This window comes from Sparus aurata, chromosome 16 (genome assembly GCF_900880675.1).
Source record: "Sparus aurata chromosome 16, fSpaAur1.1, whole genome shotgun sequence".
In the NCBI taxonomy this organism is placed as follows: Eukaryota; Metazoa; Chordata; class Actinopteri; order Spariformes; family Sparidae; genus Sparus; species Sparus aurata.
In genome coordinates this window covers 9,504,505-9,613,657 of record NC_044202.1, presented here as the reverse complement: position 1 = coordinate 9,613,657, position 109,153 = coordinate 9,504,505, and the positions used below count along the sequence as shown (strand labels likewise).

The 109,153-nt window shown below is 41.8% G+C and overlaps 5 protein-coding genes across 13 annotated transcripts; 1 reads left to right on the top strand and 4 right to left on the bottom strand.

Annotated features, from left to right (window-relative positions):
- Positions 1–3,349: 3,349 nt before the first annotated feature.
- dtnbb (dystrobrevin, beta b) lies at positions 3,350–39,752 on the bottom strand. 5 transcript variants are annotated; one of them, XM_030443898.1, is made up of 20 exons: positions 39,475–39,752; positions 36,591–36,639; positions 35,156–35,223; positions 34,811–34,891; positions 34,507–34,720; positions 32,061–32,146; positions 31,615–31,769; positions 31,382–31,487; positions 29,912–30,078; positions 28,382–28,506; positions 21,712–21,786; positions 16,555–16,645; positions 14,808–14,896; positions 13,499–13,612; positions 11,122–11,218; positions 10,752–10,772; positions 9,195–9,354; positions 8,939–9,028; positions 8,208–8,261; positions 3,350–7,502 (listed from the first exon to the last, which is right to left on the bottom strand). In XM_030443898.1, exons 3-20 carry the CDS (start codon positions 35,220–35,222, stop codon positions 7,477–7,479), a joined length of 1,818 nt encoding a protein of 605 aa, XP_030299758.1. In that variant the 5' UTR covers position 35,223; positions 36,591–36,639; positions 39,475–39,752; the 3' UTR covers positions 3,350–7,476. The 5 variants fall into 5 exon arrangements, with proteins under 5 accessions (XP_030299758.1, XP_030299759.1, XP_030299760.1 ...); XM_030443899.1 differs by having other exon boundaries at positions 31,382–31,484; XM_030443900.1 differs by lacking the exon at positions 10,752–10,772.
- Positions 39,753–41,121: 1,369 nt separating this feature from the next.
- Positions 41,122–55,808, bottom strand: asxl2 (ASXL transcriptional regulator 2). Of its 5 annotated transcripts, XM_030443895.1 has the most exons (14): positions 55,587–55,808; positions 54,144–54,226; positions 53,919–53,921; positions 53,030–53,138; positions 52,650–52,791; positions 50,971–51,089; positions 49,365–49,482; positions 48,997–49,056; positions 48,235–48,395; positions 47,832–47,928; positions 47,603–47,708; positions 46,649–47,220; positions 46,500–46,570; positions 41,122–46,035 (listed from the first exon to the last, which is right to left on the bottom strand). In XM_030443895.1, the coding sequence occupies exons 1-14, from the start codon at positions 55,641–55,643 to the stop codon at positions 44,209–44,211; spliced, it is 3,525 nt and encodes a 1,174-aa protein (XP_030299755.1). In that variant the 5' UTR covers positions 55,644–55,808; the 3' UTR covers positions 41,122–44,208. The 5 variants fall into 5 exon arrangements, 4 of the variants coding, with proteins under 4 accessions (XP_030299755.1, XP_030299753.1, XP_030299754.1 ...); XM_030443893.1 differs by having other exon boundaries at positions 46,500–47,220; XM_030443894.1 differs by lacking the exon at positions 53,919–53,921 and having other exon boundaries at positions 46,500–47,220.
- Positions 55,809–55,943: 135 nt separating this feature from the next.
- Positions 55,944–65,740, bottom strand: LOC115597704 (kinesin-like protein KIF3B). Its single transcript, XM_030443897.1, has 8 exons — positions 63,982–65,740; positions 63,785–63,886; positions 63,512–63,634; positions 63,082–63,200; positions 61,578–61,691; positions 58,385–58,499; positions 58,024–58,202; positions 55,944–56,770 (listed from the first exon to the last, which is right to left on the bottom strand). Exons 1-8 carry the CDS (start codon positions 65,386–65,388, stop codon positions 56,626–56,628), a joined length of 2,304 nt encoding a protein of 767 aa, XP_030299757.1. The 5' UTR covers positions 65,389–65,740; the 3' UTR covers positions 55,944–56,625.
- Positions 65,741–66,728: 988 nt separating this feature from the next.
- On the bottom strand, positions 66,729–74,570 carry hadhab (hydroxyacyl-CoA dehydrogenase trifunctional multienzyme complex subunit alpha b). Its single transcript, XM_030443892.1, has 20 exons — positions 74,423–74,570; positions 73,620–73,661; positions 73,433–73,503; positions 73,206–73,339; positions 72,934–73,072; positions 72,707–72,826; positions 72,225–72,327; positions 71,915–72,037; positions 71,704–71,822; positions 71,468–71,524; positions 71,262–71,371; positions 70,859–70,993; positions 70,514–70,685; positions 70,276–70,362; positions 70,052–70,192; positions 69,241–69,309; positions 68,951–69,146; positions 68,723–68,837; positions 68,468–68,613; positions 66,729–67,561 (listed from the first exon to the last, which is right to left on the bottom strand). Exons 1-20 carry the CDS (start codon positions 74,487–74,489, stop codon positions 67,416–67,418), a joined length of 2,292 nt encoding a protein of 763 aa, XP_030299752.1. The 5' UTR covers positions 74,490–74,570; the 3' UTR covers positions 66,729–67,415.
- Positions 74,571–77,000: 2,430 nt separating this feature from the next.
- On the top strand, positions 77,001–97,103 carry rps6ka5 (ribosomal protein S6 kinase, polypeptide 5). The gene is made up of 17 exons (XM_030391544.1): positions 77,001–77,326; positions 80,573–80,644; positions 80,842–81,060; positions 81,256–81,371; positions 81,476–81,577; positions 82,642–82,725; positions 82,867–82,970; positions 83,053–83,203; positions 83,392–83,553; positions 84,907–85,032; positions 85,891–86,024; positions 86,671–86,764; positions 87,640–87,810; positions 88,120–88,311; positions 90,116–90,275; positions 91,002–91,165; positions 91,502–97,103. The coding sequence occupies exons 1-17, from the start codon at positions 77,257–77,259 to the stop codon at positions 91,784–91,786; spliced, it is 2,406 nt and encodes an 801-aa protein (XP_030247404.1). The 5' UTR covers positions 77,001–77,256; the 3' UTR covers positions 91,787–97,103.
- Positions 97,104–109,153: the final 12,050 nt, after the last annotated feature.

The following is a 109,153-nucleotide window of genomic DNA, read 5'->3' as shown; positions in this document are numbered from 1 at the left end:
GTTAAACTACTTTTTATCAAACTTAACCTGCAAAGAAACTTGTCCAATAAATGTAGTGGAGTAGAATGAACAATATGTCAGAATCGGAAACTGATTTAAGTTAATAAACTTACGTACACATGCATGACGTGCATCTCTATGATATTCCAGTGACGAGTGGCATGAAACGCTGCAGATGTGCCCTTTGTTTTATTCTTATTGTTTACATTTTACATCAGTTTGGCAGTAGAGATATAGACAGGTAAAAATGGGGGTAATGCTTCGGAATCAGTATTCAAGCGTTTAAACATTAGTTTCCGTCTGTAGCACTTCCATGCCATACATTCTAACTAATGTTACACCCGAGACACACTCGAGTGGCCCAGGAGGCCCATAAGTCGCTCTCTAACCCCTCTTATGTGACCTTAGGGGCAAAAATAAATGCTAGAAACTAAACATTAGAAATGCCGTGTTCCTAAAAGTGACAAATCAAGCAGACATACGAGGGGCGTAAACTAAAGCAGGCAACAGCTTTCATGGTTCAAAATGATATCTGCATGGTCCTTATGTACACATGTTAACTCATTAACTCATTACAAATTAGATTTACTCAAATGAAAAAAAACAAAAAAAAACATTAATGAGCCCAGTTAGTCTGCGCAGCTTCAATCTCACACAACAAAGTAATGTTATCAAAATGTTGACAAAGTGAACAGGAACCTGAGGAGACTTCCTCATTTTTAATTTGCTGCTTTATGGGCCCCCTGGTGGCTGTGGGGCCCTAAGCAGCCATGTAATTAGCTGATGCCTCAGGCCAGCTTTGAGGCCTGCTCAAGTGAAACATGTGCTTCCTCTTGTTCTGACAATACTATACAGAATATTTACTGCTGGATTACAGTGTGAACTCTTAATCAAATGTCTCATTTTCGAAACATATACAAGTTTACTGGTTACATACTCAGTTTACATACTTTTGTGCAGGCATACGTTTGAGTGCTGTGTCATTCTTGTATGAAATTGCATTATTCTACATTTGTTACATCGTTATGTGCGATCTTTGGCTGCTATGACGCCTGAATTTTTCCTGGAAAGAAATTCAGACTTGTGAAACACAGGTGTAACTAATAACACATGTATCACTGTTTACTATCAACTGCATTAACATTCATTGCTCGAACTGAATCAGCATTGATGTTATCAGTTCTACCTGCGCTTTTCCTGCCATGACGAGTCAAAACATCTGCTTTAAGTTTTATTTATCTGATCCGTTTGGGGATGATAAAGAAACATGATTGCTCCGATGTTATCTAAAATGAGCATGAGCAACCCGGAAAGACTCAGGACTGTTCGTAAAATCAAAAAAATACGTCTGTCCTGTGTGTCAAGCAAGGAATTCTTGCATCCATTGTGTGTATGGACTTTGGCAGTTTGGGCTAGAGTTCAACTTGAACCTTATATTTGCATAACAGAAACTAAAAAGCAGCATGCATGAAGAGACAGACTGTACAGTCCATGTTCATCATGTCATCTGAGTACTCAAATATTGTATGTAAATACATATTTGTGGTACTTGAGCTTGATCTTTCCATGTTCTGATACTTTATACTTTTACTCAAGTACATTTTTGGAGGTAAATATTGTACTTTTACTCGGCTGCATTTATAGGATAGCTTTAGCAGTGTTGTATAAAGTACCCAGAGGTCATACTTCACGTAAAAATAAAGATATACTTTTGAAAATATTACTTCATTTTTAAAAGTGCGCCACCGTCTACCCACATATTGACATTGTACTATCAAAAATATTGTCACACATGCACAAACAAGCAGTACTGGATGTATAATTTGAAATAGATAATCAAACCAGCTATATCTCTGGGTGCCCTGCGCTGATTAGTCATGCAGCCTTGAATCTGTATATCAAAGCAGCTGTAGGAGTATGTAACTCCTCTGGTGCACATGCATCATACATTTGATCCTCCGAGCAGAAACTTTGTCTAGCGCCACATCTTCACCTCATTTCCTAGAAGAGTGCAGCCAGAGCAAGTTATCAAATCGCTTATCACTTTCAGCCCATTAACCCTGCAGCGGCCTGCCACGCTCATCCCATTCACGCCCACTAGACGGAGACAGCAGTGAGGTTGCCCAGATGCAGCTGGAGGCTCTCAGGGCAACTCCCTGTGTGAGGCAGTTTGAGTGCTTTTGAGGGGCAACGAAGGAGAGAGGAAATGTGTGTGCAGCGGGCGGATGTGGTTCACTGATCTGGAAGCAGCGGCGTCTCCTCTTTCTCATTGAGTCAGTGGTACTGAGTGGTTCACATGAGGACAGCAGGAGCGGCGAGATGCCACATGACCTACAGACGGGAGCAGTGCGCTGCCGGCTGTTTGCTCCCCGAAACCCACAGAGGAGGATGCTGATAAGGTCAAAGTGTTTCAACCTGATCTCACCTGGGTAGTTTTTTTTCGTCACCGTCTGAGCCTGAAGCTGCAGGGAAAAGGCCAGAGTTTGTAAATGAAGCAGGAGGGGGCATTTTCATGTGGCTGATCTGTTTGCCAACACATGAACAGGGGACAAGTCAGCCACAAAAGACACAGTTTGATTTAAGTGTTTTATCTACCTCAGTGTCCATGTGGAACCAAGGTCTGTAACTCAAAAGTGAGCACAACAACAAAGAAATACAGCTCATTCTAACCACCATGAGCTGAGGTCTGAATCAGAAATTGAGACAATGCCAGAAAATGATCACGAAAAGGTAGACAGGGGGGAATTATACCTCAGTGTTACTTTAACATACCACAAGGAACTTATTGAAACTCATCAGTCACAATTTAAAGATATAATATGAAGGAATTCTGCATTAAAATCCATCAGTGTTCAAACCCAGAGAAATCCTCAAGATTACCCAAGGTAACAGTATGTTTCATTCGCTTGGCTGTTGCTACTTCAAGGATTGGAAAAAACAACGGGGTCGACAAGCCTAAACTTGACACGAATTAAGTGTTATCACAAAATTTCTTCTGTAAACATTTGTGCCTGAGTCATATCAGATAGATTTTAATCAGTATGCGGGCTGTGCAAAGGTGTGTTCAACGCCAGCGAGCCGAGGCTTGGCTGCAGGATCATTTGTTTTTATTCCTGTTACTCACGCAGTGTTTATCTGTGCCAAAGAAGCCAGATTACGTTCCCATGAATTTGATAAAAGTTTTAACACATTTTTCTTTTCTGACAAAACCAGTGACATGAACTGGGAAAGGGTCTTGTACATCACTTTCCAACCCCAATAAATGATGTATGTGTTTGACTGAGGAACCTTTTAGTGAAGATGAATCCACAAAATACACACTCACAATCACGACATGACCCGTCGGAGCCGTATTTTAAATCTTTTTAATATATCTCACATTTGATTTATTTACAAAAGACAGTGGCTTTGTGACATAAAACTATGTTTTTGTAAAATCAACATGAGAAACAAATGTGTACCAGAAGCGTAACCGTACAGAACACATACATAGATAAATAACATCAGGGGAGCGCCGTCGTCGAGGTCGTCCTCTTTGTCTCTCTGCAAAACAATAAAAAGGGTCACGATGTACGCACCACCGTGTGACCGGCTGTGTTTTATTTGTGTCTACCCCGAGTTAGTTCTGACAGGGTATACAGTATTGCCTCCACATTGGCTAAAATGACATCAGTGACTGTCTATCAGTAAGATTTGGAATGTGTCTTTATAATCTACTAAATGCGAGTTTTTTTTTTCCAGCAGCAGAAAAAAAACATTGACCGTGAAACATCTCCAGGCATTCTGTGAATAAACTATGGGCAACAACAACATACTAATGCAGATATACTTTGATATATACCTGTAATTTTGTGTGACACACAATGTCTGCAAACAGTTTGGCACAAAATGTAAAGGCTGAGCATCAGTTTCCCCCAGAACACATTTATAATAAACAAATAAAAAAAACTTCTACAAAGTCACAGACATTAAAGGCTGATAGATCATCTTATCTGCAGAATGGTTACATTATACAGCACTTTACAGAACCGCTACAGGCACAAACTGAAAGAACGAAAACAAAGCTAACTTCTGACGTCAAATGCATGGCGAGATTGAAGGGGAAGACGATTTTTTTTTATTTATTTTTTTTTTACCTTTCTTTGCCTTTCAGCAATTTCTGGACCTTTTCCGCTAAAGCCAGTACTTGAAATGAATTTGTATATTTGGGTGCAATTGTGAGTATGCACGTGAATCTGAATTTTGACGAACTCATTACATTAACTATACTCCACTTATATTGTAAACCAGAATAATAAACAATGATGATAACACAGAGTGGAACAGAGAACTGAATGAAAACATCACGTGTAGAACGTTGATAACGGAGGAGCCTCTTTTTGTTATTTTTCTTGACACAGTGTCACAGGTTGTTGAAACTTTATACTTAGCTTTTAGGATAGGCTTACTGTACAAATGTCAGAAAAAAAAAAAAAAGAAAAAAAAGTTTTCATTCCCGTTCAGCTCGATTTTACCATTTACCATTACCAACTCGTTTTGAAAGCTTCACGTACAGCTCTACAACTCTTCCCGCTAAAAAGCAAACATTGCTCATTTTTCATTTGAGATGTACGGCTACCCTGAAGGACAAAGAAAAAACATTGAACCAGAAGACAAAAAAATGTAAAGGTAACTTCGACCTGATCTCCATCTGACTCAAGATAAACACCTACCTCTGTGACAGCTTTGCTTTTTCCGTGAAAGACACTAATTTCACACACAGACAAACTATATCCAACAACATGCTTCACCAAATAGCACTTCCGAAAAAACTTCTCTCCCTCTGATGATCCGCATTCTTTGCTCAGCGTTGTATCACTTGCTGTTGTTTTCCTCTGTATATCGAAGGAGTTTTATCCCAAAATTAGAAAAAGTGACCAATGGAATTAGAGTTTCAACACAGGCAAGTCAAATGACTTATTTGTGAATAACAGTGGATGTATATTTGAGAATGAAACCCTCCATTTTTAACCACTATTGAAGGTGCAATGTATAAGATACGGCCAGTATAACTAATACCACTAATGAAATGTGAAGAAATAGCAGTTTTGACATTGTGCCGAAGACGAGACTATGTATTGTGCCTGCAGAATTATCTACTGAGGTTAGCATGCTAACCAGCTAGCACCAGCTCGTTCTGTCTTGTGCCAATAGTCTGATAGTAAAGCCCACTGTAACTTAAACTTAATTTTCTGCTTGAGTGACTTTGCATTTTTACAACAATCACAAACTCTGGTTTAGTTGAAATAAATCCTAAATTCACTGCTCAAGGCGCTGCTTTTTATGCTCTTCGCACCTCTCTTGTCAACCACCCACTGTGTCTTAAGGCCATCCTCAGCACAGTACGCAAAGGAGGAAGTCTGGCAAAGTAATGCAAACAGCGACAAGTCTGCTTTCGAGGGCGATCACGGTTATGTGAAAGTCAACAGTGAGTTACTTTAAATTACTAACAAAGACAAGTTTCGTAACGTACATTATGTAGAGTTACGCACATCACGTAGGTACAATAGGAACTAAAGTTACATAAGCTACGGACTAAATTTAACCCAAACCGTGATGTTTCTTTCAACCCAACAAAGCAGTTTTCTTGGTCACCCAACGAAACTGTGGGTGTACAACGAATGTAGGTGCTTTCGCTAGTACACTGCAAAGATCATCGTCTTTTGGAAACGGTGATATATGTCATGTCAGTGGCAATCAACATACTCTGGTTTGAAGATGGCGGAGCCCTGGTCAGAGCCACTGTAGATCACCTTAGCACATGTTGACTTAAGCGCTGTTGGGTCCTGATCCGGCCGTGCTCACTGGGGGGGGGGGGCTGCTGAACCCAGTTCCTCTGCCCACAGTGTAATCACCTACAGTCCCTCTCTTACTGAGCTGACTAGCTAACAGCAGCCAGAGAAAGCTGAATCGCTACCTATTTGTTTGGAGTGATCCTGAACATGTGGCCCATTCTCACACATTGCACCTTTAACATGTGGCCAGCGTTGTCCAGCAGTGAAAAGACGTGACTACCATACAATCAAGAGTAGCTCTGCAGTCCCTGAGCACCTACCTTCATTGCGCATAAACATGATCAATATTCTTTTATCTTAACTAAATAAAGCTATCCAAGCATTTTCCTACTTGCTTACTACGACCGTACGTCCTTACATACTGTATAAGTGTTCATTTTGTAACTCACAACTAAAACTCAGTGCCTAGTTCAGTACTACATCCTGAGGTGCTTCCCTACACTTGAAACAATAAATACAGAGGCTACCAGCTAGTCAGGTGTGTTCAGCTAAGTTATCACAGGGAAGAGACCATTTTAGATTTAAGTAGCCCCTTGGTTTCCCTTAATTGCGCAGCCCTCTTATTTGCAAGGGTGGCTCACTGAGAGCACAGTAGCAGCAGTATAGTATGTGACTCGCTGAGTGTGTTTACGTGCACACGATATTCCGAATGCCGGCAATTATTCCTGGTTCCTTCTTTATGCTGCTTTAACAGACACGCTTGCACACATTTTGTGTCCTGAAATTGAACTAAAAGTAAAAACAAAAACAAAACAAAAAACCCTCATCGGTTTGGGACAGCCAGGAGAACGTTAGCTTAGCTTAGCATTAAGGCTGGAAACAGGTGCAAACAGCTAGCACGGCTCCGTCCAGAGGTAAAAATAAAATTAACCTACGTGCAACTGTGACGCAATATATCTTCTCAGTTTAATCAAATTGTGTTTTTTATAGGAGGGATTGTGTGCTTAGCTGTTTCTATTTCTCTTTCATGACTTCCTGTAGTCCCCGCTGGTGACCCTCCATCCTCACGGCCACACGGCAAGTCAGCTTTAACAAACTTCAGAATATGGATGTGCGCGTAAACACACTCGGCGTGAATTATGAGGCAGGACACTTTTGACACCCCAGCCGTCGTCATAAACCCCACAAAGAGCTGGCATAGCATGGTACAGTACCTAAAATCCAGACATGAGTGCAACTTCATGCAAAATTGATACAAAAAAAGAGGAAATAATAATACTAGCGCTAATCATACAAAAGCAATGACGGGGCGCATGTTGTGACAGGAGGTCACCTTCATGTCGGGGCGTTTCCCACGTTCGCGTGTGTTTTACAGTATTTTATATACAGAATGATCTGCTGCGATGGAACGGTCGGGGGAGAAAGCACAGCAAGCCATTCCTTAGCAGTCATGAGGGAAATCATCGGGTAATTACAGCAGTTTTTTTTGTTTACAGGACAACATACACACTCGCTAATTAGACACATCTTGCTACCTGCAAGGTGTGAAGAAACTTTTTTTTTTTCACATAGTGAAATCCTGTTTGATTACAGCATGCATTACTCTACGTGCTAATGCCAGGGGTCGTTGTTGTTGTTGTTGTGACTGATTCTTCCCAGTTGATGACTGTATGTCCTTACAGGGTGGGATGGTGTCTGTTCCTCAGTGCTTCGGTACTCTCACTGTGCCTGGAGACGCACACAGAAGATCAAATTTAGTCTGAATTCATTCGTAAAATTTTTTTTTAAAAGTGACTCTCTGGCTGTGTGCTTTGACGCCTTCCTACTTTGGATGGAGGGCTGAGGCAGAATCTCATTATAATGACCCAAACAGGAACTTTACTGGCTGATAAAGGAGTCATGCAAATGTTTAGCTGCGGCTCCCAATCCAACAAATGAAGAAACGACTGTGTCATTATTAGCACCACCCGTTTATCCAGTCACATAAAATAAATGCACTTCAGGCAACTTGTTTTCTATAAATAAAATAATAAACCGAAGCCTAGAAATTCAATAATTTAATTTCATCCCATTGTTTTCGAGATCATGAGTTAAATAGCCACTCATCTCAGGATCTGAGAGTCATGTGACATTGGGTTAATTGTCTCATCATACAAAACAGCTTGTAACGTGGACATATTGAGATCATTTTGTTTAGCTGTTTTGTAAGATGAGATAATAAACCCGTTATCACGACCTTCTTAAAATCTCAAAATAACAGGATGAGTTACTTGCGATGCTGAGGTAATAGAATGAAATACATTTAGCAAAACCACAGCTGTTTTCGGCTTTGCATACTAAGTAAAACATTTGCATCCTGTTTTCGGAGGCAGGTATACTCTATAGGTTATGACTGGCTTTGCAAGATTAAAGCCAGAAACTAGTAAGACCTACCTCTGTCCCCGCCGTTCCTCATGTTGGTCTCCTCTTCGTCTGCCCCGTCATCCACTTAAAAAATAAAACCAGTGACAATGTTTTTGGTGACTATGTGTAGGCTCAAATACAGAGATGTAAACATCAGAATCAGGAGTGAGAATGACAAAAGTGCAGAGAAAGATATTTGGTGTAGAGAACACAGTGACATATAGGATACCTTAAAGGGGAATTCTGGTATTTTTACACCTCGGGTCCTATATTTACATGTTTTGTAACAATTACAGAAAGATCCTTTCCGTAACCAGAAAGTCTCACTCAAGGAGAAGTCTCGTCCTGAAATTGGACATCCTGCAACAACTTGCCTCTCACAAGACTTCAGGTTGGGACTTCTCCTTTAGCAATGTTGTTACCTCACAAAAAGGTCTACCTCCGTAGGAACTGTTTCTGTAATACTGTCAGACACGGAATAAGAACCTCAACCTGTCAGTGGCAAAAACAGCTTTGACAGTCATTGTTGCCTCAAAGGATTTCAATGCAGCCATTTCAGCCATTCCAGCCATGTCGCTGCTGCGTCGCTGAGGCGATCTGCTGGAGCGATCCCAAAACTTTTGGCAAGTGTAAATCAAAGGGCCCTGTCTTCAAAAATACCAGAATTCCCCTTTAATAAATAACCCAGGAAGCAAAACAGTCATAAAAACGGAACATTATCCAGATGCTAAAACAGATTGAAACATGTGGTTTCAACTAACCTGAGTGGAGCTCTTTCACCAGCGATGACATTGTGTTTGTTATTGAGTCAGCAGCAACTAATAGATCATTCCGTAGATTTCTAGGTACACCTATAAAACAAGAGACATTCACTGTACACATTAAAATGACAAAACACAATTTCTAGTCTTGCAGCTGCAATCACGTCAAACTGTATAAAGGAAAAGGCAGCCTAGAATCACTTTATCATCACAGGAAGTGATCACTAAAACGTCTTTGTTTCAGGCGCACTCTCACCCTGAGCAAAAGCCTCAAGCACGTCCCCTCCCACCCCTGCCAGGCAGTCCTGCGGCGTGTGGGTCGGGGTGGACCCAGCCGAGGTGGAGCGTATGGGCATGGGCATGGAGCAGCCTGCACCGTGACTGGGGGAAGAATGAGGGGAGCCTCCAGACTGGGACTGCAACACAAAACCACCCATTATAGTTACAGTAGAGAGAGTTTAACATACAGATGGAAAATCATAATTTTTTCTTAGCTTAGCTGAGGCTGAAAACGGCTAGCCAGACTCTGTTCAGAGGAACCGCAACAGATGGATGGATCAAATACAGAGATATAACATGAACATTTGTGAGCTCTGGAGGTGCGTCTGTTGAGTTTGTCACCTTTGGACAGAGCCAGGCTAGCTGTTACCAGTGTTAATGCTAAGCTAAGCAAACTGACTGCAGGGGGCAGCTTTATATTTGCTGTGCAGACATGAGAGTAGTATTGATCTTTTCATCTAATTCTAGAAAAGAATGCATATTTCCCAAAATGTCTCACTTTCCCTTCAAACTCAAGTCTAGTTATTCCATAACACATACAGCAATGCATCTAATTGTATTATTTATTACGTCTTCTGCACAGTGTTAGCACAAAAGGACTAGTTGACCAATTACCAGGGATCTTTTTGGTGTTAGCAAAAAACTTAGTATCTTTGGTTATTTTCATGACATACTGGATATTCATCCATGTGCACGCCTTTTTGTGAATCTGGGCTTCTGATAGAGAGAGCGGAAAAAAAACAACCCTCAGTCTAATTAATCTCCACATCAACAAAGCCAGTTCTGGAACATTTCAGTGGAAGATGTCTTATTGCAATCACAGACTGCAGCTTTGGGGATGCGATTTGGCCTTTTTTTTTGCTAAAGATGGCTTTTATTAAAACAAACACAGACACAGATGTGACCAAAAGAACTTAATCCTTACAGGGGACAACAAACAATAAACAGGGCAGGAAAAAAAACCTCCTGGAAATCCTAAACTGGCTGGCTGGCTGTACTCCGCAGTCTCTGTAGTGCACCTTTACTGCATCGAGCGGGTAATGAGAACCATGTGAGGGGTGAGCGACTGGGGCCTGCGCTGATACGAGAGATATATCTCGCAGAGAAAGGATCGCTGTGTGTCTCTGGGACTGGTGCAGGCCCAGGTCGATGGCTCGCAGCCAGGCAGCAGATGGCCAGACAGACTGCAGTCACATTAGACGGGAGGTTGTTAGCGCCGATGAAAGGAACAGGTCCTTGACATTTGGGCTAAGAAAAACACAGTTCCCTCAACTTGTTTGGACCGAGGACCTGAGAAAACTTTAAAAGTTTGTGTCGCAGTCTGTAGATTTGGCTCTCTCTTGGCACAAGCAAGGAATCGGCAGAGTGGGACTAGATTAGGGTAACCCAGTTAAACAGCCTAATCCTATTATGGTCCTAACATCCTTCTTAAATCTGTTATAAAAACTTCCTTCGATCACATCTGCGATTGGAGTAGCATTAAACTAAGTGCTGTGACTAGAGCCTTTACAAACTGAATTAAGGGGCAACTTACAGCCTGCTTCTGCTCCTCATCCTATCAGCCAGCAAAGGTAAGCAGTGAGAGAGAGCAAGAAGAGTGAGAGCAACAGAATTAAAGCGGCGAAGGAGGGAAGTAGAAGAAGAAGAAGAAGGAGAAGAAAGGGATTCCTGCATGCACCATATGGCACATTAACATAACTTAAGAACACTGCAGGAATGTCTCGGAACTAAAGAATCAAACGTGCCGACATCTCACTTCATCAAACATGCAAACAAGACTTTAAAACGGAATCACGTCTACTTGATTAGCACTGACAAATGCCAAAGAAGAACTTAGGACAAAGGACAATTAATTCAGAACGGTATCACGCTTATAATCGTCTAGGAACAGGCGGTCGGTCTACCTTCAGCAGCCTCATGAGTCCCTCCAGCTGCACCATCAGCTCCCGTCTGCTCTCCTGCAGGGCCGACATGCGCCTCTCCAGCTCGTCCTTCCTGTGTCTGCAGCAGAAGAAAAATCAAGTTCTTTACATGTAACTGTCATAATCCACACTTGGCGCATACAAACGAAATATTGTCCTCCACGGCAACAACATTCAGCAGACGAGTCGATAACTAAAGCAGGAGTTCACATGAAACAAACTTCTGTAATTTTACAAAGCAGTTACAGTTTCGGGAATCATGACTGAAAACGATTTCACACATACATGTATTTAATGTAGATTATCTCCCTGATGCCTGTAGAGACGTGTGTGAAGGGGCTACGCTTTCATTTATGAAGAAGATCCATTAATATACGGATCAGTTGCAGACAAATAGATGCTGCGTGTTGGATGTATTTAGAGTCATATGGCATTTGGGTATTACTTTATAATAACCATCATTACAAAATGGTAAATGTAAAGCTAATTAAAGGTGCACTGTGCGACTTTTTTAAAGGCCTATAAATAGACAGCGCTCTTGACACAAAGAATAGCAGTTTACATGAGTTGAATCAAATGTTATATTTATCAATTAAGCAATTTTTTGTTGTAAAGTTGCAACTGATGTTTATAATGCTTTGTTAATGATTATTGTGTTGTTTATCTATACATTATTTGGATGACTATTATAAAGTTGCAAATGATTATGTTAACAATTGCTTAATAAATGGTTTACTAGGCCTTTAATTGTTTGTTGACAGTGAAATAACTGTTGAATAAAGATAATTAACTATAAATTTACCATTTGTATTAAGCTGTTGTTGTTACTGTCTAGTATAATTATATTTCTGTTTTCATGATTAATCTACCATCGGTTCACTGATTAAGTAAGATTTACTTCACACCTGGTATTTCTGATACAATATCTGCCGCACAAGATGATTGTATTAAGGTCCTAATGTGTTTAATTTTCTGCAAAATCCATCCCACAAATGAATCCTTTAGATTTTTCCCCCTGTCCCTTCACCAGTCTTTAATTTTACAGTTACCACTTACTCTGTTTTTAAGGATAACTACAGTACTGCAGCATAACAACTGGCTTTTTTTATGCTCCACATTTAATACTTAGACTTAAACATAAAAACTCTGATTTGCTGTAGTGCACCTGAAACCAAGACATCTCTATGAACAGAAATGATGAGCTGGACTGCTGACAGCTTCCGGAGACGTGTACAGTTGATTAGCTATTCATTTATTGTGACTGTTAATCATCTTATCTGTGTGAGGCCGCGTTTCTCGGTGCATACCAAACACGATCTCAGCAGCATCGCTCACTCCGCAGCTATGGTGTATTTACTGACATGGCTTGGAAAATTTGAATTTAGAAACCTGTGGTTAGTGCAAATATCTGCCCAGCTCCTGTCAGGTTCTGGCTTATCATCATCCTCTGGTGTTCACAATGTGTAACTGCATTGTCAAAAAATAAACTAGCAATCGTCAGTCTGTTTGGATTTATCCTCTCAAAACCTCCCAAACCTCTGCAGACTGTAAACACCTCCGCTCTGCTGTGTGTCCCCGGGCTGAATAAAGGCAATATCAGAGCCGTCCAGCCTGGCTTCCAAACACAGTGCACAGCCTGCCATGAGATAATTACCACTTGATAATATCCTGGTCTAAAAACCTGAATCACAAACAGGCTCGGTGAGCCAAAAAATGCTTCTAGACATGTTGGAATTAAACTGGGAGAAATAAGCGGTGGAGTGAATGCATCCTCAAGTAATGAAAGCTCATTATCTTACAATTTAATTACTATGTTTAAAAAACAAACAAACAAACATGTAATTACAGATTCCTGTACATACAACAATCCTCCAAGAACAACTGTGCTGTGGATTAAACTCCGAAATTCAAATCTTCCACTTTAACTGCAGCCAATAATTCATGTCATAAAACATTATTCGAATATCAAATTTAAATCTCTGTCACGGCTGATGACCATAAACTCTGCTGCTGACGCATTATTCAGGCCAGACTTTGATAAACAGGGAGTAATTCGGGGCAACAAGTGCGGTAACGCCTCTCTTCCAAGAACTGAACCCATGGGGTCCCAGCATCCTGCCAGCATGACAGATTCTCCCACCTCTGCTGGTGGAGCTAATTCAAAAGCATCCCCCTGAATTAGCGAGGCATTATTTCTACTTGAAGAATGAGTCTAGTCTTCATAAATACAGCAGCCCTGAAGGGATTTTACTACTTGGGCTCCTTAATATATGGCTCTTTGTTCCTGCTGTCGGGAAGAAGATGTTCTTGTGGTGGTGGTGTTGGTGGTGTTGGTGGTGGTGTTGAGGAGGGACGCTACCTGAGGAGCCGCAGTTCGGTCAGAAGTGTGGGGTTCTGCTGGGCTTTCTCCGGGGTCGGCTGAGAGGCCTGCTCGTGCTCCAAACGCAGCCGCTGGATCTCCTGCAGGATCTCCCTTAAATAGGTGAGTCGGTAAATCAGTTATCTCGACAGCAGCGGTGCAGGAAATACTTGTAATTCTTCCCTTAAACTGACAATAAACAACTTGTTTTGCTTTAATGTATTCTGCAGTAACTGCACGATGTGATGCCTGTAGAGGAACAACACCATCCGCATACATCGGTTTCCTCGCTTTCACTACGCTATTCAGTCTGCGATTGGGCTCGTGTTTTCCTCGTGTCGGCTCACAGTACAAAGGAAGCGGCAGAGGAAGGAACAGGAGGTGTTTTCTCTGGTTGCTATCCCCAGGTGGAACAACTAGAATAACTGAAACCTCTCCGCTGTAAAAAGGAAAAGAAACCCCCCGCTGATGGATTTCTTTGTGTCAAATTCCACTCCCCAGTTGATGATGTGTTTCCACTTACCGCCGGGACACGAGGCGGTTCAAAACCGGTGTTCTTTTCTACTAGATCAGGAAGTAACACAACCTGCCATCTTATCAGTAGAAGAAAGTGTATCGCTCGGCCTCTTTTTTTCATCGCACTGAGATCAGAGTTTTGATGTCAAACTGGGATTCTTATAGTTGATCTTTGTTTTAGACGGTAGCCAAACTGCTAGCAGTAGCCGTGTTGCTAATGGCGCCTCTAAGTAATAATAGGAAATCCCCACGATGAGTTTGTTCTCCACTCATTATCTGAGTTATTAGAGTAGATAATCTGAAAAGTGGTTCCTAATTTTGCAAACGTAGTAGAGATCGTCTACAGTAAAAAAAATTCCAAGCAGTCCTGCAATATCATTTTGTTGGAAAATGTCCCCAAAATCAAGCTGACTGTTATCCCTGTAAATTCAGAAGGATTTGGATCGGCTGTCAGTGTTTCTGCCGTTTCTCTCGGTCGCTCTGGAAGCGATCCCACTGATGTCGTTCGCCACTGTCGTTGTCGTTATAGCTGTTGTGTAGACTCTGCCATCCTCTTGTGATAACAGAACTGTTTTGTTTTTTTTAAATGATCTATTTTTAGTCATTGTTATAATCAGCGTTCTTGATGCTGACAGCCCTCTACTCTCAGCACAGATGCCTAGTCATTGGTAATCTAAGATGTCGGGTAGCAGAAGAAGAAAGGTAGCGGGCTAGAGTCATACTCAAGACAAGTAATGTTACCTAAACAGATATGAATCCTATGTATAACTGATGTTTAAATGATAATCCGTACCTGTTTTTGTTCTCCAGCTCGGCAATCAGCTGCCTCTGTTGTTTATTGGCGTCAAAGTTGAAACCCAGGTCTGATGGAGGACACTGTTGCTGAAAAACAAGTCATCACGGAAACGGCATTAACGACGACGTGAGAGCAAAAGTCAAACAACAGCAGCTACCTTCTGACCGCAGTGGGCAGTAATGACTTTCTGCTGGAGACTTCTTATGTTTCTGCATAAACAGGAGCCTTCTCAGCTCACCGCAGCTTTCCTTTATGCCTCCATGTTGAGAGGCAGACTGCAAAGTACAAATCCAAACGAACATAACTTCAAATGGACGTTTTTAGTCAGCTGAATATTTCTTTTCTGTCTTTTTTGCTGGGTTGAAGTTGGCAGGGTTAAGATAGAAGAAGGTGATTTAGCAGCATTTGAATCAGAATCCTTTAAACATCTGTTTGTATATGGATAACTGTGCCCGCTCCACCAATTACGATACCCGTAGAACAGAAAATAAGAAGTGCAATGCAATTCAACCAGGTGCGTTTCATCGGCGAGCTTCTCCAACGGCATCAAAACAGCTGTCATTATGCACGATTGTTACGCACGGCTGTGGCTATTTATAGCACCCGTGCATGAACCTGTGAACCATCATTGCGGTATTATCTCTTCATCATCATGAAAATGTCAGAAGGATGATCAATGATTAATCTAAAGAGTTCATATTGAAACAGACTAAGTCATTCACAATTCAGGATCAAATGAAAAGAAAATGAACAGGGGAATAAGTTCAAATGAAAGGAGACCTATAATGCTTTTTTTATTCTTTCCTTTCCATCAGTGTCTTATCTCGGTTCTTGCGCATGTAAATGGTCTGGCGAAGCCCAAAGTCCGCACCAATGGAAGCTTCACAGAAAACACTGCTCCTGAAAACGCCTCCTCAGTAGTCCCGCCTCTAATTCCGTGACTTTGTGACATTACACTACAGCACGGAGTCGCAAATTTGCTCAACTTTTGCCCAGCGGCTGGGCTCAGGTGTGTATGAGCTGACCAATCAGAGCAGAGTGGGCACTGAGGAGGGGGTGACTTAAAAGACGAGAGCTAAAACAGACACAGGGGCGAATACAGAGCTGCAGCACCGTACAATATGAGGAAACGGATGTGTTCTTTGAAGATTAAAGCGTGTGAAACTATTCTAGTAGTAACCCAAAATAAATGAAAATGAAAATTTGCATAATTTGTCTCCTTGAAGTTTATAAATGGGCCTCCGAGTGACATTTTACTGAACGCAGAATAACACAGTCAGTCTCTCACCAATGTTACGTCTCTCACCTCATATGTTATGTGCACCTCATAATGTAGCACACATCTATCTCTAGACAACATGTGTATAAGTGATGTGAAGTTCGTCCGTTATATATACTATTTAATTGTGTGAAAATGTGCAGTGTTTTTTGTGCACACACATTGTTTATACATCTGGCCTCAGGACTGAAATCTTAAGTGTAACTACTTAAAAGCTGTAAAACGGCTATAAAATAAATGCTTATCCCTCCCTTTTCTTTATTTGTCTTATTAAAAACAAAGTTGTTGTTTTTTTTGCTTGGGTGTGCACAGTCTGAGTTGTAAATGCAAGTGGTCTTCACACCGCAGCTTCGGCATTAAAGTCCTCCAGCCTCGGCGAAGCGCCTAGCAATTACTTGTCAGAGCATTAAATGTGAAATGCAGGTTGACTAAAGCCCACCACGGGACGTCGGGCGAGACACTCACTGTGGAGTTGCCCGCCTCGGCTGCCAGGCGGGCAGCGTAGCGAGCGATGAGGCGGTGCTCTTCATCTAGCCGGCTGGGACTCTCCAAGACACTGCCCAAAGTCAGATACAGAGGGAAAAAAAACATCACACACACATCATACACATGTGAAGAGCTCTTATGTAAGTAAAGTCTGCACAGTCAAGAATGATTATGTAAAAACTTCATAACTGGTGTGACCTTCGTGTATGACACTTGGCTTCGACTCCACTGTTGATAGACAGTCTGAGATAATTAGCCGTAACAATGAATTGAGATGAATAACCGAAAATGCAGCTTGCCAAATGCATTTGCAACTCTGCCAACGCCTGTTTGAGTCATTTCATCACCGACTGCAAATGTCAAATAAGGCATGAGACTTTAAATGATCATGGGTGTGGCATATGGCGTGGACAGATGACGGGACATATGCCGTCCCTTCTCGGGCAGGCGGTTCCGCAGTGAAGAGTGAAGGAGAGCTGAAATGGTGCCGGACGCTATCCGACTGGAGGAGCGAGCGATGATTAAGACCATTAAACCCAATCTGGCTTCCAAACTCTGCTGCATCAACAAGCACGGCCCCCGCAGCTTTGACTACCCGGGGACCAAAACACACTGCGAAACCGGCCTTTTTTTAACGACGTTCGTGTTAAAATCTTATCTTTCTCGAGGCTGATAAAAAAAAAAAAAAAAAAAAGTTGTCAGCGTGATGATTTAATTCGAGCTGCTACCTCGCTTGTGTTGAGGGGTTTCTTTGCCAAGCGATGATATCATAAAATACTCGCCGCGGCTCGTTCCAAGATTGTGTCAAAATACATTCAGCGGGTCTGCACTGGAAAAGGCCACTCCACAAACATGTCAAAGCACTTGTTCTGTGTAAAATGTTGTTTTTTGTGTTGTTGTTTAAAGTTTACAGTCTCATTCCAAGTGCCAGCGTACAGAGCGAGCCTGAGTTTCTTGTAAGATTAAAGTAATACATTAATGCAAGTCAGGGAGCTGCACGGGTTGTCTCAGGGAAGGCTGTGACCCTACAAGGTCTTTCGGAGCTGCACCGCATGTCTGGATCTCCTGGTTATCAGTAAGGAAGCTGCTCCTGACTCCCCCGCTTCATCAGAGAGCTTCCTGGCTCCACCTGACGGTCCGTGCCACATTTTGGACAAAGATGCATGAACCGCCTTCAAGCGCCCCTGAACTGGCATCTTTCCCGGGCTTCTTTCATTTCAACCACGCATTTGAAGATACCGGCATGTTTTATTCAGACACAGTATCTCAAAGAGCGGCGCTCGTCCTATTTTCGTTAGAAAGGTGGAGATTCTGAAAAAACTTTGTGTTCTGAGGCCAGAGAGTCAAATTAGTGGAGTTGCAAGAGGAAAAGGCTGCCAAACTAGGGACAGCAGTTTGAGACATCACTTGATGTTTTAAAGTTGACTTTGGGACAATTTTATTTTAACTGTGTTTGTAGCCACGACACTAGAAATTAGAAGACACATTGAGCCTTGTTAGTGGAGACCAATACAGGTATTTTAAGCCCAAACATTATCTTTTCCTAACACTCAGCAAGTTTTTTTTTTGGCTTAACCTAACCAGAAGTGAACCTTATTTACAAGTGGGGGACAGATAATTAAGAATTTGTCACAAACAGTGTTTCACAAAGTTAATACGCTTCACCCTAACTAGACAACTTATAAAAGCTGTGACTTTTTAATGGAGCCTGGGGCTGATTTGCTGCCACCTCAAAATTACCGATGCGCAGGTTTTTCCTCTGGAGAACAGAGATCTGCTCTCCACAAAGAAAACAAAAGCACATCAAAAACACTGGGTGTATACGCAAAGGCAAGATCGGATTGTAATACCAGGTGTAAATGGGAAGAAAAGCTAATCTTTCTGCAATATTATCTTTAGCTCTACTGTTAATTCTCCATTTCAATCCTCTTCTAAGTCCTTTAACTTATCTCCTATAATAATTCAGATATTCCACTAGTTAGGAATGCAGAGGTCTGATTCGACGGATCAGCATCAGCAGTGATAATGACCTCATTAACTGTATTTGACATGGGCCGTGATGTGACTGATCCACATTAAACAGACTCTCTTTTATATAATTCAGTGTTCCCGCTATTAGTTACCCTCATCCAGTCACGGCGGAGTGCTGACTCATGTTTTAGTGCCACGGTAATCCCTGGCCTTATGTTACCTTTCATACAAATTACCTTAATGAGCTCCACACAGAAATTAAAAATGCGTTGAGAGAGAGAGAGAAAGCACTGATACGGGATCATGATCGGCAGTGACAGACACCCAGAACCAGCGTCAGCATCTCACACATTTAATATTTAAAGCGTAATTAAACTAGATTCTGATTAAAAAATGAAAGCCTTATGATCCGATGTTATTCATGACTTGTGAATGTTGTTTCTTCGGGCTTTTAATACGCCGTTTCTCGTGTTTTACTGACTGTATTCGATTTTGCACTCAGGTTGTCTTAAATAAGAGATCATGATCTCAATGAGCCGGCTGCTTAGATAAAGTTCTCACATCAAGTTAATCAAAGTTAATACATTCATCTTATTTTGCATTTATAAGAGCTATCAATACATTTACTAGATCATTTATAACACACTTTAATGTAGTTTGAGGCAAATATTAGTGATGATTGATGTATTTTTCCACATATGTATAACCCTCACTGTGGGCAACCATTAATGAAGGCTGGTGTATACGTAGATAATGAACAACAAAATACGAAAACGCAGCTGTAATAATCAGCTTGGAGTCTGAATTTAGATGGCAACATGTTATAAATTGGTAACAAAACATCCTTTCGTTAAAATTCAATGGAAATGAAAATCAATGAATATATTTAATGATACTGAATTATTTCCCAGCTCGACTTGTTCTTATCAGGTTTATGTTGAAGTGAGGAGGCTGACAGGGTAAGTTTACTCTGCAGGTAATGATTCCAGTAAATGTTTTAATCTTAACTTTTATTATTAATCTTGTACTTTTTTAAGCATAAATCCCTTTATCAAATATTCCAGGAGCTCATACATCTCAGATATCGACCGCTTCTGATGGAAACACAAACTGTTTCAACACCAGCTGAATCACATTTGGCCAATTCTGAATCAAACCTCGTCAAGCCCAGGACAGCATTCCTCCTTTTTCTCCTTTTAATTGTATCTTCTGCCGCCGCGGTTCTGCATGACTAACAGGTAATAAATTGCGGTTCGCCCTTGGAGGACCGGGCTAGCGTTGAGCGATTGTCTGTGAAAGAGCGAGGTGGGAGGGAGCAGATGCCATGTCAGCAGAGCAGACAGTATCAGAGAGCCGACTGTGATGGAGGCTGGAAGCACAACACACTACGGTTTTTCAAACGGACTGACACACAATCCGGAGCGTGCCTCTCTTCTGATAAAAGAGTGGAAACCTGGAAGGGTCAACAAACAGGGACAGCACTCGGGCTTTTTGAACTGGAGGCAGAGCCACGAGGCGCTCTGCATTATTCAGCAGCAGCATCTTTGACTCATAGGCCCTTCATGTGAGAGCAGGCGGGCCAGCACCGGGTAATTATACAATAGATTAATATTTACAAACCAAATGTGACACAGTGAGAGGCTGGTAGGAACTGTCCTTCTGTTCTCTGCAACCTAAGTGAAGCCTGCTCCTTCCCCTCCTCAGTCAACACCTTATCTACCGGTAACCACACTGACTCTCAGCACAAACTATTTTGGAAGCGTCACGGCGGCTTAATGCACAATTTCTGCCCTAAATATGGCAGCTTTGCAGTTGTTATGCCCCTCCGAGGCAACGGCATCCTCTGTGCATGACATCTTCCCAAAGCAGCTCTGACTCACGGAGCAAAATGTCAAGACAAAGGTTATCGGGCTTCTTCATTACTGCCACAGTGAGACAAACCTCAGGAGAGTCGTCGCCTCGCTCTTCTACATGCCACAGCACGTGATGTCTTCCACTGACCTCCACGGGTCCGGATGCGAGGCGTCGTTCACCGCCTCGGGTGCCCCCTATCTTGTCAGCTTCCTTCCAAAACCTGCCTCTGATCTTGATACTGTCAGCCCTCGGAGACAGGGCTGCACAAAATGTTCATCTCGGCAAAGAAACTTAAACTAGTATTGACTAGATTTTCCTCGGGAATCTTGCAGCAAGGTTAGATAATTACACCTTCTCCAGAGATGTACAGGAAATTTGCAGATTTTGTTGTTAAAAAAACACGTTTTTAATGTTAAGGCTTGCTGTGATGGACATTTTTTGCAGTGTGCACGCTGCCCTTCAGCTGCCCGGGTCCTTGCACTGTATGATAACCCATCCCTACGAGAGCACAGGCTTCATTCAAAGCTCTTCACGAATCTCTGTCTGGATTTGAATCAAACACCTGATCTTCCCATGCACACCTCTGCTCCCTTCCCCACGCCAGACGATGACGCCTCTTCCCTTCTAATGTGCCGCGGTATGTCCCTGAGCAGTCCCATTTTGCACAAACACAAATTGCCGGGGAAAAAAATGCGATGGAGAGGAGCGAAAGGAAAAAGAAATTCAGCCATGCACAGACCTGCAGGACGGAGTGCAGATACATTACAGCCGCCTCAGAGTGCTCTCCATTATCGGATTCATAACCGCGATGGCTCATTTACCGCTGTGAGTAAATACTAATAGAAGCGGCCTTTAACTGAAACGAGAGGACAATTAGGCTGCTTTCGCGGAGCCCTTGCCAGCATCTCTGCTTACGCGATAAAGCTCCAATTCTATCACCATCTATTTGTCAAATCAACCCTTTAAGTAGGAGTGCTCACATATTCTTCTTGACAGCGTAACAAATTTTCCTCTAAAAATATACTCACAAGGGCAACGCTGCTGCTCAGATGCAAAAAAATAAATAAATAAAAAAGTGTGTCAAGTGTGAGGGAACAAATAACATCTGTAGTCTGATTTGTCGCACTATTCTTGTCATTTCCCGCTGATGAGGGAGCATCTGTCACCCGTTGCTGAGCACAGAGTGAATTATTTTTGCGTGCGTGCGTGTGTGTAACTAAAAGTGACATCTTGTCAGTGTTGAAGCTCATTCTGTGGAATCATCAGAACAATGTCTTTCAAATAAGAGGCCGTGCCTGGGGTAGTGCTTACCTTTTGGTGGGAGTGGGTGCCCCGGAGGACATGAGCATTGTGTCGTTCATGTTGTTGGCCACTGGTTTCGGCTGACTAAAAGACAAGATTAGAGGTCTTTAATGCTACGCTGCAGAGGCCTGTGGTGCTTGTCACCAGGGAATGGAGCAGAGGGCATTTGCATTTTATTAGTAATCATGAATCAGCGATCCTGACTGCAATTTAATCCAACTGTACAGAGGAGGATAAAAGAGGAGGCGGCGGGGGGTCATTATAAACTACTCAGCGTGCCGCACAAAACAGGCAACATGTTGTACTCGAGTTAACTTAAAATTGCAGGTAAAATAATTGACTTTTTCCGCAGAACGCCGACTTAAATGTTTTCGGGGCAGTTGGCTTAAACCTAATTAACAGGAGCAGGGGCAACAACCGCAGACAAGGAATCTAATTAAGCTGGAAGCCTGTGAGAAAACTGGGAAAGGTGACATTGTGGGAGGCAATCTGCAGGAGTAAACAAAGCGATGGGGTCCATCTGGCGGCTGAATCAGTGTCGGGGCCCCGAAACCCCCCGGACCACGCAGCCTCATTAATGGAATCAAAACATCACTCGCAGGTGATCTCAGCGTTACACTTCAACCCCGGCGCCGCAAATAGCAGCCACTCACGACGGCGTTCGATCCGTGTCTCCTCCATCTGCACCATCTCTCAGTAGTTATCGCCCCCCCCAATCCTGCTGTGACCGACTGTTTTATTTAAAGTGCTTATTATCACAAAAGAAAGCAAAGGCACCGAAACAGCATTGTGTCCTATTATGCTTATTTGTCCAATCAGCATTTTTTGCCCCAAAAATCTAACTATTTATATCCACGCTGTGCAGAATACTGTTATCAGCACGAGCCACTGAGAGCCTTTTTTTTTTCCTTCAAACAGCAAACACAGTCATCTTTTTTTTTTTTCCGTGGATTATTTGTGCAACTGAAAGTAAAAAACAGAAATAGGAAAGCAAGAGAAAGTGCATCATTTTTACGGGGGGGGGGGGGGGGGGGGTAAAAACAATTGGCAGCGGTATTTGTTCACACAATTCCCGTATCCCCCCTGCATTAACGTGGACGCTCGCTGGGGCTCAGCGTGTTCTTTTCTAAAGACACACTCCAATTATTTATCACTTCATACATCTGAATCTCCCCCAGGACTAGCCTAACAGACTCGAAAAAGAAGATGCATGAGTAATTCATCAGCCCTAATTTCTTTTTTTGTTTCTTTCTCAGGCCATTTGCACAAACACATTCCCCTTCTAATTGTTATATCCCAGGCACGAAGACAACAACAGGGGAAAGGGGGGGGAAAAAAAAACAGCTGTCACTACACGAAACCCTGCACATGCTGCCTCCTCGTCCTCCTTCACAGACGCACTTCCGAGCCCGTGGGAAGCGAATGTTTACCTCTCATTTAACGCTCATTATGTCGCAATAATCCAACCCAGAAGGTTGAAGAGCTCCAGACAGAAGTGGCATCACACACGCACTTACCTCTGTGAGGAGAGAAAGCACCTGTCTGGCTGGCAAAATACATCCAACCCGCCGCTGTTGCCAGATGCCTAATCTGCCCTCAACTGAGCAGGCGAGCATCTCAATGTACTACACTGCTGCTGTCTCCAAGGAAACTCGACGGGCCACGTGACATTATGACGACGTAGATCTCTCTCTCTCTCTCTCTCTCTCTCTGTCTCTCTGTCTCTCTCTCTTTCCTCTCCGTCTCTCTCTGAAGCTCTCTGCTCTGACTCCGTCTCTTCACCTCTCTCTCGAAACACACGAGCACACGCTGGAAATCAGGGAAAAATGCCATTTGCTGAAAATACCTCAATTGCAACCTCTTCAAAAAAAAATAACTCTCATCCCTTCCAGGAGAAAAAAAAAAACCCAAACCGGCCTCCTCTGCAGCCTAAACTACCAACGCATTTACATATTTCCCTCTTACCTTTAGCGAGTTACATAAGTCAAAGCTCTTCACGGCTATCCCTCTATAAATAATCATCAGTCCCCTTTCTGAGCACACCAATAAAAACTCCTGTGGAACAGCAGGGTGCCATAACCAAAAAAGAAAAAGAGCCACCTCTTACGTAAAAGTATTTCATTTGCCTCTAAGAATTTGGATTAACTCGTTCGCGTCAGTTCACTCGCTGAAGGAATGATGATTAAGGACGCGCGGTCCAGTCATCCAGCCGGTGCCTCAGAGGTCAAAATTTAGGCTCTAAGAGATCAAAGTCTGCAATGCGCTACGCCTCGTGCTACCTGCGTGCGGTGCATGACAATGTGCCACCCTTTTCCTTGTACTTGGCAGCTGGCAGGGGTACGAGGGAAAAAATCAAGTCTGCCAGAGCTTCTCACACACATTCACCTTATTTTCTGACGGACACGTGGCCGCCTATAACAACACGAAGCATCCTCTCCCCGCTTGCAAAGGTGCCCCTATCCACCCTGGAGGGGCTGTCACTACCTCGGCCATAAAACAAAACAAAAAAAAAAAAAAAATGGAGCACGCTCAGGGAAAAGTGAATTTTCATGTCTCCGTTTTAATGACATTGATGGAATTTGCATTGACCCGGAGAGTAAGAAAAAAAGAAGATGTAAAACAGAGGAAATGTCGAGGGATTTCTGGGGATTATGTAAAGAGTGGGGAATTGGTTGCTAAATATGAGGAGAATTCGAGAAAGACGAACTCGTGAGCTATTTTGGAATCTCTTGGAAGCGCTGCAAAGTCTGGAGGTAGGAAGTCGTCTCACAGATTTAAAGTTCCTGAGACAGACGGTGCAACCCAAACCTATAACTCCTCTCCAAAACACAAATCCCTGAGAATCTCGCTGACAGTTTGAGTGGGGGGAGTGATGGTGTGGGGGGGAGGAAATTCACAGCTCAGCTCGCTGTTAGTCTTTGCTTTCAGATGCCAGTAAATATTTCAGAATAGCTACACTTTGTCTTGAAGACGGCGCGGAGGGGCTGGGCAAACCGGGAGACTCATGTCCATTCGATTTGGGAGTTCGGATCAAACCTGACGCTCTACCCTGATTCTGCCATTATTGCTCACTCACACTGGCGCTTCGTCAGCCTCACACACACACACACACACACACACCTGAGAGAGAGAGAGAGAGAGAGAGAGAGAGAGAGCACGCTGATGGATGTCTCCTGGTTCACAACATTAAATAACACCTCTTCACAGACAGCATTCATCAGGATTGGCAACGAGCTGCACTATTTTGAGAAAGGCGCATTTCTCTCTCTCTGTTCTGTATCATCAATAAGATGAAGTCAATGCAGAATAAAAATTGGAGGCTTGGCAGTTTTCCTGTGACTAATTATCTGAGGGGTTTCCAGTTCGAGGGGGAAAGATTTCTGTAGCCAGCAGGGAAATCAACACGGGAATGGTGGGGCGGAAAAATTACTGTAGGCTCTTCGGCCATAAAGTCTCTGAAATTGACCGTTAAACAAATGGAAGTTATTACTTTAGTGCCAGCTCTTCCTTAAAGCTCGTGGATACAGAGAGCGAAAACAGAAATAACAACTGGTGTGTTTGATTTGAAGTGATAGATCGACGATCTGAATTATGCTCGCTTGAGCCGAGAGTTAGATGAGATGATCGATACCACTTTCATACAGAAGATGTCTTCTTGTTTCTTCTCCTTCCATGAGCATTTCGTTTTTTAATTTTATGTGTGTACAGTGACAAAGCCTCGTTATGAAAAGATGAAGTTTTGGTCCTGATTTGAATCCTCACATATTCTCACATGTGTGCCTGTTACGTGAGATATAATATATCAGTCAGCAAGCTTTAGGGGTGCTGCTACATGGATTTCCTTGCCTTTTGGAAAGAGAACAGCTTGCTTTTATCTCGCTGTTTGGAGCATTTAGAAGCTAACCATCACCCGGCTCTGGCTTCATGCTGAACGGACTGACATGAGAGTCTGTTGATCTTCTCATCAAACCCCCGTATGAGAACATACATTTTTTTTTTTGTTTTTGGAGAGATTAAACAAAAAAAGATATAACAAGTTCATGAGTGAGCTTCAGATGTGCTGATGGGAGGTTTTTGTGACTTTCTAGCAGAGCCAGGTTCCTTGTTTTCATGGTAAACTAAGTTAACTGTGTACTGCTTTTAGCTTCTGCCGGAGTGCTCTTGATGTTCTCATCCTTTAAATCTCAAACGAGTCACATACAGGACTAGTAAAAAAATGCTTTGTGTCCACAAAATAGCCTCTTTTCATTGTCTCTGGATATGCTTTGCCAAAAGAAAACTATTCTGTGGTTTAAATATAAAGGCACTGGACCTGAAATACAATTGAGGTCATCAGTGACGGACGAAAACATATTTGGAACGGCTATCACGTGTTGCCAAAAAAAAACCATCTTTTCATTATCATCACACACAATGAAAGCATAAATGCTTCTGGAAAAAAAAAATGCACGTCTTTCCACCATCGAAGACGAGTACTTTCTGTAAATACCATTTCCTGCGTCAAACATAACAATAGAGACGGAGAGACATGCGACAGGTCTCAGGGGTCAACAGTCACATCCATTATCCCAAAAGTCACTGAACACACACACATAGTGCCACCAACCTTAAAAGGCCATCTCTGAGAGCATGAGAATGCACTTCATGTCCATTAAAGTCTTAAAGGAGACAAGAAGTTCCGAGAATTTCTTACCCCAAACTTCCATTTTAGAGATCTCACGGATAGTTCCTAAACTAGCAGGTTCAGCTCCTTCTTAAGAGTCAAAAGATAAATCTGAGGGATAATAAGTGGGAGAAGTGATAATAAAAACACAGATGTCTGACAGAAACCGGCATTTTGGGGCTTTTCTCTAATCTTTACTCTTGGCGAAATGTTGGAAAATAAGACTTATTTGTTCTTTGTTGGGCTTAGTTTAAAGAAGAAACGTCTGTGACCAAACTAGACTGTGCTTAAAAAAAAAAAAAAAGGACTTGTTAAAGGATAAGTTCACCCATAAATGAAAATTTCAGTCATTATTTCATGCTCATTTTTGGGTTAATTCATCCTTTTATCTGAACTAACTGACCTAATAACCACATATCTATAGCTAATCAAATACTTCCTTCTGACATGTCGAGGGGTAGAAATATATAGTATCTCAAAAATATCAAAATATTCAGAATTTAAGTTACACACAGTAACTGATTCGATGTACCGAGTCACGTTCCACCACTGCAAATCACTAATATATACTTTCAAAGTATAAAAAACATTCCAACAGGACCCTTCAGTTCATGGAAAAATCATTCTGAAGAAAACAATAACAATAAAATGGCCTCTGTGCTATAAAAAATCTCACATAACCAAAAGCCCCAACTGGACAGAACTCAATATTCTCAGGGGGCGTCCGCCATCTGAGATAATCAACATCGTAAAAAATAAATAAATAATAAAATAGAAAATAAAAATCCAAAAAACCCTGACACAGATTACTTCTCACTGAGAACGCTCGAGAGGCATAATCCAATGCAGTTTAAGCACAAACGTCATTTTAATCAATATTAATCTACTTGTGTGATGTAATTTCATGCTACACAGCATATACCGCCCGGGCTAATCCAATCGCCTCATCTCTCAGTCGGAAGAAAAAAACATCCAGCTCGATGGTAGATTCTCGACGTCGAGATGAATTGTAAATTTATGCAAATGCAAACTTCATCTTAAATGCATAAGTTTGGGCACAATGCAGAAAAATCCTCCCCGCCAGCGGGCAGAGGAACTGGCTGCGAGAAGCGACTCAGAGACGATGGCGTCTATCAGGCGGTAAAACAGGAAATCATGTAGATGCATTTTACGTTGTGTCTATTTTTTCTTGGCATTCGCCGCGCTAGTTTCCTCCCCCAAAGATGGAGCTCACTATCAATTACTCACTGACACTTGCCAGCAGCAAAAAGCATATACAGACAGCTTAGGTTTACGGTCGTGACTGGAATGCGGAGCAGGATTTTCGTTATGAAATGTGCCATGAGAAATGTCGAAAGCTCAAATGAGAAAGTTGAGAGATTTCCCGTGATCCTATTAACGCCACGGACGAGCAAAAAAAAAAAAAAAAACATAAATCAACTTTTTATAATCTGAAACATTATTAGATCTGGTGGAGGCCAAATGCGTCAGAGGTTTCCAGCGTGGCGACGATGCAAAAAAATATGAAGTGACCTTAGCGATGGGGACTGCTGTGGATGTATCTCGGCGGTGGAAATGATTATGGAAATCGTACAATTTCTCAAGTGAAATGTAAATGACTGTGCGGGGTTTAAGACAGCAGCAGAATATAATGCATTTCCTGTAATGATTTCCATGAGCCCTCAAAGCCCGGGGAAGTGAGATTTATACCATCGTCCCCGTTCCATTGCCAACAGACTGATGAGGACGACTGCGCTGTTAACGGCTGAACCTGCGCAGTATATCACCATTTCCCGCGTTAGAGAATAATCACGGGCCTGACGCTTTAGAGGGATGGCACTCGATCAGTCATGGAGTGACGGCGAAATGGAAAGATGGAGGCAGTTACATGACAAGAACAGATTATAGATCATGAGCACGCTGGGCCTCGCTGTGCTGTTAATCAACAGATCAGCTGGGCCTCCCTCATTAATGACACAAAGAGTGGTAACAAATGCTTTCGGGGATGGCACTTACACAGTGTGAGTGAGTTCCTGCGGCCTCTCAGCTTGCTCGGGGAACACAGGATGCGGCGGCTCTCCGATTGGGACGCAGCCGAGGGATTTACTGATGGCGTGGCTCAGCTTTTTGGCCGGAGACTTCTATGGGGAGGACGGGAGAAAGCAGAAGCGTCCGTCACCTCGTGTCGGAATAGTAGGAAACAGTTTCGAGAGCTCACTTCAGATGCAGATTTACATAACTGGGTCAACTGCTTGTTTACTGTGTCAAAAGTGTGGATCAGCAGTCAGCTTGTGCTAATTCAGTGAGTGCTTGCGTCGGCTGCTTCACAGAAATACAATGCAAGGAGTCCATCATTCTGTGTTCATGTCATCTGAAGAGTCTGCTGTGTTAAGGGTTCAAAATACAGAGCAGCAACAGCAACAACATATGCATTTGACTGTCATAATTTTGGAAGCAATTTAGGGTAAAAATATTAAACACTGAAAATGAAGTTTCCAAGTATCCTCCCCCATGTAGGAGTTTTCCAAATCGTCTGTTTTCAATGACCTAAAGATATTGGCTATGTGTATACAAAGAACTGAAGAAAAAAGGGCCATGTAAGGTCCAGATTGCGAGCTGATCTTTCATGTCATTTAGTTTTTGTTGCATTTTCCCAATAATTTTTTATTAATTTCGCTGTTATTGTTTCTGTCAGGGAGGTCCGTGGTGTAAGCTTGTTGGCTTTTTGACCTCTTTTGACACATCTGTTATCTCTTTATTAACTGGATTTAATGTAATTTTATGTCTTGTATTTAAAACTGTTGAATCACATTACGTTCACTTGTAATTAAATGTACTATAGTTTATACTATACTATCTTTGCCTTTAAAAAAAAGGTTTGTACAGGGGAGACTGCCGTGGTCTTGCTCCTCTGGCCATTTTTACTCTTACAGCAAAAGAATTTGGCAGCAACACTGCCAGCTGATCAGAACTGTAGTGGATGGGAAATGCTGCCAGATGCCCTAACCGAACTTATCAGGTGGTTCTGAGCGCTGGAAAAACAAAACAAAACGTGTTTCAGAAGTAGAAGAGAATCCAGAGCAGATTCATCCACCTCACCTTCGTGATAATTGTCACAAATGTTGTTTTTTCATATGACAGACTGTTTTGTGTTTCATGCGCTCGAGCATGTAATTTAAGTCCCGAGGCTTCGTGAACAGTCATTCTTTCTCTGTGTGAAAACCAAGCAGAGCTGGGAATTGGATTTGGGATCCGGCGCCTTTGACTTCCCTTGTTTCGATTTATAACATAATGATTGAGCTTTGGGGTGATGCGGCAATGCGGTGAATTCAATCAATACAATTTAATTTTCCAAAATGAGTAAAACCCCATAAAATCCCTCTTGGATGGCTTCGAGAGGGGACAGGAAATGTAGTGAGATGGCTGAGTGGTCGGCCGCACCGTACAATCATTCCACACTGTCACAGAGATATTGACTTTTCGGATTGTTTAGAGAAGAGAACAACGTGATGCAAAATCGAGTGCGATCCGGGGCTTTCGCCTTACCCAAGACGAGTGCTCCTTCATCTGGTGCTGGTTGCTATGGGGACCATTTGCATGGCCACGCCAGAAGCAGCTCTGACAGAGCTGGTAGCCATGGCACTGTTGGCACCGATACCGGAAACCCATCATGCTCTCGCTCCGGCAATAGGAACATTCCACCGGATGGAAGACTGAGCAGGGAAAAACAACAACAAGGAGGATTTTCTGTCAGAGACATCTTTACTTATAGAGTCACGAACAAAAATCTCTGTGTACAGTTAGTTTTAAAAGGAATAATACGTGACATTTCTGCATTTAAATGTCTAAAAAAAAAACAATGTTATAAATATTTTGTTGAGCTGTCGACCTATATTATCACGAATGCTTTTAATGATACTCAAATCCTGAGAAATCTGTCCTATTATTCAAGCTAACTCTATGTTTCATTGGGTTGTAATTGATATAATTTACAGGGAAATAATCCATGCTGGGAATTCTTTAGAATAATGTTTAATTTCAATAGCAATGGATCTTTATTTTGTCATTTAGATTTAGACTGAACCCCAGGAGAGTCTGCTTTTGTTTTGAGTTGTTAATTACAAAGAATGCAATACCTGTTTTTGAATATCATACTGTAAAGTTTGACATTATAATATTTTGATTAAAGTTACATTTTATATATTCACAAATGTAGATTATTTATTAGTTTTGTTTGATTTAAAATGACTTGAAAAAAGCAGAGAATAAAATATAATTACTAGAGTTACATATTGATTAAACCCCCCTTAAGCTGATTTATTTTAATATATATTAGTGTTTTTCTGCGTCTTTTCTTCTTGGAATTACTATGACGTGTGTTCAACAATGATCGCGCCCGGTTGTCATTCGTAAATGCAACATAAAGTTTAAAAAATAAACTCAGGGGAATGCAAGAGAAACAGCCAATGATGCGAGAGTGAGAGAAGAGGTTGGCGGACTAGCTATTGATTGCAATTGTCACTTTCGCTCCTGTAAACTGCTATAAGAAGTGAATTTCAATGTTACTATCATGGAAGTCTTGTCTTATCTTATCTTTAACTGCGAGTGCTCATTTTTCTTTTTCTCTGTTTCTATTGGGTCAAATTCTAATATGTACAACCGGTCTTTCAACCCTTTATCATTGACTTCATCTGTTTTTTAGTGATCCAGGCTATTCTGATGGTTTGAGTGTACAAAATCCAGAATGTGGCGTTGCATGAATTCAGATGTGTAAAACTGAGTCCTGAGGCTGTTCAACTAGATTAATGGTTAACGGGACAACAAATCATCCTCACACTAATCTATAATGTCTTTATTTTCCCCTGAAGCTCCAGTATGTGGACATATTCAGGTCACTGGACTACATCCAATCTTTCCATCACTATTACTATTAAAAACTACACCTTAATGTTCAAATATTGAAATTGGTGTTGAATGTACAGTACAAACATACAAAGCTGGGAGTCCAGATCTTACCATTTTCAACATTAGCAAGTCGGTGCATGAGCGGTAGCCATACAAGGCATTGAGGGGGAGGATCTGCCATCAACACATCCAAAAACGTGTTCAACATGATCTTCTTCTAGATACAAACACACACATGCGTGTATTAAACAAGACGTGTAAATGGTTAGAGAGTTAAAAGAAGAAGAGGAAGAAGAAGGAGAAGAAGAAAGAAAGAAATGGTGTGTGGAATATCCTTATCATACCTGCTGAGGGAAGCACGTCCGCACCGAGTGCTCCGTGTATCCAAAAGACGGACCCTCGAACACGGCTGTGGGGAGCTTCAGCACCTCCCGCAGAAACTGGTCGAACTTTGCAAACATCATGACCCCACTGGAGTCGGAGATCTGCGAGAAAATATCTGAGAGGAGGCAAATGTCACATTATCATTCCCAGCAAAAAGAGAGAGGGGCCCCTTTTGGCATTTCTGTGAACGTGTGTTGTTATTGATCCACAGCAGGTGCACAGAGTTAAAAATATGCTCGGCTGAGGCAAATTAAATCACTCTGCATTCGTGTTCCAACAGTGCCCCTGTGTGTTTAACTCAAGCAATTACCGGGTAAAAGCAGATGACATCAGAGCTCAGGAAAAAAAATAAAGCACAGATTATAAAAAGCTAATTTAAAAAGTGGGTGCTTTGAAATGTACTCACAGCGTAGTTTGTCCACTATTTTCCCTCCGCACATCGTTGCCAGCATGGCTTTCATTGAGAAAACTGTCAGCTTCCCGTGGCTTTCACTGCAAGTTGAGAGAAATGATGTTTTCAAGTCAGGAAAAATAGGTTATAGTGAAAGGTTGACTGACTTTAATGACTCGTTAAGAATTCTGCTGAGATAAAAGGATGAGTTGATCCCAAAAATTAAAAAGCAGTCATTATCTACTTTAAATTATTTACTGCCGAGATGTTATCTAAACCTGCACACATGTCTGAGCTGCTGCACCCACTTCAGATGGGGTAACGTTTTCAGCTTCAAAACGGGTGTAAATACCGTCTTTTTCAAATAGATTTGGGATCTCCAGGCTTCCAGAGATTTGGATTTCGATGGAGAAGCTGTATTGAGCTTTTTTTCCCAGACTTTTTGTTTGCTGAGTAGATATCGACGGAAATTTTATAAAAAATTTGAGCTGAAAACAGAAAAAAATATCCATCATGATAAATATAAAATGCAGCTACGCATATGCCACACTCCAATTAAAACATATTTCAGTGCACTTTTACTGTTGCATCCATGAGTGTTACTGTTAAATGGCATAAATCCTGATCTAAGCCTTTCAAATCACAGATTAACACAGCACTGTATATCCAGGTCATTAATAAGCTGCCTCGAGATCCCTTAAAATCTTCAAAACTTGCCATGGGAGACCGGCTCTTTCATTTCAGATTCATTTAGCTCTGACTTCCGAGCAGAGGTAGCAGAGTGCATGAAAGCTCCTCTGCCTAATTCAGTTTGGACCTCGGGGACAGATAGAGGAACTGCTTCCTGTGATCGCAGACAGTCATTTCCACGAAGTTTCCCAGAGATAAGGCGGCATGAGTAATAAGCGGAGAGCGGGGCGCACAATGGCCTCGCGGATCAAAAAGTAAAGCGAATGAATGGGTCAATGAATGGACGGGGCGAGCAGCCAATCAATTTTTTCGAGCACACAAGGTACAATAATGAGAGAGAGCTTTTACGGTCAATAATAAACCTCTGGCACTCCGGGAGGCACGGCGTCCGGGGGCCTTGAGCGCAGAGCGGACGGCAGGAGGAGGGAGAGTCAGTAAAAGCATCGCCAGGGATACTGCAGCTGATAGGGACGTTTTTAACACAGCACACTCGTCTATCTGCTGCATGAGAGGGAACGCACGCAGATGTGTGTTCGCTCAAGCTTAGTGCCAAGATGTCTGAGGCCTAAAACCTGGCTGGGTGGATTGTTTTTAGAGCCACAGCTACCAGTCGAGGACAATAAGGTCATGTGCTGCAGACTGTCTCGTTTCGGCTGATTTCGATAAACGCATTTATGAAAGGATTTGGCATTTTTTCACCTCAATTTCATTCCGAACAGCGTGGAGGGGGCTTTAGAATTGCATTTAGTTCTTTGCGTCATGAAATAAACTGCTAACCCTTTATTTTATGGTTCTGTAATTTCATTTCCAACAGTTCTGAAGTTTTCTAGAGAGAGAGAACTATGTACATTGGTACTAATAACAGGGAAAACAGTTTGTGTTATTCATAGCAAAGCTGCAGATTAATCAATTAGTTTCTAAAATATCAGAAATCAACAAAAACCTCCCATCACAAGTCTAAGGAGGTATTGAAACGTCACGTTTTATATTACCGGAGACGTTACAGGACCAGAGTTTCGTGAAGGGCATTATGGGACGTGTTACGACGCTGTGTGGCTCAGTTGCATTATGGGTTCCGAACTGACATGGCTGCAGACGGCTTACACGTGGTTGTTTTATATTTAAGTATAATCTTTGTTAATGTGCCTTTACGTGGACAGCGGTGATACATTTCCAGCCATTCAATTTGATTTCAGCACATCTTTCTTGTCTTTGAGGCTGCTAATCAATAAACGCTAGCTCGCGAGACGATAATAATCCAAGTCCAGGTTTTTAACATTTTCTGTCTTTGTCCGCTGAAGAGACGGAGAAAGAGGGAGCTTGTTAGTGTGAGCTACAAAGCGAGACGGTCCAACCTTTTTCGGAACAAAAGCCACTGTTGCCAAAAGTGGAGATTACAAACGATAATGATTAACAGTGAAAAGCCCCCCCCCCCCCCAAAACCTCCTGGTCATACCGGACTAAGTAAGGCTTTTTTGCGGTAAAACAACTGAGTGTGTTCACTTGAGCGAAGGTGTGCGTTTTATCCAGGGGCTCACGAAATTTGTCTGAGGGATAGCAAGAAAAAAAATTAGGAATTGTTTTTCCTGATTTGACCATAATCCTTGTGAAATACTAGAAGATTCCACCTCCCCAGGCCTCTAAATGGCATTTAAAATCACACATATAGCAACAGAGCTTTGTTTTTATGTGTGTGTTTGGTTTGTTGAACAACATGTCATTTCTCTTATTTAGTCATGTCATCCGCTGCACCAACCACCCGACCACGCACCTGTCGTACGTGGCCACCATGAAGTTGAGCAGCAGCCCGATGGACTGCTCCACATTGATCTGGTGGGTTGTGGGCAGCCGCTTGTTGAGCTGGTAGTAGATGGAAGACAGGATGGTCTCCAGCCGCGACACATTGATCTCGGCGTTGTGGTCCAACGTGTTGAGCCCGTTGTCACGAAAGGCTTCGATCATGTTCCAGACATCCACCAGATGAACTGTGAACAGACAGACGGTGGTCAATCAAGTCTATTCATGTTGGAACTATTGGTCGTACAGTGTTCGGAGCGGAGAGGATCTCCTCTTACGGTTGCATCTCTTCTGCACAAACCGGAGTTTGCAGGCGGTTCTGTAAGTCGACAGTCTGATCACGTCGAAGTTTTGAGCTCCTTCAGAAAAAAACAAAGCACAAAGAAAGATTAAAAAAAAAAACTGATTAATGCTCTGCTCTTTAATGAAAAAACACAACATTCCGGCCCACTGAGGCTACTTTTAAACACTACCACCGCCTTCGCGTGGGAGGAATGATACTGTACGTGTGAGGCGCCGCGTATCTCCTGCGCAGCTCGGAGCCAGTCAGAGAATTACACGAGCCAAGCGCCGCTGACTGCGAGTAGTGAAAAAGAGATTTTCTCTCAGTCGACTCCACTCACTCATCTCCATGAAGAGCTGTCTCTTCTCCACCATGGCCTTGCCTCGTTTGCTGCCTTCCTCGATCATCCTGTGGGCACATCAAACAGCAGAGCGCGCCACGCTTACAGTTCAGACAGGCGGCATGTTCACGAACTTGCAACACACACGCACACGCACGCACACACACACACACACACTTTTCACTGTCAAAAATCCATCACACACCCAGCAAGTGAGGATGATTTATACATTCATAAATTACCAGTGCGACTGACGACTCGTCAATTTTGTTTAAATACTAAAATCTTTGAAATATAGACAATCCGGTCTTTATGCGTGTGTGATTCCACGTTTCACCTGTCATGTGTTATGAACGTGAGAGCTCCTGAATTCTGACTACCAGAAGGACACGGTGTGTTCCATCATCTTTGTTATTCTACCCTGTACATCAAGGACTGTGTTAGTCATCACTCCAGCTCTTCACTCAAGTGAAATATACAGATTATATGGCTTTGGTTGGCTTTCTAAGAGATTAATCAACAGTTTCACCACAAATGTCATTGATTGAAAGACTCACTACACCCAAATAATGGCCGAATTCACGATCAATATAAATTTCACTGGATTTACCTTTCTTGGCTCAGTTATACGGCAGAGTGTCGTGTCTCGTGTTAAAAATGAAGCTACAGCCAGCAGTGGATTAGCTTAGCATAAAGGCTGTGAACAGGGGGAAAGCAGCTAGCACGGCTCTGCCAGTCCCCATCCACTTCAGCTGTTGAGGAGAATGCTCCAACGCTGTTTCGCTGTGAAGCTCCAGGAATGTTTTGTGGACTTCGACTCCCTTCCCGCTGGCATGGGGGGAGCAGGTTACGGCCTCATTTAATTTTGTTTGAGCTCATCCTTTAAAAGTGTGCCGACAATTTGTATTTGGTGTCAAAATCAGCTGTACAAAGACAAAAAGTGATGCAAGGCTGCTGTCAAAAAACTGAATCTTTAATCTTGCAGGATGCAGGAGGGACAAAAAGCCTCTTTTATAGTGAGGAATCCACATCTATTGAACCATTTAACTTTTGTGTTGACACCTGATTCGACGTCAGCTTGCTCTCTGTTGTGTGTTTTCAAAGAAGGTTTTCGTGTCTGTTTTTTTTCTTTTTTCCTTCTGTCGACTTGGTGCTTGACAGAACCGCCTTTGAAACAACACGGGTTTCTTTATTTCATTCACTGAATTGTGCCATCGGGGCCGACTGGATTCATTGTTGTTTAGCAGTAATATCGCCCTATGAAATGAAGATATTTGATAGTAGTGTCAGGGTAAAAGTGTCATAAATGTGCAGCATAACGTACTGGAAATAGCATCATTACTTTAAAGCCCATACATGACAGATAAACTATGTCTTTGACCATAAAAGATACAATTGCAGCATCTGATTTTATGAAGATTTCAAATGTGTTTACCTGTCCCTGGAGCTGAGTGTCGAACAAACGGAAGCCCTTAACGTCGACCCTGTGAAGAGAAATTCAAAGAAACATTCAAAGAGTTAGCGGGGAGCGCCTCTCGACTTGATGTCACCATTACCGAGAGAGATAAGCCCATTCCTCGCTCGCAGAATGTAGTTGACTCTTAAATAAGTAATTAACACCTCGCCTCTCTCTCTCCCTCCTTCAAGGACTTCATTAACTCTCAATTTGTGCTTTTGTTTCCCCTCCCTCTTTCCTGTAGGATGATACTGGTGAGCCGGCTGGGTAACACACCAGCGCCCTCGGTCTGAGCAAATGATAATTCTCCATGACATCCCGCTCAGCAGTGACTGCATCCTGTGGGATAATTACGCCGACCGAGCCGCGAAGGAAGACACTATAATGGTGACCAACACAGAGCGCGTCGCAGCTGGCCGACGAGTACCATCGGACCGCCCTCGGAACTGGGGGACCGGAGAGGCCCGAACATGTCTGGATCGCATGGGACGTTTGCTCACCATGTGCAGAAAGGCCAAGGTTCTGATACCATCAGGAAGGCAGGGAGCACTTCTCTATTTGTTTGGCCCTTCCAGTCAGTAACTTGCTATTCTGGCTTATGTTGAGCAAAGGCCTTTATAATCGCTCCGTCCACTGAGATGCAGTGTTATAATTAAGTTTCACTTGATTATTAAAGGGGCTCTGTGGAACTTCTGCTTCATGCTGGAGGCCGGTCGTCGGTTTACCATAGTGGACTCCATTTCTAAACTAACATTAGCGACTGTTGCCGTCTGTCAGCAGAGCAGAGAGAGGCACCGAGACGAGGCGCTCGATAAAGTCACATCCTTCGGACTGTCAAGGAAAAAACCGACCCGAGTCCTTCACGAAAAGAAATCTACAGTCCAGCAGAATCAAACAACTTCATAGGGAAGCTCTCATTTTTCACTGCACGGTACAATCCGCTCACATATGGCCAATAAAAAAGTGATTAATACATGATAAATTGCTCCTTTAAATAACGATTTTTGCGCTTAATCGATATGAAATGTCAGAAATCACAAATCCTGGCAACTATTTTAAGAATCAAAAAATCGTTTAGGTGTTTTTTCGAGCATCAATGCAAAATAATTCAAACAAAATGCTGGTTCCTGCCTTTCAAATCTGACAATTTAACATTTTTGTGTCTAATATATGATCATAACTGAAAACCTTCAGATTTTGCTCTCTAAGTCAAACATAATGGAAGATGTCACCTTGGGCTAGTTGTAAGTCATAAAGTGACATTTTTTCATAAGCCACACTTAATTTGTTCAGAAATGAATTGGGAAATTAGCCGTTAGTGACAGCAAATCATCAACCCTTCACTATTTCCAATATGAATACAACATGACCCCCCCCAGATATTAGAATTACAGCGAAATGAAGAAGAAAGGAGCAGAAAATCTCTACTTTCCAGAAGCCGAAACCAGAAAATGTTTGCTTGAAATTACAATCACTTAATAAAATGCAGTTCTTTTGTTCCAACGATTGATTAACTGACTCATCCCAGCTCTCATTACGATCGCCACCAGATATAGCCGCGTTCTGAGACGGCAATAAACCATTCGTGCTAAATTAAGCAGCAGTTTTTAATGCCCTGAAACAGTCTTACGGGCTCTTTGTAGCTCAGCTCAGTGGGCGAATCATGACAATAACTCGGTCACGATTAATGGTTCACTCTGGCCACTTGGAAAACACTTGGTCGGGCTTAATTACATATTAAACGGGGTCCTGGATGGGGCAGCGCAGAATGTATTAGTGCAGTTTTTTAAAGCAGCATGTCAGAGAAACGCTGTTGTGCTTTTTGGAGGGGGGGGGGGAGAGGTTAGAAAACAGTGGGCGATGCAGTGGTAGACACCAACAGACACATGTCAGCAAAACAACACAATGGCTCACTGTAAATATTCCAGCCTGTGAAGTAACTGCAGAAATTTCATGAGTAGGCAACAAAAAACAAATAAGATGATGTGAGCAGTGCACTGGCAGGGAATCGCAGTTTTAATGCATGATTATTTCACGTCTGATAAGGAAAGCAGAGGCAAGTTGTTAATAATTCATAGAGAGGATGAATTCACAGACCAGAGCACATCCACAAGGCACAGACCAGGATGAGATCATGGGGGATTTTTCCTGGTCAATTTCCTTTCACTCACTCGCACATCAATGATCATAAACTGACAGACGTATTGATGCCAGCTCGCTTTTCTCACACAGTGCGAATGTGTGCTTCTCATTAAAGGCCCGTAAAGGTGTCTTTTTTTTTTTTTTTTTTACTGTAACCGCACCTTCAGCTTCGAGGTAATGACAACATCCTTTTTTGACGCGAGTCAACATAAGGACTCGGTTGCTGCAGTACCTCCCTTCCGCTGATATCATTCACTTCTCGCTTTCCTACAAGCCTCCAAAAAAAAAAAAAATTAAATAAAAAAATCTCACCGTGAGCAACCCTGCAACACTTAAAAATTCACTTTCTGGAGCGACGGCGCGGCACAAACGCAGCCATATTGCAGATTTAACTGCCTATTTTACCTTATTTCCGCAACGGGGACGCCGTGTCGTGATGCCCATAAAACATGTTTGGGGGGGGGGAGAAACAATGGCAATCGTGCATCTTTTTCAATTCTCACTGGTTCCCCTCAGCAGCCCAAGTGAGAGGCAGAGCGGGGGGGGAGGGAGACTGGCCTTTTTACCGGAGGAAAATCACGCAGGTTGCGTTTAGAGCATCACCATCATCATCATCATCCTCGCAGCAGCAGCAGCAGCAGCAGCATCAGATGGGGAGGATAAGTGGTCCAGGGTGAATAAGAAGGATATTTCCTCCCATGATTCACAGCCGCACTCTCACCTTTGACGAATCCACGCGTGTGTCCGCCGACGTTACAGCTGTCCGGGCGATGAGAAACGGCTCGGGCGATCCATCATCGTGTTTCAGGCTCCTCTCGCGTCTCATTCGACTTCAATCTTGAGAACTGCGGTTGTGGACGCACACAGAAACGTACAAGCGCTCCGCTCTCTGCGCGGCATCATCAGCGACCCAGCGGCAGAGGACGGCAGAGCAGAGCGGAGCGGAGCGCGAGCAGAGCGCGAGCAGGCACGGAGATGCCATGCGCGGCCACCTACTACACTTTACGCATGTGCGCACGCACGCTGGTTAAAGGCGCACTACTACTATTGCTGCTTTTACTCTGAATTATGATCCTCAAAATAGAGGGGAGAAGAAACAAGGCACACGGATTGAAGTGAATTTAAAGGGACACTCCGGTGAGATTTCCTGATGCACCGCCATGAAGTCCAGGGACTCAAAAGAGATAGATTTGTTTGTTGTTGTTTCTTTTTACATTAAACAATGACTGCAACAGAGGAAGAGATATCCTGATTTTATGAGGTAAAAAAAGACACTGGATCCTACATTTCCCATGATGCAATTGGGATTTTTCCCCAATTCTGCACAGATTGCCAAATGAATGAGTCCTAATAGCAGAAAATATGAGAGCATTTTTTGCACTTCAGGTTCCTTCATCTCTTTATCAGGTTTTTTGGAGCGGGTTTTTGGATAGATGCCTGAACTAAGGCCTGAATACCCCATGGTTGAGTAATAAAGTGGTTACATGTCCTCAAAAAGGCTATTGCTAAGTTAAATTAAGCGTTATAATGCCACACACGTCAGACTTAACATGAAAACTATGTAAACTTTATCTTTCCAGCTTGTATACTGATCAATTTATAGTGTGTTAGTGTAGTAAGAAGTTTAATAGCCTTGTGGTGACGCTGAAGTCTTGCGACTGCAATAAAGTTAATTTATAGCTAACGTTAATGCTTGATTATGCTTCAGAAATCATAAGGGGAGGTGTCCATCTGTGAAGATAACTTTGCTGAACAAGATGTGTAAATATCATAAACTTGTGTTTGACACAGATTCTTTGCAATAATCCAAAATCCTACAGATAAATCCCACAGGCTTATTGTCAAGGGACCCGGGGCAGTGCCAACTTCTGGGTTAGCTTACAAAAATATGTCATCACTGCAGCACGATAATGCCATACAAAATGATTTTTTTGATTAATCTCCTCAGTATTGTAAACTACTGATCCATTTATTTAATAGACTGAATGACTGAATAATCTCACATTTTGTTCTGCGTTGTTATTTGTGTGAAAACATCTCTGTTGTCACTTTAAGTACACAGGTTTATACCTCAGACTTTTTTTAATCAAACAAATTTTATTTTAATGGATTTTCTTAATTTGTCCTTTAACTCACCAACTGTGAGTTTTACTTACACAACCACATATGTTAGATTATCTCTGCCTCCTAAAAGCCCACTTCTTTTAAACCCAACCTTTCTTATTTTAACTTTCTGCTTTTAATTTGAAAGCCTCAAGTCAAATCTGAGACAATAAAGTGTTGCTCGGTACTCATAGTGTTGCATAAACTTAACTCCCCCTTGCACCCCTCCGTGTGAGACAAGCACCAGTAAAAACCCACAAAATACTTTTCTTTTCATTATTTATTCATAATAGTCTATAACTTTTGATAAAATACACTTTGTTTACAAGTGCTGATTACTATATTACATTCACCCGGAGTTTAAATGGAGACAGAATGACACAGACAAATTAAACAAATTCACATAGTGATGAACGTGACATTTTTTTAAAAAGGGGTGAGGATTGCCCATGACACTTTACTCCCCACAGTCATTTCTATATAAACTGCTCCTCTGAACGCACACACAACAGGTTACTTCAGTGACACGAGGGACTGCTGCCTGACTCGGGTTTCAGTCATTATTAACAAAGATTTCAGCTGCCTTTTTGGGATGATTGAATGTTTTTGTTAACTTGTTTTGCAGTGCAATCCAGTCCCCAAATCAACATGGGTAAATGCAGCATCCTAACATCACATTCAACCAAATAAGAGCTAAACATTTATGGAGGATGAATTCAATTCAGTGAGTTTTAGTCATTTTTTTAGTGAAATGACTACTAGCCCTAACATCTTAAAACCAATTTTCCACAAGACACAACCCCCCTCCCCATGTAATAACAAATACATTTAAAAATGGACTTTCAATTAATCAACTGATCTAAAAATGGTGCTTTAAAAACGTTTTTGTTTTCATCAGGTAATGACACAAGTGTAGACAGCTATATTAGAACAACATCTCTATGGAAAAATACAGAAAAAACCTGGGCCGTACAGAATATTGTTACCTGGTCAATTCGAATTATAAAAAGTCAAGTTATTATCTGTACAGCGGTCTGTCCAGTCTAAACAAAATCATAGGAAAAACAGACAGCCAATATATTATTATAGTAAATACCCTGTTGATTTTCAAAAACAATTAGCAAATAGACTTTTTTTTTATATTAAAATATATTAATTAAAATATATTACTTTGATTAACAAGTCAAACATCAAAAACAAGATCTGATTATTTTTGTTTTCTTTAAGGTGACTTTGGCATATTACCTTGGAAAATAATTGCTATGAAACAGGCCTACGTTGCATCTCCAGGAGATTTCAAAACATAAATTGATCATAGTTCATTTTTCGATCAGCATGAACACATAAAGGACCTGCCGAGGTAACGCTTCACACTGGCCTTTTTGCATGTTAATATGTGGTAAAGTAAGCGTTTACACAGCGTTAACTTCATCGTAACTCAGCTACAACAGAGTTCACACCACAAATTTGCTGGTTCATCTGTGCACATCACACACACACACACACATATACACACACACACACACACACACACACACACACACACACACACACATTACTGTACATTATTCTGTATAAACATGGTGTAGTATTATTTCATGCTTACAATCATTTCAACCACATTTAAATGGAGAATGTCTGAAAAAAGGCCATTTTAAAGGAGACCTATTATGCTTTTTCAGTTGTTCATTTTCTTCAGTGTTCTACATTCTCGAGCATGTAAAAGATTTCTAAATACATTTGCATAATTTATGCCGGGCGGCTAGTTCAGCACGTAAGAACTGATTTAGCACGGCTGCTTTGTAATTGTTAGCAGTGCTTGGTCAGGCATGTGTGAGCTGACCAATCAGGGGAGACTGGGTATTCAGGAATGGGGCATTTAAAGGAACAGAGGCTATAACAGAGTGTTTCAGGAATACAGATCTTCAGCAGTGCACAGTATGAAGAACCCAATTCTTTTTGACCATTAAACATGTAAACCTGTTCTAGTAGCAACCCAAAATAAAATCAAGAACTTGAAAATAAGCATAGTATGTCTCCTTTGTAGTGAAGGGTTACACCCGCCTGTTAATTGATGTCATATTGTACCTCCAAATCATTTTGTAAAACTGAATCAGCTGAATCATTCTAAGATAAAGCATTTAGCATTTTAGCATAATTGACTGTTTTTCTCCATTTTCTTTCCAAAGTAAAAATAATAATAAACAATTGAATATGCTCGAGCAAGGTTTTCTGCACGAATAAAAATAAAAATAATTTCTACATCTATGAATATGCCGTAAATGAGTGAATATTTACAGTGAAAAAACAAAATCATTTTCATTTTCTCCCCTCGCCTTGAGTGTTTTTTTGAGTGTTTGCCACTGCTGATCTTTCTATACAGACATACGAGTGTGAAAAAAAACCCCACCTCATGGGAGACAATATCTACAAGCTGGCTTTTTCGGGGAGAAAATGCAGGTTCACACAGTAGGAAGTGACTCTCTAGATCTTGACCTGGAGTGGAAAAGATATAAATTTGTCAAAAGGAACATATAGGCATTTTTATATATAAATGACTCTTTTTTTCCCTATATTTGAATGTAAGTGCTGTACACAGTTATTACCATAAATCCAGGTGGTTTTCAGGGGCTTCGCCCTGTAACTGTTAGTCAAAAACTGATGTGATGTGCAATCCTCACGAGTTGAAGTATCATTCAAAATTTCCTTTTATATTCTCTATCTAAAACTTTACATGCTTTTTCTAGTTCTTAAATCTGAGTGTGTTCAGTAATAAATGTACAGTTTTTATATAAAATAGTTACTGTAGGTTGCACTTCCCTGCCATGCGTGCATAAATGCCAAATAGGAGGTACTCTACAACCGATGATTATCATTAGCGCCCTTTTTTTTGCCTTTAACCATAACTCTTAGGCCCATAATAAAAGTGTCAGTCTAAAACACAACAGTCATTATGTTCTACAAAAATAGCAACATTCATTTTCCCCTTAGTTTTTTCAAAACTACACATATATGCATTTATAAAAATATATCACACTAATCCTAGCTGAGTGCAAACATTGCCAGATTTTATATTTGTCACACATCTGACAGACTACTGATTTGATTGAAAACTGATTGACATTTCTACCAAAAAATTGCACAAAACAACTTTTCATAGATGTTGGTGAAACAAACGACCATCCAGTGTAAATCCTTGCCTTTCAACAGCAACCACATACATGCTGGTTACGGCTACCGTGTCCCGCCCGAGCGCTGGTTCTGTATCGATTCTGGATGATCTGCGTCTGCTTTGTGCCTCGCATCAAAGCAAATCAAACCACATTATCTTCTAGTAATATTTAAGTTCATATCATCGTACGACTAAACATGACACACACAGTTTTGAGGGGCCGATGCAGTCATCGTGGCAAAAGGCGCCACATCCTTTGCACATGATCATCGCCTTCAGTCGGCAGTAGCATTTGGACTGGACTTGGTCCTCCATGTTGGAGCCCTCCATATACGACTGTTCAGGTGAGGGCTCCCCCTGGTTTCCGTGGTCCAACGAGTGACCGGCAGGTATGGTGGTGACAGTCACTGAGAAAGACATGACACTCCCATGAACGCCGCCGCCATCTGCCTCTGATGAGGCATTGGAAGATCCAGCACCCGCAGTGCTGTGGTTCAAAGTATGAGGTACAGACATGCTGATAGTGCCACCGTAGCACGATGCTGCCACATTTTCCTGATTATCGAGCGTTCTCTGGGTTTGAAAGGCAGGTGTCCGCTGGTGGCTGGGGTCCACTTGGGTACAATATGGCTCGGAGTTTCCATGATTACTATTGCAGAGTTCGAGGTGCCTTCGGTGTGACTGAAAAAAAGGGCTGTTGTCTTTGGCTGTCGCACTGGTGCTGTTGTTGTCGGCGCCAGCTGCATTATCCTCTGATCCAGGCTCAGTCTTTACATTGGAGCAAGGCTGAATGCTCCCTGTTTCATCACACTTGGTTATTAAGTATCCCTGCTGCTCTGTTTTGACCCCAGAAACAGCAGAGAAAACTTTCCGGGCTGGTTCTTCTTCCTTAGCCGCCTCCTCGCCTTCTGCGCTTTCCCTTTTTAAACTGGAAACAGACGTGTTTGGGATTGCAGACTGGTGCAGTCTCTTGCTCTCTGGTCCTCGACCGTATGTGGACACATTTAGCAGGTAGTGTCCTGTCATGGCCGGCCTGGGCGTCCTCTTACGACCAAGAAATCCTACTGAGATCCTGGATTGGTCCTGGCGCTCATCTGCATGCACCAGCTGATGGACTTTGAACTGAGGGTGCTGAGGCCCCATACCACCATAAGGCTGGCTGTGCTGGACTTTTCTCTGCATGAGAGCCTGTAGGATCTGCTCCTGAGTCTCCTTATCAGGAAGTTCCCTGTGATGTCTGGTGAATTCTGAGAAAACTCCTGCTCGTCCCGCTGTATTGAGCTGCTGGGACATCTGCTTATCAGCCCTGTGCTCAGCATGCGTGTGTGGGTGTGATGTCTTCCCCTTACTACCAGAGGGTATGTTTGACATCTTCACTTCCACCTTGGATAGTGGTTTTGGGAGGATCTGCTCCAGTGGAACCTCTTTGCCCTGCAGTAGCTGGGTGACTAACGGGTTATTTGCAGGGATACAGGAGCTGGTCCTGGTGGATAATCCAGCAGATGATGGGTTTTCCTGTCCCTTTACAGCATGTAAAGATGGAGTGGGCTGAGATGATGTGTTTGAACCCTTTTGAACACTATGGGGTCCTGCACTCACCATACCAGCAGGATGACCTTTGTGTTTCTCATCAGTTACGTTTGAGGAAAATGTCTGACGCTGGTTTGGGCTCAGCTGACCAAAGTCCATTGGGCAAGAGGGAGGTGTACTTTCAGAGGCTGGCAACCTGGTTGATGCCTGTGGCGATGTTGGGCTAGGGCTGGGCGATGGATGTGTCGGTTCAGCACCACCTCCCCCTGGCCCTGGGCCTGGCACGGGTCCCTTTGATGCAGATGATACGGCAGCAGCCGCTGCTCGCTGTGCTCGGGCAAGCTGAGCTTTAGCTTTAATGTCAGCAAGAGTGCGAGCACCAGTGCGGCCCGGGCTGCTAAGTGGGGCCGGGAGGGGCGTCCTTGGTGAGACTTGGCTAGGTGACAGAGGAACTGGAAGAATTCGAGACACTGGGATCTGCAACATGAAAAAGAGATTTATTCAAACATATGCATATACATTAATAAAAACATAAACTATACAAAAATAACTAAAAGTTTCCCATACCAAAGCTAAATACACTACTTCTGTGTCTCATTATCACCTCCCCACAGCTACAAACCCCCGCTGAATGTAGCTAATTTAGGGATTTAATAGGAGCGCTAAGAATGTTTGGAGCATACTGAGCATGAAGTCAGAGAAATGCAGGAGAGGTTTACGACATTTCTGTGGATAATTTTATCTTTTTTTTTTTTTTTATCTCTCTAGGTTGCCTGTGGAATCCACTCAAACTGCTCTAAATCCAAGCTGACAACAGCTGAAGCAAGAATCAAGCTACAATTTTGTCAGAGCCACCTTTCAAGCATACAAGTGGCAAATCTTTTATAGTAAAAAGATCAGATGGATCAGAGGAAACTTTGAGTACAAAAAAAGGTCCCTACCTTGAGTGGTGGAACCCTCTGATTTGTTGGAGTTGTTGGAGTTGGTGTAGGAGGGCTGGATGTGGATGATGCTGGAGGAGATACAGAAGAGACTGAAGACACAGAGGAAACTGAGGACATACGTGGCCTTTTCTCTGGTGTCAATTTACCCTCCATCTCACTGACAGATTTCCTTTTCAGCAGCTCTGTGGGGCCACTGGGCTCAGGGATGACTTCGCTCTCCTCGGCAGGCTTAACCACAGACACGGACTGATCCTCTTTTAACTCTGAACTAGCTGCTGGTGGATGGATCTTCTTTGCGGGCGACTGGGGGAGCTCCTTATTCTCCTCCTCCACTTTCTCTTTGTGCTCCCTCTCAGGCAGGGCCCGCTCAGTCCTACTCTCAACCTCAGGCGTTGTCACCGCAGGAGGTGGCGCATTCTGCGCTGCTATGCTCAATCTACGATCCTCATTGTATTGCGAGCGCCGTGTCTTCATGGGCTCTGTGGTGAAGACTGGCTCTTTGTGAGCAGTTGGTGCTTTTAGAGGTACTTGCGTTGCCTTCATGTTTTTCAGAGCCGTAGCAGCAGCATCAGTCTGGCTGCTGTCCTTCGCGCCCTTGGGATCCTCTGGTTTTTGAGCGGCAGGTCCTGTCTGATGAGATTGGAACTGGGGCCTGGCAGACTCCTGATTCTGATCAGCCTTTGTCAGCTCTTTGGATTCCTCAAAGCTGAGCCCAGAACTATAGAGAGAGAAGAGGGAGGTAGGAAGACAGACAAAAAATGTATCAAGTTTTTTTCTTTAAACAAAGTGTGTTTATAGGAATTGTTTGGAATACACACAAAGTTGAAAATGACTCAAAATATCCTACAAAGTATATTTCAGCAGCCAAGTTTTTTTAACAAGATTTGTAGAACTCGTAGAGAGTCAAATTTAAGCACTTCGAAGATACATCAACCAAAAATTTGTCATAGCATTTATTATCGCATAGAATTGTGCAATGCAAAAGGTATAATTCACACAATTCCTTTATACCCACAGGAACACATTGTCACTTTGTCCATTTTATCAGCTGTATTCTAAATGTATTTAGCATAACTTTAAAATCATAAAGTATAACCTACTTTTCACCATAATAGTTTTCAAAGAAGGCCTCCTTCCAGAGCTCAACTTTCTTTTCCTTCTCGATCTCTTGGCGCATTCGTAGCTGCAACTCAGGAGTGAATTCTCCTGTAAAGGAGAAAGTTACATAATAAATAAAAAAAGAGAAAGGTTATTATACTTGGTTACATAATTCTAACTTTGAATGTAAACTGAATGCTGTTTTTATCAGTTAGAAGTGGCTGTTCTGACCCTCAGCAAGTCTCTCCTTCCACGACTGTGCTGCTGATGTGAAGAACTCATTGTTTAAGGCAGAACTAGTAACCTTCAGAAGGCCATCCATGCAAGCCTGGGGAGAGGAGGCACAATGTTATGACTAGCATCATCACTATCACATCACTGCAGCAGTACATTGACTTGTACTTATATATAAATACATATGTAGAATCAGCCAACACAGAATGCTGTACAGAAATTACAGCCATGTGAAGGGATCTTTTTTTTTTTAAAATATTTCCAAACTACTTTGTGAACTATTTTACAAAATACACCAATTAACAGGAAATATGTGGAATGACATGCAATTATATTACATTAGATTTACTGCTATATAATGCAACAGACACATCAAAAGTATGTATAATCTTAGAGCCACCTGCCGGTCAACTTCAGGCAGTAGTTTGAGCAGCCTCTGTTGGCAGTCGGGTGGCAGGACAGAGAAGGTATGCTTGTTGATGATCGCCCGCAGGTTGGTGTTAACCAAAATGGAGTCCGGTGTTTCCACATCTATGTTACACTTGGTACGTTTCAGCTGCCCTGAAAAGCCAAACAGGAAACAGAAGTAAGCCAAGACAGATCGCACAGTGTAGAAACATGTTGATCTTGCAAGAGGAATCTTGAGTAATTTGCTTTCACATGTAGATATATTTATTTTTAGTGGAATCATTTCACTTGAACCGCAGCTTCTTGAAATAATGTAGTTAGCTCATCCTCGGTCCAAGCAAGCAGGCAGATATAAGTCTGCATCCAACTGTCATATTATGTCACATTATTTTGAACAATTTTAAGGGAAAATATTGTCAACAAATGCCACGAAAATACCTGAACCAACAATTCATATGTCCATCTCCCTGTACTTGTTGATTTCTCTACTTTGTCTATGGTATGAAGTCCCAACCACATTGGCTACTACTGATGAAATAACCTTTAAAAATACAAATATATAGTATAGTTATACAAGTCTGAATAATGCCCTAAAAGAGCTGCCCACAGCAGTCTTCAGTAAAGCTTGACCAACATATCAACTGGCTGATATTATTGGCTGATATTGGCCTATCACAGATGGCATATATGCTGCCCGATGTACACCAATATGAACCTGCCTTTTCCATGCCATTTAAGTATACGTGAGACTTACCTGCACTAAGGCGGCTTGACCTCTGGGAAACCTTCCTTGGGACGACTGGGTGGCATAACTCTGTTTGGACAGAGGGAAAGGAGTGCTGAGAAATTGCAGATCAGTCATCTAACTGCGTCCCTATTATTGCTGCCAAATATATGAGTCATGACTGAATTGTGCTAAAACATTGCTTATTGTAATGTAATCCATTTCAGTAATCTATCTTGAAATCAGAGTGTAATATCATGCATTTAATATTAGAAAAACATCAAAACTGAATGAATATCACACCTGATTTCCTTGAACTGGAGCTATTGCTCAAGCCCAGTGTGTAACTGTTAATTTCATTTGGTATTGAATTTGACAATATAATAGCTGCCACCTACCAGTCTTTGTAGTAATGTCAGCCATGTCTTTGATGGTTTTCAGAAGCAGTCTGGGACTGGAGGTGGTTGGCATTCCTCCCTGTCTGCGCTGGTTTCTCTGCTGCTGCTGCTTCAAGGCCTCAAAGAAACAAAAAATAAGGGAGAATAAAATAGCCAGCAGTATGAGAAAAAGAGAGTGTGAATGTGTGTAACCCTCTGTTTCCCTGCAACTAGTCCCCCAGGGCCACTCGCCTGGTTAAATAACAGCTAAATAACAGTGCTGCAATGAAACATTGGTTGCATAACACAGGCATAAATCATCTTTCTGTTATAAAGCAGTCAAGGAGTCTGATCACCTCACAAAAACATAATGTCAACAGAATGAAAAAGCACTCCAAGACAGCCCACTGAGTGCCTTTCTTTTGTTAAAGCTGATCGAGAAAAAAAATCAACGAAGAAAATGCACTAATATTTAAGCCAAATCTTCGCCATCTTCCAGTGTTGCATACGCCCAATAAATGAATATAAATTAGTCTTACAGAGCCGAAAATTCCACACCAGCACAGATGGAGTGAATTACAACGTGCGCAATCAAGTGAAATCCAAATAAATGGAACACAAAAGGCATGATGCAGCCAATAGGAAAATGTTGAACGGGTGGATTATAAGGACGCAGAATACTGTAAAACCAGCTATAGGCACTTTTCCCTGACGCCTCATCGTTTTAGAATAATCAGAACAAGATGTTGCACAGACAGGGAATGAAAGGATAAACATGGGGTTATGTACATGTTTCCTTACGTGTCAGCAAAGAAGTTAGAAAAAGCTGGTGAAATCTGTAGATAAGTATTTTGACATGGATTAGACGTGTGAAAATAATCTTAACAATTCACATACAATAATAACCTTAGTTGTTCAGGGACAGCTGATTTAGATTCAGATCTGTTTTTAGAAAAACTGCATGAAAACTAAAGATGGGACTCAAAAAACGGTTCCAGATTGTCCGATCCATTGGAGTTGTATTCCGTTGCCAACTGAAAAGTTTGTCTCCTTTCTCAAGAATAGAAGAACCAGATTTTCAGCTCCTAGAGGTTAGTTATGTGCAGAGCTGCAACGATCCGTCGACTAATCGGTTGGTTGATCGAAAGAAAATCTATTGCACACTGTTTTGATAAATGGTACCAGTACACTTGGGGGTCTGGGAAAATTAAACAGTGGTTACACAGTGTAGATTTGCCATACAATTCCCACTTTCATGGCTTTATTCTACTCCGTTTCTACACTGTGTTCAGATAATAAAACAGTTGCATTCACACCGACAACATTTTTCAGATAAATTGATAAGGAATTAATGAGGGAACCTGAAACAATCATACTGCTAAGAAGAATCAATTATGGCATTGGTACTAATACAATCTAGTCAGTTCCCATCCCTTATTAAAACTTTGCTACACGTACCAACAAAGTACTTTTATGCCGCAGACTGGGCTGGCAGGGATATACGCAGAACGGCTGTAGGTGGATATGAGGGTGTGGCAGGAACTTGTGTAACATCCGAGTTGTGTGTTTGCCCAAGTGAAAATGACAATAAATTATTAGAAATAGAGTATACAGAATCCACCGGTACCTGTTTCAGAGCTTTCTTGCTGTGTTTCTGCGAAGGAGAGATGAGTTTACTGGTGGGGACAGAGGGCGACGAGCATCGAGGCTGCGGAGAGGACGGCTGTGACTGCAGCTTGGAGGGAACTATGAAATACAAACGCACGAAACAGATGTTAAAAAATCCACTTCCTGAGGATGGTGTGCAAACCTTATCCCATCATGCTTTTGTTTTGATGAAACCGAAACCATCACAGTGCACAAAGAAGCAGATTATGTTACCACACTAAAATGTCACCTCAATAGGAAAGATTGTTCACAACAACCTCGCTGTTATATTTCTGATAAAAACAGCTTTTCTGCATACTGCAGCAGCTCCACTGATATTCTTTTTTTTAACAGCACTTAATTTGCATATGACTTTGCAGCATTCTGTATTGATTAGTTCAAAAATAAAACTATATCGAGTCCTCCCACTCAGATGTAAACCAAGGTTATTTGCTTGGCAGTTTCTTACTCGTGCATAATGAGGAAGTAGTCACGGGTCATGCTGAGAAAATACAGTTTCCTGTTTTAACAGTCACAATAATGTGAGTCAGTAAGAGCACAGCCTGAGGAAAACAAAATAATTGGTACTTGAGGAAAAGCTCAATCTCTCAAGTTGCACTGCAATCAGGCTAAATCACTTATGCGACAAAGGAGCAAAAACTGCTAGGATACGTCAGCCGTGTGCAGCCTGCAACCTTCCCGTGGATGACTTCTACGAAACACGTTATGGATGCAGTGTGTTGGTTGAAAGATTAAAAACCCACCTTTTGCTATCATCATGATGCTCAGTATATTCCAGGAATTACTTTTTGATGAGATGGTGTAATTTAAGTTTGCGCGCAAAGCAACTTTCTCTCAACCTGACTCTACTACTGCTGCTTCAGCTGGTTTCCTGTGTTTCCGCAATGACTTTTAAGAACTGTTGAGAAGGGGCGTTAACTCTCAGAGTCATAACAGAGCAAGGTAACCAACCACAGAAAAACAGCCTTATATATATATATAGATATATATATATATAAATGCATTATACTTTATTGATGATGAACATGGTATCTTTCTCATCTATTGATTCAACCTGAATGCTTGTTGACCAGCAGTGACAAATATGCAACAAAAAAAAAGCCCATAATCTTTTCCAGGCTAAACCTAAAGCTGCACCTGGAATCATTAGATATTCAAGCAATCAGGCTATTTATAATGTTGATGGCCACGCCCCTGGGTCTAGTCTCTGTGGTGTGTCCCGCACAGTTGGCACTATTCAGCCTCTTCACCAGTGGCATTTGCAATTTTCCATCAGACATATTCTTAATTAGAAAGGGGGTATATTAGCAAGAGAGGCGTGAAAAATAATGTTGTTCAATCATCATGGCAACAGTTTGTTTGTCCACAGTATAGAGTCTTCTGGTTTTCCTTTATGAATGACGATGACATACTGCTGTGGCATGGAGGAGGGTATGCACAGGTGCAGAACATATGAGATAGTTGGCTATCAGCTGTAGTCTTTGCTGTGTGGTCAAGTGCAGCTTTTCGGCCAAGACACAACACAACAGTCTGCTTTTGTTTCTGCAAGTTCTTTGATACCTGCTTGGTGTGTCTGGGCCCTAAAGAAATGACTGGAGAGATGCAGTGGTGTACCAGTGGGTTGGGGTTAGTCAGTACCTCGTCGCATCCACCTTCCTCTCCTGCCCTCTTGAGCAATGCCACCACTGTTGTTTTCTGTGCTTTGGGAGTCTGACAGATTGTCGCTGCTCTCGTCAGAGTCTTCCTCAGACAGCTCCTTCGCTACATCTGAGATGTCCTTCTACAAAAAGTCAAATAAAGTACAAAGAGTGTATTATTTTCATGTTATGGATACAGAAAAAGAACAGCCAAGCAGTTATCCAAAAGCATCTTCTGGAGTACACATAATGCTCTAATCTAATTTTACCTGTCTCTAAAAGAGACTGACAAACGATTGTGGTCAACAAAATGAATGATTGTGAGTGATCTTCTTCACAATAGATTTCACACGAGTGGAAGTTGCTTTGCATCAAACGAACCTTTAGCGTGTAGACCCCCATTCTGCCAGGAACTTTGTAGAAGATCCCCTCCTCGCCGCGAGAGTTCGTGTGCAGCATTGCATTCAGACATGCCAGCGGTGAGGTTCCACTAGATCATAAGAGAAAAACGCAAATTACACATCTGCTGCCCAATAAACCACAGCTGGGAGAAAGCTGCAAGAGGGGTAAATGCTGGTCTGATATCTGGGGAAAAACCGCTATCATGCATCAAGAGAACATGTGGGAGTTCAGGTCAGATTAACATCAGTACAGTTGTGAGGCAATTTGCTGAACGTTTTATACAGAATCAGTTGCAGGAAACTGGTTCACTAATCTAATCAATGTAAGGAACTCATGTCTGTAGATTAAACTGATTTGACATGTCTATTACAAAAATCTGTTCAAGCTAAGTCAAACATTTTCTGAACTAAACCGAGTTAATTTAGAATGCAAAATAATGCCTGAGCAGTCACGCCAGGGATGTATCCAGAGGTGATTGACGAAAATGTCATTTCTTAGTCGTACAAATAATTGCAGCTCAACAACCGCCAGTTAATTCATCCCCTCTCACTTAATTCTATGGATGGTGTCATGTAGTGGTGTTTAACTTTCAAACCTATCTAGTGCCCATGCTTTATTTTGTTAGAACTTTAAGTAATTTACCAAACTGGAAAGTGGAATTACGCTTTTATGCAACAGGTGGCTGCAGATGGTCATGGCATGTCTAGCTGAAATATAAGTGTGAGTCTGACACTGCATCTATGCAACTGGACCTACGACATGTTATTGTTAATAACATGCAAAAGGCAAAAAGCTAAAAAATGTGGCATTGCAGTGAGTTTGTTAAGATAAAGGGTGGGGAGGGGGGGTCTAGCTTTTTCTTTCTTACCTTCTGGATGAGAACAGTGACAATGAAACAAAAAAAGAGACGAAACAATTATTAATCAAGTAAAATAGTGAACAAGAGAAAGGAAAAGCACATGGTATGGTATCAATAACAGAGGGAGGAAGCTGCAGTGCTCTCCCTCTCTCAAACACACACACACACAGATGAAAATGTCTTCTACCTAAAAGGGCATTCGCTATTGTAAAGCAACACCAAGAAATGATTTACCTTATTTCCTTCAGCCTTTCTCTTTGGATCACCTGCAAGATCTCTTTATGGCTCATAGGCGTGTTGGGATATTTCTCCAAAACCTAGAATGATAAAACATCAGAATACATTTTTTTTAAAAAAGAGAGCGTGTGAACGGTTATCATTAAAACATGATGAGGTCTCAAGGCTATTTCAGCCGAAAGCCTGAGATTTCACATGCTGAAAGCTTTCTATAGGGTTCCCACAAAGCCTCAATTCCCTCAATTGTATAAGTACAGGATGTCATGCTAAGAAAAATCAAGACCACAAACCTTTTGTAAACACTGTGGCTTTTTGCTTTTAATAGATATATATCTTCTGCTACGATGCTGACCTATAGCCTACTCTCTAGACCAAATGCATATGCTAGATAACAGGCGGTTATTACTGAGTGATAATTATCACATATGGCTGTCAATCAGGGGGCCACTGCCTTGTTTTGAGGCATAAACAGGGAATGCAGCAAGATTACAAACACCTTCATAAAACCTAACCCAACTGCAAAACATGTCAACAAAATCAGCTCACAGTATACTGACATTATAGACACTTTAACTCCACTTTTTCTCCCATCTTGAACAATTGTGTAATATTCCCACATTGCTTCAACATATGGAGAATCGAGGTGAAAATGGCTTCATGGGTGTGCAAAAACAAAACTATTATAACAATTTAATATCTATGGAGTTAGCTTCGTTTGTCAGCAAGGTATAGATTCTTATTAACTCACTGGAGCTAATACACCACTGGAAGTATGTATACAGAAACAGCAAGGTTCATTTTCAATTATGAAATAGTTGCTGGGAGTTTAGATATTTTGAATTCATTAGCATGCTAGGCTAGGCGGCTAGCTACGAAGCTAGCAACGTTTCAGCAGTGATACCGTCTCGACAAACGCTGACATGCAATGGATAAACACAGCGGTTTGTTACTGAGTTGAGTTCACATAGGGGGGATCCGTGTAATACGCACACCAAAATGTTTTGCTCCGTTTTATTTGCCAACTGTTATCAGACAAACTTGTTGACCAACTGAGTTGAGTTAGCAGCAGTTAGCGTGCTAACGGGCGCTAGCGCGCAACACTGACGCGCCTACTTCGTGCTGACTTTATTCAAATCGCTGACAGACATGTCAGCCGTGCTGCCTGGACACAGCACACAAAAATGTTTACGGGGGCGATGCTTGAATGCACACTGCTGACATTTGCTTTCCGCCGCGTTCTTGCACAACGGTGTCGGGATAAGCGAAAGCTACAGCGGCTAGTGACAGTGGTCCTCCCCGATGTCTAAACACGGGCCTTGCGCTGTGTACGCAACATTTCGTCTCCACCAGCAGGTCATGAACTCATAAACACAGTTGTACAAGTGGGAGCGTTCAAGGAAAACAACCACAACAAACGCAAGGTAAAAACACCAAGAATACCGTTTTCGCGGCTTCCGCCCACGTCCTCCCCTTCTTTTTCTTCTGCCTCTCCCGCATTGTTGGCGTCTTGTTGCGGAGTAATGTTGAATTTGTCTGATCCAGTTGGAAATGTTGGTTTAGTTACCGCGTAAGATCCACTCCGTCTGCCATGTTGGACTTACTGTAAAGAGTCATGTGACTCCGGAGGAAACGTCATCTTACTGTATATAGCTGTCATTTCAAAGTCTCCCCAAGTTTTTTTCCCCCCCTCCACATATATTTATAAAAAGCTGTCAGCTGCAATTATGAGCAGGGATCACAGGAGGGAGACCGCTACACGACCGCAGCTCTCGGGATAAACACAGGAGGCAGTTCAAGATCATTTCAGTCTGTTTTATTTTCATGTGTAAGCAAATGGACTTTTTGCACGATTTCACGACTATGAAAAAATAAGGCAGCTAATCAAGAGTCGGACCATTGCAAGCTTTCTTCACATTTTTCTTTTTCTTTTTTTTTTTTTTTTTTCTTTTTTTGGCTCACAATTACATCAGCTAGAAATTGAAGCAAGGACTCATCAAGCATACAGCTTGGACCCCCACCCCAAGTAGTTGGTGGCCCCTCATATTTCCCCCCCGCCCGTCACCCCACCACTGTTTTGGCAAAAAAACCCAGATACATATATACAGGCTTTAATCTTTTAAAAAATAGGTGATGAGTGTTGATGTTTCAAAAAAATTCCATTAAACTCCAAACGATTCACTGTATGTCAAACCTGGTTTTGAGAAGATTATGTTTTTGGCTGTGCTATTCATTGAGACTGACGTAAGCCACAAGAAACTACAAGGTTTTCAGTCAACAGTAGGCAAAAAAAAAAAAAAAAGACATTTGTCTTTCCGTTTAAAGCTGAATACATGCGTACTAAAGTGATTCTATCCCAAAACAAAAAGGTGCGAAGTAAATTTTAAATCAAGGCATAAGATTTCCCCCCCACCCCACGTTTTCCTTTGTGCCACCTTGAACTAAGGCTAGCCCTGTGTTTAGTTGCGTTGATAAACATCAATCAGGGGCTTGTCTCGACTGGATCGCCCGGCGGAAGATAGGAGGCGGAGGATGGTCTTTGTCTGTGAGAGGGAGAGAAACTCTGAGATGCCAGGGTGGTGGATGATGAGGATGATGTGACGGATGCCGCTTGTGGCGCTTGATACCTGTAGAGGATGATAAAAAAGCAAGTAATTTACTATTTAGGATCCAATATGTTTGAGTTTTCCAGTCTGTAAAACGTAAGTACAGTATTTCATCAAGTGCTGAGACTTGTGGCATTTTAAAGTCTATACTGTACAAGTGGATTTGCATGTAAAATGTGGTGCTTTAGAGGACATTGGTCAGAAAAATACAAAAATATGAGGGGTAAAACATACCAAAACACATCTAATTTAAAGGTACTTTATGTAAGAATTGGCTACCTCTTGATTCATTTTCCTAAAAATTGTCAGTAACCTCGAAGAGCTGATTTACGCCGATGTGTGCTTTTATACATGTGCCGTTGTGTGTCTGCGTTGCGGGGGGCGGAGACACATTATTCGCCTGGTAAACACACAGACCTCTTTGGCTAACAGCTCTTTCTCTGGGTAAGGTAGAATGGACAGGCCGACTGTCTGCAGGGAGGGCCTCCTGTTCATGCACACCGAGCTTGGACACAGCACTACAATTACTTGGCTTTTCGGCAAGGTGCCGTTTGCCACCACACTGCATAGCGGAGAAGCAGTCTGCCTGTCCGCCCTCTCTAGCACATAGGCAGTGAAAAGCTGTGATGTATGGGTATATCCACAAAAGAAGCAGCAGACAGAGAGGTGTGTGCTTACTGCGGAAAATACAGAATCCCCTGTATTAACATAAGAAGACAATGGTAAAGACGCTACCAAGCGGACAAATCACAGTTGTTGCGGTGTGCATCACTGCAATGTGCAGTTACATTTCTGTGGAGGTGCATGTCAGGCTACGGCTACGCCATACCCACGCCAAAGATGCAACATAGAAGTATGAATCAAGCTTAACTGCAGCTGCCGTCAACGTAACGTCAGCAGATATCTCTGCGACACAATACATTCTCCACATTCTGTTGAGAATTTTAGTTAATTTTTGAATATTTAAAACTAAAATTTGTACATATTGCACCTTTTTAAATTGTGATTTAAAACTCACTTTCTTCATTGTAATATAGCCCACTGTGAAGTTATCAGGCAGCACCGATACATGCTTATAACTGTATTTAAGAAATGAAGACTGATCCGACATAGATAACAAGATAACAAATTCTATCACAGTTCATGACATTTCATCACATAGCTTTTCTCCGACCAGGATCAGTCTAATCCTGAAATAATGCAACCAAAAAAACCCTGAACGCTCGGCATCTGTAAGTGTGTAAGACGTCTGCCTTCCTCGGCCGTTCTCTCACCAGGATTTGGACTTCCTGACCCGTGACGATGCACCGGCTCGCTCTCTAATGGGAACATTTACCAGAAGGTCCCTCATCAGTCTGGGAGAAAAGGCTCTCTCCATGTGAGAGCCATTAAGGTTCAAGGTGAACATGGTTGGTGGAGACATGTCTAACTCCAACAGCATTACATTCTCAGCCTGTGAGGACAGATACAAGTTGTAGTTATAATAGCACGATTACATAATTATGCAAATGTACTTTGGTACAGAAATCTTAGAAATCTTCCTGCCTCTTAAAGAGATCATCTGCTATGTCTTTGTTGCTCTTCCACCTGTTTCAGATACATAATCCATTCAGCTAATTTCATCCGACCACTGACCTGGTATCTACATGGGGCCCCAGCTGCTGTGGCCGCAGCCATCTGTGCATATTGGCTGATTGGCCTCTTGTATCCTACAGCAGAGAGAGGCCTCCTCTTGACCTGAGTCGGTGCACTGGGATAAAGACATGGGAAAAGAAGGATTTGGATTCAGTTTAATACACTTAGACTTGGTTTAGCGGTTAAGACTCTAGTTTCTGGGACCTCACAACCCCCATATGGGTCACCTGATCGGATCCCACCAGACAAATAATCTCCCGTTATCTCCCCCGTGCCATCTTCTTCTCAGCTTTACAACTGTCATGTACCCATTTTCCACCAAGATGGCACAGGTTCTGTTCTGGCACCTAATTTTGAACCTTTCTGAGCATTTAAGGCAATTCAAACCTTTCCAGGAAAGGTAGAATGCATAAATCACTAGCATGTCAGGTTTAGGGTTGGGCTGACAATCATTGACTACTGAGCTCTGTACCACTGTAACATCTTTATTCAAAAAGCACCCCTGCTCTATGGGTTACAAAAGGTATTACAACTTTTGGGAATTTGCTTAAAGATGGAACCCTTCAGACTTTTGAAGAGCTCTCATATCAGTATGGACTACCCCACATCCATTTTTTTCAAATACCTCCAGGTTAGGCACTTTGTTACCTCCGAACAAGGTGGCCGTCTTCAACCATTAAAAGAGCAGCCTCTGGATAAACTTGTGCGTAATAAACAGGGAGTGAGGGGGTTTATATCCTACTTGTACTCAGGAATTTCTCAGATCATAGATTGGGAAAAGCTAAGGGTGAAATGTAAATGGGAGGAGGACTTGGAGTGTAATTTTAAAGAAGGGGATTGGGAATCATTGTGTACTAGTAGTCAGTCCTTTTCTTTTAACTCTAGACATAAAATTACACAATACAATCTTATTCATAGAACATACTATACCCCTGACAGATTACATAAAATAAAGTCTTAGTACTCCCAGTTTTGCCCAAGATGCAAATCGGGAATAGGAACATTGGTAAATATGTTTTGGACTTGCCCTTGTCTTAATTCATATTGGGTGTCTATACTTAAAGTGCTTAATGATATTACAGGACCAGCCATTCCCTCCTGGGTGACACATCCATGATGAAAGTTCATAAAAACCAACTCAAATTCATAAGAATTGCCCTTATTACAGAAGAACCCATGTATAGCTATGCATTGGAAAGATGTATCACCACCTACATTTGCTAGATGGACGAATGAACTAGCATCATGCATACCAAGTGAAAAGATTATGTATAATTTGAAGGGTAAACCTCGAGTTTCATAAGATTTGGGGTGGTTTTCCAACATATGTGGACACGGAGTCCACAATACAGTAATTCTTTCATATTTAAACAATGTGATGTGATTGTTAAACATGCTTATTCAACATTTGGTGCTGTTTCTAGCTTTATTTTTTGTTTGAATTTCCTTTTCTACCTCTCCCTGCTATTTATTCCCTCTCTGCAACAGTTTGTTCTAGGTGATTTTTGTTTTTGTTTGTCTGTTCTATGATATACTGAAGGCTTGTATTTATCCATCCATCCATCCATCCATTTTCATCCGCTTATCCGGTGCCGGGTCGCGGGGGCAGCTGCCTGAGCAGGGACACCCAGACCTCCCTCTCCCCGGATACCGCCTCCAGCTCTTCCGGGAGGACCCCAAGGCGTTCCCAGGCCAGCTGGGCGACATAGTCACACCAGCGTGTCCTGGGTCTTCCTCGGGGTCTCCTCCCGGAGGGACATGCCAGGAACACCTCCCGAGGGAGGCGTCCCGGGGGCATCCGAAACAGATGCCCGAGCCACCTCAGCTGGCTCCTCTCGATGTGGAGGAGCAGCGGCTCTACTCTGAGCTCCTCCCGGGTGACAGAGCTCTTCACCCTATCTCTAAGGGAGCGCCCTGCCACCCTGCGGAGGAAACTCATTTCGGCCGCTTGTATCCGGGATCTTATTCTTTCGGTCATGACCCAAAGTTCATGGCCATAGGTGAGGGTCGGAACGTAGATTGACTGGTAAATCGAGAGCTTCGCCTTTCGGCTCAGCTCTCTCTTCACCACGACGGACCGATACAAAGACCGCATTACTGCGGCCGCTGCACCGATCCGTCTGTCAATCTCACGCTCCATCCTTATATACTGAAGGCTTGTATTTATTCTTACTAATTTGACTTGGTACACACACTCGGTAGGAATGTATGGTCGGACCTGTAGGGGTGGGTTGAGTGGGAGGGAGGGAGGGTGGGATGGGCTGACATGGTACTTTTTTGATATATTGTTGTACATTGTCCCTTCATTCAGCTCTAGGGTTGTTATGTAAAAAATCCAATAAAGATATTGTTGAAAAAAAAAAAAAAACACTAAAAAGTGGTGTTTCTCCTCTGAGCCTTGAGGCGGGAGTTATTTGTGACTTGTGAGAGAGAAACTGAGAAGAAGTTTCTTTCTGTTCAATATACATTATGTCTCCATGTCCCATTTACTGTTTTCTTATTAAACCTGCCTAGTTAGGGCAAACCCAAGATGCTCAGTTGCATTGGTGGCAGCCATGTCTCTTTTCTGTGTCTCTCTCTCAATTGTGCCATGGCTAAATTGTGTTTTCTAAGCTTAGCTTCCTCAGAATAGCTAGCCAGCTAACTTTGTTTCAAACTTCTGAGGCTGAACACATCTAAGTTACTGACATGTGGTGCCAGTAAAGGGATGTCTGCCAGAGGGGAGACAGGTTTTTTGGCTGAATGAGATCAGTGGGTGAGAGCGACTACAGTGGTGTGCTAATGTGGTCTCACCCCGCCTAATCTATTTATACTAAAGTGATTTCCTTCATTTCCCAGAATGTGGACTGGCAGCCTGTAGAGACAGTGCTGAATGTGCAGGTGCATTCATGTGTAATATCCAGGGGTCAAAAGAACAAAAATGAGTGTAAAAAAGGAGTTACTTAACAATATACTGTACTTTATAGCAGCATTGCATTGTGGTCTATTCACCCAGTGGGATGACTTGTTTACTGGCTGCGACTGACTGACAATTTGTCTTGGAGGATTGTACTTTCTCTACTGTTTACCATTCACCGTAGCTTACGAATTTCCCAATTTGGGATTAAAATAGTATATAAAATAAATTTTTAAAAAATTAACAAATTAAATTATATTAAAAATGTGTAAGTAACGTGGAAATGAATCCACTGACCTCTCTGGAAGGACCGGGTGGAGTCTCCATTGATCCTCCTCACTGTCAAAGTGCAGCCGGTTCATGATCTTGTTCTTTTCCTCAGGAGGTATAAAGTTCTCAATCAAGAGATATCTGAAATGTGAAATACATACAAGTGTGTACAGTTTAACTTCTCTCTGGAAGACAATACACGACTGTTCCAGAGCAAAATACATATTTCCTTCCATTTATATGAGCAAACTTTTTTATGCCAGGAAGTGTTGCACTATTAACGCTTTTGTTGTAATGTACAGGTATGCAAAAATAAAAGCCATCCAATGATCCCGTAAACAAACTGCTCACCAAGCAGCGATAAGCCTTTGTTTCCGTGCCTAGTTACAGTTTATATCCTGACTGATCCTCCCTGATATCCTGATCGAACAGCAAAAATCTAATCAAGAACATAACGCTTGCAAACACCATTCATTTGTCTCTTGATCACAACAATATTAAGATATACAGCAGGTCGAAGGCTTTGTGAGGTGTGTTGAAGTAGCATAATCGTAACTCCCTGTGCACTGTATCCTTGCAAGTTTTAGAATTTGATTTGAAGGATTTGCCTCGTTTCATAATAGAGAAAAAAAAAATCTCCAATGGCAACTAAATTTCAGCAAATAACATTATAAAGCTTTTACTGCATTTGATTAGTGATATGATGCTAAGGGCTGAACAAAAAATGATCTGTAGTAAACATTTTACAACAGTAACAGTCCCACAGTGGGTGTTTTGAGGGCTTTACTTTAGTTTTGTCAGTGCTTGATAACAAAATGAACGCTGAATTCGAAGATGGGCGTGGCCTGAGCGAGGTTGCCAGAAGCAGGGGTAGTAAGTAGGGACCAGGCCACTGACGCCTCAATTTACAACCCTGCTTCACAAAACGTGTAAAAATGGATCTGCAAATGTGTGACTATGACTGTACATGTATTTTATGATTGATACTATTTACATTAGTGAAATCTGCATCATTTTACTTGAAATAAAAATATGTATTTTCAGAGTAATTTGCGCTTATTTGCCTATGGCTCCATATTTTCTGGGATGTGACTTAACACAACACAAATAAAGAAATATTTGTTGACCATGGTACATATTGTGAAATGTCCTCCTTTCAAGAAGAGCTATATAAACCTAACCAATAAAAATGCATCCTGCAGCAAAACACGTACACTACATACAGTATGTCAAAACCAACTTCTCTCATTTCTTGTGTTTCTTTCACACAGATACAGAGTTTCAGCTGGTGTGATCCCATCACAAGACGCTCTGTGCTTGAAATCTGTAACCCTTCCGTCATTATTTGGTCACATTTAGCAACCTTGCCATGATAAAATATTTCCCAAGCTCTTTTTTTTAAATGCAAATTTGTGCGTTTATAATACTGGAAATGATGGAAATCCATCAGAAAGCCACACGTCATGATGAGAAAACAAGACAAAAATGACACTGCAAACAGAGACGTGTGTGTGCACATATGCAAACTCACTTGTACTTGAGCTCTCTGGTGAGTTCAGTCTGTGTCTGTTCCAGCTCCTGTCTGGTTGTGACGTGTTCGGCAATCACATCCCTCATCTCGGCCTTCACCAGCTGGAGTTTGGCATACAGCTGTACAGAACAGGAACGTATCAATAACTGGAGTCACATAGCTGTTCTGGACAAACGTTTATATGGAACACACAGCGAGGAAAAAAAAATTAGCCCATTTTGAACAAAGGAAAAGATCTTCTCTGTGACCAGCAATGGCTAACTGAATCATGGGTAAACACCAGGAAGTGTTCTGTCCAGAGAAGCCTCCCCGAGTGATGTCACTCTTAAAGAAAAAGGTTATTGACTCCAAGATTGAATGATGAAATTATGATGAAGTGCTTTTTGCAATAACGGCACAACGGGACACGTCAGCGCGTGAGTCACCTTACCCTCTTCAGCTTCTTTGTCTTTAGTTCCACCTCCTGCTGCAGGGAGGAAAACGTCTCCCTCATTTCCAGAGTCTCCTCATCCTGCAGCATCATCTGCTGCTGGATCTCCCTCTCTCGCCTTATCTGAAAAGCAGACGACACATTAAGAGTAATAGAAAAAGTGATTGTCAAAACACGTGTGAGTTCAGACAACCCAGACACAAACTTCTGTTATTGTGGATGGAAAAATAATAATAAAACGTGTAATGTTAGAAAGAGTGTTTTTATGCACACCTGTTCCGCAATTTCTTGCCTCTTCAGCTCCAGCATCTTCTGCTGCTCATTGGTGTGATCAATTATCGTCTTTCCTCCAACCAACAGTTTGCTCTCCATGGCCTGCGAAACAAAGACAAACGATTAATTATTCATGCACATTTTCTTTTGTGTCTCATGTACAGTATCATAACAAGGCGCACGCTCTTCACGGGTACCTTGTACTTCTCGATGATCTTCTCCAGGGCGTCCTGATCCCACTGCATGTCTTCGATCAGGCTTTTTCTGTTTTCGTTCACGTGCTTTAACTTCCCATGGCTCCCCTGGCAGGTCAGGACCTTGGGGATGTCGCTTCCTTCTTTCGTGTGCTGTTTCAACTCCTGTTCCTCCTCGAGAGCCTTCCACACATCCGCGTCCCTCTCTCTGAGCATCTCTTCCTCCATCCCGACCATACTTTTGCTCAGCCTTTTGCTGTTCCTTCTCCTCCTCCTCTCCTTTGCGAGCATCCCTCGCTCATCTAGCTGCGCCTTCAAGCGTGCGATCTCCTCCTGGAACTCCCTCAGCAGGGCATCTTTGGGGTCCTCGTTAATCCGAGGCTTGTTCTTGATGTTCTTGGCCCTGCTGGCGTACCTCAGCGTGGCCAGGGATTCGTCAAAGTGCTTGTGCGACGGCCCCACCGTTGCTATCATGACTGTCTTGGCGTTGCCACCCAGAGAGTCCTGGAGCAGGCGGGTGAGTTTGGAGTCCCTGTACGGGACGTGGGTGCTTTTCCCATCCACCAGAGCTGAGATGACATTCCCCAGCGCCGAGAGGGACAGGTTGATCTTGGCAGCCTCCTTCAGCCGCTTGCCTTTCGCACCTGTCTTGCTCTGGCGCTCGCTGCCAGCCAGGTCGACCATGTTGAGCTTCCCGACCCGGATGTGGTCCTCGCCATCTGGCCCCACTTCGCTGCACTCCACTGTGATGACAAAGATGGCATGAGAGCGAGAGCTGCGTTCGTTCATGTTGGTGAACCCCACAGACCTGGACTGGTTGCCGATGTTCATCACGTGTTCGATCTCAGTGGCGTTCTTTGTGACCACCGAAGACAGGTCTTTCACGTAAATACCACAGTCAGGGTTCTCCTTGAGCTCCAGTTTCCTGTTGTTGTCTTTGCACAGCAGATCTCTGATCTCCTCCTGGTAGATCTCAAGGTACGACGACCTCACCAGGTACTTCTGGTTCTGAGTTCTGGATATTTGTGTGAAAATGTGCTGGAACGAGTTGGGTATGACCCCTCTCATGTCCGGGTCGTTTGAGACCCCTTGCATGGTGTGCGTTTTACCCGTCCCGGTCTGGCCGTAGGCGAATATGGTCCCGTTGAAGCCCTGGAGCACAGACACCACCAGAGGTCTGACTGCATCGTCGTAAATGTCGCTCTGCCTTGAATCCCAGCCGTACACAGAATCAAACGTGAACACTTTCATCGGATCATCAGGTGGTGCCTTGGGGTTCCTGATGGTGATCTGCCCCAGTTTGTCATCAATCTGCAGAATGTTTTCACACTCCCCCGTCTCCTCTCTCCTGCTGAAGGGCCGGCAGCGGACCACCACCCTCACAGCCTCGCAGTGTTTGATTTTAGACATCTTCTTGCGAGATCAGAAGCAGCACGTTATAAAAATTAAAAGCCATTTTTCTCGGGCGGGTTCCGCAGTTTTCCACCCTTCTTCTCCGTACAGGTGCGGCAGCGTCTGTTTCATCCGGTGCAAGGAGAAAAGAGAAAGCGGTCAGACACACCTCATGTGCGCCGTTCGCATCATCCCCCGTGAACGCAGCGTCTCCTCCGCCCCGAGCATCTTTCCAGAAAAAGGAAGGCGATGTCACAAGATGTAAAGAGGATGCTGCTGGAGGAAAAACACCCTGCCACCCTGCCCGGCCCAGCCCACACAGCCTCCCCGCGGAACACACCCTGCTCTGCGGACAATGGAGATGAGACATGTGACCTGCGCGGCGCACTGGATTGGAGCAAACGTTCTCCTGGTACACAGCCGTGGTCCAAATATTATGATCATGACAAATTAGCCTCCAGCAAAGGGCGTCACTCCATATTGAAAAGTGGTGGGGACATAAGATTTTTTAAATTGGTCTTCACATGTGTAAATGTGTGCAATGTAATGAGGGGGGCCATGTCATGTCAAGGTAGATATACAGCAAGGGGGGAAAAATGCATAATGGTATATTGAAATAAATGTAATCTTATGGATAACATTTCTTGGTGCAAGCCATTTGGAACAATTTTAACAAGTTGTGCTTTTAAAGGTGAACTACACTACTTTTTTTACAAACAGACAGAGCACCTGATTTAAGGAATACCAGTATTTTATTTAAATCAAAGGTGCAATGTGATGATAAAAATTCCTCTTCTAAACAAACAGGTAACAGCAGATCACTATGGCAACCACTGACTGCTGCCATCTTGAGCTGCCCTCAGTGAGTTAGCTCAATTAGCCATGCAGCTAGCTGTTATTTCTTCACATTCTTATCATTAATTTTTGATTGTTTACAACCACAGTTCTCGCATATTGCACCCTGACCTAACGTGTATACAATTATTTAAACTTAAATCAAAATGTTCAAACACTGGGCATGAAATAAGAATTTACACTAAACAGAAGGCTACTGTTGATTTAATGTAGCTGACTAACACAAATCAAACACAAATGTGCTTTTATAATCTATGTTTTTTCTTTGCTGCCTACAGCCACAGCGATGTGATCCTGAAAGTACAGCCTCCTCTACTGCAGGCACATGCTACTCTCCAAATTCCTCCGTGACTGTGAAAAGTTATTTAAAAAAAAACACACCTTTAAAAAATCACAAGTACAAAATCAGTAAATTACAAAAGTGGTGGGGACAGTGTAAATGACACCTGTGTCCTCCAACCGGCACTTCAACGCATCTTGAGTGAGAGAGAAAAGAAAGCAGGTTTTGATTCAATAACAAAATTTTATTCAGATGTCACATTTACATCATTGTTCACACCAGCCCCCCCCCTCCCCAGTTTTTTTTAATGTACAAAAAAGGAGAAAAGACACTCATAGTGGTAGACATTCATCCATTATGAAGGACTAACTTGCCAGCTGGAAAATATTTTAATTATTCTGCCTCTACAGAATCTTTACATCCGCAATGTGTGAAGATATAGCCACCCTCTGCTCCTCAAACTATACATCAAGTCAATCAATAATGTTAAAGTACAAAGAAAAACATCCTTTTGTGTTGACATCACACCCTCAAGTTGCCAGTTTATTAGGTACAGCTAGCCAGAACTAATGCATTCTAATGAACAGACCTGCAATAAATCGTACCTCCCTCAAGGTTGTTATATTGAGACTTTTCGACTCCTGTTTTATATACCCTGTATATAATAACGCAATACATTTCAAGTTTAAGAAACACCTCTCTGAACCAGTTTTTAACAAAGACTTAACATCATAACCTTCATAAAGGATTTATTGCAGGACTGTTGCTAGATTTTTCTAGGTGCACCTCATGAACTGTCAACAGACTGCATTTTCAGTATGTTTGCCCCCACTCGTGATATAAATGTTAGGCACATTCTAGCGGCAGGCTGGAGTTCTATGAAAAGCTACTGGCACACGCGGTGGGTCGGTCACTTGTGAAACTTCTTGCTAGAATCCTTTGCGTGATCCAGTAGGAGCTGGCACGGTGTGAACTGGTTCCCGTAGACGGCTTCGAACTGCCTCATCTTCTCCACCAGCTTGTCTGCGCCGAAGGTGTCCACAAAGCGGAAAGGTCCTGGAAACAGCAAGATGTTATGTTAGGGCGATGTTTTCATCAGTATACACAACAAATGGAAAAGGTTTCACCATTTGTTTTCTTCACATGCCACCCAAGTAAAATTTAAAAATAAGACACCCAGAGGTCTAGACCAGAGAGCCGTCTGGAGGGATTATAAACAAACCCAAAACAAAGGGAGACACTTGTATCACTTGTACAATCAAAGGGACGTAATCCAACTGGTCTGGGCCAACTTTACTTACTTACAAATCCATCTTTTTACTAAACTAAAGACCAAAAAATCTGGCTGGTGTCCTGTCGGATGCTCATCCAAATGTCATGTATGATCTTAAATGTTTAATTTTGATCATTGTGATACAAGAACCCAAAATTGATATGATACAGGATACAAGTTCAAAGTGTTCAGCAGGAGTTCAAAGTGATTCTTGTGTAAGGCTCTCTGGCTTTGTTTATTGCAGTGATTCTGCTCAGTTTTGCTTTTATATTTCATTCTAAATATTACATATTTAAAATGTGTTCCTCAGTGGCCACAGACATCTGAGTTTTGTATTCAAATGTCCGTTAATTCCCTTTGAATTTATGTGATCAATAATTGTCTGTTTCAAATCTTTAACTTAGATCTCATCGTATTAACTTGGCTTTATAAAAGCTTTATGATCCAGGTTCAATTTTGTTTTGCTCATTCAAAGCAGGCTTTTCCCGAAACACCCCTCAGCTGTGTTACTGAACTATAAATAAGACTAAACAGACAGGTTGAGGTCATTATTTCATCCATAAATGCTTTGTCACTACAATTCTTGGGCTTTCAAATTCACATGAAAAACAGAACGAAAGGAATTCCCCATGATTTCACTGACAGAGGATTCAGCCTCTGACTGATGATTGTGACTAAAGGTTGGTTACCTCCGAGACAGGGGGGGAATCCCAGGCCAAACACAGCCCCGATGTCTCCTTCCAAAGGATTGTTCAAAATGCCCTCTTGCAAACACAGCACGGCCTCGTTGACGAATCGAGATATGAGCCTGTACTGCACATCAGAGTCTGATGAACTGTAAAAAGAGTCATGAGGACGGAGTATTTCAGTATTCAAACAGCAGCATCGTTGAGTGACACATGTTGCTGCATCGCTATTTTGGCAATTGTCTAGTTTCGACTTACACGGCAGGATTTGGTGTCATCTTGTACTTTTCAAGGATATCTCCGATCTCTGGGTTCACCTCTTTGACCTTGAGTCCTGGCTGGTAGACGTAACAACCCTTTCCTGATTTGCGGCCTTGAGAATTAAAAGAGGAAAGATTAATTCAGTTTTAATGAAACATGCACACAAGAACTTGAGTTCCTCATTTAGCTGAAACTGGGCTTTATTCATCATTTCATCATACATACCCTTGAATCCCTGGTCCACCATGGTCTTCAAAACCTCCACGTTTCCACCACCAAAGCGGGAGCCGAAAGCTTTGCCGAGGTCCTCGGCCACATGGGCGGCGACGTCGATACCAACTTCATCAGCCAGCGTGGCTGCACCCACAGGGAACCCAAAGCCTGTTGTGAGTGCATCCAACTTCTTGGGATCAACTCCTTCCTGCAAGTGCAAATTGATTAATTCATAATATGTACAGCAGCAATCTTGGAATAATGAATATGCTTTGCTGAAGCTGAGCTTTCCTTCTACTAACCTGAAGCACTCGTACAGCTTCAGCCAACATGGGAGCCAGACACCTTGTTGTATAGAATCCAGGTCCGTCCTGTTGAGAATTTGTAGAATATTTTGCTGAGGTGCAATAGCGTTTTAATTATTGGCATGCGTCAGCATCAGAATCTGGAAACTTTACTGTTGGCCAACCCTGCTGTGGGTTTAGCCTCATGTTTGGATTTAGAAAATGATGGAGTCCACAGTTTCAGGGTTTAACCTATTTCAATGCGCTCCCAGCACACGGCCAGCTGAGCTGAAAGCACGCTCAGTGGATGCGCATGCTGCTGGAATGCACAGCACCGCTCGAGCCAGCATGGAGAGGAGAGGGTATGAAAGGGTATTTGAGGGCACATGTGTGTGTCTGTGTGCGTGTGATTGAGATATGGAGAGAGTGACAGGAAGATGGAAAACAAGTGGACGATTGCACACAACACGTTCCTGTACGCTTTAGCAAGTTGTTGACAAGGGTTCTCAGTCATCTAGGTCATGGTAATTCATGGTAGTTTCAGTTAGTTATTAATTTATTCTGAATAAAGATAATGGATGGATGGACTGCTTTCTCAGTAATTGACCCCTGAATTATATGTTTACACTTAGAGGTAAGAGCAGTTTGGCTGTGTGCAAGTGTTTGACTATTAAGGTCTTCGTATCCGTCTATCATAGATTGTGGTAATTGCGCCAACTGCTGCAGTGATAAATATCTTTGCTGAATCACTTAACAACCATACAACTTCATTGTGGGTCATGCCGATTAGTAACTACACCAGGGAATAACACACAAACATGACGCTCACCCCAACAACAATGATGACTTTGCCCTGCTTCAGGCCGACAGCCACAGCAGAGGCTGTTGTGTCCTTCGAGGTCTGATCAGTGGTGATGATCTCAAGGAGCTGCATCTTGTCCACTGGAGAGAAGTAGTGCATTCCAATCACCTGAATCCAGACAAAAAAGAAAAATATTCAGCGACTCTAATTCTTATTTCGGAGCACTTTGAAACTACAAGGCAACTACAAACCTTGTCTGGTCTCTTGCTGGCAGCAGCGATATCCTTGATGGGCAGAGCGGACGTGTTGCTGGCAAATATGCAGTGAGGGGAAACCACCTGCAGACAAATGTTTTGGCTCAAGTCACAACTAAACTAATAATCACAACCATTTTGACCTGGATTTAATTTGATGAATTTAGATACCAAGAACTGATACAACATACTATATAAACAAAGGCCTACTGAGATTCTTTAAAGTCACACTTACAGCCTCCACCTCCTTCAGGACTGCATGCTTGATTTTGATGTCTTCAAACACAGCCTCAATAACCATGTCGGCCTTCTCCAAGCCACTGTAATCCAGCTGGCCGGTCAAGTTGGACAGTATGGAGTCTCTCTGAAATGAGGTGATGTTCCTCTTTTTGGTCTTGTCGTTGAGCCTTGTTTAAAATAAAAACAAACAAACTAAACTCATATTTCTCATCTGATTTGTGAAGTTCAAGGTTATTATGTCACAAGACTGCAACGTTACCTACCAAATGCACAGTCTGGCTGTGAACTGAATGCTGTTGAAAACATTTTCAACATTTACATGTCTGCTATGAAAAGTTACCCTTTGTAAACCTGCTGTTCTCCCCTGGCCAGTCCATCTACAGTGGTATCCTTCAGGATCGTGTGCACACCTTTGTCCACAGTCACCTGGGCGATACCTGCTCCCATCAGACCCGCTCCCAAGATGGCAAGAGTCCTGGTGGCGCACAAACAAAGACAAGAGAATGTTTCTACCCCCTCAAAAGAGCCGATTGAGAGTAGAGGATATGGAAATTATATTTCCTTTTAACCAAAGCAAAGATAATGTCCTGTTTGTAGCTGTAAAACTGTCAACATTTGTTTTTAGGCCTGACTTTGTCTTTAGTGCCGATCAACTATTCAACCAGGACCAACACAAAGGTCTGAAAAGTGAAAATGCAAGTTGAACATGTGTCAGCGGTGCCACATCAGTGATCTCCACTTACTTCACTTCTTTTTCAGGAGTTCCAAAGCGGTTCTTCTTGCACGCAACTTGACCATGATAGAGACCAATCAGGGCACCGGATTCTGATGTTTTTGCCAGCTGACCAAAGTTCTGTGACAGACAAGAAAATCTGTGATGTTCATATGCATGGAGTGCAACTGTAATTGAATGTTACATTTCTCGATGATGTGGGCGAACACACCGTACCTGAGACTCGGCTAAGTATCCAGCAGTGGGGCCTTGTTCTACTCCAGTCTTCACACACTGAAGAAAGAAAACGATCAAAAACTTAAAAAATATTCTTAGATAATTAATCCAGAGAAGGCAAAATAGACTAATGGTCTCTTGTTAATCAGTTACACACTGGTTGGACTACTTTTACAACAAATAGCCAAGAATGGCCAGATTACAAAAGAAACTAGTTGTAGAGACTTTTTACTTACCTCAATTATTTTCAGGGGTGCTGGATAAAGTCCCTTGCTCTGCTTCATAACTTTACCGTGGACAGTTTTGTAAATCTGATTCCGTACAAACTCAAAGCTCATGACGTAGTCCTGGATTTCTTTGGGAAGAGAACATTAGTATATTAGTTGTTGATGAACCAAACAACTGACATGAGAGAGTCAAATGTTCAATAAATGCAGCCCAACTTACTCTGCATCATGCCTTTCTCTTTGTGGAGTTTGATCTTCTTATCGACAATCCCTTTGGCATATTCGATGGCAACTTCCTCGAGGTAGTCTATCGTTCTTTCCTCTGGACTCTTCAGCCCAGGTCCTATTATACACGCAGAAATAGCAGAAAAAGCATGCAAAGATTAACTTTTTTTTTTTAAAAGAGGAACTAATGCTCAATGAAATACTCACTGCTGAAAGATCACCAATTCACAAATCTTAATACCCACTTGAAGCAGTTTTAATGTTTTTTTTTTTTTTTTTTAATTACATGCATCGAGATATCTTACCTAGAGGGTCTACAAGTTGGTCGACAAGCCCCATCTTCTTGGCTTTGTCTGCTCTGATATTTCTTCCCGTCAGCATCATGTCAAAGGCACCGGGTAGACCAATCTAAAATAATGAAAGAAAACATTTGTGGATTGATTTAATCAATATCAACATGTTGTGTTCTTGCGTGCCTTAAACCACCTGACAGTGCATTACAAAGAAGTTTTTATGTAATCAGTCATAATCCTGCCTTTCTAAGGACAGTGGTATTGAAAACTAGAAATGATGGACTGGGGGAAAAAATCTGTTTGTTGCTTTTCAGGTTCTTCTCGAAAGTGCACGTAAACATCTTAATCCAATTATGAGCATTAACCAGATTATTTTGCATGACTGACCAGCAATTTTAGGTCTTGTCCCAACAAGCCAATATTAAAACACTTTCACATGCTTTGACAGTAAGTGACATCAATCGAAATGTAAGGAATCAACTCGCAGCACGAACCATTTTGGGGAGTCTCTGAGTACCACCAGCTCCGGGCAGAAGACCCAGCATTACTTCAGGAGTGCCAAGAACTGTTTTCTTGCTCTTTGTTGCGATTCTGTACTGGCAGGCGATGGCAAACTGAAATGCAAAGAGAAGCCATTAGATAACACATTATAATCATCCTAGTCAAATGTTTCCAACAATTCTCAAACACACAGTCGGCTGCTGAAACACTGTTTGTTTACCTCTAAGCCGCCTCCTAAGCAGGAGCCGTTGATGGCAGCGACAACGGGCTTGGGAGACTTTTCGATCTGCTCGAACATCTTCTGCCCTTCCTGAGAAAGTTTGGTGACCTCTTCCGCATCCTTACAGGACTGGATCATACTGAAACAGATGTCGATCGTATTAAAAAGATTACAGGGAATCCAAAGCATGGCCTTTTTGGCAATACATTCAAATATAATAAGAGATCTTCATGCCGATAGCGTGTTTTGTTTCACTAAACATTACTTCTTACTTAATGTCAGCTCCCGCAATGAAGCATCCCGGCTTAGAGGAGATGAGGACGGCACTTCGGACAGCGTTGTTGGCCCACAACTCATTCATTACTTCTGTCATCTCATTTTGCATTTGGATTGACAGTGTGTTGACCTGGGAGGTGAAATGACAATCACAAAGTTCAGATCACAGCCACGTCGACCCGGGAGTGGAAACTGTTACATTAATCATGACTGTGCTTCACACCTTGGAGTTTGGGGCGTTCATCCGTACAACAGCAACATCGCCCTTGACTTCATAGTTCACATGGGTTCGTGCTAAAAGTAGAGAAGGAAGATATTGTGCAGAGGGAAAATAATTGTGTCAGTGGACAGGCTGATCTATTTTTAAACATATACTATTTGCAGTAAATGCCAAGTGATTTAGGAGTTACCTAGCATGGCTGGAGCTACTGAGAAGGTGCGATATGTACTGCCTGTAGAAGAAAATGACAGAAAGCAATGCATTAATACAATCATATAAACAACAACATATTATATAAGTTATAAGACCTGCATCACATATAACCCATATTAAAATCATGATATAAAGCGCCTAAAAACTGTAACCAAACCAAATCTCGTCACACAACACGCATATATAACGTCTATATGAGGTGTTCACATAATATTACCATGACCTCAGACGGTCTAGGCCATGCTGTGCAATCCAGTGGAAAGTGACCCCTCACCTACATTCTCCGCCTACCATTCAGACAGAAAGAGGCAACCGCAGCCATCACAACGGCGAATCAATGGCACAATCCCCCAAATACCTGTCCAAACTGTCTTACCGGGGACATATTATAGTCCAAAGTGGAAGCTCATAGTCTGAGATCAAAACTTTCATTCTGAACAAGAGCCCTCGTGATTAAACTTGCCAGATTCCGTAGCAACCAGCTAGCTAGCTAGCACAGATAGCAAGTTTACACTCAAAAGTTTCCTCACTAAAACAAAAAGTTGACACTTTCCACTTTCAGGGACCATTCGGTCATTTAGCTTGGTGTCCGCTGAAAATATAAAAAGTCATGTTGTTTGAAAAACAAAGTCCCATTTCTGCATTAGGTTATAATCTTCGGAGCTAACTGCTAGTCTGTCAAGCTAATTACCCATCTGCGGTACCTGGAAAATCCCGTATTTCAAATATAATTCGCTGGTTTTCTTTATTTTTCAAATAGTGAACGCAAGTCGTTTCTACCTGAATAGAGAGCGTATCTCCTTAATGTCACTCTGGACAGAACACCAAGGGCTCGAACACCAGCCATCTTGGGAGCGTAGGTCAGTCAGTAGTGCTGTGAACTGAAGCTAGTTAGCTTGCTGTCATTGGTATTTGAGAAGCAAAAGTGGCTGTCACGTTTGTGCAACTTCCTGAAAACGCGGATCAGAAGATGATTGGCTGTCGTTGCAAACCGCCGCATATCATTGGCTGACACTGCGGAACTCGTAGCTCATGGGTCGTTCAAGGACTACAAAACGCCTCGAGACGTGTCCACTTCCTCAGCATGACAAGAACTAAAGATATGAACGGGGACGACTGGAAATCCTCTAGTTTTTAATTCACGTGTTATTCAGAATATATTTAGATTGATATGAGATTCTTTAGTCATTACAAATGTGTACATTTAGGAAACCTACAGTTCAAAATATAATTATCAGACTAAATGAAAGCAATAGCAGCATGATGCCACAAGGCGGAGGCAGAAATCAATGTGAGACTTGAACTTGCTGTTTGCACTGAGAAGTTTCCATAGCCATAAGCTACAAAATGTTGATAAATGTGTGTTGTTTAATTTGAATGTATTATATATGACAATCACCCCTTCTATCTATCATGAAGAATATTAATACACAACAGACAAATGCAAGTTTGAACACTACATTACATAGACACCATCTCATTACAAATAAAAAAGCTGAGGACACATGTATCAGCAATTACAATTATTATACTTCAGATTCCTATTATATTTATTTAACTGTTGCCTATTGGTTTAGCCTTGGGTGTGTTTATCTGTCTGTTAATCATTGTTTATGTCAATCAATTTTACATTTCACAATAAAGCGAAAGGGAAATATTGTAAATATGCTGTTTGGCTCTTATAAAGTGCGTCGCCTGTTTTAGTTATTGAAACTGCAAGCGGCTTCTCACTTCAAGATCCAAATTGATCCTGTTGAGTAAACCACCATCTATTTAACATATATTGTCACTTCATGCAGTTTACTTTAGCACATGGCTGCAATCTTCCTTCTCACAATTTTGATGTATATGTGCTGTGATGAGTTCTGGCAAAGAAATGTTTCCCCCTTAAAAATGGCCAGATGGTTTCAGAAAATCCAGTTCCATCAAGGTCGTAGTATCCAACATTACTAATCTTAAAATAGCCTTTGCGACAAGGTACCACTCACTTTGGGGCATTTATGTGCAACAGCTTGTTTCACTTCACACTTGTAGAGTATGTCTAGCAAAATAAACCCATTCCAAACATTCCCTCTTCTGTTTTCTTGGTGTATTTATGGCTCACTGCACAGGGATCTGGATTACAGCAGTCCATGATTTTTTTTTTTTATTTCTTTTTTACCATAAACCAAGGTGTTCACTAAAACTTCACTGTAGCCCAGTGTGACTGTCAAAACCTGTTCACAGCTGAGTGACAGCTCTTGCCTGTATCTGATATCGATCACAGCTCAAAGGTGACACCTTGTGTACAAATTGGTGAACTACATTAACATCGACTTAACGTTGGGAAAATGGCTCCCACACATTTACACAGGGTGCACTGTAGCTGATTTCATGCTGAGTGTCTTTTGGGGTTTTACTCCAGGTTTTGAGATGGACAGGGATAATGACATGTGAAATAATAATCACAAAGCTCCTGTAGGTAGTTGCATTAGTCTGCATGTTCTTCATAGCCGGTCTCTGCAAAATTAAACCATTTCAATGTTGCCTCAAATGAAAGTACAAGCTGAACATTAATGAAGCAAATTCACTGCAATTTAGGATCTTTATCTTTAGTGCCTCAGAAATTATTTACCACAACTAACAAGAACTGATCATTTTCAAGATATACCGTCTCTGTCTTGCCGAATAGCTGACTGTTTCGTACCACTATCTGCTTTCACTGTGGCAAAACTAGATTCTCTCAATTGCTGCTGTAAAATGTAAAGGCTCTTCATAAAAGTAATTAAACCTTACAATGACAGTAAATGCTCCAGGGTTAACAGCCAAGCTGTCCCATTAACTGAATAATGCTGGCATAGTGGTGGGGGAGATCCTGAGATCATTTGCCTAAGTAGAAGTAGCAGGTTTGGGCCTATATGAGGGCTATTTTATCAGATAATTATTATAGATTGCAGCTCTGTTTAATCAGTAATAAACGCATCGTAAGCATCACATTAAACAAGATGATCACATAGTATGTTTGGGAAATTCTTGATGTTTAAACAAGCAACTATGTCTTTCAAGTAAATGTGGTGCAGTATATAAAGTAATTGCTATAAAACGGAATAACTCAAACAGTGCTGCAGAATTGTGCAGTAGTAACCCACAAAAGCAAAATTCTATCATCTTTACTATTCCATTCTGAACGCAGGAGCGTATTTTCATTGCGATCGATCGCACTTTAATGTTTACACTTCTGACCTTTGACTTCGCGTGTACGAGGGACATTTGAAGGCAGCATCAGTCTTTTGAGGAAGGCGGAATCATGTGTCGCGAGCGCGGAACGATCCAATCAGGTGTCAGATTCTCTCATAGCAACCCCAATCAGCGACGAGGGACTGTCTGGTTGCGAAGGTAGTGGCTGTGTTGGTGTACTGGACGAAGCAAGTGTTTCCTTTGGGCTTGCCTGCTGCTACGTTTAGTGGCATCGCACTGCCGATTTATCTGTTAACTTTGGCGCGTAACTAGCAGGCGTTTGATTACCTTGCTCAATAATTCCGTTTCTGCATGTTAATACCGTAAACTAGCCCACGGGGTCGAACGTAGCCTTGTCTGAGGAGCATCTTTGACCATAAGTGGAGCACGAAATTACGATGCCATCCCCGATGGAGGGATCTTCCAGAGAAGGTGACCTCTTTACTGTGAAACATGAGCTGAAAAACGGTAAGTTAGCAGCAAGCTGGAACTTTTAATGCAGTCCATTTCATTTGCCATTTGTCTTGACGAGACACGTGCCTTGCAGGAATGTTAGCTGCCTAGCTTGGAAGAGGCAACTGTCACTGTCAGTGGGCATTTGTAGTGAGCGCTAACATCAATGTTAACGTGGCTCAAGTCCAAAAATGGCAGAGGAAGGCTAATGTTGGGGCTGACTGTCCTTATTAACTCACGCAAACTATCGTTACCTAACCATTTTACCAGCGTTAGCCAAATGCTTCTTAATAACCGTGGTCAACCCAGCTAACGTTAATAACATTAGCTTAAGCTAGTTGTTAACGTGTAACAATGCCAAATTTGACCATCGACATGGGTTGTTGTGCAAGTTTATGCAATTGTCGACGCCTTGACGTGACATCAATAACTAAACGAGTTGGTTTTCCTGTTTTTGCCCGGATTTGTTGGCGGTCGCACCGCTAACTTCTCCTTAACCAAGGAAGAGCAGACACAGCTGCAGTGCTGTCAGATCACACGAGTTAGCTTTCAGGTTTCATTCTGCACGTTATAACTTACACCGAGCACCCTTGGTTCATGTAATCATGCTTGACAAGTAAATTACTCGCACTCCTTGCCGGCCTCGTTCACACCATTCAACAACACCCTCAAGGTAAAACTGTGACGGTTATATTGAATCCTGCTGGCTTTGTTGTTTTTTTGTGTGCAATGGAAGTAGTGTTGACACAAACCAGCTGCACCTCAAAACGTGACTCCAAAAGGATCAAGAGGAAGGAAATCCAGGCAATTTTTTTTACTGTTACAGTTCCCAAATCATTGTGATTGAGACTCCGGTGGCAAAGTCTCAATCATAATGTTCAGTGTAAAGAGTTGCATGTCTGCTGATTTAACACCGAGGGCTGCTGAATGAAGTTTGACTCTTCGTCAGCTACAACTGGTTTATAATGACACAGTGCTGCTGTTCAGGCTGCAACATGACTATGCTGCACCCCCATTTACTGCCCTGCCCTAAATATGCAGTCATTCTAGTTGTCACTGCTTTTTGCTTTGTATTATATGTCAAACAGCATATCAGCTGCTGTATCCACTTAACCCTGCTTCTGACCCCTTCCTGTAGTATTTGACCCAGTGGAAACAACATGGCATTTAAAAGGTGCAAAAGGCCAGGCCAGTTTTTTATTACTAAAAAAACTATTCTTGTAAATGTGCAGTCGTGCAAAGTCAATACAGAATTGGTCATTGTTCCTTCCTGTCCTAATCTTAATGGCTGTGTCGATGCTGATGCAGATAGTAGTAATCAAATGTTGGATTTTCAGATTCATCACTCAGGAAACCGACCAAAAATAGCTTGTCATTTTGAGGGACATGCAGGCCAAAGAGATTCCTCTTGTCTTGCAGTGAGGCATCATCTGGCTGGACACTTCTGTCAGTCTATTAATAAACACACAGAAATCAAACTTGGCCTTGGCGGGGGTGTTATGCAACCTGAACCCCTGACCTCAGATTTGAAGGACGGCATTGTTGCCTCGAAATGACACAGTGTGCACCCTAAGTGCCTAATAGTTGCGCTCGCATTTTTTCTCGCGTGTCGGAGGAGAAGCAGCAGAAAAGAATCAAATGAGCCGTTTTAATTGCTCAGTAGCCTATTTTCAGAGTGGGAGACAGAAGGAATGTACTCACTACAATGGACATGCACATCTATCATCATGCTATGCTCAGTCAGCTGTGCTGAGACACCGTGATTTAGATAGACACGAGGAGTCACTGACGATGTGAGCTGAATTCACTGAAGATGTTTGATGGGAAATAATGAGCTATTGCTAGCTAATGTAAGAAATTTGCTTGCAGTTGCATGGAAGATTATTTTGTACGTCTGACAGGGAGGTTTAGAAGTATACTGGTTAACATAAAGGACATTTACTGATGATGCATGTGTTACATCTGCTGTATTTGTACATTTTAAACAAATCCACTTTTGCAAGAGGACCAGTGCTTCAAGTCTGCTGCTGTGGCTCTGCGTTCATTTAACCAACAGCAAGATTTTCCTAACTGTATTTTAAATCGCTGATTCTCCATTTTAAAATCCAGCCTTTTCAAATTCATTGGTCTCAAAGCATCACAGCTCTGGGTCTCTTTGTGTCAAACTGGAATGCAAGAATACATTATTTATGACTTGGGCACAAACTACAAAACATAAACTATAGAAGCCTGCAAGGTGATGAAGTATGCCGTATGGTTTCCATGCAAGGGCTGCAGTTTTTGTCATCTACAGCTAAAAACAGCTGACCTGTATTGTATTTACCACTTGGCTGTATTAACATTATTAAATAGACTAGGGGTACCCAAACTTTTTCCCTGATAGGGCCAAACTTAAATTTAATGTTGGGCCACAGGCCAAAGCAAACCCCTATTGATTTAAGATGCAAATTACACAATACTGCCACGTCGTCTCATTTTACTGACATCCTGTGCAAAGTGTCACTCTGCCTCCAAGCTTAGATTGTGAGAAATGATTATACCTAAGAGATCTCTGTATTTAAAGAGCATGTGACCTTAAAATCAATATTATGACATTAACATTATTTGAATAAATACAAAATAATACATATTCTATCATTTTTAGCACTAGAAACGTGTGGCAGCCCTTATTGAACCTATGGTCGGCCAACTTTGGCATTGAGAATGTCTGCACCAATTTTAACAAGAGGCTGGTTAATTTGAAGTGTCACCTTCTGGTACGTTGTGTAGAAGGACCAGGATAATATATTTAACATAAAGTACATTTTGAAATCACTGTATACTACAATCTGCATTCATGGTTTAAGTACACAGTATTTTGCCATTATTAGTGAATGGCTTGTAGGTCGTGTTAATTCTCAGATGAGTTGTCTCCAGTAATGTGGCACCGATCTTGGGTAGGTTGGAGATTAATAATGCACCTGCAAAAAGCAATTGCAAGCACAAACAGTAGAGCCGTCAGAAGTGAATAAAAACATACATTTTCCCATGCTCCAGATAAGCCTCTGTGGAAAAATACCTCATCTGGAAAGAATTCTTCCCTTCTTCTTTTTAAGGCCTAGCTACTGAAAAATAAGAATATGTTCACATGGTGAACTTTAAGGGAATACATGGATCTCCTGTAACATGATGTTTGTTGTTTTTGTTCGTCACTGCTTTTTCATTTGAGTGGAATTGAGTGGTTGATTCCCTTGTAATATTTGATGTCTGCTCTGACTTCAGCCAACCTGACGGGCCATGTGGAGAGGGTGGGCATTGAAAACTTTGAGCTTTTAAAGGTGCTGGGCACAGGAGGTGAGTAAAGCCTTTAACGTTAGTCTCTCTCTGTGTTGTTCAGAACAAGACGTTTAGATGATAGTTAACATGTCAGTCTGGCATCTGATATTGTGTGTTTTTGGAATGATTTGATGATGTTATGCCAGGCATTTGTGTTTGAGCCTATGCCCTACACTGAACTTTGCTCTCTGGTGTTTGTTTATTTTAACCACCAGCATACGGAAAGGTGTTCCTGGTGAGGAAAGTGAGTGGCCATGATGCGGGGAAGCTGTATGCCATGAAGGTTTTGAAGAAGGCCACTATTGTACAAAAGGCAAAGACGGCTGAGCACACACGGACGGAGCGGCAAGTGCTGGAGCACATTCGCCAGTCTCCGTTCCTCGTCACACTTCACTACGCCTTCCAGACGGATACCAAATTGCACCTGATACTCGGTTAGGATGTTTTAAATGAAACTGCCTGCCTTGCACTGCAGATTGACACTTTTGTGTTATGTTTATACAAGCAAAACAAAAGGTTAATGATTGTCTTTAATACAGTCAGAGGTTTTCCCGAACTTAATGTAGAAAAAACAGTCACATTATATCATTTTGGATGAAACCTGACGTGCATTATACCTTCCATTCTAGATTATGTAAATGGTGGGGAGCTATTCACACATCTGGTGCAAAGAGTGCGATTTAAGGAGCAAGAAGTAGCCTTGTACAGCGGAGAGATTGCGTTGGCATTAGAGCATCTACACAAGGTAACAGATCCTACACAATCAAGGCCTCTTGTGCTTTCAGGAGTCGTCTGTTGCTGTTTACATGTTTCGTGTTTCACTTTGCCCTCTGTCGTTTTTTCATGCAGCTTGGGGTTGTCTATCGGGACCTCAAACTAGAGAATATTCTCTTGGATTCAAGTGGTCATATAGTTCTCACAGACTTTGGCCTCAGTAAAGAATTTGATCAGGTAAAGTATGTGTCAAGAATTTGTGTTAAAGAATAAATTCACCCGAAATTTAAAATTGCTTCACAGCAAAACAGTGTTGCAACATAATATTAAGAAACTGAAGCAGATGGGGACTTTTTATAAACGTTTACAAAAAATGTAATATGTAATACAGCTCAGCTCATGTAATCCAAGTCTCCGGATACCAGACTGATTTGAAAAGTCACCACACTATAGCTGCTAAACTATAAGCATTAGCATTCACTTAATCCAATTGATGGTAAAATAACTGAATTTTAATTTTTTGTGTGAATTTATCCTAACCCTAACGCTATAGAATATGATTTGACATCTCTGTGGCACCACAATGCTTAATTTATATGGCTTGACGCATTTTCCCTTATCAAAAATCCAAAAGTCCACCTAAATTCAAAATTTGAATCAAAACTGGCTTATATAACCTATATAACATATAGGTTGTTTAGCTTTTCCCTTAAATGCCCACAAAAACTATTTTCATAATAAGCTGTTTTTCTGTGAGTAATGGGGTCATACTTGAAAACGCAATTTTCTGCCAGAGTAATAATCGTTTTGTTTATTTCACACCAGAGAAATCATCCTACGAGCTCTCTTTGCTGCTTTGATGTGGGCAGGCTCAGTTAGAAAAAGCTGATATGACGGACTTCCAGATTTTAGCAACATTTAATCAAAATCTGATGACATTTGTGAGGCTGTTTGATTATGGTTCCAGGCCATTGTCAAATCAAATTTGATCCAGCCACACCTGCACAGTCCCGATGAAGCAGATTAGAGTTTTAGAGAGTTAAGCTTTTAATAAATAATGCCTAGAAATCTGTGTGCTTGTGCATGTGCACGAGACAAACAAAAAATGTGAACACACTCAAATAAAAACTACTTAAAGCGCTATCAGAGGTCACAAAGTCCACAGGGAACCTTTACATGTTCTAGAGAAACACTAACAGGCATTTTACAACACAGAGGAGACTAAGATCATTTGTATTTTTAATATATTTGGATTCTAAAATGTGTCTACTGATACATTTGCAATTTCTTTTTGTAAACAGATGGAAAGGGCATTTTCTGTCTGTGGCACAATTGAATATATGGCTCCAGAAATCGTGGAAGGCGGAGAGTCTGGACATGACAAGGTAATTTGTGGTTTTATGTTTTATGCTGTCATCTGTTTGATTAGCTCAAGCACTCCATAGTCTCTTCCTCTGTATTCCTGAATGTGCATGCTCTATGAGATTTCTCTTTTAGTCGTGAGTAAATACTTTCATGCATTACAGGCGGTGGATTGGTGGAGCCTCGGCGTGTTGATGTACGAGCTTCTAACTGGTGGATCACCCTTCACTGTCGACGGAGATGAGAACTCACACACAGACATAGCCAAGTATGGATCATCCACAGTTTTCAGCTGACCTTCAGTTGTAATCTCTGTACAACACTGACCATATCTGTCTCACACACCACAGGAGGATTTTAAAAAAGGACCCTCCTTTCCCCAAAGATATGGGACCACTGGCCAAAGATGTGATCCAGCGGCTCCTCATCAAAGATCCAAAGAAGAGATTGGGCTCGGGTCCTAACGGAGCGGAGAATGTAAAAAAGCACCCGTTTTACCAGGTGGATCTCATTGCCTGTCTCGACTCTTCCACAATATTTAGAAAAGCTAAATGGCAGGATGGGTTTTACTATACATAATTGGACTGCTTTGAGTGGGCAGCATTTAGGGAAACTGAGTGCTTGTGTAAGCTTTGTTGATAAGGATGGGAATGAACCACAGTGTTTGTCTTCGTTTAAACTTGCTGTAGAAAATTAACTGGGAGGACCTGGCGGCTAAGAAGGTGCCTGCCCCGTTCAAGCCGGTGATCCGAGACGAGCTGGATGTCAGCAACTTTGCCGACGAGTTTACAGAGATGGACCCCACCTACTCCCCTGCAGCTCTGCCTCAAAACTGCGACCGCATCTTCCAGGTGGGAGGGCGTTGAAGGATGTTACACAGCCAGACTGCTTTTTTGTTGTGACTCATGTTTTTGTTGTTTACAGGCAGGAACATTCCTTTGTGCTCCTTGCAGGTCATTGCACAGGACGGCATTTCTATTTGCATGTGCTTTGTGCTGATGTTTGTCTGGGCTTTGGTTGCAGGCAGTGTGAAATGTTGACACGGATGAAAAATCGCATTATACATTATGCGCTTTTGTCTGCGACTATATTTGACATACTCCACAGCAATCGAAGTAATCAAGTGAAGTTTTGAATGTCCTCAAAAGGTTGCTGTAAGTCAACATGAGTCTGTCTGTGTGCACTGGTATTCAAATTGACTAAAGAGCCTTTTATTGAAGTAATTGCTGCCATATGCAGCTCTTATTGAAGTAACAGATGTGAATGACTATTTTTGATGTAGCTTTGAACCATAATATGGCCCACAACTCGGTGCCAGCTGATGGCTGTCTGATGTATTGCATGAAATTTCAACTCTGATTGCCTTCTGGATGCTTGAGCTCGGTAGATCAATAGATCCATTAACGGGCTTCTCTCATGGAATAAAAGGTTACACTTTGAGAGCATCACCACGTCTGTCTCGGTTACGCCTTCAGTCTTTGATTGCCAACTTCATCTTGGCTTTTTTCGCTCTCAGCTGCCATTCACATAGTCTGAAATTTTGTGGTCTTTATAATTTGCAAGCCTAGCAATCTCTGAGATAACGACAGCAATCCCAATTTTAAACCGTGCACTTGCTCCCCCACCGTGCCTCACAAAACAAAATTAAAATTGTATTAAGAGTGCCAAGATGTAATTTCACAGCAGAGCAATCAAATATTCAAGCCCGGCAATTTAGGGCATCTCATTCATTCAACATCCATCCTTCCGTCCATCCATGGCTGTCACTACATACCACACAGCTGTGTGTGCGTCGGTGAAAAAGGGAAAGAGAGATTAATGCCAGCTCAAAGCTCTGGGCTCCCCACAGCTGGAATTAAGCAGGCAACGCTCCACAATGACAGGTCTAACAATAGGAACAGCTGGACAGCCACTGTCACTCACAAATGATCAAATTGAGTTTATTGTGGAGCTGACAGGCTGGTGGGACATTTGAAGAAAAATCCAATTCCAAGTTTTATAGCAAATTTGGAAATATATAAAAAAAAAGTGTCTATAAATTCCAGTAACATAGAAAATAAGCAATGCAATCAGCAAGTTTTAATGCCGCAGTCTTTTTTTAGTCAGCAAACGATGTTTCTTTTCCCTCTATCCATACAGACCACTGCTCACTTTATGTCTTTGAAAGATATACACACCTAGAGTTCACGTGTTTCTGTGTGCAGGGATACTCTTTCATGGCCCCCTCCATCCTGTTCAAGAGGAATGTGGTGATGGACGACCATGTCCAGCTGTGTGGGGGCTCTGAGAGGCCAGGCTCTGCTGCGGTGGCCCGCAGCGCCATGATGAAGGTAAGATGAATGGACTTGGATCCCCCTGTACAAACACACTTAAGCTAATGGCTGCTGTCACAGACAGATGAGACTTCTTCCCTCCTCTCCATTCCACTGGATCTTTTTTTTCCTACTGTACTTGTTTCATTGGACTCAGATTCAGTTTTCAGACATGAGCCTGTTTGTGTTTTGTATCTGTGCAACAAAATGCTTTTTAAAAGGGCAGCAGTGCTACTAATGTAGAGATTGTGTAATGATTTTGATGCTGCTTACACACTAGAGAAAGGGGAAGTTTAAGCTGAGCAGTCAGGCCGACACGGGCTCGAATAAAAGCCACTCCACTGTGCTATTACAATCTGGAAGGTACCTAATAGTCGGTCTTGTCTTGCAGTCATTTTGAATATCTTAACTCTCATCTGGAAAATGTAGAATTTTTTTTCCACCCCTTAGTTTTATGTTGCCACATCTGCCACTTACATGCTTCTCTTTTTTTATGAAAATGAAAGTTGCATAACTAGAGAGGTTTACTGGCTTCCTCATACAATGGATTTCATGGACTTCTGCATATCTCTCTTCACTGATGTATTTAATAAAACAAAAATGTATTATATAAAAAAACAAGAATAATAATTTGAGACATAACATGAAATGTAAAGAAAGGTGTACCCAGAACATGTAATGTAAGCCAAGTAGCAGCAGTTCCAGTATTTTTCAGACCAATGTTACTTTAAAACATTTTGCATGATTTATTTTAAAACACAAAATACTTTAATAAATGTTATGTCCACTTCTTCTCAAACCTAAAAGCTTTAAGTTCATGCAATTACTAGACACTTGATCAAACATGTTGTTTTGATATGCTACTCCCCCCTGCAGGACTCACCTTTCTATATGAGTTATGAGATGGACTTGAGGGACAGCGCTCTGGGAGAGGGCAGCTTCTCTATCTGCAGACGCTGCACACACAAGAAGACTGGACAGAAATACGCAGTCAAGATTGTCAGCAAGAGGTACAAGCTCAGATGTTTTTGTCAGCCCAGTTGAATTTCGGCTGCGTGATGTTTATTGTGTCACTAGATAAATCAGTCGTTGGCTCTCCTCCTCTCGCTGGCAGAACCTGGACTGCTTTCAGCCAGCCCTCAACACAGTCCCATAAAAGAATGAGATGAGAAATGTTCTGTTAATCTTGTGAATGCAAAATTATGTCATAACATGACTTGATTACATAATTTCTCTGATTTTATTTGCTCTATTACTCTGTGCAACGTTGCGTGATGAGAGTTAAATAAATGTAAATACATCTCAGCTCACAAACCTGGTTGTATTTGCTGGCAGCTGCTACAAAACAAGCTTTGATCTTGTGTGTTGACTGCAGTCCTACACAACAAGTATCATGACTGTAAAAGGAGAAACCCTCGCTGGGGCAATCTGATACAAACACATGTTCCTGAAATTCAGACAGGCATGTTAATTTAACTAAATTGTAATGCAGTTTGCGCCATTCATTACCATACTGAGTGAAAAAAACTGACAAAACCTGCTCAAAAATGCAAAAACTGCCCTCTGAAAGGTCCTTTTTATCACCCTGCTGTGTATGTGTGTATTCATTTAGTATTTCGTGACAGTTATCTGGCTTCCTGCTTGTGTTTACTGCAGGATGGAGGCACAGACTCAGCGGGAAATAGCAGCCCTGAAGCTCTGTGATGGCCACCCTAACATAGTCAAGCTTCATGAAATTTACCATGACCAGGTAAGGCTGACTGCAGCGATTACATTTGCCACCATAAATTCTGTTTTGCATGGCTCTCTGAGGAGCCTGTGGGGACTGCAGCCTTATTAAGTCCTGGAACTGGAACGGGGCAGATTAATGGGGAAGCTTGAAGCCCTCGAGGTCTGTCTCTGTCTCTTCATGTATTGTCCCATAAACATCTCTCTTTGTGCTTGATATTTCACACCAGACGTGTTTTCAAACTGCAGCTGGGCAAACATCCATTTTGCAACACTGAATAAAAAAAACCAGATTTACTTGTGTTGCTAATCGAGCCGCGCTCTCAAACCAAACTAAGTGTGCGTGTGTTCCAACTGAAGCTTACCTCGGTTATTTGGAAGGTGTGCCCGTGTGGCTGACTGTGTACAGGTTCATTAGCCCCGGTCCTTCAAGCCTAGGAGCACCACTTTAGTCCTGATGAGCTCAGTGGGGTTATTACTGTACCTCAGAGGCCTGTGACCCAGATCAAAGCAGTGCTGCCTCGCCTCTCCTCAGCCGAGTCCTGCCTTTGTTCCACAGACCCAGCACTAATGAGAAACTCTACCCCGCTGCCCAGACACATTATTCCCTTCCCAATTTGTTTTGCCCCTTTCACTTTTCCTCAATACCATTATGGTTTGATCTCACCATCATGGGATCAGGGACGTTTTTGTCATATTAATTATGCAACAGAATTCTCATCCACCATTTTACATGTTAACCTCCAGTTGTTTTCATCTTGCAGTTCAAGCTGTGAAAGCAGTAGCAAACACTTTTCAGTATTTGTTTAACTGCAAAACTTATAGCTTAAAGAATAATGGTTAGAAATGGGTATAACAGTGAGAAGTGTAAATATACTGTGTGCGTGTCTGTTGTAGCTCCACACGTACCTGGTCCTGGAGCTGCTCGGTGGAGGGGAGCTGCTGGAGAGGATCCGCAGAAAGCAGCATTTCAGCGAAACTGAGGCCAGTCGCATCATGAGAAAACTGGTGTCGGCAGTCAGTCACATGCACGACGTAGGAGTGGTGCACAGAGACCTTAAACCGGAGGTATTGGACGTACACTCAGCAAGAAATTCTTTTCTCTCTGAGCACAGTCTTTGTGATGAATACAGACCAAAGGATCATACGCTTTTCAAACTGAATTACTGTGTTTTTCTGATCTTAGTGTGATCCGTCGTATTGTCATTCTGACTGTGCAATCTTCTGCACAACAAGAGTAAAATTGTTTGACCCTAACATGGGTCAAAAGTGCCTGGTCAGACAAGTCTTGATGTCCAATTTGGCGAGCTCTCGAGTGGACCAGTTTTGCAGAGCAGAAAGAAATGATTGCTGTCCGTGTCTTGAATTGCTTTGTAGAACCTGCTCTTCACCGACGAGAGTGAGAACTCCGAGATAAAAATCATAGACTTTGGCTTTGCTCGCCTCAAACCGCCAGACAATCAGCTCCTGAAGACTCCCTGCTTCACGCTGCAGTACGCAGCGCCAGAGATACTCAAATACGACGGCTACGATGAGTCCTGCGACCTGTGGAGTCTGGGGGTCATTCTGGTGAGTGGGAGTGGGACGACTGACTCATGGAGAATCATTCATTATTCAACTTAACATTATCCTTAGAGTAAAGATACATGTGAGCAGCCTGTTATCTTAGCACTTCTCCAGATGTGTTATTTTAGGGTTAGGGTAACAGCCAAACAGGAATTGTAAACAGAACAGAAACGAAGCTGATAACAGCTTTTGAAATTGTGAATACTTGTGTGAGTGTTTTCAAATTTTAGAATTTATAACATACATAAAAATAATGCATGATTCGCATATAAATTCACATGATAAAGCCAGTGCATCTAAAAAAAAAAGTACATTATGCATCATGACTTAATTCAACTAACATTATCAGAGAGTTTTGACCCTTGAACCCAGTAAGCAACCAATGTTTACTTGGTGCTATTTATTATTTGATATCCTCCGGTCGAAAGTAACTGAGGATTCTCGCAGAATATTTCCTGACATCAAAATAAAGTTTTTGGTTTCATGATATTTATGCCACTCAGTCAGGAATAGGACCGAATAACAGATCATTGATTAGCCCTATTCAGGAGCATAATTTTTTGTGCCTGTACAGTCGCATTAAGAGTATATCCCTCGCTTCCCACAATGCTCCAGGAAAGTGACCTGATTATAAATTTATGATTTTTAAAAATCTCTTCCAAAATCCACAGCTCCAAGCTCCACTTTAGAGTTGTTTTTCATAATACAGTTAACTGGAGCATTTCTCAAACCAAATGTTTAATCATGAGCTCTACACAGTGTTGATTTGTTGATGTTATTGAGTTTATGGATTCAAAATTTGCTGCAGGCCGTTCTGATTAAGCAATCAACTGTTATTTTAACTGATTTGGGCTTTCAGAATGTGTTTGTGTGTCGCTGTGTGTGTATAAAGGGGGTTTTCACATGTCAGTGTGCACACATATGTATGCATGTGTGTGCATGTTCTATTTCATCTGTTTTGCATGATATTCAACTCCCTCTCATGGTTTGTGCTGCTGCTGTCAGCATCCTGTGGTGAGCTGACACAGTTTAGGGCTCAACCACGGAGTGAAGAGCAACCAGGCCGGCTCTCAGAGCTGGTTAAGCCGCGCTCACATGAGACGGTACTTCCCGGCAGCGGAAATGTCATCCTAATTCAACCTTTTTCTGCACAGAGGAGGAAAATTAAAAGGAGAGGTAGAGAGGAGATGGAGAGGGCACACACGGGGGGCGGCGGGGGGGGAGAGTTGAGAGAGAGATTTCTGTCCTCGACCAGTCATCCGTACAGAGCCCCAACTCCCTTGTGCAAGTGTTGTTTTGCACCGTCGCCCCCTGGGGGGATATGGGAGTAGTGTGCCTCATGGAGTTTTGATGAAATGGCTACTGACAAGCCGTGTGCACAATGCCCTGGAAGCCAAGTGAGCCAACACAGGGAGGGAGGGAGGGAGGGAGGGGGCACGACAGATCCTCTACCGCCAAAAGGACTGTTCCCGACTACTGTCATTTTAATGGGAAATATGAGTGCAGATATAAACAGGCCAAGGTGAGCGCATCCTGTTCATTCAGCTGAGCACAAACTGCTCTTCTGTTTAATGCTGGTTTAACCTTGGTCAACAACATGCAGAATAACAATGGAAAAATGTGGACAGTCGTGATAGGTTAAGAGCACTTCGAAAGCATGTTGATATGTTTTAACAGCAATGTCTTTACTTCCCTAGCTCATTGTAGGGAACATGATAGTCACATGGCATTTTCAGTGTGGATAATTAGACATTCAAACTGTTGCGGTGTAATAACAGCAATTTGTGTGTGGCCCCTGTGTTTGCAGTACACCATGCTGTCTGGCCAGGTGCCTTTTCAGTGTCAGGAGAAGAGCCTGACTCACACCAGTGCTGAGGAGATCATGAAGAAAATCAAACAGGGCGACTTCTCGTTTGAAGGCGAGGCCTGGAGAAATGTGTCCCAGCAGGCCAAGGACCTTATACAAGGTGAGGATGGAAACAACTGATTTCATGTGTTGTTAAATCCAATGTCTTTAAATTTGCTAGAAGTTGAATTTTTTTAATTGACAAAATGTAAGAGCAGATGTCATGTCACGTTGGGACTGTGGTTTACAGGTAGTAAAGGTTGTCATGTTGTTACTGATAAAAGACTTTAGATGAAATTGTTTCCCTGCAGTGCATATCTAATATGAATTGGCTAAGATACTGGTCAAAAATGTGCTGGTCTGACAAAAGATGTAATTTGAAGATGTGGCTTTTTGGCTCTGGGAAATTGTGATGAGCATTTTTGGACAATTTTCAGAACGAGCGATTCATTTTGAAAGTAATCAGCAGATTATTGGATAATTAAAGTAAGGTGTTAATTAAAGTAATGTGTTATCATACTTGTGACAGTGTAAGATTCATAGAGTGACTAATCATAACTGAGCATTTTGCATGTTTTTCATCTCATTGTAATTGAAAATACAGGTTCGATGTTCATATGGGAACTGATGTGAATGATTCTTAACAGCATCAAGCATTCAAAACTTGAGATTCAGTTCTTGTGTAAAAAGTTTGTTTCTGTTTCAAAAGACCTGTCAGTCAGCCAACCGCACAGTGTCCGCAGTGACTGAGCTTCCTGAAGAAGAAATCACTTCCTCTTTGTGGCTCACCTCCTCACTCTCATATTAAGCGCGCTAAAGGTAATTATCTGTGTCTCGTTTCCTGCAGAGCTGCTGACGGTGGACCCAAACAAGCGGATTAAGATGTGTGGCCTACGCTATAATGCCTGGCTGCAGGACGACAGCCAGCTGTCCTCCAACCCACTCATGACCCCAGACATTCTCGGCTCCTCCACCGCCTCCGTCCACACTTACGTCAAAGCTACCTTTAATGTACGAAGTGACCAGCAGTGCATGCTTATTTCAAATTTAGGTCAGGAATGTGGGACTTTTAGGGTTCCTGTTGTGAAGGTTTGGTTAGGCCATCAACAGAAAATCTCTTAACTATTCTGATAAGCAATTAATTCCTTCAATAATTTTTCAAGCTAAAATACTAGACATAATTCCAGACTCTCAGTTTTGAGGTTTCACTTCATTTTATATTAATAGTAAATTATAGTAGTAAATCGTAAATGTACACATTTTGGATTTGGACTGTTGGATCAATAATTGAGAGAATTCTTGCTGACTGACTCACCATTCCCCTTTTTGTTTTGTTTTTTGTCCCAGGCATTTAACAAATGTAAGCGGGAAGGTTTCCGCCTGCAGACGGTGGACAAGGCTCCACTAGCCAAGAGGAGGAAGATGAAAAAGACAAGTACCAGCACAGAGACCCGCAGCAGCTCCAGCGAGAGCACCCACTCTTCCTCCTCCTCCTCCCAGTCTCAGGAGAAGTCTTGCGACACCAACCCGCAGCCCTCCAACAGCACACCTGTCAACACACCCATGCCGCTGGGAACAGACTCTGAGAACCAACCGGCACACCCAGCCTTTGACTTCTCAGAAGGACAGTGAGGCAGCGAGAGAAAAAAAAAGGGAGAATTCAGATAGTTTCATGAACAGCAGGATGGCTCGGACCAGCGTAGAGACAGCTCTCCTCTTTCTCTCTGTCCCTGGCAGCTCTCTGCCTCTGGCTCAATTGCATGGACGTCCGCAAGTCTCCAAAACCAAGCATGCAGCAGGAGCAGCAACCGTCACCTCAATATCAATCAAATCATCACTAGCAATAGCCTATCCTTTCTTTCTCTCTCACTTTCACACACAGACTGTATAAATCAGGGACTGGACCAGGAAGATGTTGTCACCGGTGTCCAAAATGAAAAGGGCTGCCCCACTGCCCCAGGTCCAGACAGACAATGGAGAGACATCCTTAGTCTCATCATGAAATCACAGCTCAATCTGTCTTTGTCCATGCCTCCTGAGGTTTTAAAGGGAAAGTCGTAGTGTTTACACCATGGATCCTTTGTATTTTTATGTCAAAGGGAGAGAGGAAATACAACGTGCAGCAGCGTTAACGTTACGTGGGTCCACTTCTCTTTTCTGGGAAGTCTCTGCAAGGTGGAGCAGGGTATTTATATATGTGAATTTTACAGACTGAATTTATTTATGATAAGCTATATTGTTAACTTATTTATGGTTCAGACTGATCTGAAAAGAAATAATGGATACAGTGAGTCTTTTAAAAAAAAAAAGAGAGACATTTTGTGTATGTGTATTTTTCCCTATCAGCTCTAAAGACTGTTTCCATGTAGTCTGGTGGTTGTTCATACATCTTTGTAATCATCGTACAGACATCAGTGCTTCAAGTAAATTACTGAGACACAGTTATGTAGATAATGTAAGATTATTTTAGGCAAGAAGAGATTATCACCCTTACTGCTTAATGGTGGTTAAGGGGTTCAGAATTATTTATGGAGGCTTGTGAATTTTTTGGATTGAACTGTGTCCCTCGGTCAGAAAAATGTCCTTGTTTATAAGGATTAAAGAAGCAACATCTTTTTTGTAGGAACAACCAAATGTGGATGTAGTATGTTCAGCCAAATCTGTTGATTTATTGTTGTATGGGGAGTACTGCTGCCTGTGGGGATGTGACCCCACAAGAAGAGCTATATTTAGACTTATTTTTGCCTCTGATGTGAGAGCATGACTACTTCAAGGCTCAGCATCGCTGCTGTTCCACATTCTCTGATCCTTAAGTCAGTATATTTAGCCCAGCAGCGGATTTGCCTTGTGTGGTGTAGGACTTAATTGTCTCATTGTCGCTACAACCAATTGGATTGAGCAGAATGGCCCAAATGGAAAATTCGGATCAGCTTAGTTTCAAGGTGAACCTGTAAGGAAGTTTGTGGTTCAAGAGATCCAAGATGCCAAAGGGCAGCTTTATGTGGCATCCTCTCCAGATGAGATTAGATTATTTTTGAAATGGAAAGGTTTATGTGCCAAAAAATGCATTAAATCAGGTCATGGCTGGTGATACATTTAACACTATTTTAATGCAATATAGTGCAAAAATTTTTTAAAAAATCGACCCTTTATGAAAACGTCAAGTTCCTAAAAAAAAAAAACACTCCTTTAACTTTTGACACCATCCCTTGCTCTATTTGCCATGTTGTACTGCATGACTGAAACGGTGATCTTTGCACCGTGTGACAGCTCTCATTTTGAGGCAGATATCTGGTTCGTACGTAGTCTCCCAGTGCATGATGTAAACTGAATACATCAGCCTCTTCTTTTTATTTGTTTTAATGGGCTTTTTCTTGGCAGATTCTTACTTGATTTAATGTGAGTTTGTTTACTTGCACATTTTCGAACACCCCCCGATTTGATTCGGGTCTTTGTAGTTCTGCTATTTGAGGTGTGATTGATGTAAACACCCAAACCCCCTTTTTACAAAAGCCTGAATATTGTAATGTTCTAATGTTACAATGCTGGCGTTGGCCAGGATAGTTAGGCAGGTAAATGCCATGCTCTGTGAATTGTTTTTTTTCTGCGGTATGTGTTAGTCTGTGTCCTTGGTAATAGTTGAAACATTGTGTCAGTGTGTACAGGACTATTTGTGTTCAGTATGTGAAGATGACTAGAAACAGTTTCTCCCAATTCTTCGTTGGACTACTGTGTGCATTGAAATACACTCCTTCATCTTCTTCCATTTGAATGCACTCTGAATCTGAACCAAAGCATTAACTTCAAGGTAGCTGCTCTAAGCTGCATGAGATATTTCCTTTCATGCAAATATGCAAAGAAATGCTTCATATATCACGGTTTCTGTTTGTTTTATGTCCAACTGGTGAACTCTGTGTAGAACGTGTCTGATGATTATGTAACTGTGTACGGTGTGCTTCTTCAGAGACTCTTCATATGATCTGTAATATCCATATCCAGCACATTATCACGCTTGAAACTATGCATCTCTTTTTTGCTGTTGTGTTCTTTCTGCCATTTCGAAAAGACCTTCCACAAATGGGTCCAAACATAACGCTTAGAAGGGCGTAACTTGATGTACATATACTGTAGTGTACTTTTAGTCTCATGGCATCGGCCACAAATAACAAGGGTCTGATCCATTGGTGTATGAAAAGCTGGAATCCTTGGAGCTAAACACTACAAAGCTCTTGTCTAACTTAGTTCGCATGAGTTCCCCGTTGCTGCCTCATTAAGCCTCCTTTCTTTTGTTTGGGTGTATTAATAGCTCAAGTGGAGGAAGAGGAAAAGTGTCCTATATTGAGCTCCCCTCTGGGAGCCGGGCTCTATTAGCTGATGTACTGCAGTGCTGTTTGTTCCAAAGAAAATACCGTACTCCACTCACTGCCTCTGTGGGACCCAGCTCATTTGTTTGTAGGGAAAATAACAGAGTATCACAGGAAAGGGTTTCTTTAGAACCAACGTCTTTTGTGGCTGATTTTCAAACTAGGTCTTGCCCCTTTGATGAACAGCATTCAGTGTGCTACTGTGAGGAAGATGGAGGGAAGGAGGCCGGTTTTGATTTGGCATCCTTTTGTCTATTTTGTAGGGTGGATTGAAATTTGAATGGAAGTTCCTTTTTCTGCCTACTGCGCTTCCTCTGTTTGGCTTCCCAAATGATAAACTAAACCTTTTAACCTTTTAGCAACATGAATAAGAGGGCTCGTGATTTTAACTGTACAAACCGGTGTCTGCTGTTGTGCGTTTTTAGAGTCAAAGGATTGGACTTGCGGTCTTCCTGTGTGCTTCTGTCACGTACAGTGTGTGCTTTAGTGACAGATGTGGGTGCCAAAGCTGAAAGTGATTGTATTTTCTCTGATCTGTGTTCAGTTGTTGGACAGATGCCGTGGCTGTTGTGTCTGTCTTTGGTCGGTATGGATTATACGGAGCTGTCCGCGGTGCTGAAGGGGCCAAACCTCTGGTGACGCTGCAAAAACAAGTGGCTTCGCACAATGACCTGCAATAATGTGATCCTCTAAAGCAGTGTTTGCCAACCAGGAGCACTTGTGCGGTTGCCAGGGGAGGGACACTTTTAAGAAGTAGAAATTGTGCTAAAGAGGAAAACAAGCCAACAAATTGGTTTACAAATGGGCACGAGGCCGGTCTTGAACGGGGAGCGCTTCAGAGGGAGCTGTGTGAAGTGTGGTAAGTTGCCTTGAGTGATGTCAATTGAGTCAGCGTTGGTTGTGCCAGAACTACAAGGTGTTGGAAAGACCAGATGTCTGTAGCACACTCTGTAGTTGCTCGAGGCTGCGATAGGCACATTCTGACCTGTCGCCGTTTGAGTTCATCTTTACAGTATCGGTTTTAGTCATTTTTAAAACAGTCGGGCAAGACTCAGATGATGGTATTAGGAGTGTAAGTTAAATCAGAGGAGTCCTTTATACAATTTTCGCAAAACTACAAGTGAAACAGCTTTCGCCAACCTGAGACTGTAGTAACAACTTCTATGATTGAGAGTGGGTGGTTGAAAAACCCAGCTTGTGGAAGTAGTATGTCAGTGTTAACCAAACCTACTATGAAAATAGAGCAACAACCTGGACATCAACAATTCCAGGATCATAATGTCTTAGATGTAAAAATAAATAATAGAAACAGTGTTCAGTTTAACAAAAAGGAATATTGTTAAATTACATGCAGATTTATAAAAAGCCTAAGAAATATGTTCCCGGCTTACAGTGTGGTGTGCGGATTATGAAACGTTCAGTGTTACAGTAAAATACAGTATAAATGTAATTGTTCCATACTGGGAGCATCACAAACAGCTGTCTCATTGATCATTATGCTACGGCCGGGCCATATGAAATTAAACCCAGATAGAACTCAATGTCAGAAAATGCTGTATGTGTTTTTGGAATTTGTGTGAACTGCCCCTTTAATGATCCAAACCAATACCCCTGCCAAAGAAGGACATGATCAGCTACAGAATGGCACTGTTGTCCTTCTCAGAAACACTTAAGCATGTCGACAGCCGGGACTTTGTGTTTTATTTGAATTTATAAGGTTGTCTCTGTTGTCAGCGGGGATTAAAGCCAAATGAACAGGCTGTAGCATTTTGTTTTTGTCGATGCTTTTCGCCCACACAAGTTGTCACAAGGGATGTCATTCAGTGCTCATGCCAACCTGCAACTTAAGGCATCATCATCATCATCATCATCCGCATTCTCACCATCATGCATGTGCTACTGCTCGGTTCCTGTCAGTGTTTTTTTTTTTTTATTGATTCCTGTCATATCCTTGTCATGTTGTGACTGAAGCGTATCAAAAAGTACTGTAGCAGTGAATCCCTTTTGAGATTGGTCAGTATTAAAACTGTTTTCAAAAACGCGCAATCAAGCTTTAAGGGCAACACTTTGCACTTGTATGTTATTTTAATCATGCAATTGATCTTTTTTTTTTTTTTGGTTTTGTAAAAGAAGAAAAACTGTCCTTTTTTTGACTTTGTGCAGGTTTCAGATGTTTCAGCTTGTCCACCCGTCGGTCTGTGTTGGTGGCTTTTGTCCAACATTTCTAAGACGATGCTAAAATATGAACCTCAACACCGGATAGTACTTGTACTGCAAGGAATACACCATGTGCATACCTGCTTTTTTAGGGCACTGTGAACATCATTCAGGTCTTTAGGCACACCATTGATAGTCTGAGGATGAAAAAAAACACCTTGATTTGCTTCAATAAATGCTTTACTTGCTGGCTGTATACATCTGTACATTTAATAACCTGATAACCGGCCATGATGAGTCTTTTAACGACCCCTTGGCGTCATTGTATTTTCAAGTTGTATCTACGTCATTACTGGAGCTATTTTGTGATACCTGGATTTGTGTGTATGAGTTGTCAGAAGGACAATAAATGTACGATTTCCTGTTCATTTATTGATCATGGCTAATTAAGTACAAAACCTTTTCATATCTGAAAATATGAGGTACTTTTAATGTGAAAGGCACGTAAAGAGAGCTGTGGAAGCTTTTATTCCGGCTGGCAGCCTCTAGATGGCAGTGTCTAATAAAGTACCACTTGGAGAGCAGTTGACTGTGCAGCATGAACAGCCTTTAAGATGTATTCATAGATGAGTCAATTGTGTTAGGTATGGTTCTTAATGAGGTTTTTCATGTTGTCTAGCAGGACTAGAGATTTATGTCTGTGTACCGGGTCAATTAAATGCATATCTATAACCAAACAAAGATCTTGTGTCTTGAACAGAAAATACTGTAAAAGTTATATTATTGTTATGCTCTGATTAAGATAGTCATATGCAGTAGACCTAAAAAAAAAGAAAGGTTTCCAGTCTCTTTAAAAAGTGATGCCAGTGTGTGAGACATAGGACGTGTCCAGCTGGAGACGAGCTGAATGGATATCTGTTATATGGGTCATTAGGGAATTGTTGATCTTTTGTTAAGTGATAGCAAATGAGGATTGTTTGTGTCAGTGGATTTCGTCTGTTTAGTGTCATCAACTTCATCTGTGAAGAAATCTTCATTTCAGATGATAAGGGCTTTGGCGTATTTCAGAAAATATGGAGCTGTTTATTTATGTTGCAATAAACAAAAATCTGATATTACACATCCTTTCCCCTAGGGCTGCAGCTAATGCGCATTTTCTTTATTGGTTTATTTTTACATAACTTTCTCTGTTATTTGATTAATTGTTTGATCGGTCAAATATCAAATAATTGTGGAAATATTCTCAAAAATCCAATTTTTTTTTTTTTTTACATTGCCTGTTTATAAACTCATTTTACTATCCTAAAAACAACACCAGCAGATATCTTGATCTACTCATCAATTAATGGGCTAATTGCTACAAGTGGTCCTTGCTGTCATGTGTTACCGTATACTGACAGGAGAGGACGCTCTTTGGCTCTCAGTCAGTTGGACAATGACTGCTCCTGTCAAATTCACCTGCTCTCTGGGAGAAGTTATATATAGTAAATATACATAAGTAAAACTAAATGTTTTGGTGTTAAGCAGGTGAATACATCGTCGATTGCTTTTGGAATTAAAAATCAGACTATGCGTCCAAACCAAACCAGTGATTTGCCTCCAAGATCTGGTGATGAAGTCACTGGAGAAGTTCTGGATCAAAGCGTTGCAGAGGTCAGAGGTCAAGAATGCTTTCTGGATTTCTGCTGCATTAGTTATGTTTAAAAAACAGGCAATGGGTGGATTATTTTTTTAAGGTCTCCATTCAATCTAGAATGATGGTCAATTAATCAAAAGTCACAGATTCTTTTTCTTTTTTAATGGGGTTGATGCCAGAAATGCTATTAAGAACATTTTTGGGGGGATTCCTGTTTACTCTGTAAGGTTTTAAGTCCAACATTTCCCTTTTCTGAGTTTTGTTTCAAGCTTTTCCATCATCAGATCAAATATCACTTTAACAGAGGTCAATTGACAGGTCATACCAGCTGTCCTGGTATGATCTTTAGCTCATGTGGCTAATGTAAGCCAATAACAGCAAACCTTAGATATGCCTGCATAAAGACAATGACTGGGTCTAGTGCTACTATAGTTCATCATTGAGCATATTCTGTAACTGGTTATCCTCTAACTATCACAGTTGTGGCTGTTCAAAAGTCACTACCTAGCTATCTAACTACCAGCCTGGGGCTAGCCTTGACCAAAGCCAGTACCAAGTTACCAAGTACCATTAAAGGATAAGTTCATCCAAAAATGATATTATTTGTTCATCCTAATGCCAATGGAAAGTCAGGTGAAGTCGCAGCAACGTAGCGTTGTAGCATTTTATAAAACTATAATACATATTACAATCTGGTTGATACAGTAGCCTACTACTGCACAGTATTTTTTATATTTTTTTGCTTGGCTCTCAATCCAGCGACTATTGTGATTTCACCCCACTTGCTACTACATGCAACAACACAGATGGTGCACTTACTGAGCACTTTTGCCTGGCTAATTTTGCGATGTGGATGTCAATATGGATGCTCAGCGGGAGACACACATTACACAGTGAGTCCAGTGTGTGCGTTGTGTGTGTGTGTGTGCATGATATCTTTTTTCTTTGAAATCTCCCTGCACTAGCACGCTATCCATTAGGCATAGTAAACAATGTGTTGTATGCTGTGGTCAAGTATTCAAATGGAGGGTTGGCACTCTAAAATCCATCACTGAGAATTTTTTAGAGGGAGACAATTGGCTAATACATCAAGACAAAAATACAACCCAAATCTGACTCAAAAGGAAGCCCAAGATATGGCCGGTTGATTCATTCCCTGTACCCAGACGCGTATTAGACTCTTTTTTTCCTTCTCAACAATGGTGTAGTGGTGGCTGATGCAGTTTTGACACGTAGAGAATATGACATTCTGGAACAGGTTGTTTTCAACAGTAGCACCAAAGTCAAGACAATGTGATCCCTTGTTTGTTGTGCTGTGAAGCATAATCGTGCCTATTTATGCCAACCCCTTTGTGTTCACCTTCAAAGCGCGACCTGAGACAATTTCACTTTTGTTCTCGTTCATGCCACTGTGTATTGTCGGCAGCCATATTTCCGAAAGCCTCCCCTCAGCTTTCAGTAAATGTCTCTGATTTTATGACCAAGCGATTTGATCTGTATGTTCGTGTTCATACGTTCATAGAGGTTACAGCAACCAGAAACAAATCAATAAATCAGTCAAATCAATAAATCGAGATCTGAAAGGTGTTGGGTGGGGTTGGAGCCATGCGTCTCTGCAGTTCTTCCACACCAAGCTCAGAAAACAGTTTCTTCATAGACTTCATTTTGTGCACTTTCATGCTGAAACGGGAAAATGAGCTTTCCCCATTTTACCATTGTGGAAAATATAACAGTTAAGATCACCCTATGTAATGTTTCTTTATTTCCAAGTTATTTGTATTGGTCTGCAAATCCTTAAACATTGTAAGATGGTCTCATAACAGCAGTAACAGCAGTGTAGTACTACAGCTCATCCCAAGCTCCACCCTCGAACTGGCAGTTTGAGACAAAAGGAAATAAATATCAATACATAGGAAGTGTGTGCAACCTTTGAAAGAGGAAATGAAAAAAACATTCCTTTATCAAACTTTGCCTGGTATGATTAGTCTGGACTGGCAATCTGGAAGACACTCATCTATTTGATCCCAGAATTGTTCACTTCTTCCTCCTCGTCTTTGAGTTTCAACGTTCATTATCAGGAAGAACAAACGGTCAAACAAAAAAAAGAAAAACTAAATTATTAATATTATCATTCCTGTTTTTTATGTGGTTTATTAGAAGCATGTGTACTTCCCATCATGACCTCTCCAGTACAGTCTCCAATGTAATGTTGTGTTTACCAACTACAGGCTTCTATATGGCAGAAGTGGTACCGCCCGTATTCACCCCCCCCCCCTGTAGTGGATCAGTCCATTCATGGCGTGTCAGAGGTCAAGCCGGAAATGATCGGAGGACGTCAAAGTGGAAAGCGGAAACACAAGTTAAACAGCCAAAGTAGCGAAAAAGCATGACGGTGAGCAAAAAACAAAAACAAAACGTCAAATACAAAACGTAAAATAAGTTAACACATGTATTATTCAAAGATAACGTTACCAGTGTTGTGTGAAATTCAGGTGGCCGAGGAGAGAGGAGGAGCGACGCTACAGCCTCCCAACAGGTGAGACTGCTAGTGCTAACATTTCTTAATTATCCCTCTAATGCCAATTATATCTGCTGCTTAGCTAAGTGTTGTAAGTTGTCCGATATGCCTTGATAAATGCATATGTTGGCATCCATCATTATCCTGTGACGGTCAATTGTGGGCAGCAAAAGTGACATCAGACAGGTAGCTGTCGACCCCGCAGGCAGGGTAGGTTGGTAGAGAATTGTCTAGTGAACAGACAGGTCAATATTCCATACATCATACTGCTATAACCCCCATATAAACAACTACTTTCAATAATAAAGGCTATTATCATCTTAATACTATTGCAAAAACAATACAAATAGTGCTTTTGCCTGGCTGATTTTGCAATGTCGATATCAATATTGGATGCTCAGTGGGAAAAAAACTCATTACGTACCGTGTCCTTTGTGTGTGCATGCAATACTGCTTTTTTTAAAAAACAATAATCAATAATATAGGCTAGTGTCAGCTATGTTGAAGCACTGTAGGTTTGCAATTTGCAATTCAAGATCAATATTGTGATTGCGATATGAAATTGATCAGTGGTTATTGATATAGTGCTTGTCAAGATGTTATAGTGCAAACCGACACATTATAATGATAATTTTTGCATCACAATTTTAATTTTCACGGAAGCAACTGGTAATAATCGTGACAGCGTGACTTTTTTGTCGGGGCCTGTAACCAAACACACATCTGGACAGCACGATTTGTAGCGAGGGCATCTCTGAGGCATGACAGCACTCCATCATAATGGGTTTTTCTCTCACACATGTAAGCTTCTATCAAGAAGCTGCAGCTTCTTCTGATTTGGATATTGCACTTTGCCATATTGCGATTTTGATAATATTTTGATCAGTTGTGCAGCCCGCCAACTAACCTATGCATATGAAAATGCACCAAATTCTACCAAAAGTTACAGAGAGTTCCACACGCGGAACAGACATTTCCTGTGCAGTTGTCCAAATCTCCTCTCAAAGGGCATTTGCTCAAATGGAGGGGGAGCTAAGAGATGAATACAAAATGGACAGGGCATGATGGAGGACTTTTGGCTCTGAGCTGCGTTTTGATGAGTGTGTCGTGGTGGTCTTGTTGAGCTGTACTTGACAGGACTGACTTCTGACACCCTGCTAGTCCTGTGCAGATGTTTTGGCCAGGTCTCATCATCGCTTTTGGTTCACTAGTTAAGATAAGGGCTAGATCTAAGTTTTATGGTAAGCCAGCAGGAAGTGAATGTAAGCCAATGCAATGTTCTCTCAAGTATGGCACAATCATGAGCGTGTGTGTGTGTGTGCACACTTGCTTGTGTGTTTCCGAGGGCGGGGTTTTAGGCTGGACTGTAGAGGGGTGAAGTGCCTCCGATCCTTGGGAGTGGAACGCATTTCCTTTTGTTGGCCTCCAATTTTTGACTGGCTTGCCCCAGCACATGAGCATGATGGGGCTGTTTCTATTATCCAGCTTCCCAGACCCCCTCCTATCCAACCCTGTTCTGCCTGTTCCCAAAGCGATTGGCATTCCTGGGGGCCACCAGTGAAGCAGCTTTAGAGGGAAGGCCCGCTGGCTCCTGGGTGGCCTCTTGTGCACGGGCTCCAAGGGGAGGAGACAATGTCTTATTAATTGACTGGGCGTCTTGGGCAGAGTTGAGGAATTTGCAGAAGGGGGAGACAGAAAAGTGGGGATGAGGGATGAGCTGAGAGGGATGGAGGGGCGGGACGACTGGGAAAGACTCACGATCCACCAATGAAGATTCATTAACCTCTGTCTCAGATTTATTTCTGTTTGATTTACATTGCTGCTAGGAAGGTGAGAGTTGTGGTGATGTAGATGTTCTGATTGAGGGATGCGGTCTGTTGTAAATATTTGAAACTAGTCTTTTTTTAAAAATTCTTTTGAATCAGCCAGCATTATTAGGCCCAACAGTTTTAGATTAACTCAAGAAACCTTTTCCAAAAGTCACCCCATCATCTTTACACAACTTTTTCACTGTCACTGTGTCAGATGTTTATTAATTACCATTTACACTGACACTACTACATTATCCTTATAGATTGAACGAATATTTGACCAGTTTTAAGAAAGCCAAATATAAAGCTTTTATAAAAAGAGAAAATCAGTTGTCGAAAGTAACTAAATATGTAAATTCATGTACTCACTGTACTCCTATTCACTGTATTCACGTACTTTGAACTTCTACTCCACAACATTTTAACAGGGAAATCGTTGTTGTACTTTTACTTGACCATATACAATTACTGGCAACTTTTCAGATAGAAAAAAACATATTAGATCATAGAATTTAAATTTAAATAAAAGTTATTAAAATGTTATATATTGTTATAGATGGAAAGTATATAAGCAGTTGAAATTAGATCCTTGACCAAGTCCAACATTACTACTGTTGCTGTATAAATAATAACAATGATGATAACAATCAAATCCTTACAATAAGTATTTTTATGCCGTTTTTCCATGTTGTTGCCAATACTTGCATCTTCTGACAAATACTTTTTCCTCCACTTGTAATTGGTTCATGGTATTCAGTATGAGGGAACACTTTTATTATGGCTTGATTTCAATGAACTTTTAAATGTATGTAAACAGTTCTTGAATTGTTTCATTGATATGAAAAAAAGCAGAAATGTCTCGTCTCATCTTTAGGCATCAAAACCAAAGAATTTAGATCTTGTGAGGCATGTGATGTCCCGATGTATTGTAACAAATTCCCCAAATAGGTAAGCTTGCATTTCATTAGAATAGCTTTGGAATCTTTTGAGGCTAAGCATATTTCTCCAAGACATGAAAGTGGTGCGATCTCATTGTTTTTTTGGTCAAAAACGACTAACACAGTGGGCAGGCAGCCGTCTCTCCACAGCAGACTCCTGGTTTTGTACAAGTTTGATGGAGTGGGACACGACAGGGAAAGGTTTTTGGGGGTGGGTGGGACGGGTGTACCATCTCTCCATGTGGTCTCCCCCCCCCCAGGTGTCTTCACCCCTAATCCTGTTACATGTGTCCCCCATTAGCACTAATGGAGCTGCCATTGTCCCCCCGTTGTGTGCTGCTGTGCCCTCGGCCCAGTCACCTTGAGTCAGTAAACTCAGCCCTGTCATGTTTGGACTGCTTCCCACACACAGGGGTCTCCATGACGACGATGGACACCCCTACGCGCAAACGCACGCACACCCACACCCACACCCACACACACACACACACACACAGGCCTCATCCCACCCGCTGACAGTGTTCAGGCTGCTGGGGCAGCAGAGAAATTGGTGGCGAGCTCTCATATTAGCAGAATTCGTGTAACTTACGTCAATGTCACTTGTGTGAAAGAAGAGAAGGAAACTTGATGAACTTCTGTACTTTGTTCATAAAGAAAAGGAAAAAGAAAATGATACAATTGTAAATGAAGATGATCGTGCTGTAGTTGTTGTTGCTTTTCTCTCTCCTGCAAAGAAAAGCCGAATCAGTGCATTTCTTCACAAACTATCATTAAACCCATTCGCTATCTCTTATGTTGGTTAAATAACTTTTATTTTGTCGGTTTTACACGTAATTGTTTTTATATATTGTCTCTTCTGTCTCTGTTATCCTCGTCTTTCCCCTGTTTTCTTCCTGTAAAACAGTTTGCTTTTTTGTAAAAGGTTTCCTGCTAATCATCAGAAAGACACCTGGAGTGAACCAAAGTGAAATGTAATTTATACTTAACCTTTAAATTCAACAGTATATCTCTGATTGAAGGACTGAAAAATGCACATTTTAAGACCCATGGTGTTAAGCCTTGCAGATAATTTTGCATTTATTTTCCCACTTTTACATTTTCTAGCCTATTTTTACTTGAGTGTAATTGAGTCTGTCTCCCCAAACTATCAAAATATTACATGCTTTGCAAAAAAACAAAGCATGAATTACTTTCTTCATCTTGGTTTGCATGCTTTCAAATGTTTGCCTGTTTTTTTTCTGGCACTTCTAAACATAGATTTAGATGCACTTGTAGAACCCCTTATACAGTATCTTTAAAAGCAAAAAGTTGGCAGAGGGATATAGAAAGTGCTGTAGGTGTATATTTGTATGTTTGTGTGTGTGTGTGTGTGTGTGTGTGTGTGTGTGTGGGTGTGGGTGTGTGTGCGTGTGTGTGTGTGTGTGTGTGTGTGTGTGAAAGAGAAAGGGAAAATGAAACAAGTGAACAGCAGAAGCTGCAAAGGGACCAAGGAGGGTGTGCAGCGACCCATCTTGTTTGGTGCATTTCAGGTGACCTGGCCCCCGCGCTGCATCCATCATACAGAGACTGATTGAGCTGACCTTCAGGCGAGCCCTGCCGACCCCGGGCTTCCTGTTCTTTGTCAGTCTCTCACAATACCGCGGTATCACACAGACAGGGGAGGTCTGAGAACCGACCGAGGGAGTCCACCCAGGCCGAGGCTGGGATGGTGGGGTGAGGTGGAGGGGGTAGAGAGGGTCTTCAGGGAGGGAGCTGAGGACCCCCTTTTCAATTTCACTCGGTCTTTCCAAATGAGAGAAAAGGCAGAGAGTGGTGTCCTCTGTCACCCTGCCACACAGGGACCTTTAAAAAGCAGCCTCAGTGGTTTCTCAAGTGAGGTGTCTTCTCAAGAGACAAAAAAAGAGGAAAAGAATGAGTGGGCGAAGAATTTAATTGTGGTCCTGTGTGAGGGACTGGCAGTGGGAGGATGGCCACTCTAGCATTTGTAAAGGACCGAGCCAGTTTACTTGTCCTTCCTCTGTGCGTCTCTTTGGCCCCGTGAAATCTGAGGTGGGCTCAAGCAGAGAAGCTACATCACTGATCTTTCGCAGGTAACTCTCATTAACAGTGGGGGAGAAGAAACCCGTTTTCCTTGAAGGAATTGCTCTGTAAAAAATTGAAGTAAAAGTCCTGCATTCCAATTCTGACTTATGTAAGACTATATGATGGGGACCCAATGTGTTTTCTAGCTAATATGGGGAACGACACGACACGTGCACGCAAGAAAAACGAATAAATATATCCGAGTCTCGACCAATGCCAGAAGCACTTACCAAGCTTCTGTTTGGGGGGAAAAAAATCTGAATGCAACCTCTCAACAGAGCTCGAAACCATGCCTGTACTCCAAATGGTTCAACAACAGCTTTGAATTCTTTGGGCTAGACTGGGAGAGGTGTTTTAGGACAATTTCACATAGATTTTCAGAAATGGTTAGTTAAACTATTTTTTTCACATGCAGTAGTACTCCCCAAGACCTGTAAAAACACTAAAGTGTGTACAATTGGTGGAGTTACGCTTCAGTGGAGTAGGAAATAGAAAATGAAAAAAAAGCTGATAAATGAAATGATGAAACCTACATCTAGTCAGGTTTTTTGTAAAATATTTGATACTTCAGATAGTCTTTTGATTCTTCTTTGTGCAAAAATATGTATTGCTTATTGTGTCTTTGCTTAGATGTTGGACCTTCCCTGTTCAGACTGATGTAAGTGTAGAGTTTAATACTTGAAGGCTGTTTTCACATTATTTTACTGAAGTAGGAAGTTTCTCTTTGCTCACCTTGAAATCTGAGTTATGTCTTAAAATATGAGTGGTTAAGTCATTTTGAGGGTAACTTATTCTTTAGTGGAAGCACTTACAGACATCTGATGACAAAAAGGCCCAACTAGATACTGCTTTTATTGTAAGTGGTCACAAGCTGAACAGGTTGAGAACCACTACTTTGTTTTCCATTAACTTGATATCTTTAATCTGCAAAAGATACTAATAATCGTGTCTGTCAAATGAATATAGTTGAGGAAAAAGTACAATATTTAACTCTGAAATGTTCAGCACTTGAGTAAATTTAGTTACTTTCAACCTCTTTCACAACACTACCTACTACCTGCTCTGATTTTTGTACCCCTTTTTTATGTATTCATGTGCACGTGTGCGTTTCAGTTCATACTCCACAAGGATTCTTGCGGCTTTGTCTGAAGTGCTCGATGGTAACCATGACAATATTTCTTTGCTGAGGTTTGGAACAATCCCCTACAGTACCTGTATTGGCTCCCAGTAGAAGTGATATTAATAAGATGTGTCCTTGGATACTAACATACATCCCTGTGTGAAGGATGGATAAATACATTGTGTTAATCGATCCTGGTTTAATACGGCTGCATTCACCGCATGGCCAAAGTAAATGCATTTTTCGCTCTGGACACATGTGGTGGCCTTTCAATGCAATGATCACAAAGTCCTTGGATTTTAATGGATAAAAATCAATAATCCTGCACTGATTTAATCTGTATGAACTTGATAAAGAATTAAATGTAATAAATGACCATCAGCAAGCAAATCTATTGTGTGCACTTCCATCAATGAACTGCATCAACTTGGAACCCAAATACCACAATTAGAAAGATGGTAAGAGCAGTATATATGAATGTGGACAAGCACTTTTTCATCATATATCTAAAAAGATACAAATGCTAAAGTTATTAAAGTTGGTACTCATGGTTAAATGAATTTTGCCAGACTGATACATCAGTTGGCCTATGTTGTTGCCCAATATGTGCCCATATTATAACTTTTTTTTATTACAGAACATAATGCAGACAAACATGCTCATTTTGGACAGTTATACCTGTTGTTAAAACCATGAGATATCCAGGCGCCATGGCAAACGTATCTTTGTCACACGTGTTTGACAACCATATTTGAGGGATCATCAAAATGTTTTGTTTATGTAGATATTTGTAATATATAAGAATATCAGTGGATACATTAGCGCCAGGGTTAACAGCAAAATCCAACTATAGTAGTTTAGATTTTTGGCTTCTAGCTCATTAACCATGATACAAGATGAACTCCTTTTGCTCTCCTTGTATTAAGGCCATGGGTTTATTATTAGAACTAGATACTGAAACTCAAAGAAGCAGGCCTCTCAATTGAATGAAAATTGCTCTTCGAGCGCATTAGCCAAGAAACGTATTCACATTAGTGTTCCTCCTCCGTGTGCCTTCTCTCTCAGCCAACAGACTTTACACCACGCAAACAAGAGTTGCTTTTTACAGTCTTTTTATAAAATATCAAATCTTCATGGAATAAAAATTCTTAACAGAGACATAAATGAGCTTGTTTGCAGTTCGAGGCATCCTGTGCACAGTCTGTGTCCGTGTTTGATTGACAGCTGCTGGCAGGCTGAGCCCCAGCAGGGGAACAAGGGACAAAGCAAACAAACTTATGCTGTAGCCTACATGCCTACGTATGGGAACCGTATCATGTCATTTTAATGTGAAGCTAGAGGCACAATCATGAATCCAAAAATTATATACTATAAATGTTTCCCTTTTGATGTCTTTTTTTCAAAGGAGAACATAAGCAGATATGTATGCTGTAATAGTAAAAAAAAAAAAAGTCAACTTTACTGTCAATTTGATTCAAGTCTTTAATAAGTCTTTGATAAGTCTTTAATGTAGAATTTAGTTGCAACCAAATTTACGTCATGGCATCCATGACCCTTGTTTTTGCAATGTGTTACATACCAATTGCTCTAGTTGACTGTAGTCTCTTTGGTGCGTTTATGTGCAGCTTTTCCGCTGAGACACAGTTGTTAGGTGACACAACAGTCGGCCTTTGTCTCCTGTGTCAGTCATTCAATGCCAGTTTTCATGTGTGTGGGCCTTACATGTGCAGATAGGATTGATTAACCCTATAAATTGTCATTAAAATTGTATCCTTTGTTAACACAACAGGCAGGATAGTACACCAGCTATAACTGCTCCACATACTGACTGAAAGAAAACAAAACAGAAAAATAATAATGAAAAAAGTAATTCTGAACTTTTTATGTCCTATGCCCACTGGTCACTAATGAAGTCACCCAAGATCATATTAAAAATACGATGAAAATGGTGATATATCTTGAAAATATCATTTTGTCAAAGCAACTGACAACAACTGCTGTGTCCGTGCCCCACTGTCAGCTGCGCCTTGTCCCATAGTGTCCAGGCAGCACTTGGTCAGCATGCTGATCCGCTCTCTTCCAGCCCAGACTGCAGGCCTGTGGCTCAACACACTGAAGCTCCACTTCTTTCTCTTCTATTTCATTTGCAATGCTAATGCACAGGAGACAGCTGTTATCTTGCAGCGACCATGATCAATCCAAAGCCAGGGGGGGAGAAGGAGGAGGTAGGGAGGGAAGAAAAGATAAATAAAACTGCTGGGTAAATAGGTCGCCTATTATCTTCTGGCCTTGCATGGGTGCCGGTCCTTGAGAGCATGAATTTCAATGAAAGTCCCTTTCACAGAGGGAAAGAAGAAAGAGAATAAAATATGG

Excerpts from the sequence above, each read along its gene's own strand:
- dtnbb (XM_030443898.1), bottom strand. The coding sequence starts at position 35,222 with ATGATCGAGGAAGGCAGCAAACGAGGCAAGGCCATGGTGGAGAAGAGA. Across the intron at positions 34,892-35,155 it reads ACAGCTCTTCATGGAGATGA|GAGCTCAAAACTTCGACGTG; the intron begins GTGAGTGGAGTC and ends TTTTTTCTGAAG. Across the intron at positions 9,029-9,194 it reads GCTTGAGGCTTTTGCTCAGG|GTGTACCTAGAAATCTACGG; the intron begins GTGAGAGTGCGC and ends CTTGTTTTATAG.
- asxl2 (XM_030443893.1), bottom strand. The coding sequence starts at position 55,643 with ATGCGGGAGAGGCAGAAGAAAAAGAAGGGGAGGACGTGGGCGGAAGCC. Across the intron at positions 48,396-48,996 it reads GTCAAGCCGCCTTAGTGCAG|GGCAGCTGAAACGTACCAAG; the intron begins GTAAGTCTCACG and ends TTGGCTTTTCAG. Across the intron at positions 47,709-47,831 it reads GAAGGAGAGACTTGCTGAGG|GAGAATTCACTCCTGAGTTG; the intron begins GTCAGAACAGCC and ends TCTCCTTTACAG.
- LOC115597704 (XM_030443897.1), bottom strand. The coding sequence starts at position 65,388 with ATGTCTAAAATCAAACACTGCGAGGCTGTGAGGGTGGTGGTCCGCTGC. Across the intron at positions 63,887-63,981 it reads AGATCATCGAGAAGTACAAG|GCCATGGAGAGCAAACTGTT; the intron begins GTACCCGTGAAG and ends TTTGTTTCGCAG. Across the intron at positions 63,201-63,511 it reads AGACAAAGAAGCTGAAGAGG|CTGTATGCCAAACTCCAGCT; the intron begins GTAAGGTGACTC and ends TGTTCTGTACAG.
- hadhab (XM_030443892.1), bottom strand. The coding sequence starts at position 74,489 with ATGGCTGGTGTTCGAGCCCTTGGTGTTCTGTCCAGAGTGACATTAAGG. Across the intron at positions 72,827-72,933 it reads GCTTAGGAGGCGGCTTAGAG|TTTGCCATCGCCTGCCAGTA; the intron begins GTAAACAAACAG and ends TTTGCATTTCAG. Across the intron at positions 69,310-70,051 it reads AAGTCATCATTGTTGTTGGG|GACGGACCTGGATTCTATAC; the intron begins GTGAGCGTCATG and ends AATTCTCAACAG.
- rps6ka5 (XM_030391544.1), top strand. The coding sequence starts at position 77,257 with ATGCCATCCCCGATGGAGGGATCTTCCAGAGAAGGTGACCTCTTTACT. Across the intron at positions 77,327-80,572 it reads GAAACATGAGCTGAAAAACG|CCAACCTGACGGGCCATGTG; the intron begins GTAAGTTAGCAG and ends CTCTGACTTCAG. Across the intron at positions 81,578-82,641 it reads TCAGTAAAGAATTTGATCAG|ATGGAAAGGGCATTTTCTGT; the intron begins GTAAAGTATGTG and ends TTTTGTAAACAG.